This window comes from Manis pentadactyla, chromosome 1 (assembly GCF_030020395.1).
Source record: "Manis pentadactyla isolate mManPen7 chromosome 1, mManPen7.hap1, whole genome shotgun sequence".
In the NCBI taxonomy this organism is placed as follows: Eukaryota; Metazoa; Chordata; class Mammalia; order Pholidota; family Manidae; genus Manis; species Manis pentadactyla.
The window spans coordinates 74,064,812-74,180,843 of record NC_080019.1 but is presented as its reverse complement, the minus strand read 5'-3'; the positions used below and the strand labels follow the sequence as shown (position 1 = coordinate 74,180,843).

Genomic DNA, 116,032 nt, shown 5'->3' with positions numbered 1-116,032 from the left:
CTCTTTCTGAAACCACATAGTCTGCTACCTCTGCTTCTCCATTTTCCTGTCTTTCTCTGTGGACTGGCTTTCTCTGCTCACTCATCAGTGAGCATATTGTTGAAAAAGTCTGCTTCAAACTTATAAATAGTTATTTATTTCAAACTTCAACTATCAATTACATTTTCCACATGTCTGAATTTGGAATATTGAGAAAATCTGGTGGCTGGACCAAGCTTTTCAGCTGGGGTAGGCTGAAAAATGTCCATGCTCCTCCAAAGATATCTATCCCCTAATCCCTGGAAACTGTGAGTGGATCCTTACATGGAAACAGGATCTTTGCAGAAGTGATTAAGTTAAGGAGTTTAAGATGGGGAGATTACCCTGAATTATCAGGGCAGGTGCTAAATGCAATCATATATATCCTTATTATAGTGAGGCAAAGGGAGATTGGGCACAGACAGAAGACAAGGTTATGTGAAGATGGGAGGCAGAAATTGGAAGGATGCAACCATAAGCCAGGGAATGCTTGCAGTTACCAGGAGCTGGAAGAAACAAGGAGCAGATTATTCTCTAGAGCTTCTGACAGGGGAGTACAGCTCTGCTGATAACTTTGATTTCAGCCCAGTGACACTGATTTCAAATGACTAGCATTGAGAACTGTGAGAGAATAAATTGCCATTGTTTTAAGCCACCAAATTTGCTGTAATTCGGGAACTAATAACAGCAGACAATGGATTCTTTCTTTCTGCATTAGGCACATCCACTTACTGTTCCATCACTTTTGTCCAGGAGGGGTGTTCATAAGAAAAACACAGCCATTGAGGCCTAGTCCCTCAACAGTGGCTATGGGAAAGAAGTAGGCCGTGGATTCTCAGAGAAAGGGCACAGGCTGGGAGACACTTGCATGCAAACCACACCCACTCCCTGACACCTGTTATCATGTAGGTGTGAGAGGAAGTACTAGGAAGCACAGGGCAGCAGTCATGCCTGAGTGCAGCACCAAGCCTTGGTGGGGCTCTCTCCTTCCCCACCCAAATAGAGAATGAGTCTCTAAACAGAGCTCCTAATGGGCAGTGGGGGAAAATAAGTGAGGTTAGATGAGTCCAGCTAATTAAAACAAGTGTTTACTTCACACCCTTATTTAGTCAGGCCTTGGGATAAATTAGTAGCACAAGCACCAACCTACAGTCTAGGGAAGGATGAGACCTGCACATCCTGGACAGCTGGGGAAAAAAATAACAGGATCAATCATTTATTTAATAAATACTTGCTGTGCAGGAAGATGTGCCAGGCTAAATATTGTTATATATGAAGTCATTGTCTTTATGGGGTGAGAAAAATTAGTAAGTAGATAATGAGCAAAATAATCACAAATTGAGAGAAGGGCCATGAAGAAAAGGCGTATAAGTTGATGGGGGATGACAGTGGCGGTGGCGATCAGGCCTCGAACCAGGAGGTACACTTGGGGCGGGGGTGGGAGGATGAAGGGGGTGAGTCTGAAAGCTTTCAATGGGGAAGTTGACGGGAAGTTGGATTTAAACCCTGAGCTGGGTGAAGGGGTTCTGGCAGGAAATAGAAATTTGTTGTTTAGAAACATGGAAATGAAGAAAAGTTCCAGGAAAAAGAGCATATAGGGACCATAGCGTAAGTTTCACCGTTAGTTTTAAGCACAGGTGAACAGTTTACAAGGAAATAATCAATGACTCGGAGGTTGCGGCCCTTCCGGTTCCCTGCCTCAAACTACACTTCCCAGAATGCTGCGTGAACCGCGGGAGACCCAGAGTCGCTTCCGGCGCGTGACCCCCCCCCCAGCCACTCCCCCTGGATAATCATGGCGACCCTCAGAGCTTCTGTGTCGCTGTGGAGCCACCTGCCAGGCTGTCGGGGCACGGAGCGGGCATGTTTCCAGGCCCGAACTCAGCCCCAGCCCGGCGCCCTGCTCCAGCCGTTGCCCAGGCCCTGCGGGGTGGGGCTGCCATGCCGTCGGCTCGGCTCCGAGGCCGGTAAGTGACCTACCTGCCCGGGCATTCCTCTGGGCGGCCTCCTGGGAGACCTGGAGCCTGTTCTGATCGGCGAGAACCAGGCGGACCACGTACCTCTCAAGCCTGTGGCTCTTCCCACAGCGCGCCCTTAGACCCAACTCCCTTCAGCACCTGTGGAGTCTGTCATCACTTGCGTTGCTCATTCGTTCACTCACTCAACCAACCGTGCTTGAGCTCCGCTCCTTGCAAAGCACCGTTTCAGGTTTAGGGTACATGGCATACTAAGACTGACATGTTTTTATCCCTGAGGGAACTCATGGCCCAGGGCGCAAGCGGCAGTGCAGTGTGACTTGGGGTTTGGGTGGGAAACATACATAAGAGTGGCATTCACGCTGGGTTGGAAGGGCGGGGCAGGGTTCTTGGAAACTACGACCAAAGCTGGTACCTGATTAACCACGCTAGGGAGGAAACAAAGCATTCCAAGTAGAGGAAACAGCATAAGCAAAAGTCCAAAAATGAAACCTACCACAGGTAGTTTAGAAACCCATTTTGGAGGTAGGATTGATAAGAGAACTTGGTTATGGCTTTGTATATAGGAGTAAAAGGAGAAATAGTGTTGCTTCTCAGGTTTATGATTTGAGCAGTTGAGTGGATTGTATTCCCATTTTTACCAAGACAGAGAAGAATTTAGGAACAGTCTAGTGAGGAAACACAGAGAAGTAAGCAAACCACCTTCATTTTTTTTTCTAAATGATGTTGGAAGTCATTCGTGAGTTTTAAGCATGGCACGAAACTGATTACATTTTTCAAAAATTCGGAACAAATTTTTACAGTTTTATTGAGATATAATTGACATACAGCAGTGTATAAGTTTAAGGTGTACAACATAATGATTTGACATAATCATGAAATTATTGCCACAATTGTTGGATTTTTCCCAGAGGAGAGCGCCACCCCAAATCACTCACAGAAGGCGTCTCTTGATGCAATAAGCAAGAGGAATTTATTTAGAGACCAGCTAGCTGGGGTCCAAGTGTCAGCCCGACGCAGCGGGTCTCAACAAGGACCCCGAGCACTCAAAACCAAGGGTTTATATGGCATTTTCAAAACACTTAACTCTTAGTAATTTTCCACAGCTGCACATTATCTTTGCAAGGCATACATCCTGGGGTTAAGCGAGAGCAAGATAAGACCACTCTTCAATTGTTAGGGAGGTTCTGCACGATAAGCTTGGTATGTAGGATTAACTGACCAGGGTTAGCTGACCGAAGGCCACAGCTGCCCCCATCCCGGTGTTCATGATTAACTTGTTTTCCAAGGCCTTACTCAGTTCCAGTTTTTTTTTTTCTCTTTTAAGTCACAACTTCAGAAAACTGCTTCTAGGCCCTTAAGATGGCTACTCTTATGCTAACTTATTCTCATTCTTACATTCCCCACTTCTCTTTTTGGGGCATTCCAATCATGGAATGTTTGTTTCTTCTCGATGTGTGAGCGAGTGATACTGTTGTCTTAGTACTTGAACAGCACTTACTCTCTCTCTAACAAAAGATATTAGCCGGTTCAAAACACAGGGACCAAAAGTAAGAAGCAGAACAAGAATGAGCAATGGTCCGGCTAAAGTGGATATCAGAGTTGTATTATTGAAACTACCTGACAGTCCCAACCCTTCATAATAAGGAGGTCCAGAAGAAAAACATAACCAACAGGATTCGGTAACTTTAGGGTTGGAGACATTCAGAACTAAGAACGCCCCCTCGACGAGGTTGAGGAGGCGCTGTCCGGTACCAATAAAAGGAACCACCTGGTTAGGAGGGGATACGGAGGGCTGGGGGTGAGTAGTCATAATGATGGGATACTGCTTTGGAGTAGGGGTTGGAAGACGCAGCTGATCTCGTAGGACAGTATTAGGTCCTATCGGAGCGGCTGGGAGGGCCTGGACGCTGAGTCGCACTCATAGAAGGATTCCACTCGGGGGTGTCTGGTGGAGATACAGTCCCCAAGTCAACCCTCCTGTTCCCCATCGGGAGTCTTTCTTTCCCTGTTCTGTAAATTTGAGTCTAAGTAAGTTACAATTGGGGCTGTACTTCACTCGAGTGTATGGTCTAACAAAGGAAAGGTGGATAAGCTGCGGGCTCACATCCCATTTTTTTTTCTCCGTCATTGGAAGTGACACAGCTCCATTGTGCACAGTAGAGGGACTCAATTCCTCCACACTTCTGTCTTTCTGCTCCCGTTCGAAACCCTGGGCATGCATAAAATCCATTCCTACTTACAGAGACTCGGCGTTGCTTTTTCCGCCAGTCTCCTCCTTCCATCCCATCTATGTCAGCTACTTTATCTAAATTAAAATATAAGTCCGGGAACCAAGTGCCCAAAGGGGCAATATGGGTGGTGTGATTATACTCTTCTTGGGTCTGCCCATTTCCTACTTTCCAGGTAAGCAGATAAGGGACATGAGGATTAAGGCTCTGGGGGGTTGGAAACAGCAGGAGCATTAGAATTACTAACAACATAGTTCCTTTTACACAAGCGAAGCTTAAGAGGATTATCAGTCCGAGTTACTCGCCAGTCCGAGTCCGACGGGGGTGCCTTCTTTAGATGTGAAGCGTGTATCCAGGAAGAGACGCCGTCCACTTTCACAGCTGTGGGAGTAGTCAGGAGGACGATGAAAGGTCCCTTCCACCGTGGCTCGAGGTTTCCTGTCCGGTGCCTTCTCACGTAGACGGGGTCTCCCACCTGGAACTGGTGAGGCACTGAGAGGTCCTCTGGCCGATAGGCTTCCTTGATGGAGGCCCACACCTCTTTCTGCACAGCCTCCAAGGCTCGTAACCTTTCAAGCAAAAACTTATTAGTTGCACACTCAGGGAATGTATGAAGATGTGCTGACTGAAGCGGGGCCGGGGCCCCAAACATTATTTCAAAAGGCGTTAGTCCAAAGCAGCCGGGAGTGTTCCTGACTCTAAACAGGGCAAAGGGAAGGAGGACCAACCAATCACATAAGCCAGTCTCTATGGACAATTTAGTCAAGGTCTCTTTTATAGTTCTGTTCATCCTTTCTACCTGTCCTGAGCTCTGGGGCCTGTATGCACAATGCAATTTCCAATCCGTCCCCAGGATCTTGGCCAATCCCTGACTTACCTGGGCAACAAAGGCAGGGCCGTTGTCGGAGCCGATTACCTTTGGGATCCCAAATCTGGGAAATATCTCTTCAAGGATCTTTTTAGACACCGTCTGGGCTGTCTCAGTTTTTGTGGGGAACGCCTCTGTCCATCCTGAAAATGTGTCTAGGAAAACTAGAAGGTACTTATATCCATACTTAGCAGGCTTAATTTCAGTGAAGTCAACTTCCCAATAAGCTCCTGGGTGATCTCCTCGAAGTCTTTTTCCAGATATTGCTTGATTTTTGCTCACGTTTACTAATTGACAGGGTACACAATTTTTTACAACCTCGTCAGCCAATTTTCCTAATCCAATAACATGATAAGGGGAGTCTCGAACCAAGGTTTTTAGATTTTTTACTCCCAGATGTGTCAATTGATGTAATTGCCTTAAGTATTCCTCTGCCTCTCTCTGGGGCAGGACAACTTTCCCTTCTTCAGACTTGTATATCTCTTGGGGCGAGAAATTTTTGAACCCTAATTTGTTTATACAAACGAGATCTTCAGGTGTATACTGGAAGCTCTTAATGTGGGTGGCTTCCGGGCACACTTGGAGGGGCAAAATGTTCATTCCCTGAGCTGCTTGCTTTGCGGCTTGGTCTGCCCTCCGGTTTCCTCGAGCTATTGGAGAGTCATCTTTCTGATGTCCAGGGCAATGTATTATTGCTACTTCCTTAGGCCTATGGATGGCTTCTAGCAAATCTAAAATCTCTTGTTTGTTTTTAACATCTTTCCCGGCAGAAGTTAACAGCCCTCTCTGGCTATAAATAGCCCCGTGTATATGAGCAGTGGCAAAGGCGTATCTGCTGTCAGTGTAGACATTAAGTCTCTTACCTTCTGCCAACCTTAGGGCCTGAGTCAGGGCGATGAGTTCTGCTCGCTGTGCAGAGGTGCCCGTTGGGAGTCCACTGGCCCATATAATCTGGTCATCATCCACTACTGCAGCTCCAGCCATTCTCTTACCATCCATGATGTAACTGCTCCTGTCCGTATACCAAGTCAGGAGTCCCGGTCCTCCTAAGGGCTGATCTTGCAAGTCCTGGCGGGTGCCTGTCTCCTCAGCCAGGATTTCCTGGCAGGTATGAAGCACTTCCTTCCCCGAATCGGGAAGCAGAGTGGCCGGGTTTAGAATGGCAGGGGGGGCAAACTCCACACGATCACGATTCAGGAGTAAGGTTTGGTAGTGAGTCATTCTGGCATTCGACATCCATCTCTCGGGTGGCTGCCGAATTACACTCTCCAACGCATGCGGAGCAACCACAGTAAGTTTCTGTCCCAGTGTCAGTTTGTCAGAATCTTTAACTAGGAGGGCCACGGCCGCCACTACTCTCAAACAGGCAGGCCATCCGCTACTTACTGGGTCTAATTTTTTTGACAAATAGGCGACAGGTCTCTTCCAAGGTCCCCATTGCTGGGTCAACACTCCCCGAGCCACTCCACTCCGTTCATCCACAAAAAGGACGAACGGCTTAGTCACGTCTGGCAAGGCCAGAGCGGGTGCCGACAGGAGGGCCTTCTTGATCTCATCAAAGGCCTGTTGCTGTTCAGGTCCCCAAACAAACGGGGCTGCCCCTTTGGTTAGGGGGTACAGGGGGGCGGCTAAGGTGGCATATCCGGGTATCCATAATCTACAGAACCCTGCTGTTCCCAGAAATTCGCGGACTTGGCGCGGAGTAGTAGGGACCGGGATCTGCGTCACAGTCTGCTTCCGGGCTTCAGTAAGCCACCTTTTCCCTTCTCTCGGGGAATACCCTAAATAAGTCACTTGTTGTTGGCAGATCTGTGCCTTTTTGGCAGATGCTCTATACCCCAGCTTAGCAAGTTCAGTCAGAAGGGCTTCAGTGGCCTCTTGGCAGACTTCTTGTGTAGGGGCGGCTATCAGCAAGTCATCAACATATTGTAACAAGGTTACCTGTGGGTTGGAGGCTCGGTAAAAGGCCAAGTCCTGGTGTAAAGCCTCGTCGAAGAGGGTAGGTGAATTCTTGAATCCTTGTGGCAAGCGAGTCCAGGTCAATTGTCCAGTAGTTCCTGTGGAGGGGTCCTTCCACTCAAAAGCAAACAGCGGTTGGCTACTCTGGTGCAGGCGCAAACAAAAGAAGGCGTCTTTTAAATCTAAGACTGTATACCAAGTGTTTTCTGGGGCCAGAGAGCTTAGCAGGTTATAAGGATTCGGCACAGTGGGATGAATGTCCTGTGTTCTCTTATTAACTTCTCTTAAATCTTGCACTGGTCGATAATCTCCTGTTCCCGCTTTCTTTACAGGCAGCAAGGGAGTGTTCCATGGGGATTTACATTTTACTAATATCCCCTGCTCTATGAGCCTCTGGATATGGGGCCTAATTCCATCTCTGGCTTCTTTACTCATTGGATATTGTCTCACAGTTACTGGTGAGGCTGAGGCTTTCAATTCTATGACCACTGGGGGCTGATTTACAGCAAGCCCCATACCTGCCGTCTCCGCCCAGGCCCCTGAAAACTGGTTGAGCCACCTTTGATTAACTCGGGAGGGTTCTGGTTCCTTAAAAAGGCGGTACTCGTCTTCTAATCTTATGGACAGAATACTTAGGCCCAAAGGTTTCTTCTCTCTATCAGTCACTCGGGTATCTTCAGCCTGAAAGGATATTTGGGCCCCGACTTTGGTCAAGATGTCTCTTCCTAACAAGGGTGTAGGGCATTCCAGTATAACAAGGAATGAGTGGTTTACTTGTCCCACTCCTAAGTCCACTGTTCTTTGGGTAGTCCATGCATATTGTCTCTGACCCGTGGCCCCGAACACCCAAGACTTTTTACTAGAAAGGGGGCCTCTAGCTTGGGTCAGTACTGAATGTTGAGCACCGGTATCTACCAGAAACTCAACGGGTTGCCCCTCCACCTTCAGAGTTACCCTAGGCTCGGGGAGGGGCTCCGAGCCCCGTCTTCCCTAATCCTCATCTTCTAGCAGAGACAACACCTTCTTCGGAGGTCCCCGCGGTGGTTTCTTAGGGCATTCTTTCACCCAATGCCCCTTCTCCTTGCAGTACGCACACTGATCTTTATCCAAAGGAGGTCAGTTGCCCAGGGACCCTGCCTTACTAGTTCTACCACTAGAGGGCGGGCGTCCCTTACTTTCTACTACTGCGGCCAAGATCTTTGTTAAATTTCTCTCATACTTCCTATCCCTCTTTTCTTCTTTACTTTCCCTTTCCTTTTCCTTCCTTAACTCCTTCTCTTCCTCAGTCTCTCTCTTATGATAAACTTTCTCTGCTTCTTTCACCAAATCCCTCAGCGACAAATCCTGTAAGCCTTCTAGTCTCTGAAGCTTCTTTCTAATATCAGGCGCTGATTGCCCAATAAAGGCAAGAGCCACTGAGGCACTGTGCCCCTCTGAAGTGGGGTCAAAGGGAGTATACCGCCTGAAGGCTTCCATCAGTCGTTCTAAGAACACTGCGGGTGCCTCAGCGGCTCCCTAACTTCTCTTACCTTGGCCAAATTGGTGGGGCGCCTTGCAGCCCCGCGAAGACCTGCCACCAGAGCCTGGCGATAGATGGTTAGTCGCTCCCTACCTTCTGGAGAATTAAAGTCCCAGTTGGGTCTGGTCAGTGGGAACCCCCTTTCTATATCATGAGGGAGTTGCGACGGTCGTCCGTCAGCTCCAGGCACGTTCTTTCGCGCTTCCAGGAGGATCCTTTCTCTTTCTTCCGTGGTGAAGAGCACCTGTAAAAGCTGCTGACAGTCATCTTAAGTGGGCTGGTGAGAAAACATTAGGGACTCTATCAGTCCAGTTAGTTTCTGCGGTTCTTCTGAAAAAGGAGGGTGGTTAGCTTTCCAGTTGTATAAATCAGCAGAGGAGAATGGCCAATATTGCAGAGGTTGGAAAGGCGGGTCCCTTTCCTCTCCGAGGATGGGGGCCCGGTAAGATCGGAGGGGAAAAATACCCGGCGGGTCCGCTGCGGCCCCTCGGCGGCGTCGAGTTCCCTGGGCTGGTCCCGGAGGCGGTCCCATTGCCCCGGTGCCTGAAGTTAGAGGCAGTGGGGGCGCTGGGGCTGAGGGCACCTGGGCTGGAGGTGCCGGGGCTGAGGGCGCCGGGGCTGGAGGCGCCGGGGCTGGAGGTGGGGAGGGGGATCATCAACCATGAGTAAATCTTGAGTGTCAGGGTGAATTTTGGTAGTTTCTTTTCCCTTGCTCTGAGGTTGAGCCTGGGCCACTAAGACTCGAGAGCTCATTTTCTTTTGCACCCAGGGCTTTACCCAGGGTGGTGGATTTTCCACTAACTCCTGCCAGACCACAATATAGGGTTGCTACTTCTACTGACAAATTGTGTGCCCTCGCTCTCACTTCTGTCCAGTGATCTAACGTCAGACTGAGTGGAGTCGTTACCGTCTGTCCCATGGTCAGTACAACAATTATTAGACACATACAGAACACAAAAAACAGAGACACACAGAGATTAGACACACAGCGGCCGCACTTAGTGTCCTTCAGATTTCTGACCAAAAACCAAAAAGAATCAGTGGGCTGATACTCTCGGCGCCCAAAAACCAACCCTATCTCATCCAGTTCACTTTTGCGGAAAAACAGGTGGGAGGCCACCAGGCGTCCCTGGCCCTCCAAACTCCCCGGGGCATCCCCCAGGGTTGCAGCCTGCGGTGCTCCAAGTACGTCTACCGACCGCAGTCGCGACCCCTTACAGGACCGGGACGGCTGCCAGACAACGGGTACCCTTTCAGAATTCTGACCGGTCTCACTGAAAAACAGAAAACAGAACACAGACAACCCAAGGCGCCACTAATCTTACCTCTTCCTCCAAGAGCGACTTCGGGAGTGAAGCGGGGTGAGCGCAGATCCCGGACGAGCCCCCAAATGTTGGATTTTTCCCAGAGGAGAGCGCCGCCCCAAATCACTCACAGAAGGCGTCTCTTGATGCAATAAGCAAGAGGAATTTATTTAGAGACCAGCTAGCTGGGGTCCAAGTGTCAGCCCGACGCAGCGGGTCTCAACAAGGAACCCGAACACTCAAAACCAAGGGTTTATATGGCATTTTCAAAACACTTAACTCTTAGTAATTTTCCACAGCTGCACATTATCTTTGCAAGACATACATCCTGGGGTTAAGCGAGAGCAAGATAAGACCACTCTTCAATTGTTAGGGAGGTTCTGCACGATAAGCTTGGTATGTAGGATTAACTGACCAAGGTTAGCTGACCGAAGGCCACAGCTGCCCCCATCCCGGTGTTCATGATTAACTTGTTTTCCAAGGCCTTACTCAGTTCCAGTTTTTTTTTTTTCTCTTTTAAGTCACAACTTCAGAAAACTGCTTCTAGGCCCTTAAGATGGCTACTCTTATGCTAACTTATTCTCATTCTTACACAATAAGTTTGGTTTACATCCTCTCATATAGATACAAAAAATAATTTTTTTTTCCTTGTGAGAACTTTTATGTTTTACTCTATTAATCTCATATATTCCATAATGTATAACTGTAATGTTAATATATAATCTCATATACAGTAATGTTAACTACGGTCATCATGTTGTACATTACATTCCTAGTACTTATTTTTCTTATAACTGGAAGTTTTTACCTTTTGACCACCTTTATTCAGTTTCTCCTGTCCCTCTACCCACTTATTCTGATAATGAAAATCTGCTCTCTTTTTCAGTGAATTTTTTTGTCCTACATATAAGTGAGATCATTCAATATTTGCCTTTCTAGCATATGCCCTTAAGGCCCATCCATTTTGTCATAAATGCAGGATGTCCTCCTTTTTATGGCTAATATTCCATTGTATACATATAACACATCTTCTTTATCCATTCATCTGTCAATGGACACTCAGTTGTTTTCATGTCTTCGCTATTGTAAATAATGCTAACATGAACATGGGGGTGCAGTTATCAATTGAAATAGTGGTTTCATTTCCTTCAGATACAGTCACAGAAGTGGAATTACTGGATTGTATGGTAGTTATATTTTTAATTTTTGAGAAAGCTCCATACTGTTTTCCATAGTGGCTGTACCAGTTTACAATCCTAACAACAGTGCACAAGTGTTCCCTTTCTCCACTTCCTTATCAGCATTTATTATCTCTTGTCTTTTTGATGATAGCCATTCTAACAAATATGAGGTGATATCTCATGGTGATTTTGATTTGCATTTCTCTAATGATTAATGATGTTAATTACCTTTTCATGTACCTGTTGGCCATACATATATAGTCTAGAAAAACGTGTATTTAAGTACTCTGCCCATTTTTAAATTGAATTAAAAAAATTTTTTTTGCTGTTAGTTGTATGAGTTCTTTATTTATTTTGGGTATTTGTCCCTTAACAGTTATATAGTTTGCAAATGTTTTTTCTCATACTATATAGGTTGTCCTTTTTTGGGGGTGGGGGCGGGTGGTGGTGATTGTTTCTTTTGCTTTACAGCAGCTTTTTAGTTTGATGTAGTCCCGCTTGTTTATTTTTGCTTTTGTTGCTAGTGCTTTAAGTGCCATATCCAAAATATCATTGCCAAGACCCATTTAAAGGAGATTTTTTCCTATGTTTTCCTCTAGTTTTATTGTTTCTGGTTTTAAATTTAAGTCTTTAATCCATTTCAAGTTTATTTTTGAGAGTGCTGTATTTTTGTGAGGGGTCTACTTTCATTCTTTTACATGTGAATATCCAATTTTCCTGGCACTGTTTAATGAAGATACTCTCTTTTCTCCATTGAGTATTCTTGGCTCCCTTGTCAAAAATTAGCTGTGTATGCATGGATTTATTTCTGTGCTCTCAATTCTGTCCCATTGGTCTATGTGTCTCTTTTTATGCCCGTACCATACCATTTTTATGACTATAGTTTCATAAATTATAGCTTGAAATCAAGAACTGTGAGGACTCCCAGTTTGTTCTTTTTCAGGATTGCCTTGTCTATTCGGGGTCTGTAATAATTCTATATAAATTGTAAGATTTTTTGTCTGTTTCTGAAAAAAATGCTGTTGAAATCTTGATAGGAATTGCATTGAACCTATAGATGGCTTTAGGTATTATGAACATTTGGACAATATTAGTTCTTTCAGTCCTTTCTGATAAAGAAGGATAAGAAAAGATCCAGTAATGGTTACCTTTCCATTTATTTGTGTCTTCTTCAGATTCCTTTCATCAATGTCTTGTAGTTTTTGTATAGAGATCTTTCATCTCCTAAGTTAAATTTATTCCTAAGTATATTTTATTATTTTTGATGCTGTTGTAAGATAATTTCTTGTTAGTGTATAGAAATGTTGGGATTTTTGCGTGTTAATTTTACAGCATCTGAATTTGTGGATTAGATCTAATGGTTTTTTTGGATGGAGTTTTTAGGATTTTTAGGTATAAATATTCAAATAGAGGCAATTTTACTTCTTCTTTTTCAGGTCTGATACCTTTCATTTTTTTCTTGCCTGATTGCTCTGACTAGTACTTCCAGAATTATGTTGAATAGGAGTGGTGAGAGTGGGTATCCTTGTTTTGTTCCTGAACTTACAGGAAGGGCTTTTGACCATTGAGTATGATGTTAGCTGTAGATTTGTTATATGTGGCCTTTATTATGTTGAGGTATGTTCTTTCTATATCTCATTTGTTTTTTGTCATCAACAGATGTTGAATTTTGTCAAGTGCTTTTTCTGCATCTGTTGAAATCATGTAATTTTTTTCCTTCATTCTGTTAATGTGATGTATCACATCAATGTTCAGTGCATGTTGTGCTGATCTCATAAAATGAGTTTGGGAATAGTCCTTCCTGTTCAGTTTATTGGAAGAGTTTGGGAACTATTGGCATTAATTATTTTTTAAGTGTTTGGTAAATTCACCTGTAAAGTTGTGTGGTCCTGGATATTTCTTCATTGGGATATTTATTATTACTGGTTCAGTCTCTTTACTAGTAATTGGTCTGTTAAGATTTTCTGTATCTTCCTGATTCAGTCTTTTTTAAAACAAAATTTATTGAAACATAGTGACATATATATCAGTTTTAGGTGTACAACATAGTGATTTGATATTTATATACATAACAGAATGCTCACCACAGTAAGTGTAGTTACCATCTGTCACCATACAAAGTTATTACAGTATTATTGAATATTGCTATGCTGTAGTTTTCATCCCTGTGAATTCTTTATTTTATAACTGGAAGTTTGTACCATTTAATACCCTCCATCTATTTTGCCTAAACCTTACCCCTCTCTCCTCTGGCAACCATCAGTTTCCTTTATTTGTGAGTCTGTTTCTGGGTTTTTGTTTGTTTGTTTTGTTTTCTATTCTACATATAAGTGAAATCATATGATCTTTGTCTATCTCTGACTTATTTTACTTAGCATAATACTCTCTAGGTATCCATGTTGTCACAAATGGCAAGGTTTCATTATCTCTGATGGCTGAATAATATTCCATTGTGTATATATACCTAATCTTCTTTATGTGTTCATCTATTGGTGGACACTTAGGTTGTTTCTGTAACTTGGCTATTATAAGTAGTGCTGCTATGAATATAGTGATGCATATATCTTTTCGAATTAGTGCTTTTGTTTTCTTCAGGTAAGTACCCAAAGGTAGAATTACTAAATCATATGGCATTTCATTTTTAATTTTTTGAGGAACTCCATACTGTTTTCCATAGTGGTTGCACCAGTTTACATTTTCACCAACAATGCATGAGAGTTCCCTTTTCTCCACATTCTTGTCAACACTTGTTATTTCTTATTTTTTTGATACTAGCCATTCTGACTGGTATGAACTGGTATTTCATTGTGATTTTGATTTGCATTTCTCTGATTAGAGATGTTAAGGATCTTTTCATGTATGTTGGGCATCTGATTGTCTTTGGAAAATTGTTCAGGTCCTCTGCCCATTTAAAAATTATATATATATATTTGGTGTTGGGTTGTATGAGCTTTTTATATATTATGGATTTTAACCCCTTACCAAATATGTCATTTGCCAATATATTCTCCCATTCAGTAGGGTGCCTTTTTGTTTTGTTGATAGTTTCTTTTACTGTGCAGGTGCTTTTTAGTTTGATGTAGTCCCATGAGATTATTTTTGTGTATGGTGCAGGAAAGTGGTCCAGTTTCATTCTCTCATATGTGGCTGTTCAGTTTTCCCAACACCATTTATTGAAGAGAGACTCTTTTCCTCATTGTATAGTCTTGCCTCCTTTGTCATATGTTAATGACCATGTAAGTGTGGGTTTATTTCTAGACTCTTCTTTTCCCTTGATCTATGAATCTGCTTTTGTGCCACTACCATACTGTTTTGGTTATAGTTTTGTTAGTATAGTTTGAAATCAGAAGTGTGATATCTCTAACTTTGTTTGGTAGATTGCTTTGTTTATCCAGGATCTTTTGTGCAAAGTTCCTTACAAGTTTTAGGATTATTTGTTCTGTAAAAAATGACATTGGTATTTTGATAGGGATTGCACTGAATCTGTAGATTGGTTTGGAAAGTATGGACATCTTAATAGTATTAATTCTTCCAGTACATAAGCATGATGTATCTTTACCTTTCAGTTTGTTTCATCAATGTCTTACAGTTTTCAGAAAACAACTTTTCTTTAGCTTCCTTGATTATTCTTGGATATTTTTTTATTTTTGATGCAATTATAAGTGGGATAGTTTTCTTAATTTTTCTTGCTGCTAGTTTGTTATTAGTGTGGTAGAAATGCAGCATATTTCTGTATATGATTTTGTATCCTGCAACTTTACTGAATCCATTTTTTAGTTCCAGTAGTTTTTTAGTGTAGTCTTTAGTGTATATTCTGTATAGTATTTTGTCATCTGCAAATAATGACAATATTGAGTATGATGCTAGCTGTGGGTTTATCATATATGACCTTTATTGTGTTGAGGTATGTTCCTTCTATACTCACCTTGTTGAGAGTTTTTATCATGAATGGATGTACAGTTTTGTCAGATTTGCATCTATTGAGATGTTCATATGAGCTTTATCCTTTTGTTAGTGTGGTGTATCATGTTGAACCATTCTTGTGTCCCTGGAATAATTCTCACTTAATTGTGGTGAATGATCCTTTTAATGATTTTTTTAGTTTGGTGTGCTAATATTTTGTTGAGGATTTTTGCGTCCATGATCCCTGAGGATATTGTTCTGTAATTTTCTTTTTTTGTAGTGTCTTTGGTTTTGGTATCAGGGTAATGCTGGCTTGCAACTTTTAAGAATCATTTGGAAGCATTCCTTCCTTTTGGAATAGCTTGACAGGGATAGGTGTTAACTCATCTTTAAATATTTGGTAGAATTCACCTGTGAAAGCCGTTTAGTTCTCCTCTTTTATTTGTTGGGATTATCTTGATTACTGACTCAGTTTTGTTATTGGTAATGGCCCTGTTAAGATTTTTTTATTCCTTATTCAGTATTGGAAGATTGTATTTTTCTAGAAATTTATCCATTTTGTTGGCATACAATTTTTTGTAATAATGTCTTACAGTCTTTTGTATTTCTGTGGTATCAGTTGTAATTTTTGTTTCATTTCTGATTTTGTTTGAGTGCTGTTTTTTTCTTGATGAGTGTGGCTAAAGGTTTATTAATTTTATCTTTTTAAAGAAACAGCTCTTAGTTTCATTGATCTTTTCTATTTTTCTTTTTCTTTTTTGGTCTTTCATTCATTTCTACTCTTTCTTCCTTCTGCTAACTCAGGGATTTGTTCTTCCCTTTCTAGTTTCTGTAGGTTTAAGGGTAGACTGCTTATTTGGGCCTTTTCTTGTTTCTTGAGGTAGACATACATTGCTATAAATTTCCCACTTAGAATTGCTTTTGCTGTGTCCCAAAGGATTTGAACTGTTTCTGTTTTCATGTGTCTCCAGGTATGTTTTGATTTCCTCTTTGATTTCTGCATTGACCCTGTGGCTTTCTAGTAGCATGTTGTTTGGCCTCCATGTGTTCATGTTTTCCATTTTTTTTCCTTCTAGCTTCATATCTCTGTAGTTGGCAAAGATGGTTGATAGGAATTCAGTCTTTTACAATTTATTGAGACTTGTTTTGTGGCTTAACAGTGATCTATCTTAGAGAATATTCCATGTGCACTTGAAAAGAATGTGTATTCTGCTGTTTTAGGATATAATGTTCTGTATATATCTGTTAAGTCCATCTTCCTAATACTTTATTCAATGCCACTTGTTTCCTTACTGGTTTTCTGTCTGGATGATCTGTCCATTGCTGTTAAGTGGTGTGTTAAAATCCACTATTATTATTTTATACTGTCTATGTCTTTTTTTATATCTGTCAATATTTGTTTTATATATTTAGGTGCTATGTTGGGGGCATATTTACAATTGTTATATCCTCCAGAGGGATTGATTCCTTTATTGTTTTGTAATGCCATTCTTTATCTCTTGTTATAGTCCTTGTTTTGAAGTCTGTTTTGTCTAAGTATTCCTATACTAGTTTGTTTTTTTCTCTTCTGTTTGCATGGAGTATCTTTTTCTATCCCTTCTCATTTAGTCTGTGTGTATCTTTAGGTCTGAAGTGAGTCTCTTGTAGGCATACAGCTTAATCTTGTTTTTTAATTGATCTAGTCACCTTGTGTCTTTTGATTGAAGCATTTGATCTGTTTACATTTATAGTAATTATTACTAGGGATGTGTTTATTGTTATTTTGTTCATTGTTTTCTGGTTGTTTTTGTAGTTCTTTGTTCCTTCTCTTGCTTTCTTGTGATCTGATGACTTTCTTTAGCGTTAGGCTTTGATTCCTTTCTTTAATTTTTGTGTTTTTATTATGTTTGGTTTGTGGTAACCTGAGGTTTCTATATAGTATCCTACATGTATGTACAGTCTGTATGAGATTGTTGGTTGTTTAAGTTCAAATACATTCAAAAAGCACTCCTCTTTTTATTATTTTCCCTTCCATGTTTTATGTATATGATGTCTTATTTTATAACTTTTAATTTTGTGTGTCCCTTGACACATTTTTTGTGTACATGTGGAATATCCTGATTCCACATGTGACTCATTTTTGTGTACATAATTGACTTTACTACCTCTGTTTTTTGAATTTCATACTAGCATTATAAGTGATTGATTCACCTTAACTGTGTATTTGGTTTTCCAGCAGAATTTTTTTCCTTTCATAATTTTCTTCTAGTTATGGCGTTTTCTGCTTAAAGAAGTCCCTTTAACATTTCTTGTAAGGCCAGTTTAGTGATGATGAAATTTCTTCTTGTTCAGTTTTGGTTGGTCTTATGCTTCTAAGAATTTTTTCATTTCTGCCAGGCTATCCAGTTTGTTGATGTATAGTTGTTCATAGAAGCCTGTTGTGATCCTTTGTATTTTTGTGATATCAGTTGTAATGTCTCCTATTTCATTTGTAATTTTGTTGCTTTGGATCTTTTTTCTTTTCGTTAGTCTGGCTAAATGTCAATTTTGTCTTTTCAAAGAACCAATTCTTAAGTTTTATTAACACTTTCCTGTTGTTTTTAAGAGATTACTCTGGTTGTTCTGTGGAGAATGGTCTAAAGTGGAATCAGAATGGAGGCTGAGAGACTGTTAGGAAGCTCAGGCTAGAGATGAGGATGGCCATGATGGTGGCAGGGGAGATGGAGGATTAAACAGATTTAGAAGTTATAGCAGGTAGTATTTTCTGTGTCAGTATCCTTTTTTGTAAACTGGAGATAATCACAGTACTTATGAGGTCGGTGGGATTAAATGTGCTAATAATGTAAAGTACTTAGCTGAGTAAGCATTAGCACATAGTGAATATCTTGCAAATGTTAGCTCATATTGTTACTTTTATTGTTGGTATTGCTGTTGGCTAGATGTGTAGGGTAAAGGAGAAGTCAGGAATGACTATAAGGTTTCTAGCCCACATGACCTTTTGGATGCTGCTAAGATAGGGAACAATAGATAAAGCAGGTTTGAGACAGGAAAAAGTTCATGAGTCTTGCTTTGGCCATATTGCTGTGCATGTGACATGACCGTTGGGTAGCTGGATTGATTATCTTGGCTAGAGATTCAGATTTTTGAGTCTGCAGCATATAAAAGTAATTATAGTTACAGGAGGCTAGGGATCATCCAGCAAGAATGTGAGGAGGGAGAGGAGGACGCAGTTCAGAATTCTTAAGATGCACCAGCAGTTATGGGACTGGCAGAGGAAGAGGTGACTGGGAAGGAATGACCACCCTCCCCTTTTCCTAATGGAGATGCAAACAGAAGTTAGGCAAAGGGACAGGCAAACGACACAAGGCAGAGCTGAGATCTGGGTCTCCTCTCCTGTCCAAGGCTCTTCCGTGACACCATATGACCTTTTCAGTATCATGTCCAGTGATCCAGGTCTGTTTTTCCTGAAGCTGCAAACCCTCAGACTAGCGTTTCCTTCCCTTTTCTTTTCCCCTGTTTAGGCCCCTGGGAGGCCTTCTTTGACCCTGCCATGACCTTCTCTGCTCCCAAGCTAAGTTTAATTCCCTCCTCTGTAGTCATACAACCCCCTCATAGCACTACAATGAGGAGTACCCTGGTACATTGGAATTGATCTAGGCTCTAGAAACAGACAAATCTTGGTTTAAATCCTGACTCTTACTTAGCTAGTTGTCTTCAGGCAGATTCCACTATCCTTGTTTATAAAATTGGGATATCAATTGTAAGCGTACCTGAAAATGTCATGCCTGGGATGTAGGAGATAACTCTGTAGATGGTAGCAACCATTATTATTATTATTATTATTACATTACTTTTTTCCTGTTTGTCCTCTACATTTTGAGTGTCTTTTTGGCAGAAACTGTATTCTCATCATAGTGAATGTTCAGTAAATTTTAAATAAATGAATCTCATAGTATTAACATTATACATACTGAAGTAGACATTGTGTTAATCATTTTTATTATCTTTTCTATTTAGAGGTCTTACTGGCCTTGTCATTTTTGCTATCTTATTTTCTAAAATTCATTTTAGCAGAATCAGGTAGCTCAGAGATCAAGAAACCTACATTTATGGATGAAGAAGTCCAGAGCATACTCATCAAGATGACAGGCTTGAATTTGCAGAAAGTTTTTAAGCCAGCTCTGCAAGAACTGAAGCCACCAACCTATAAGCTGATGACCCAGGCACAGTTGGAAGAGGTATGTGCACACAGGAGTACAGGGAGAATGCCTGTGTTTAAAAGGTTAAACAGGATTCCCAGAGGCTCCTCCAGATGCTGATAGCTGCTCTTCCACAGGCACTAATGAGGGGGAGTTCCAGGTGTAGAACTGAGAAATGTGAGCAGACAGGCAAAGAGCAGGGAGCAAGCAGAGCCTCTTCTGCTCTAATACCAGCCTGAGCATGTTTGCTTTGTCTTCCTTGCCCCAGCTTCCTTCCTGGAGAGTCATCTGTTGTGAGCTGCTTTGAGGCTGAAGCTTTAGTGAGGTTATGAGAGCTTGCTGAACAGCGTCCTGCTGCAGGCACCAGTGTCCTGGGTCATGGGCATTGAGTGCTGTATGCAAAATACTTTGGTATATCAATATATTAAGCATTATTGCTCTTCTTTCTAATTTAAAAGTAACTTACAGTTACAGCAAAAAATGTAAATATCCCATAATGTATCACATGAAGAGTGAAAGCCCCCATTTCTCCTCTCTGAGGTAATCACTGTATGTGTGTATGTATATATGGCATGGAGTGCTGTGGTCAGTGGTTAAGAGCATGCGTTCTGCAGTGGAGTTGCCTGGGTTAAATCCCAGGTTGCAACTTTCTACCAATTTATTTAACAATTGTTTGCCTGTTTTATCTCCCATAAAGTGAGAACAGCCTCACCTAGCTCATTAGATAGCTGTAGGCACTAAATGAGCCCAACATATTCAGAATATTTGAACACTATATGTAAGCACACAGTAAATGAAATCCTTTGTTCTATTTCAAGCACCTTTTCTGTCCTGGTTCTGTCTCAGCATTCCTTTGCTGCTGTGAGAATAACTGAGCTTGTAGCTGGTGCTCTCAGCCATACCACTGAGGCAAAGGCTAGGGCCCAGGGGCCAAGTTTGACTTTTTAGTCACTGATTTGTGGCTACAGCTTCTTCTGTTTGCGGTCCTTGGCATTTTTTATTAGTATTGCTTTTGTGAGAGAGTCCTTTTGGTCTGTAACCTTGTGGCTTTCCTTAAGAAATATTTTATTTCATTAGGCTACAAGACAGGCAATTGAGGCAGCTAAAGTGCGACTAAAAATGCCACCGGTATTGGAAGAGCGAGCACCGATAAATGATGTATTAGCTGAAGATAAGATATTGGAAGGAACAGAAACAGCCAAATACGTGTTTACTGATATATCATATAGTATACCACACCGGGTGAGTATATGTCCAATTGCAAAATGATCTTTATTTGAAATACTGTGTGGAGTTGGGTCTGAGGGAGGAGGGTCAACATCATGTGACTAGCTGTCTCTGAATCTTCCAAGGCAGAATTCCTGTGACTCGGTGAAATTCTTCTGGAAGATACAGCATAAGGAAGAAGAGAAATGCAGACCAGTCCCACATCATCGTGTTATCATTTCCCTGTATATTATGGACGCTGTGTATTACACATTGCAAAGAAAGAGACAGGTGTGCTAAGACAGAATAAGGGTTTTTCAGACAGAAACCCAGTCCAAACCACAGACAGACAAAAATCCTAAAGGCAAAGGGATAAGGGATTCTTTCTGCCCATTTCACTTCCTTAGCTAAAGCTTTTTGAAAAGACTGAGGATTTCTTTCCTATAAGTTCTTTTTTTTAATGTGCCAATTATATATTTTTATTAAGGTATCACTGATATACAATTTTATGAAGGTTTCACATGAGCAAAATTGTGGTTACCACAGTCACCCATATTATCGAGTCCCCCACACATACCTGACCATAGTCACTGCCCATCAGCGAAGCAAGATGCCAGTCACTACTTGTTGTCTTTGTGCTACACTGTCTTCCCTGTGACCCCCCCACTACACACACTATGTGTGTCAATCATGATGCCCCTTAATCCCCTTCTCCCTGCCTCCCCACTCACTCTCCCCAACCCCTTCCCTTTGGTAACCTCTAGTCCCTTCTTGGAGTCTGAGAGTCTCTGGATATTTTGTTCCTTCAGTTTTGCTTTGTTGTTAAGACTCCAAATGAGTGAAATCATTTGGTACTTGTTTTTTCGCCTGGCTTATTTCACTGAGCAAAATACCCTCTAGTTCCATTCATGTTGTTGCAAATAGGATTTGTTTTCTTCTTATGGCTAAATAATATTCCATTGTTTATATCTTTATCCATTCATCTACTGATGGACACTTAGGTTGCTTCCATTTCTTGGCTATTGTAAATAGTGCTGCAGTAAACATAGGGGTGCATTATGTCTTTTTGAATCTGGGATCTTGTTTTCTTTGGGTAAATTCCTAGGAGTGGAATTCCCACGTCAAATGGTATTTCTATTTTTAGTTTTTTGAGGAACCTCCATATTGCTTTCCACAGTGGTTGAACTAGTTTACATTCCCACCAGCAGTGTAGGAGGGTTCCCCTTTCTCCACATCCTTGCCAGCATTTGTTGTTCCTTGTCTTTTGGATGTTGGCCATCCTAACTGGTGTGAGGTGGTATCTCATTGTGATTTTAATTTGCATTTTACTGATAGCGATGTGGAGCATCTTTTCATGTTCCTGTTGGCCGTCTGAATTTCTTCTTTGGAGAAGTGTCTGTTCATATCTTCTGCCCATTTTTTAATCAGGATATTTGCCTTTTGGATGTTGAGGCATGTGAGTTCTTTATATATTTAAGATGTTGTTTATGAATATATTCTCCCTTACTGTAGGATGCCTTTTCATTCTACTGATGGCGTTGTACTGATGTTGTCCTTTGCTGTAGAGATTTTTGTTTGATGTAGTCCCATTTTTTCATTTTTACTTTTGTTTTCCTTACCCAGAAAAAATCTGCTCATGTTTATATTCAAAGATTTTTGCCTATGTTTTCTTCTAAGAGTTTTATGGTTTCATGACGTACATTCAGGTCTTTGATCCATTTCCTCTTTACTTTCGTGTATGGAGTTAGACAATAATCCAGTTTCATTCTCTTATATGTCACTGTCCAGATTTGCCAACACAGTTGTTAAAGAGGCTGTTGTTTGTCCACTGTATATCCATGACTCCTTTATCATATATTAATTGACCATATGTGCTTGGGTTTATATCTGGGCTCCCTATTCTGTTTCATTGATCTGTGGGTGTGTTCTTGTGCCAGTACCAAATCATCTTGATTACTGTGGCTTTGTAGTAGAGCTTGAAGTCAGGGAGTGTAATACCCCCAGCTTTATTCTTCCTTCTCAGGATTGCTTTGGCTATTCGGGGTCTTTTGTGGTTCCATATGAAATTTAGAGCTATTCTACTTTGATGAAGAATGCCGTTTGTATTTTGATAGGGGTTGCATTGAATCTGTAGATTGCTTTAGGCAGGAAGGCCATTTTGACAATATTAATTCTTCCTATCCAGGAGCATAGAATGTATTTCCATTTATTGGTGTCTTCTTTGATTTCTCTAAAGTGTGTCTTGTAGTTTTCAGGGTATAGGTCCTTCTTCTCCTTGGTTAGGTTTATTCCTAGGTATTTTATTCTTTTTGATAAAATTATAAATGGAATTGTTTTCATGATATCTCTTTCTGCTAATTCATTATTAGTATGTAGAAATGCAGCAGATTTCTATTTCTGTGTATTAATTTGGTATCCTGCAACTTTGCTGAATTTAGTTATTAGTTCAAGTAGTTTTGGAGTCGATTCTTTAGGGTTTTTTATGTACAATATCATGCCATCTGCAAACAGTGGCAGTTTAACTTCTTCCTTACCAATCTAGAGGCTTTCTATTTTTTTGTGTTGTTTGATTGCCATGGTGAGGACCTCCAGTACTATGTTGAATAAAAGTGGTGAGAGTGGGCATCCTTGTCTTGTTCCTGATATTAAAGGAAAAGCTTTCAGCTTCTTGGTGTTACGTATGATGTTGGCTGTGGGTTTGTTGTATATGGTCTTTATTATGTTGAGGTACTTCCCCTTTAAACTTATTTTGTTGAGTTTTTATCATGAATGGATGTTGAATTTTGTCAAATGCTTTTTCAGCATCTATGGAGATGATTATCTGATTTTTGTCCTTTTTGTTGATGTGGTGGATGATGTTGGTGGATTTTTGAATATTGTACCATCCCTGCATCCCTGGAATAAATCCTACTTGATCATGATGGATGATCTTTTTGATGTATTTTTGAATTTGGTTTGCTAATATTTTGTTGAGTATTTTAGCATTTATGTTCATCTGGAATACTGGTCTATAATTTTCTTTTTTTGTGGTGTCTTTACAGTTTTGGTATTAGAGTGATGCTGTCCTCATTGAATGAGTTTGGAAGTATTCCCTCCTCTTCTACTTTTTGGAAAACTTTGAGGAGGATGGGTATTAGGTCTTCTCTAAATATATGATAAAATTCAGCGGTGAAGCCATCTGGTAAGGACTTTTGTTCTTAGGTAGTTTTTTGATTACCAGTTCAATTTCATTGCTGGTAATCAGTCTGTTCAGATTTTCTGTTTCTTCCAGTCTTAGAAGGTTGTATTTTTCCAGAAAGTTGTCCATTTCTTCTAGGTTATCCAATTTGTTAGCATATAATTTTTCATAGTATTCTCTAATAATTCTTTGTATTTCTGTGGTGTCCATAGTGATTTTTCCTTTCTCATTTCTGATTCTGTTTGTGTGTGTACACTCTCTCTTTTTCTTGGTCAGTCTGGCTAGGGGTTTGCCTATTTTATTTTCTTGAAGAACCAGCTCCTGGTTTCATAAATTCTTTTATTTTATTCTTCTCTATTTTATTTATTTCTGCTCTGATCTTTATGTCCCTTTTTCTACTGACTTTGGGCCTCACTTGTTCTTCTTTTTCTAGTGTCATTAATTGTGAGTTTAGACCATTCATGTGGGATTGTTCTTTCCTCAAGTAAGCCTGTATTGCAATATACTTCCCTCTTAACATGGCTTTTGCCATGTTTTAATTTTTATATGGCTTGGTGTTTTGTTCCTTGAGTCCCTTGTGTTGGGAGATCTGTGCACCTCCATGGCCTGAAAAACGAATCCTTCCCCACATTGGGGAAGTTTTCAGCACTTACCTCCTCAAAGACACTTTCTATTCCTTTTTCTCTCTTGTTCTTTTGGTTCCCCTATAATGCAAATATTGTAACATATGGATTGGTCACACAGTTCTAATATTCTTTCATTCCTAGAGATCCATTTTTCTCTCTGTGCCTCAGCTTCTTTGTATTCCTGTTCTCTAATTTCTATTCCATTTACCATCTCCTCTACCTCATCTAATCTGCTTTTAAATCCCTCCATAGTATGTTTCATTTTGGACGCTGTGTTTTTCAAAGTTTCTATCTCTTGACGTCCTCCCTGAGGTCTTGAACATTTTTCTGTAGCTCTGTTGGCATGTTTATGATTTTTATTTTGAAGTCTTTATCAGGAGATTGGTGATTTCAGTTTCACTTAGCCCTCTTTTTGGTGTTTGTGGGATTTGGTTTGTACCAGATTCTTTTGCCATTTCATATTTGTAATGATTCCTATGGAATAACTTTGTGTAGCACCCTCTAATGCTCCAGAAGCTCTACTCTCAGGAGCTGCCCAGCGCCTGGAGCATTGGTGGGGTGTCATAGGCGAGCAGGTGCCAGTGCTCGCTGGGAGGAAAGAGCCCTTTCCTGCTTCCTGGCTGCAGTGCCTGCGTCCACTGCCAGGGCCAGTGGGCCAAGCACACAGGGAGGAGGCTCTGGGTTATGCCCCTGTGCCTGGGCTGCCCTCTGGCTGGCCTGGAGTAATGGCAGGGGTAGGATGTTTTCAAACTGATGCCAGCTGGGAAGGAAGGGGTGGCAGGCATCGTATTGCAGTGGGGTGCCTCAGCCTGCATCACCAGCCAGAAGAATGGAGCATCTGAAGCTCCTGAAAGTTCCCAACCTGTTGGGTTGAGTGTGCCAGTATGATTTTGTCCTCCTGCCCTTTCTCCTGAGGAGCAAGCTCTGTATAATCCTTGTACCTTTAGCTGCCCTCTCACTGTTGGAAGTCTTTCAAAGTGCCTGCCTTTCTTTTATCCTGGAGTGGTTGGTTGTGGGTACCCGTTCTCCACAAGTGGCTGAAATCTCAGTCTCTCTGAGTATTCTGCCTGTCTTAGCTTTCCAACCCCACTAAGCTCCAGAGCACCATGTAATGTATGTTCATGCTCCCAGAGCAGATCTCCAGGGCTGGGTGTTCAGCAGTCCTAGGCTTCTAACCCCTTCCCGCTCCATTTCTCTTTCTCCCACCAGTGAGCTGGCATCAGGGAAGAGCTTGGGTCCCGCCGGATCACGACTTTGCTACTTTACCCTTTTTCATGGGGTCTTCACTTTTCCCCAGATATAAGCAGTCTGTCACAGTCTTCTTTCTGGTCATTCTTTCAGGATTAGGTGTATTTGCTGATTTTCTTGTTATATGTGGTTTTGGGTGGAGGTTTCTGTCTCACTTCTTACTCCACCATCTTTAATCTGATTTGCTATAAATTCTTGATGATGACAAAAACCCAGACTTCTCAAAGGACTTTCACTTTCCAGAATTTGTAGTTAAGAATGGGAGATGTCCCCCGATAATTTTCTGGCAGCACCACTGCTTTTGTTGTAGTTTTTATTCTCTTAACTCTTCTTCCCTTGATTGCCAGTTCCAGAGGAACACTCTGGCACTTATAAAACATAGCAGTTTTGTTTTTGTCTTTTCAAGTAAGAGTAGAAAGATAGTAATTTACAGTTCAGCTCACAAGATGCAGAATAATACTACATACTGCTAGGGTTGGGAGAAGGTCCACACCCTATTAATCTTTTTATCATACATGATTCTGGTTGGAAGACCTGATTTGAGCATGTCCATGTCTGTACATCACCTATATACCTGACATAAGGAAAACGGATCAGAGAGTTTCAATTATAATTTTGCTTTGGGGTGCTTTACTCTATGTTTGCAGTGCTGTGAAGGCTGGTTGTGGGAACTTCTATAACCCGAGAGGGAGAAAGGAACTTGGAATTCAAATTCCCAAAATCCACTGGAGGAACACTTGTGTTATTTTGGCATATGAAGTATTTTTGTCTATTTGCAGTGCTTGATAATTTGTATTATCCTCAAAATACATTCAGAGACTCTTGTGTACTTCTGAAAAGTTGATAGTACCATCTGGTTAATTTAAACATTAATCAGATGTGTATAAGTTATCTGTTATGTGCCAAGCTCTATGTAAGTCACTGGGTATTGCAAAGAATTATAACCCACAGCTCTTCCCTTTTCCAGTTCTGTAACAATATCTAAGATGTCGAGAATCTTGCACATGGTAAATTGCCAGTTGGGTGGTACAAGCAGTGGGTGGAATTCGGAGGAGGAAGCTTTCTCACGGTCTGGGATTTGGCAGTTGGAAGAGTAAGATTGAGAGGCAGGCGGACGAGTCTACGGGACACATTGATGTCTCATGCCAGTATGAGGAATCAGAGGTGCAGAGTTAAGACTAATTCTTGGGTTTGTTCCTTTAATCCTGATAAAAGTAGATCATAAAGTAGTAATGTCTGTTTAGGTGAAACCTTCAGATGGGGGAAAGGAAACAGTTTGAAAGGTCTTAAAGCATCTTTCCTCTGAAATGGACTTTGATGAATCTCAGATCAGCTTTTTTTAGCTAAGCCATTTTATGTATTGAACCCAGTTTAGGACCATAATTGGCACTTAGTAAATACTTCCATTTTAGATTTCTGTCAGCGGCCCGGCAGTGATTAGTGAAGGAAGTATCAGATCAAATCTTGGCAAGTCTTGAGGTTTAAAATTATCATTCAAATCATAGACAATTGCAGTTTATGTTTCCCAGTTGGATTTTATATTGTTGATTACAAATCATTACATCCTATGATGGTGTTTAGTGGAACATTGGAACTAAAAATAAGTCCTCACAAACTCATCCTTGTTTTGTTTTCTATTACAGGAGCGTTTTATTGTTGTCAGAGAACCAAGTGGGACGCTACGCAAAGCATCCTGGGAAGAACGGGACCGAGTGATACAAATTTATTTCCCAAAAGAAGGTCGTAGAGTTTTGACACCAGTAATTTTCAAGGAAGAAAATCTTAAGGTAGAGTGACTTTGGTTTCATAGTCAGTGGTGATGGTTTCTTTGTTGAACCAGTTGGTTTTTGTGTTATAGTGCATTTGGCCTTGATAAACAGAGATAAACATTTCTAGTAACAACTAAACTAGGGTTATCTATAATTGATTTAGCTGGGATTTAAATCCCTGTGTGACAGTTACAAAGCCTGTGTTATTTCTGCATACCTCATCATGGGCACGCAGATGTGCCGTCTTATCAGGACAGGGTTCGAAATTTTGTGTTCTCATCTAATTCCAACTCTTCTGTGTGGTTTTAGATCATGTACAGCCAGGACCGGTATGCTGATGTCCTCAATCTCTGTGTTGCCCAGTTTGAGCCAGATTCTGCTGAATATATCAAAGTGAGTATATTTTATAGTTGCTAAAGTATGGACCTAAGTATGGTTATGAATAAGATTTTTAATTTACCACAATGAGTTAGGTTATATAAGCTTTGATACAGGGGGCAGAGAAGGGAAATATCTGAATATCTGTTGAGTCCCTTAGGACTCATTTTATGAGGACAGACAGTTTATCTGCTTTAGTAACCTGTGATTTAGGAATGGGAGAACTTAAGCTTGGACAGTTAAGTTACTTACTGAAAGATGCACAGTTAGTAAGTGGTAGAGTTAGGACCCAAACTTGATGGCAAAGCCTATTCTCAATTTATCACAAAGGAACAAAGTTATTTATTAAAATTTGCCAAAATGCAATGTGTCTTACAGTTAATTTAATAAGTAATCATATCATCCCTTATATGTGTATGGTATAACTGTGAATAGTGTATGACATGAACTTGGACAGGGTGCACTGTGTCAAAGCTTACAGTCCAGAAATGATTGTGGGGAACGACCTTGGAGGAGTATCAAGATAATCATCACCCTAGGTTTAAAATGTTAGGTGCTAAGAGAAGATTACAAAGTACTCTCAGGAAAGGCTTCATAGGGGTCTTGAAGAGGGTTCTAGAAGGGCAGGGAACATTGGGGTGGGTGGAGTTTGGTGAGAGCAAGTCCTTCAGGTAACACTGTAAACAAGAGGAAGGAAACAACAAAGTATGCTTGAGAAATGGCCAGTCATCTGGTTTGCTTGTATGTGCAGTGTGTATGTAGGGGAGTGGTACAAGAATAAGGTAGATGGGGCCATATCACAGGTGACCTCAGATGCTAGGCTGAGCAATCTGGACTTCAACTAGTAGGCCTTTGAAAGCTTTTTGAACATAGGAATGCCCTCATCAATTCCCTCACTTAGGAAGACCAATCTGGAAGGAGGACTGAAAGAGCACTAGTTGATAAGATGCAATGGGGTAGTTGAAGGGGTAGGAGAAAAAGGGAGCGAAAGATTATTCTTGATTTTTTTTCCTCCTAGTGACCAAGGAACAGTGGTACATTATTTCCAGTGGCCTGTTTATATATAATAGGAGCTTCAGTAGGACTTGGCTGCTTAAAAGTAATTGGTATGGCTATAAATGTTTGGCAAACTTGTTCTTGGCTGTTTTCAATTCTCATAGAAATAGTAGAGTTGGTCTAAATCATACCTACTGGTTATTGATAGTAGAGGTAGTGTCAGTAGACCTGGTTTTAGTGATGACTTCTTGGGCAATACTCATGCTACTATATGTATACCCAGTAATGGTTCACATCCTTTTATTTTAATGTTTCTGAAAAACTATTTTGTGTGGATAGGTTCATCATCAGACCTATGAAGATATAGATAAACATGGAAAGTATGACCTTTTACGTTCAACCAGACACTTTGGTGGAATGGCTTGGTATTTTGTAAATAAGAAAAAGATTGATCGTTTGCTGATTGACCAGATTAAAAGAGATTTGTAAGTATCATCTTACTAATTAAGTAAAAAAAATTCTTATTACCATCGCAGGGAATCTCTATGTAAGCTATCTTTGTTTTCCCAATGTTAGCTGTTTATTGTCCAGTGATAAATAACTTACTTCAGTTTATTTATGGGTTTGTTCTTCCAGTACAACCCAGTCTTCTCAGTCTTTTGTGTGGAGTTAAGTGGCTTTGGATCTGTATTCTGTACCCAGGACATTGACATATCCCTGGCCTCACTGCCAGTGCATCTGGTTATCAGTGAATTTTTCAGATATTCAAAGGGCATTAAATGGGAAATATAAAGAATAGACATAAGCTATGGGAAGTCATTGTTTTCTGATAGGACTATTTCTAGGCTTTTCAGTAAAAGCCATTTAACTTATGAAACTATCCTTGCTTTTAATATCCCTGCTTTTGAAAATTTTTAAGGCATCAAAAAAATTACAATTTTCTCTAAAATCATGTCAAAGAATGTCTATTGTATTTTAGCATGCCAACTTGTGTGCTCCTAGATTTCTAGCTGAAATAATAGTGTACTTTTTTATAACTTGTGATAAAACTGAAGAGAAAATTGTTTTTGAGTATCTTTCTATTGGTTGGGTTAAAATGACAAGGTCAAAATGTCAGGGACAAGAAACTAGCATGGAAGTGGAAGAACAACTTTCCACAAAAAGCCTTTCCTTGACTCAAAAGCCTAAATAACAACAGAGGGTTTAGTGATTATTGCCACCTCAGACTATCTATGAGGAGTTTTCACTCATGACATATCCTCCATGTAGTCTAAACCAATCACAGAAAGATTAAGGCATTTGGAACTAGAAGATTCCACAGGCATTAAGAAATACAGTCCATATTTACAAACAGAGCATCAGTTCTCATAGAAACAGCATTCCTAATGGTAGGTGATTTCCAGGCCTGCCCAGTTCACCAGCACGTGTAACAAAATGCAATTCAGAGCACAGAAACGTACCTTTATCTCATGTAAGCAGGGGCTGGCTGATGGTCATGAGGATGCTCATGACCTTTAAAGGTGCATTAGCAGTGACATGTTCTGTGAATAAATCTCCTTATAAAGTTTCTCAAATGGAATCATTCTGAAATCATTTTATTATAAAACCTTTTTTTTTTTTTTTTTGTAAAAAATCAGAATAACAGAGAAATGTATAACTTTGAAAATTAAAGTTCTTTCTCCAGGTATACTAATATGTGATATTATAGTACTACTGATATTACATGTAAGTTTTACATCTAAAGCAGTTTATTTGCACACTGGGAAGGAGTCCTTTAATCTTCCCTGTTTTGCATAAAGTAAAACTACTCATGTGGGAATTCAGAACTGGACAGCTCGCTGCAAACCCCAGGCTAGACAGTAGGGGGTGCATGTCCTCACTGAGTGAAGCCTAGAGCAGAACTGGGATTCTGCCTACATTTAATTGAGATTCAGGTCTCACTGTAGGTTTTGGGTTGAGAGTCTTTTAAACTCTTTTGAACCTGTAAATTTATTTGCTGTTATCTTCAAATATGGGTTGGGTGTGAAGCTACATTGTTCTGTGAGATGAAGGCGTTATGAGCCCTAAACTAAGTCGAATACACTGAAACCCAGTTAAGCTCTTTTACAGGGCCACCTGCCTAAGCTCTGAAGGGGATAAACATTATTCAGAGAGATATTTTGTTGCCAGGTTTATTAGATGTTTTTGTTATAACAAGCACAATAGAATTGAATGAACACATAAACATTTTTTCCTCCTGGGACACCTTAGTGGCTCTGGTTTCTCAGTTCTCCCAGGAGAGGGCCTTTGGAGTGGATGGGCCTTGGGATCAGCCAGAGCATTTCTCTAAGGTCACCATGGCTTGAGAGATTCTTTACCTATTCCCACTACCACCCCACTGTTTATCCTCCTGCTCAGGTAACAGAGCAGGGAAGGTGGAAGAGTAATAGCTGGGGCCACACTAAAGTAGTGTCCTCACCCCTGCACCCCCAACTAGAAGCCTGCAGGTCACTAAGTGTACCCAGCAGAACCTCCAAAGCACAAGCATTTTAGGGCTTTTTATATAATCCCTCAACTTTGAGGTGGTAAATGGTAGAAAGGTGTTGACTATGTGAGAAGACAGAAGTTTGGTTTGGGAAAAGCTAGGAAAGTTTTAATGCTGATCATTGTTTATAGGTTTTTTAAAAGTTCAGTACAACCTAGAATAATTAAATTCTTTGGCTTCATCATAGTTGTGTGACAATAAAAATTAAACACATTCCTGAAGTAAAACCCAGCTTACTTTCTTTTTAATTTCAGATTTGCTTTGCTGGTATGCTGATTTTTAACTAATGGGTTCCTGGGGATAGACAGGTGGCCTGAGTGTCTCTCCTTGGAGGCCTCTGGTAGAGGCATTTATCCACTAATTCGGTCTCAATAGAAGTTCACTAGTGGATATCACTACTAATGCACCTAAAGGCAAGTGGTGTTGAGCATCGCCCTGCTACCAGCCTCTGCCTTATGTGGGACGAAGGAATATTCCTGCTCTCTGAATTGGATTACATTATTATCTGCTAGTAAAGTGGGATGGCCTGAAATCATCTGTGACTGGGAATTCTGTTTCTATGAGAAATGATGCTCCATTTTTCAAAAAGACTATAGCCACATTTAGAATATATTCACTTGTATAAATTGGGCACTGCCTGTAGTGAGTCCTGCCTTCTTTCAGAGTAGGTATGAACATTACAGTAACCCACTTTCCTGAAAATACACAACTGAAGGCTTTAGAAGAATTTTCTCTGGCCCTAGAAGTTTGAGATGTAGTTTTCAGCTGGCGCATACTTTTGTAGGACTGAAGCAAATGAAAAAATCCCCTGATAACAGTAAACCCTTTCACACTAGAGTTGATGATGCCACCAGCTTGATCCAGCTGTATCACATCCTCTATCCAGAGGGCCAGTCAGCTCAAGAGGCCAAGGAGCAGGCTGCTGAGGGAGTACATTTAATTAAGGTAAGGGATTTTTCACATTGGCTGTTGGGATAATTGAGTTGGGAAGAATTCTGAAGTGGGTCACATTCAGTGGTAACTACACAGATTCATGAATATGGAACATTTGTGGTCTTGAAAGTGATTAGAGTCCCCAGATACATTTCTTCAGCCTAGACAACAGAAACAGATGGGATGGGAATGGGGGAGGTGCAGCGTCAGAATGTCAGGTAGTGGAGCAACAGCCCCCTTGTTCTTTGGAGTAGTGGCATCTGAGGTGACCTAGTCACCAGCGAGAGAGTGGCAAAGCACTAGGTAGCACATCCCCAGGGCAGCTTCTTTCAGTGTGGTCAGTTCCTGTCCAGGTCCAGAGTGGTGTTTGTATATTACTAAGCCTAAGTTACAGTATCATTTCAGAAAGCATACCTTTCATACAATGACAGAAACCTGTGTAGCCCAAGGTTTTAATTCTCATTTCTTCTAATGCTCAGAATAGGCATAGTTTTGTGGATATGGCTTCCATCCCAGTATTATCTTATGCACACTGCAAAGCAGTTACAAAACTTTATGACTGTGACCAGTGATGACAGCCTATGAGAAGTAGAGAGAAACTACAGTTTCTGATTTTCTATGATAAGCCAGAAATAAAAAGCCAGATAATAAAATGCTTTTGGAGAAAATAAACTAGCTTGCTCTCATCTTCCATATTTGTCTTGAACCTAATCGGATTCATTTTGATCTACCAGGAGCTGCCATGTCAGGCTTTCTGAACCTTTCTTCTGAAGATACTTCTGGTGTTCAGAATAGTATTGCTTGAACTGTACTGGATACTGTTTTTCAGTCTGTGTAGTATACTTATTGTTTTAACATCAGAAAAAAGACTTAACTGGAACTTTGCCAATACAGAAATGTTAATGAGATCTCAAAACTGAAACCTTTATAAATAGTAAAAACTTTTTTTTTTTTTCTAAACAGGTCTTTGCAAAAACAGAAGCACGGAATGGAGCATATATAGAATTAACACTACAAGCTTATCAAGAAGCACTCATAAGCCACTCTGCAGCTTCCTGAAAATACTTTCTAAATAAATTTCATTTTACTAAGTTTTTAACTAGCTTACTAGCTTTCTCTGTTAATATTTAGCTGAATGTTTAAAGATGTCAAAATTAAAAGGTACTGATTTGGAGTTCCCTATAAATTTTAATTCTAAATAATGCCTCTAACAGAAATACAAAGAATAACTTGTTACTCACCTCCCTCACTTTCCTAGGCTACAAGGAGATGACAGAAGTATATCTGAGTGCCTGGTTATGAATTTTTGTGATCAGACAAGTGCAGTGTAAAAAAAAAAAAAATCTGGTTACCAAACAGGCCAATAGGTAATTTACACAGAGCCTAGCTTAATGAGGTCAGAGGGGCTGGGGTTTCAGAATCTGACTCCAGAAATGGTATCTGTTAGACATAATCAGGGCAAGGCCTAAGAAGCCAACCTACACAGACTGAGGGAAATGGGATCAAGAGAAAGGGTTTAGAGAATGTAGGCTGATCCCTAGGTAAGGTGTAGTTTTGGCTCAGCCTTTTGAAACTAGGAGCCTATTTTTATTATCAGAAAGAAAACTCTGAAGTGTCTTCATTAATTCAAAAGATTTTATGAGATATGGTCTAATAACGGTATGAAAAAAACCAAAAGCCCACATCTGTTTTAGTAAACAAGGGAACAGTGACTTAAATGCTACACAAACTCCTCCTAAGATGAGGAGGGTGTTAAACTCCTAGTGAGCTGGCGTTTACATACAAAATAACTAGCACTTTTCTTAGAGTCCAATGTACTGTGCTCAGGATGATGATCAATACCTGTCCACAGTAATGACTTGCTTAGTTGGATACATGGGAAACACTCAGTCATCTAAAATATCTTCATCTAGGTTGATATCTGTTGTGTCAATATCTTCTAGTTCCAAATTATCCAAATCATCTTCCAGTTCAAGTAAACTCTGCAAAGGAAAGGAAAGAGAGTGAATTACATAGTACCGTGTTAAAGAAAAGTTATTGCTGATTCGTGATCCAAAGGGAACCAAAACAACAGTCAAAAAGGGCATCTTTCCATTTCAGGGCCCTGGCTCTGGAAGTGATATATCACTTAAAAGTACAGGGGCCTACACAGCTGGCAGACATTCATGGGAAGGCAGGGGTGATGCTGAGGTTCCAAAAGGAAGTGTGGGTATGACATTTGTACCTTTTCTTCTTTGTTGGCTGTGTGGGAGGCCATGATAAGTTGATAAGCAGAATCAGGTTTCTCATCAAGTTCCTGAAAGCACAGAGATACATATAAAGACAACTTCATTCAGGAATTTGAAGTTTTCTCCCAACGGAAGGTAGATAAGGATTTGAAGTAGGAAATGGTACTTAAAATGAACAAATCTTAACCACATTATCTCATGTAGTTTTCTACTGACCTGCTGAGCTGCAGATCTTGAGGGCTGGAAGCCTTTTGCCTCTTCCATAACATTTCTTTCTTCATTTGGCTATCAGAATAAAGCAATGATGAAATGAAATATTCCAGTAATAATTCATCTATGAGCTTGGTATTAGTTAATCCAACAATAACATAAATAGGGCAATCCAAAACCTTACGGCATGGATGTACTTCCACCCTGCAGTCACCCTAAGACCTGGCGCCCTGGCTGCTCACCGTGACAAGTGGGTATTGTTTGGCTGGCCACAGGTCAGCATGTGTCTCCTTCACCCATTCTTCCACAACAAAGGCTTCTTTTAATCCAGGGAAAAGGTTTTCATACTCTGTTGGATCAGCAAGGGACTCTGCTGCTTTCTGATTGACTTTGGAGAGATTTTCTCTCCAGAGTTTCACCACCCTATATAGATACCATGGAACCAAAGGGAAACTGAATAAGTGAGACTGAATCTGCTTTTATCTGAAATACTTGTTCTTAAAATGAAAAGTCTGTACCGAGAAACCTGACTGGGTAAGTAAGTCCGGGCCAGGAAAGCAGCTTCTGGCAGTCGCCCAGTTCTAATCAAGAGCTCCAGGCAAGCATCAAGCCTACAGATGAAAAAGGAGAGACATACTGTTACCCAGAATAAACACTGTAATAATGTCTCCTAACACATTAAAGAAATGTGGATTCAGTGTTGCAAAGTCAGCATTCTCTCCCCAATACCCACACAAACACCTCATTTCTGTCACTGAGCCATTAACATTATCACCAGTGTGTTACGTGATCAATGGACTCCAGTTGTGTGAGGGTAAGACAGCTTTGTGGCCATTTACAATCTCCTCAACTTATTTTAACAACTCCGAATCTAAATGGGCTTTTCCAGAGAAGTTAAGGCGCACTTTCAAGGCGTCAGGAGAAATGGGCACAGAAACTCAGTTTCACAAGTGGAAATATAAAGGACTGATTCCAACATGGGCTATGCTGGACAAAGTGCTTTCCAGTGAGAAAATACCCAAGTGTCTATTTCTTATTTTCAGTTTTTTCTAAGTTGGGTAAAGTGGATAATGTGTTTTAGAATTCAAAAACTTGGAATTTTACAAAGGTAATAGAGTACATATACATTATCTAATATCCTCAGCATCAAGTCAGTCAAAGATTGATATTGTGCATTAACACATTAATATTAAATGCAATGGAAACATGGCATAAAAGCAATTAATAGTAGTTCAGAGTTAAGGTCTGGTTTTGCCATCAAATAAGTCATAAACACTATTTCCAGAGTATTTTGGGGTTTTTAAATTATGGAGGGGGTACAGTGGACCTCTTACAGGTATATCAAATTTTACATATTTTATAAATATATATGTTGAGGTACACATTCAAAGTTTACATAATAAAATGGGAGTTTTAAAGTTAGTATGTAGGGCAAGGTTAATGAATATGTTTTATTTCATAATGTAAATTAACTTAGGTTGAAATGATTTGATTTGCATTAATTGCTAGACTTTAAGAGATATATGACATTTTTACACTTTACATTTAATCTCAATCTAAAAGTAACTGGCATCCTCATCCCCTTTATTCTTTCCATGGACAGGTCAGATTATTACCTAATTTGAGTAAAATCACCAGCATAACTGGCATCCTCATCCCCTTTATTCTTTCCATGGACAGGTCAGATTTTACCTAATTTGGGTAAAATCACCAGCGACTCAGATACCAACTGGAACAGCACAAAAGCTTCCTGCCATCATAAAATAAAATGTCTCATCCAGTGGAAGGGCTTTTGATAAAGAAAGGGATTTAAAAATTCTCCCAATCAGACCTCCCTGAAACACCTCACTCTGCTCAAACACTGACCCAGTGTGCTAACAGCATCCCTTGCTGAAGGTGAGTTCTGCCAGGGTAGCACTATCCTCTGAGTGGCCCCCTACTACCAGCATTTGGCCAGGCCTTAGTTCTCTCTCCAGGATTCATTGTTTCCTCTCCAAAACCACCCTAAAAGTCAATGCAGAAACGAGTGCTTTCAATTACTATGCTTACCTCTTTTAGGTCTTGGATAAATACTTACTTGCCCTGTAAAAAGTAGCTCATGAAGGCCACGTTATTCTTGCCATCTCTCTCTGCTCCCTCTGCTAGTTTGTTCACCATACTAGCATTTCCAGAAGCGGTGGCCAGAAGCAACAGACCGCCGTAGTCCTGGGCGTGGTGCAGGCACTCCTGCGCGAGGCCGAACTGACATTTACTGATGGCAAGTTCGGCAAGTTGTTTCCATTTCTGTTCTGACTGTAAAAAAGAGTTTCTGAGTTAAAATACCTTTGAAAATAAACATCTGAATAAACAGCACCAACACTGTTCTGTTACCTTGAGAATTACTATGATGACAGAGTTTATACATGTATTGAGCTGTGCTTGTTAAGCTGGTTCATTCAAAATAAAAATGGAATGACAAAATATATAAAAAGAAATGGAAATCACTCACATATACAAAATTAATTCAAACACAAATATTTTAATGATGCATGAATAATCATCAACCATTATATTTATTTTATAATTACACAGTGAAACTACAAGGTTTTTAACTGGAGTTTTATGGTAATTAGATTGTAATTATTTTAATGAGTGATTTAAAACCATTTTTTGAAAGTAGAAAATTGTTATGTTCTTAAATATTCAACAAAAATGTGTTAATCTGTAGCCTCTCAGAAATCAAAAGCTGCACATTTAGATGATCTTAACAAAGCTAAAATGTATGTGTTACATCTGAAATGAATTTATCAGTAAACACTAGACTTAAAGCCCTCAATCTACAACGGTCCATAAAAATATCATTAAGTTTTATCAAAATATCAGAACCCTTCTTTAAAGCCAATATGTTTCTCATGAGTTTGGATATTGGCAAATTATTGCTATGTCTGCACTCTATATAGATCTAGATCTTACATCTAGTATCTAGATCTAGCTACTTAATCTAGTATCTTATATCTTTCCTTCTCTTCCAAAACATCATGAGATCATCTGTAAGATGAAGATATTTTTTCTTAAATTAGAATACTAGTATCCCCACTATAATCCATTTAATATATGCAAAAATTAACAGCACATTTTTTAAGAAGACCAGAGAGGCAATAGCCTCACCAAAATGTGTCACTAACTTGCATTTCAGAAAACTTTAATGACACAACTTATACTTAACACACAGAAGTACCTACTTGGCTTTCCATCAGACATAAATTGTGAGTTAGTATGTACCTCTGCTTCCACTGCTAATTGGTATGCAATTTTTAGTTCTCCAAGCTGAAGTGCAAGTTCAAAGCGATGCTCAGGATCTGTGGATACTGTAAGAGCTTGCTGCTTGAAGCCCTAAACAGATACAAAACATATATATATATACATATGAAAACATATGTAGCCTGTGTGTGTGCATATATACACACATATATTTAGTGCACACACAAATAGCAAATCATCCATTTCCCTCTCAAACTAAAGATATCCTACTGACACAGAAACTGCATGAGAATCAAACAAAAGTAACATTACAAAATATTCTTTAATGAGAAGACAGAAAAACATTAAATTGATAACAAACCCAGCAGACAAAATCCTGTCCCACAGTGCCTATTGTTTTCGACCCACTGGCAGTTGACTAATGCTAGATAGCTCATGTAAAACAAAAAATTTAAGAGTAAACTGAAATGTCAAAAAGAAAAGGATTTAAAAAAGTTGACTGAACAATGCCATTTCAAAAAAAATAATAAAGGCACTGTGGTGTAGACCTAATTGTTCACAATCTACTCACCAATCAGGGCCTTAGAGATCTCATCTAGTCCCTCAAAGAAAAGGCAGTTCAATGTAAAACCCCCAATGTTCTCTAATTGGTAGGTCACTTAGCAAACATTTTGCTTTTAAGCCCTGACTCTGACTGAGTATCATTACCTATGCCTTTATTATTAGTCTCATGTCCAGTTTACTCAAGTATTCCAGAGGGCAGAAGTCTAAAATTGCCTTCCCATGCTCCACTGAGTCATCAGAAATAGGCTTATAAACCAACTATTATAATTACTAAATTAGCTTCTCCCCTGAGACAAAAGTACTAAGGGGTTTGCCCTATGGGCAAGCTCTTCAGTTCAAGGGCAGTGGTATGTGACACAAAGCTCAGACTTCAGAAGACTTCATTAGCCTGAAGGAGAACGGTCAGTTTTGGTGTAGTCAGAATGGAGAAGCTAGACAGCTTTCTGAATTCTGTATGGCTGTATCTTCAGGATGGCAGTATCACCGCATTTACAATGTTCAACTTCCCAGACTATACAAGTTGCCCCTCCCTGAATTCATTCATGAGTATGATGTAAACAAGGCATTCTGAATATTCTGTGTTACTCCTTTTCTTCCCTAGCACAGATAAACACAATATAAAATCCAGGTTTGGAAGATGGAAGATCTATAGATTAGTCAGATTTAAGCAGGGGCAAAGCAGTTGAAATTAAGTGGACTAAATACACTTTTTCATCCTCAAATTTCCACTGAAATGATGTTAAATGATTCTTTTTTAAGGGCACAAACTCCCAAGGACACACAGAAAGGCAGAGGAGACATCAGTAACAAAATCTAGAAAGCTGGTAGAGACAGAGTATAAACATTGAGTAAAAACACTAATGAAAACGAATCCTAAATCAGAAGTGAAGACAACGTAGAAACGTGATTCACATATCAGAAATTTCCAGTAGCGTCTCAATAAGGGTAGTGCTAAAACAAAGCTGCCTGTAAGTTTATATAAGAAGCAGTAGGATACCACAGAGGTTTCCTCTCCCCTCCCCCAACCCCACCTCTCAACACAAAAGACAGGAGGTTTATTCTTTGGAGAAGGTAAACTAGAGGGTCTCCAGTTTGAGGGATATCCTGCATATTTGGAAGGGGTACTGAGTGTCAAAAGGAAAATGAGATTATGAAAATGTGTATTATGAGATGAAATGAAATACTAAATACTGATACACCAAACCGTTTTATACTCAGCCCCCAGAATGATGGTGATCAGGGAGCTTCTCTGTAAACTTGAACAAACCGAAGGGATAAGACTTAAAAAATACTAAAATGTCAACTCCCTGAGGGCTACAATGTTAAGTGCTCATTACAACTCATCAGATGTCTATACTGACATTAGGTTCCTCAAGTGGCCCAGCCACATCACATACAGTGAAGTCCATGCCCAACAAGCCCAACCACAAGTTCAGACCTTTTGATCTGCTTCTGAGACCTCCACTCTTAAACAAGAAACCAAGGATGATCAGACACTTAAATAAAATCTCAAACAAAAGACAGAGATCAAAATTAGTAACAGCAACCTGAAGGAAGCATACCATGTGGGACTAAATAAAACTTAAAAACTATCATTCATAACCTCAGAGAAATAACAAGTTTTCATCCATAAATAAGAACATTTTAAAAGCCCAAGAATAACAAAAGTAGACAAGTATACAAAGTCCAACATTTGATTAACAGCTCCACAAATACAGAATATACAAAACAAAGGAAATCAGAGAAATGATTTAAGAAAATCTCTCAGAAACAAAGGGCATGAGTTCCCAACTGAAAGAGCTCATCTAATACCCAGTGAAATTAATGATAACTGACTCCTACCAAGGCCCACCATCATAACATTCTACAGTAGGGACAAGATCCAAAAAGCTTCCAGAAAGAAAAAACATAACAAGAATCAGTAATATAACTGGCTTTAGACTGCAACCATTAACTAGAATCTAGAAGGCAGTGGAACAATGGAGAGAAAATGATCTCTGATGTGGAATTCTATATTCAGTTAAATGGCCAAATATGTTTTAAAGTAGAACAATGGCACCTTCAGATAATCAATGTTACAAATAAGATTTATTTCCCATTGATACCCCTTGCCTTAGAAAACTACCAAAGGACATGCTCCAGCAAAATGAGGGAGTAAAACAGGAAAGATGATAGAAGATATAAGAAACAATGGATCATCTCAAAAGAGAAGGCAAAGGGAACCCCAACATGATGGTGAGGGGATATCCATGATGAGAGCAAAAAATCCAGTTCAGCCTGAAGCAAACTAAACATACTGAAAGGAGATTTCAAGGATATCTGGAGAACCAGTAGCATCTAGGAAGAATTAACCATGAGTACACAGAAAAGTAAACAAAGGAAAAAAATGAGACAATTATTAACTCCATGGAAAACAAACAACTGCAGGAAGGGAAAGCTGTAACACAGCTCATTTATGAGCAATGTTTACATAGACAAAAATATTATAAATATGAATACTGATCTAATCAAAATTATGATATAACTATTTGGAGAATAAAGGATAGGAAAGCGACATGTATGTTGTAGGAGCAGGGCAGTGAAAGAAAGATAAATCCTCATCTTCTATAGAGTGGGAAGTTGCAAGAAATGCACAAAGCCATGAAATAGCAACATGCACATGTTATTTAGAGATGTGGAAATAAATACCAAGAGAGTAAACTAAAAGAATTAAAAGTGATTGCACCTAGGAAGCAGAAATAAGAGAGAAGGGAGTGCTGTTTTTTTTCTTAAGCTTTGCAGACTATACCGTGTGTACACATAACTTTGATTTCAAAAAAAGCTCTTATTAAGGAAAAGGCATATCATTAATGGTAAACTTCAGGGGGAAAAAAAAAAAGTGAAGCCAGCTAGCATAAAGAGAAAAATGCGGTGTACAAATGAAAATAATGACAGAATGGAAACTAAGTCTATAGAAAGAGAAGACTGATTACCACGTCCAACAATTAAGGGGGTACTAAGGGCATTGAGAAAAGACAAGGAAGAGTATGATAAGCGACAAACTTATACAAGAAATTCCACTGCAATAAGGAAATCCCTGGCCATTGAGATACAAACTTTTAAAAATCCATACTAACATTCTTTTAATTTGCTGATTTTAAAAAAACACAAAAGAAAAAAATCTACCTGCTTTTCCAAAAAGTGTGCAACTCTGGTCCTCTGCTCTTTTGGAATGGTAGGAAGGACTTTATCAGCCATGCCAAAGTCCCTTCGCATGACAGCTGTCTGGTATTCCAGTACTGAAACCAGTAGGGAGTAGCTAACGATGTTGAGTTCTTTATCCCCAAGATAAAGCCTGTTGTCTTTAGGAATGTAGCCCAGTAGATACATTGTCCTGTAATAGCAACATAAACTAGAAGTAAGCCCAAATCAGTAGCTAAACATATAAATACACCCCAGCTCTTACTCAAAATCTTTCCACTTGATCAATGCAATTTTGATTAATAATAGCCCATCTACTAAAACTATGTAACACTGAAAAAAATCAGGCCTGTATCATTACTACAAGCCAGCAACAGTTTTTGTTTAAGAAGCATAATTATAAATTTAGGGGCACAAGACAAAAGCAAAACACTACTTAGCTACCTGTCCAAGTGGGCAATGGTGACTATTTCTCCTCCAACATAGTAATTTAATCTGTTCACAGAACTTGTGTAAATGAAGCAATCGCCTACCCACAGCCCTGTTTTCACAATTTCCTGAATCTCACCAAGAACCTGCAGAAAAAAAAAATCTGTTATTTATTCAGCTTTAGAAATTCTGTCAATAACAAAGACTGGACATAATTGGGGATGATAAGGTAGAATAAGGAATACAAAGTAAAATCCTACTCCAAGAAAAAATGTTTCCTTGGAATTTCTACTTTCTTCATTCAAGAACATTCTGGGGTGAACATATGTAATATAAAATCTCACTATTGCATCAAAGCTGTGATCTAAAGAAGTGTTGATGTAAACTCCAAACACACATGAACTGGAGTAAGAAGTATGTCATATAAAGTCTTCCAGGACTGCTCAGCAAGGGATGGTTTATCTTTACCATTTGAGAGATCACTTAAATTGCTCTGGCAAAACTGTCTTAGGACCAAAACACCTTCAAATTTCTTTACTGCAAGTTAATCAGAGCTAGCCTAAAGATTTCCTAAAATCAAAGCACTTATTTCTTACATCTTTGAAATATCTATTTTCAGACTCTGATCTTTAGGCCAAGATCATAATTTTCACATTTCACCAGAACTCCTTAAACGTTCAGTTTCCCCAAATCTAACTTATAATGTTAAAATCAGTGAAGTTCTAAGAATATAAATCACTTAAAAATAAAGTTTAAGTTGTGTTGATGCAATTACCTCAAAGGCATCTTCAATGCCGTCTTCAGTAACTCCCTCATGTGTTTCCTGTGCAGCCAAGACTTTTTCTGACAGATACTTAAGGATAAAAAATGACTCTTCAGTGGCAATACAGACTAGCTCTCCAGAGTCAGACCAGAAAATCTGCAATATAACAGACAAATGATTTTGGAGTTCTGAATGGATATGACAGACTGCACATACTTTCTTACAAGATTTACCTTCTTACAAAAAAACAGTATACACTTAAAAATCTTATGTAACATATGTGTATATAGAGGTATGTGTGTATATGCAGACACACATACATACACATATATATGTATTTGAGTGGGTGGACAAGGTAATGCTGTTCTGTTTAGCCTAGAAATGTGAAGACCAAAGGGACACAGGAAAAGAGCTGCCAGTAAACACTGTGCTGTAATAGAAGAGCAGCAGCTATTCCCTACTGCTCCAGAACAACATTTCTTACCCTTTCCTTTCATCATCTCTCCCAAATCCAGGAACCTCTTTAGGCATTTTCTCCCTAATCATCTCCTCTGCAAAACTGTAAGAGCACAGATAATATATTTATGTATGTATATACATGTCATGCGTACATATACCATGTGTATGTATATATATATATATATATATGCATATATAAACATGTATATACATAAAAATACCTATGCTTTGTAAATAAGGAGAGTAAGGGGTGACCTCAGGAACCAATTTTTGCCCCCTTGGAGGTGCTATGGCCCTGCTGAGAATGCATGTTCTAAAAGACAGAACCAGGACTCTAGAAAGGTAGATTTGTCTCCAAAGATAGTTTCCTGACAATGAAAGGTGTCAAAGATGCAGGTAGTTCTCAAGGTAGAAAACTGTCACTGGAGACGATTAAAGTTCTGTCAGGTAAAGTATGAAGAAGCTTTCTGAACGGAGTGGGAGCTCTCCTCAGGCCTTTCCCAGTCTAGAGCTCCCTGACTTCTTGTCTTCAAAGCATGCTTTTTTTTACTTTGTATAAAGCCATTTAAAATATGAATAGCACTTGGAATTTGTATACTTTTGATACTTTTCAGAATACCTAACATCTATGCTTCATTCAAATGCCACAGTTCTGAATTTCTAAGCAATCCTGAAGTAAATGGCACTGTGCTCAACATAATGGAAGAGGGGCAGCAGGGTACAAGGACATTTCTTGGCTTCAGGGACCCAGAACTCCTCACAAAGATTCACATTCCAAAAGTGACAATGGAGGGAATACTCACGTGTTTGGGCTGAATTTCAATTCTGCGTATAAGTTCTGTATTGTCCCAGTCATAGAAAGCTAAACCATTTACAGATCTCACTCCCAAGAGGAAGCCTCCATATATACCTAACAGAAACAAAAATTTTGCTTAGATGTTTTTGAATCATTATAAAGTTTCTAAAAATGTAGCACATACATAAATAGCACTCACTTTCAGCTCCAAAGTCTGGTTTAAATGACTTTTTTTCCTTAAAGTTCTTAAATATCTTTACAACACTGTTGCTCTCTCTTATTGCATATCTGGAGGAAAAAGGGAAGGCAAAAAGAGCACATTATACCCTAAACCATAATTTCAACACATTAGAAATTTCTTCAAATATATCTGAGTAATGAGTTGTGGGTTCCACATTGTCTATTACACAAATTACTGTTTTTTTACAAACTATTTTAGAAACTGAAAAAGACACAAATGTTCATCAATAGGCAAGTGATTAAATCAACTGTGGCATATTCATGCAATGGAATACTACTCTATAAAAAAGGGAACCAATTACTGATCTGTGCAACAGCATGGATTATCTCAAAAACATTATGTTGAGCAAAACAAGCCTGACACAAGAATGGATACTGCAAGGCTCCATTTATATGAAACTCTGAAGACAAATCTAATCCAGGTGGTGACAAAAAGATCAGGTTTGCCGGGGTCTGGGGAGTAGGGCAGGTAACTGACTACTTCAGGGGAAACAATGCATTTTTTGGGGGGATGACAGAAATGTTCTCTACGTTGACTGCACTGGTCATTTCAGATTGTATATATTTGTGCAAAGTCACTGAAATGTACATTTAAAATACTGCATTTTATTTTGTATGCATTATACCTCCAATCAGGTGACTTAAAAAATAAAAACTTCTGTAAGTGGTTCAATAGTCAGCTATGTTTGGCAACAACTTAGAAAATTACATATGTTCAGGACTCTGCCTTCAAAAGGGGGGAGTATGGCTGTTACTAGACATTTGAGAGTATTTGAGGAAGTGATCTGATGAGTGTTTTGCTCAAGACAGGAAAGATGCTTAACAGGGCCTTGGCTGGATAAAGCTGAAAAGAGGGATCTATCAAAACAGAGGGAAAGGTAGGCTGACAGGTCAGGCAACTCATGAACTATAATTTTGCTTACGATGATAACAAAGTACCTTTTAGTATATGGAACTATGCATGTATGACTGTGTTTAGGAAATTTACGAAAACATCAAAATAATTTATCGTCTCAGTAAATCTTACGGTTTAAAAAAAAAAAAAGGCATCATATTATGAAGCGCTGAGACTCAAGTCACCCAATGTTGGGGGCAGAGGCAATACAATATATGGGAAAAACAAAACGAAGAATACTGGAAGATGTAGTTCAGTTATGTGGTCTGAAAAACCAAAGCCCTACTGCACACACACAAAAAAGAATCTAAAAGAAACCACTCAGTAGCTATCTAATATAATAATTTGGAGTTAATGATTTTTCCTGTTTTTAATGAGAACATTTTATGAGCATTCTGAATTTGGACAAAATTTGCTTTGTTAAGAATGGGGGTGGGGGACTAACATTATAGAAAATGAGTTTTAAAAAAGATTGGATGAAGTTCTCATCAAGATGACATCAGTCTATACAGCATCTCTCCCAGTGAGCTCTGAAGGGCAGCAGGAACTCAGGAGGGCCTACTCTGTCTTGTGCCTGCCTATAAGCCCCAGGCCCTAACATAGGCTCCATTCTGGTTGCTGGGTTCCCAGTCTAATGGGATTATTAGACCAGCCTGAGTGAGCCAGCTCAATGCTGACTATAGAACAAGCAAAGGCAGCTCAGAGTGCACAGCTGCCTCTGACTTTCACCTTCAAACAGGCACTCCAGTGAGAACTGTTCTTGAACTTGGAGCAACACAGCCCACACAGAACCTTGGTGATCTCTTTACTAGAGCTGCACACAGAACAGGCATCTGTAGTCAGGCCAGCTGGTTATAACACAACCAAAACTTACTCTGAAGAATCGTGGGCCCATGCAAACTCCTGGGCAGACCCAAAGCTCTTGTTTCTCAATGCCATTGCTGTGTAGATGATATACTCGCCATCACCACACACCACAACAAACCTAGGAATTATAGGCACCAGGGAATAAAGTACAGAGGATCAATAACATGTAGAAGTTAAAAATGATTCATCTTTAGGGTAAAATATTTCTAGTCACAAATGTTACTTCAGTTGACTGTGACAACTGAATCTAGTATCTTTTAAAGATACGTATTTCTTTGAATAGAAAGCTAGACATAAATATTCTGACCAACAAATCCAAGAGCAACTTACAAAGATGGGGTTACTGCTGAAAATCTTACATTTTCTCTTATAAACAAATTACTTGGGACAGGAAAATGACAATGGCTGGTAACACATAAGAAAGGATTCCAATAATTCAACTGGTATTTGTTGAGCACTAAGATGCCTTGCACTTTGCTCATTACATTTACACCATAACAAGGCACTATCTTAGTGCAGGACTATCTTTACTTTAAAACTGATCATTCAAATGAATAAAAACACCTTACTTCAGTTGTTAGTAATTGTTAAATTTATCAAAATAAATAGGATATCTTAATATTTAAATAATGAGTAAGAACAGAATGTTACACACTCAAAATTTTCTCAATAGATGTAAAATGACTCCCTCTAAAGTTGTAATTTAGAACACTGTATTTGGCAGCTATTAGATTGCCAAAGGTAAAATGCAAAACTTGCAGCAAAAAATGGTGTATGATATTAAGGGGAAAAAGATATAATGTGTTCTTAATCTTCATAAGAAAAGTGTATCAATACTCATGGATGCCATTTACTGCACAAAGTAGCATACTTGGTTTATATACTGTCTTTTTCAATATTGAGGACAGAATTATAAAATACCCAGATCTGTAAAACAATTTTTAAAGCTCCACGGGTTTAAACACATGCTAGAAACTCTTCTCTCACAAGATGTTTGGTACTTTGTAAATCTTAAGGGAGAAACAGAACTGATGGTTCAAATTAGATAAGATACAGAATTATTACCAATCCCAAAACTTTTTCAGAAGACACACCTCAGAGTCAGCTTTTCTTAAGAGCAATGTGTTATCAAGTATTTAGAGGGCACCTACTAAGTCTCAGGATATATATGATCCTTGCCCTCAAGGGAGCACAAGGGCACAAATCCAACACATTTGAATAAGAGTAAAAGCAAAACCTGTTCAAAATCATGTGGTGGGACAAGGCCAGGAAGGCAAATAGGTTTTTGCTTTGGATGCCAACATGATCAGCTGGCACGGCTGCCTGCAGCTGTGTTGAGAAGGATGTGAGGCCAGGTGAAAAGCTCATGAGGAATGCCCACCACAGGACAAGCGTATACACTATGGCTATGCCAACCCTGCTTTACATACACAGAAGCTCAGAGAGAGATTTTGGTGCTGGCTTACCGCCCATTAGGATTGTGCTGAATAGTCTGAGGGTATATTTCACAACTGCCCATATCCTTTACTGCCAGTGGCAATCTTTCTCCATCTTTAATTTCAGCATCTCCCATTGCTTTCAGGTTGGCCTGCTGGACTTCTGAATGCTTGGCCCAAATTATCTTCCCATTGGCATCCATGGACATGGCAGGTTCCTCCCGACCAAGCTGAAGAATGACAAATGGCTCTTAGCAATGAATAGAACAGAGAAAATCACAACAAAATAAACATTTTCATTTAACAGAGGGCTTCTTTCTTCCACTTCAGATTTCCAGCACTTAATATCTTGTGCTTAATAAAAGAAGGGCCAATTTAATAAATCTGTTAACTTAGAAGATGACTGTACTAAAATGTAAGGAAAACTGCTTGCCCTATGTCCATTTATTTGGAAAGAGAGCAGAACTGGAGATTACCTTAACAATGATGCTCCCTTCATCGTAGCCCAAAGCAACATTGTTGGACCCTCTCAGACTAGCTACACACCACACCCTCTCCATTCCGTAATTCAGTGTGCTCTCAAGGCGATAGGTACTTGAATGCCAAATACGCACCGTTCCTAAAAAGAAGAATATGAATTATACTCCCTTTTGATGTGAACATCTATCCATGAACTCTGTCAAGAGAACCAACCATATGGAAGTCCTTATTCAGAGAACACTTCCTGGCAGCTTAATTTTTTGACTTACAGTCTATACATGATTTTATAAAACAACATAAATAAATAGAAAACTTGTAAGAAACTAAAACTAAGAAATTTGATTTTAAATGTAAAATAATGACAGGTTTTCCTGGGTACAGTGCCTATTATGTACCAGATGCTTTATTCACATGATTTCTTCTCATCCTTTCACTATAATCCTGAAGTAAATATGTCTGCTCCGATTTCATATTTTGCCCAAATCACACAGCCATAAAGTGGCAGAGCCTGAATCTGACCCCATGCTTTTAGACTCCAAAGCACAGGCTTTTTCAGTTTTTACTCAGACTTCTGAGTGTCTTCTTCTTTAAGTAATAGAGTCAAAACACATTAGAATGATGATGCTGCTGACAATATCCCTTTACTCTTTTATAGCTCAAGTATTCTACTCCAGTAAAATTATCAAAATCCTTGGAAACCTTCCTTTACAATGCAGTGCCCTACTTGGCTTATACATCCACTTAGTAATTATAAGCAAAGGAATTAACATGCATTTCTCACTTACCATCTTCTGAACCTGTGATGATAATTGGCAACTCAGGATGAAAACTGGCACAGGACACATTTTGGGCATGTCCCTCCAGTGTCTGTACACATGTTTTGTTCTGTAATCAAGAAAACATTTTTATTAGTGAAAAAGAAGTAGCTCACCCTTAATTTTCCCACTGCATAGATACGTTATAAATGATAGTGGTTATGATGATCTAAATAGCATTCAATACAGAAATTTTTGAAATAGAATTATTTTGTTGTGTTCATATTTCATTATTTGATATACAGGCAAATGTAATTGTAAGTATCATATTTAAAGAAGAAAGCACAGATATATACTCCTTGCCCCAAGATCTGGTTTTTCATCTATTTTTCCCCCCATTTCTAGGCTAAGGTCTTTAATATTTTTATTCTGTATTGAAACATGAACTTGAATATATTTCTAAGTTAGGACTGGTTTTCTAGGCCTCGTTATTAACTGCCTGTGGAAATTTTGATGTGAGAAACAAAAAAACCAGAAACTTAAAATCTTAGAGAAAGAAAGCACAGTAACAAGAGTTCATAAGTGATTTACAAGGGTCTATGTGGCAAAATGGTTGTACCATGGCTATTTCATGATCTGCTAGTTTTCAAATATAAACAAAGTCTGCCAATGAGGATACTAGAGGGTGTAACAATTCATTTAAATCAAAATGTTGAAATTCCTAATGTCTACCATTAAATGAAAACAACACGTAGCATTTCATTTTTAAAACCTTGATAGGCATTTGCTTTTATTTTAATGGAGGATTCTGGGACCACAGTTTAGGTTGAAATACTGAAGCCCTAAATTATTATGCCATGAACAGAGTTCAACAACCCAAGTTTTAACTGTTCTGTATGAAACAGTGAGAAGCGTGTCTAACATATGGCAAGTAAGGTTATGGAAGAACTTTACCTGGTAGTCCCATATTTTAACAAGACGGTCGTCTGCACCTGAAATGAGGTACGGTTTGTCGCCACCACTGTAGTAGTCAATGCAATTCACACCTTTCTCATGTCCCTCCAGAGTGAAGTTTGGGGAGGAGGAGCCCAGCTGCCACACCTTCAGGGAACAACAGCACCTCTTCAGAAGGTGGATCCCCCAAACTTCTGACACACATCCAGTGCCAAAGCCCAGGAGAGAGAAGCTAAAGAACATTCGTTTTCTTCATTTGTTTTTGTTCTTTCTCACTTTACTTGAATTTCTAGGGGGCAGAATTACTATAGCATTCTCTGAAAATCCCAGTTTTTACGCTTTATCCCTGGAGATCATGATTCAGTGGCTCTATAATGAAGCCCAGGAATGTAGATTTTTTTAAATAGATACCCCAGGTGGTCTACAGGCTACATTTTGAGAAACACTACTTTAAGGGTAGAAAATAACTGTATGAGGGATTGAATAAAAAGCTATCATGAGTGGATTTAGTGAGATGTATTAAAAGGGAAAAATTAGCCAAACATTACCACACTACTGGCATTAAGCTTTATCTTTACAAATATTTCCTGAGGCCTCCCACTACATGGGGAATATAAAAATGTGTAAACAAATGTTTGTCACTTACTGTATAAAACAAACTTTACTAGAGCCAAAGATAAGATCATTCTTGTTCTCAAGATATACCTAATTTAGTAAAGAAAGTTTTCTTTCTTAGTGAAGTAAAACTAATTTCAAAGTTTCGAACCTAAGTCAAATGTAAGAACAATCCAATGAAAGGGTAAAAGGTCAAAGCCCTAGACGTACAACATTGAATTAAACTGTCAGACAAATAGCATATAACATTTTACATAGGTTAAAATGTTACACAGATGTTAGCATACACGTGTAAGCAGAAGTTAATGCAATATATAATTTTAAATCTGTGCACAGATATTTTACATATTGTAATGGAAAAGGAATACAAGTACACTTATACAATATTAAGTATCTAATATAAAAGCAAGTTTGCTAGTGAGTGTCTGCTTGGGGCAGGGGGGGTCACACACAGTTCCTTCTCCAAACACCAACATTTCAGGGGATAGTTCCTAAGACCCATTAATTACTATTCAACGTGAAAGCCATAACAGAGGCAAAAAGCAATGGAAGGAATGGGATGAGCATGACTGTGTCTGTGTAGAGGTGAATGGATGTCTGAAGAGAGCTTCTCAGAGTAAATAATTGTGCTTAGCCTGGAAAAATGAGGAATTCTCAAGGAAAATAAATCAAAAAGGGAGAATAAAGAGTACTGCAGGCAGAGGGAACATTCACAGCATCTCTACAGAATGGTGGGTTATAGTTACAGGGTTACAGATGTCTCAGAATATTAGCTGAGGATAGTCTTCAAAACACTTGTATTCCACACTAAGGCATTTGAACACTATCCGTAGACTGGGAACTGACAACATGAAATCCATGTTTTAGAAAGATAAACTGACTCCATATGGAGAAATGGACTAAGAAAAAGAGAATGGAGGCTAATGAAATGTAAATATAAAACAGTAATAATCAGAGAGGTCAATAATATGCTAAAAGGGGAGGAAAGAGTAACCTAGAGAAGATACTGGCATTTTTCTTATTAAGGGTTTGCAGAGGTTTAAGAGTCTTATCATACATATATTGCTTCCACATGGAAAAACACTTTAAGAACACTGAGTTCCCAAAATGTTTTTCTAAATAGAACATACCCTTCTGGATCAAAATGAGAAGGCCTCTTTTGACTTTAAAATGAGCTTTGAGAGAAACTTCTAAGACGGGAGTAACTTTCTCAGCAGTCAGTAGTAAAATACCTAGAACAACTATATTTCACCAACAGTCATAAATGACACAAATAGTGGACACACTACCTTGATGGTCCTGTCCAGAGATGCGCTGGCAAACTGATTGTTATCTTTGGGGTTGATCACGATCTGCATAACATAATGGGTGTGTCCTTCAAACACTTGTGAGCAGGACCATTTTTTATCCCAGTCCCAGAGTTTAATAAGCATGTCATCTAAGACAAAAGAGGGTCTCAAGTTAGTTACGATTTCTATTTCTTTCATTCAGAACCAAGATGTGGAGTCTTTGTGCCTTTTAAAGCAGCAAATCTAATACAAATCATAGATTCCACGACTTAAAAAGAAACAGAATCAGAACTGAGTGGATTTTTCAAAATCTTTATTCTAAAAATAAGCTCTACAGAACAGTGGAGATAAAACAGAGAAATTAATAATAATACAAAAATTTCTTGGAAAAATTTAAGACTCAGTGGGCTTTCAAGAATGACAAAAGTAACACGTTTGATTAGAGACTAAGTAGGACCAAATAATGATGGCAATGACTACTTAGGGAATAAGCATTTAATACAAGACTGGTTAAAAAAGAAAGTTTTGGATTACTTTTCAATTTTTACCTTAAATATGTCTCAAAGAGCTATTACCAATTCAGTGCACCTTGTTTTAATTGCCCACCAAATTATGTACTGTTTAATCATAATACAAAGGAACAAACCTGTCTGAATATAAAGATGAAACTAGGGTACATAGCAATCTGCCAAAAACTCTCCCATAAGCATGTAAATTAGCTTTCTGTTCAGCAGATGTTTAACCATCTAGACCTTCAGGTCTTCCTTGACAGGAATTGGAGCAATTGCTATACAAATCCTATGTAGAGTTGATACTTCATTAAAATACACAAGTAAGCAACACCGATAGCCTCTTAGTGGATTTAAATACTTTAAAAACTGCTGGGAATTAAACTCAACTTGTAACAGCAGTAAAAAATTACACATCTCACTGAATGAAAATGAATTACTCAAAGAGATACCCATGACCAAAAGGATTTTTTTCTTACCGCTGCTGGTTAGAATGAAAGGCTGGGTTGGATGAACAGCAATACAGCGAATGTAGTCTGAGTGTGCTTCAAACATATGAACTCTCTCCAGAGTATTGTAATTGAACACTCTAATCTGCATATCATCCTGGAAAGGAAAAATGTAAAACCATCATTACTACTGTGAAGTAAATGGCACAAAAAATATTACAGGCTCAGGGTATAAGTTCATACTTCAAAAATTACACTAATTAACAAAATAAATCAAGAATCAAAACTGTACAACTCATTTACATAATCACTGACCAATTCAGAAACTGAACTGAAGGAATTAGAAATTCATATAATTACTTACCGCTCCTGTTACAACCCAATTCTTTCTTGCAACAAACTTTGCAGCTCGAACAGGAAGATCACACACTTCAAATGTTTTCACCAGTGTCTTTAAAATTTAACAAGAATATACACTTTGAATGAGAAAATTACTGAAAAATTCATTGTTATATTTAAAATATCCAGTTATCTAGATCACTTTTTAATTGAAAAATATTCTCAGGTTAAAATACAAAAGCTCAACAGTCAAATGAAAAAGAAATGAAAAAGAAAGAAAACAAACAAGAAACAAAACCATCAGTCAACTTTCCTTTAACAGATTCAGAATTAAAATATTTATAAAATATTCTTTAAAAAAAGGAAATGTCCACAGGGTGGAATTCCAGACCTCTTTATGCCAGCCCTTCCCTTCTTTGGCTACTGTCAGACTGACTTACCTTTACTCTTATTCCTTTTGCCTGAAAACCCATCCAAAGAACCTTGTACTCTGATAATGCAGCACCCTCATAATTCTGTGTTTAATGTCAATCTTTCCTGCTAACCTCCTTGAAGGCAAGCATCTTGTTCACCACTATATTCCCAGAGCCTAGAACAGTAGCTAGCAACTATTGTGTAATAAGTATTTGTTGAATTAACTCTTTATTTCTTCTTTTTAAAATTAAACTCATAAACAAATTCAAACAAGATACAATTTTTTTTTGGACACTTCAGCAATATGCTTCCATACAAATGCTATTTACATCTTTAGAGTGAAGTATAAGAAAACAGCGATTTAAATGTCTCTTCAAGCTGCTCAGAATGGAATAATATACATAAGATAAAGGTAGAAAACTAAAAGACCATCCTAGGAAGAACAGGGGTAAATGCATCTCTTTGTCCTCCCATTTTGATGTCTTATTCTTTAAAATTCTGAAAATTAAACTATCATTTTTCAATCTTTTCTTTTCGTACCAGAGATTAATGAAAACAGCACAATCTTACATAACCATGTGCAATAAATAAAATAAAAGAATGGGTACTAGTTTATAAGAACTGTTGAGCCTACTCTGGCTTGCCAAGCCAGACTTCAAAGATTCTTCAGATAAAAACAATAAATGGGGACATCAGCTCCAACCTGTACAACCACTACCAGTTGACTGTGATATAAAACACTGAGAGCAGACAGAATATGACAACTTCATGAAAGTGCATGAAGATCCAACAAATGGAGGGATCTGCTGAGCAGTAAAAATAAAGTGGCCGCAAAACAGACTGACGTGGTTCATGTCCACGTTAAGTGCTGTGGCTCATACAAATGACATAAGAAATAGTCTCTGCACTCTAGAAGCTAAACAATCTAAAAAAGGAGTACATACTATATACTCAAGATACAAACACTCAATGTAAGTTAAGAAAATAATGACCAACACTTGTATGGTATCTTATAGGTCTCATACACAATTTTACCTAATTTGATTTAATCCTTCATTTTAGATAAGTAAACTGAACTTTATACATAGTTAAAATGCTTGCCAACATCATTTAATTAGCAGGATGGTTATTACTTTTAACATACTGATTTTTTAACCATTGTATCCACTACCTCAAAAAGGATATAATATTTCCTTATTTGAAATTCAAGTACATTTGAATTTATTTCCAAAAACCTTGTCTCTTTTAAGAATTTTGCTCTTCCTATATGTAAGTGGCAAGTAGCCCCTGTTAATGAGTGTGGAAAAAAACAGACTAAAAAGTAGATCAACTACTCAACAAAGACTGCCTGCCTACCAAGAGACCATCAGGTATGCACCTGGATCAACAACAGTGGAATATAAGATTAGGATAACCCTTGTCCTCACAGAACCTCCATTCTTGAAAGTAAGAAGAAAATTTAACAAGAAATTACCAATGAGATGAATTATGAAAGGGGAAGAAGACGACACCCTGCCAGAGGGCACAGAAGGGTACAAAAGAGAAAAAACAAGGCAAAGTGGATGACCCTGATAAAGCAGAGTTATGTTACAGTAAAGCCTAGAGAAAGATAAGGGAAGTACACCTGGGCTTCAGAACACACTACAATGAAATGACAGAGCTGAGAGATAGCTTGTTGGAGCTGATAGAGGGGATCTCTTGGAAGAATTAGGAAGTGTGGTGGGGGAAGGGAAACACACCAACACATTTGTTAAGCACAAAATCAGAAAGGTTTTAAACATTTGGATGGGGGATTTTTTTTAAAAAGCAGTTAGCTGCATATTACCTGCATCAAGGCAAAAGGAATTCACAAGATTTGAAACTGCTGAGACCAGAAATCCTGAACTAGCAATACAGTGATAAATGGAATGTTTATTATTCCTAAGTTCAACAAATAACTAGTGAGCGCCTACTGTGTGTCAGGTAATGTTATAGGCACTGGGATACAATGGAGAACTAAGTGTTAATGTGCATAAAATGTCACAGGTGGGTAGTAGGTTACCATGCAGTCATTACTGTGATGTAAGGATATAAGGGTATTTTTAGGTTTACTCCTGACCTTGGTTCCCTAAGCCTGTTTTTGCCCTCTTAAATTCCTCAAATGTGAATTTTATCTGGATTTTATGAACTTAACCTTGGACAGTGAGGATAACTGCTGTGTAAGTAGACACATACTGTAACTGTATGGTACAGTGCTGAATATATGTTCTGTCCTTGCAAAGAAAAAGATTAAGGATGGTCAAGAAAGACTGGAAAATATGAGATAAATTAATCTGAAGGACACATTATTTACTCAAAATGAAAGAGAACAAAAGCATTTAAGGCAGATAATTTATAAATGCATAGTCTCATATGTGTAATCAAAAGCTGACTACAAATATTTCTTTGATATTATCTGAAAGTTGTATGCTGCTTGAAAGTTACTGCATATCATTATACTGAGCACATGGCAAAGAAAAAGTAAAATTAAAAATCTGTTAGAATATTCACTGAAAGGAAAATCAAGTACTATTAAATACTTCATCTAGAGCAAGTGACATTACATTGGTTCCCTTAATTTCAAAGAAAAGCCATTACTACCTACATCAGAATTTAACGTTTAAATATTGGGGCAGATGAAATAGGTGAAGGGGATAAAAAGGTACAACCTTCCAAATATAAAATAAGTAAGTCACAGGGATGAGACAGTCAATAATATTTTAATAACTTTGTATGGTGAAAGACTGCAAAGACTTATCATGGCAAGCATTTTGTAACATGTAGAATTGTCAAATTCACTGTGTACATCTGAAATCAATGTAGTATTTCATGACAACTACACTTCAATAAAGAAAATTTTACAAGTAATATTGTACATACTGAGATCAGAAGAGTTTCTTCCACAAGCTATACCCTTAATAAATGTTAGTTCCCCATTATTGAAAATATTGTATCAGTCTTTTTTTTTAAAAAAGCAGCCTGCACTGTTAGGTTTTTTCTCTTTCATTAGAAACACAGTCAAATACAATATTTCTAATAAAGTCCTTAAAAATTCCTACCTGTGTCCATCAGTAGATGATTGGATAAAGATGTGGTACATATACACAATGGAATATTACGCAGCCCTAAGAAAAAAACAAATCCTACCATTCGCAACAACATGGATGGAGCTAGAGGGTATTATGCTCAGTGAAATAAGCCAGGTGGAGAAAGACAAGTACCAAATGATTTCACTCATATGTGGAGTATAAGAACAAAAGAAAACTGAAAGAACAAAACAGCAGCAGAAGCATAGAACCCAAGAATGGACTAATAGTTACCAAAGGGAAAGGGACTGGGGAGGACGGGTGGGAAGGGAGGGATAAGGGCGGGAAGAAAAGAAAGGGGGCATTGCGATTAGCATGTATAGTGTTGGGGGGGCACGGGGAGGGCTGTGCAACACAGAGAAGACAAGTAGTGATTCTACAGCATCTTACTATGTTGAAGGACAGTGATTGTGAACTTGGTGACAAGTAGTGATTTTACAGCATCTTACTATGTTGATGGACAGTGACTGTGAACGGGGATGTGAGGGGGACTTGGTGAAGGGGGGAGCCTAGTAAACATAATGTCCTTCATGTAACTGTAGATTAATGATACAAAAAAAAAAAAAATTCCTACCTGTGTTTCATGATTCCAAACACACACACTGCCATTGTAAAGGCTTGCCAACATCCATGGTTCTGTAGGATGCAAATCCACACTCTTAACTCGATCAGATCGAGCAGTTAGCTTTCTCTTGATATCCAGTCGCAGAGGCTAAGGAGAAACATTTAAAAAAAAATTAAATTGCTATGACAAATAAAACGTGTGAGGACTTAACTAAAAACAGCGCATTAACAGGCCTACAAGACAATTTTCAGGTTTTACTTTGCTAAACAGTATACACAGTTTCAAGTCTAATGCACCTTTTTCTTCACTCACATATACAAATATGAGTATTAAAAATTTTTAAGTTTATCATAGCACTTGTGAAACATTTTGGTCTTGGGATCCCTTTACATTCTTAAAAAATTTTGAGGACCCTAACAGCTTTTGTTCATGTAGGTTGTATCTATTTGATACCATGTTAAAAACTGAAACTGAGACAACTTAAAAATATTTATGTATTAACTCATTTTCAAATAACAAAAGACCATTACATATTAACTAACATAATTTTACAAAAAATAACTGCATTTTCAAGAGAAATTTAGTGATTGGCAATGTTTTTACAAAACTCTTCATATTCTGACTTGATAGAAGACAGCTGTTTTCTCTTATCTGATTTGGCCTTCAATATGCTGTGCTACGTTATTTTCATTGTTGTCCATGGGGGAAAAAACCCTGGCCTCACAAAAATATGTACTTGGAAAGAGTAATATCTTAATAATTCTTCTCAAATAACTGTGGATATTCTTTGATACCACATAGAAACTTGACGAGCAGGTACTGTCTTAAAGGCTAGCTGGAATGTGAAACTTAGAAATCACATGAACTCTTTATACTTTGTTACATAAAAATCTATTGCTTTACCCTGTGTTTTGAGTGATCTTTCAACTACACATCATTTTGTAATGTCATGCACTCACTGGTCATTTGGAATATGTTGGTTTTCTGTCCCACATTTCATTATAAGCATCAAAAAGTCACATTCATTAATATTGAAGGGCCCCCACCCATAAGATGGCAAAATTCCTGCTTCTCTTCCGGGTCCTCGGTTCCCGCCAGCACCATCTGAACCCCAATCACCTCTCTCCCCACTCCCACCCCCAGCACCTAGCCAATAGCCACCAGCCCCGTAGAAGGAACACCACAATCACCCCATGCCCCTTCCTATATAACCCAGCACCTTTCCCTAATAAAGCAAATTCTCCGGTGAATTGCTGCTGTGTGTCGCTCCTTTCCTTTCATTGGTGCCGAAACCCGGGAGATGGGACACCCCAACTGGGCCCCGTCTTCCCCCGACACCAGCAGCAGCTTGCCCTCGTCCTCTTTTTCCGGCGCAGGCTCCTCACACTCACCACTCCTCTCTGGCCTTTGGGTAAGTTTTCCCCTGGAGTGGGCCGCTCTTCCCCGAGCTATCGCAGCGCCATTGACCGTGATCGTCCAGCAAGGCCCTGATGCTCGGGGACGAGGAGGGAGCTCTCCCCGCCTCAGGCCTTCACGGCTGCGGCGGACCCTCAGGCCCCCCTCCAACAGCCATAAACGAGGTGACTCCTTTGCGGATGAGAACGCTCCCTTTCCCCCCCCTCCTCCTTCCGTTCCGTCCGCCGAAAACTCCTAGTACTAGGTACCTCGGACTCCGGCACTCTGCCTTCTTAGAGAAGTCTGGGTGACGACCCACACTTCCTAAGAAACCGACTCGTATACGAGTTTCCGCAGACCACCAAGGATCATCGGGGACGCCCTTTGTCTCCTTGCGCTCTGCTCCCAGTCCGAGGGTCTCCGTTCGTCTCCCCCTGTTTGTCTCCTTCTCTGTCCTTTAGCCATGGGAGCCTCCTCATCCCTCCCTGGAAGCTCACCTCTTGAATGCCTGCTCAAGCATCTAGCCACCCTCTCCCTGACGCCTGATCTAAAACCAAAGCTTCTCCGCAAATACTGCTCCCAAGATTGGCCGACATGCCCCCTAGACAATCACAACCAATGGCCCGCAGGGGGAACTCTTGATCCTAACATCACTCGCGATCTCTTTAACTACTGCCAGCACCTGAAAAAATGGAAGGAGATTCCCTATATCGAAGCTTTCCGCCTCCTCCCCCGCCTCCCCCCAAGTTCTCCTAGCCTGCAAGCCGTCTCCCCCGCAGAAGCCTCCCGTTCACTCCCTTCCCCCTCCTCTCCTACAACAGCCCCTCCCCCTTCCTCCACCACCATCTCCTCCCCCATCTCACCCCCCTGCAGATCAAGCCTGAGCCTTTCAGCCCCCCTCTAAGTCCCAAGAGCCTCCTCTGTCTTTGCCCCCATCACCTGTTTCTCCCCCACATATTGAGCCAGAACCCTTCAGTCCCCAACCGCCGTGAGTCTCCGCTCTCGAGATATCTTCGCCTGCTGCTTAATAGCAGGTCTGAAAAGGGCAGCTCGTAAGGAGTCAGTTTTCAAAAGCTCCCTCTGAGTTCTTAGACAGACTCACTCAAGCCCTATTACAGTTACCAGCCTGGACCCAGAAACGCCTGACGGGAGACATGTCCTTATGACATACTTCCTGGCTCAAAGCTACCCCGACATTAAAGCTAAACTCAAAAAGTTAGAACAGGGCCCCGCTACCCCACAGACTGAGATCCTAACAGTGGCCTTTAAAGTCTTCCATAACCGGGAGGAGGAGAAAGAACGCCGTAAACAAATGGCTGATCAGGCCAATTTCCAAATGTTGGCCCAGCTGATAAAACCACAATCTAGGCACTCCTCTACAAACAACCCCCCCCCAGGAGCTTGTTTCAAGTGCAGAAAAGAGGGACATTGGTCAAGGGCATGCCCCTACCCCAGAACTCCTACCACCCCATGCCCCAGATGCCACAAAAAGGGCCACTGGGGGTCTGATTGCCCAGCCACCCAAAGGGGAGGCTGGACGAACAACCCCCATCCTAAGCCCTCCGTAGTGGGGCTGGCAGAAGAAGATTGACGGGGCCCGGGGGCTTCTCGCCCGACCATTTCCATCACCAAACAGGAGCCCAGGGTTACTTCAGTAATAGACGGTCGCCCCATCTCCTTCCTCCTAGATACAGGAGCCACCTTCTCAGTCTTGCAAGAATACCAGGGCCCTACCACGCCTGCCATTACTCCTATAGTCGGGGTAGGAGGTAAACAGATTTTCCCATTAAACCCCCCCCCACCCTTTTTTGCACAATCCAAGACAATCCCATACCTTTCTCCCACTCCTTCCTGGTTATGCCCCAGTGTCCCATCCCCTTACTAGGATGGGACATCCTTTCTCTCCTCCATGTTTCCATAACTATATCCACTCTCACAGCCCCCAGTACTCCCTTTCTAATGGTCCTCATAGCCGACGACCCCCCTCTACCCAATGAAAGCTCCAGTTCCACCCTCATACACCCTGTAAATCCCGAAGTTTGGGACATTACAAGCCCCTCCGTGGCTCTATGTCCTCCTGCCTCTATCAAATTACGTGACCCCTCTCAGTATATCTGTCAGGCCCAATACCCCCTAACCACTTCAGCCCTCATAGGCCTCCAACCCATCATTCAAGATCTTTTAAACAAAAATTACCTCAGACCCACCTCACTCCCCGTTTAATACCCCTATATTAGCTGTTAAAAAAACCAACAGATCTTTCTGCCTCGTCCAAGACCTTCGCCTCATCAACATGGCCATCGTCCCTATCCATCCCTTAGTCCCAAATCCATATACCCTTTTATCGCAGATCCCTGCCTCGGCCTCCCACTTCTCAGTTCTAGATCTCAAGGACGCATTTTTTTTTTCTATCCCTCTGGACCCCTCCTCCCAAGATTTTTTCGCCTTCACCTGGACGGACCCATACACAAGACATTCTGAACAACTCACTTGGACAGTTTTGCCACAAGGCTTCCGAGTCCACCTTATTACAATACGTGGACGATCTTCTACTCTGCAGTCCCTCGTGGGAACAGTCTCAACTTGACACTGCCTCCCTACTTAACCTTCTAGCTTCCAGAGGTTACCGGGTATCCCCTGTCAAAGCTCAAATCTCTTCCCCTTCTGTCACTTACCTCAGATTTCTTCTATCTCAACAAAAAAAGTCCATTACCTTAGACAGAAAACGGCTCCTCTCTGACCTGCCCGTTCCCAAAACCAAGACAGAAATCCTTTCCTTTCTAGGCCTGGCTGGGTATTTTAGAGCGTGGATCCCTAACTTCTCCCTGTTGGCAAGACCCCTATACGACCTCAGCAAAGGCCCTCCTGAAGAACCATTATCTTCCTCACCCTGACACTCCTTCATTAAGCTCCGTCGAGCCCTTGTGGAAGCCCCAGCTCTCCATCTTCCTGATTTGTTGAAGCCCTTCTCATTATACATTCATGAGAGGTCCAGTCAAGCTCTAGGAGTCCTAGGCCAATATTATAGCCCATCCTTTGCCCCAGTAGCTTATCTTTCCAAGCAATTAGACCCCACAGTTCGGGGATAGGCCCCCTGCCTATGGGCATTAGCCGCTGGACAGCTCTTGCAGAAGGAAGCTCATAAACTGACATTCGGGGCGCCCCTTACCATTCTGTCCCCACATCACCTAAAGGATCTCTTAACCTACAAAAGTTTACAGACTCTCCCTCCCTCCAGACTCCTGACCTTACTGTCCTCTTTCCTCCAAAATCCCGTTCACCCCCTTTGCCATCCATACCCGAATCATGACTTTTTCCTCCTTTACTGCTCCCTCGCTCTCTCTCGCTTTTTTTCCTCATTCCTATTGTCTTCCCCGCCACCCCAGCCTTTGTATGGCGATTCAAAGTCAGACAGACTTACACACAGCATCAAACAAAAATTACTGCCCTCATTGCCACATCAGACTGCCCTCTGAAAGGCTGCTCCAAGCCTTTATACCTCCACTTTCCTCCCTCCACTGAAGTGTTCACTAGCAGCTACCTTTATTCTCCCTACCTCTGCTTCCTCTATGACCAAAAACAAGCCTGTTGCAGGCGATGGCCAGACACCTACGGAGATGTCCCTACTGGTCTTGCGTCATTCACTACATGGGTAACTCCCGGTACCCACAGTATTACTCCTCCAACCCATTCTCTTCAATACTAACAAACCCCTTCCTCACCTGGCTGTGGCCCATTGCAGGCCCTATAATAATCATTCTTCTCACCTGTCTCTTCTTACCTTGTATAGTAAAGTTTATCAAATCCCAAGTCGGTAAAATCTCTAATCAAACTTTCAACCAGCTTTTACTCAGGAACTACCAGCTTTTAGCCACAGAAGATCCCTCACCCTCACGTAACCTCCTCACCACACGCTGAGATGGACCCCTCTCTCCGCTGGAAACTGTTCCTGGAAACAATGGCTGCAGACGCCTGGCTTCTGGCACCCGTATCCTCTTGGCACCATTAGAATCAACAAGTCCTCGACTTATGGTTACAGGGAACCTTCACTGATTTCCAACCTGAAGAAGTCCACATCTACTCGTCCTTACTGTGGGGAGTCCTATCAACCCTTTCCTCCCAGTCCTCAAGCCCTCACTCCCTTCCCGCCCCCGTTCAGCAGGAAGCAGTCAGAGAGAAAGCAACGTCCACAACCCCATAGAGGAGAAAGGGGGGAATGAAGGGCCCCCACCCATAAGATGGCGAAATTCCTGCTTCTCTTCCGGGTCCTCAGTTCCCGCCGGCACCATCTGAACCCCAATCACCCCTCGCCCCCCTAATTCCAGCACCTAGCCAATAGCCACCAGCCCCGTAGAAGTGACACCACAATCACCCCATGCCCCTTCCTATATAACCCAGCACCTTTCCCTAATAAAGCGGAATTCTCCGGTGAATTGCTGCTGTGTCGCTCCCTTCCTTTCAAATATCACCATTTATCTCAACTGATAAATCTTTAAGCACTAGAAATCTATCAAGTTCAGTGATTGGTAGAAGTTTTCTAAAATTCTAATTTTAACTTGAAAGCTCTAATTTTATTACAAGCAACATACACCATCAGGCACTGGCTAATAAGTTTTTTTGTGTGTGTGATTTTTTGTAATATGCAGATATGCTCTCTTGGTTAAAATATTTCAGAGACAGCCCTTTAATGACCTGGAAGATAAAATCCAGTAAACTGAACTTGGCTTACAATAGCCTTCAGACAAGGCCTTGTCTGCCTTATCGGCCTATTACCGTCCTTTCTTAATTCTTAGACCTCAACACAGTCTCTTTTGCTCTTAAATGTGCAATTCCCTCTGCCTTGACCACTCTTTTCCCTCCTCTTTTCCTAGCCAACTTCCATTCAACCTTTAGGATTCAGCTTAATTATCATTTTCCTGACTCCTCTGGGTATTTCTGCTGTATACTGGCAGAACTCTTTCTGTAAGACTTGCCACCCTGCCTTGGATGAGTTCTGTGGTCCCATCTGCTTTGGGGCATGTGCAGTGGCAAGGACGAGGAGAGATTTGTTCAGGATTAAAAAACCCAGTGCAGGTGCTAAATGCCTACCTGTTGAATGAAAAAAGGAATAAGTTGCTGCTGTCTTATGATGATTAGAGCTATTTTGAATTAAATCTGTTTGGAAATAAATTTAATTCTCATATATGATTCTGTTGTTGTGTATAGGTTAGCAGAACCCATGGTGACTGCATGAGTGGAGCCCAGCTGCGTGCGGCCCCCAGCATGGATGGTGCACGGTCCTGAGTGATCAGGGAATGTTCTTTAAGCAGAGCCCTTTTGGTTCAGCAGGAAAGCAGTAATCAGATGTTTGCCATGAAGGAAATAAGGCTTCCCAAGGTCACTGCTAAAGCAATTAGCTCATGTCGGACATATACATGTAATTTATATAGGCAAATAAGTTCTAGAGAAGTAATTCGGAATTGCTCCATGCAGATGTAATGAGTATTCATTAGCATAACAAGCTCTTGATACATTTCATGTGAATTTTAGGATACTGTCATTACCAAAAAGGGAGAAAAATAGAGTTTGGGCAGTGATTGCTTTTTATCTCAGCACGAATGATTTGTAATAATTTCCAGTTTTGTATATGTAAGGGTGCAGGGAATCTTTGCCAAAAGCAACTCAGGTGCAATTTAATGAAAAAAGAACGTAAAAACACAATGAAGACTTTGGTGTGAGGGAACCTATTCTTTCACTCATTTTATGGGTTTTGGTCCCCTGTAAGGTGAGAAAGTTGCTGATTTCTCCCTGTTTATCATAATCATCAGAGAATCTGTCGTGGAGGCTGTTTAATAATGTTTTGATCAATTAAAAAGCATACATTTTAATACAATTCTCCAAGTGCTATATATTTTTTTCCCCACTGCACTCTTGGCCTCATTTGGTGATTCTGCAGCAGGCAGCAGTCTCCTGGAGGGCTTGTTTAAAACGGGCTGCCGAGCCTCCCTTGGGATCGGGTGGAGCAGGTTTGGGTGGGCCCAGGATCCTCGATTTATTTGTAATGACTGGGACGCTGGCATATTCTCCCATCTCCTCTGTATCATTTCCTCTGATAAACACCTGTAAAACTCGACCTGGCCATGTTCTTTGAAGGAGAGTTGGAAGTAAGGGTTCTTACTGCTCTGGAATGGACCAGGCTCTCTGTCAGGAGGGGCTGGGTGAAGATGAACCACTATTTGGACACTCATTTCCTGTTATCACTCCCTGCTAGCCAGCATGCACAAGACACAAGGACCAGCTCAAGCTAGGCTTCTTAAGGCTTTTCCAACAACACTGAAGGCCTCATCTCTCTCCATTTTTCTGGGCGGTCGGCCGCTCAGTTGGGCCGAGGAGAGTGTTGGTGCTCAAAAGGCTCCCGCAGGAAACAGGGGGCCCAGCTGTGCTCAGCTGGGGCGGCTCCGGCCCTCCGGACGCCCGCGGGGGAGGGGAGAGGGTGTAGGCCAGGGGAGGGGAAGGGTCTAAATTCTTAAAGTTTTTAGAAAACGCCTGCCAAATAATCAAGTCTGAACAACCAGTTTGTCAGTCATCGTTTCAAGTAAAACTTAATGGTATACAACATAAGTGCTTTATGCCTTTCTATTTCATCACAGAGAATATTTAAAGATGCATACTCAAGGTTCAAAATGTCATAAAATGAATACTTTTTTCTGTTTCATCAGTGACTTTTTAAGTGCAGATGGCTTAAAAAAAAATTATGTGACAATGAAGAATGTACTATTAGTACAATTTGGTTAACACTGTGCCAGGAGTTACACCTTCCATTACTCTTACACCATCAGTGAAAATATCAACATAGTGAAAATGGCCAACAGTGTCTTACTATTAAGAAAACAGTTTTAATTTGTGGCCCTCCTGAAAAAGTATGGGGGACTCCTAGGAGATCATGGATCGCACTTTGAGAACCCCTGATACACAGACTATGCAGTAAATAAATGTATCTACTAAATCACAATTTTTTACCATGTCATTAGTGTCATATCAGAAAATATTCTAACTAGTACTCATTAAGTCTTAGTAACCCTAAACTATAGTACTAATCAAAACAGTATTGCACTGGCACACACACACAGATTAATGGAACAGAATAGAGAAACCAGAAATAAATCCCTGCATAGACAGTCAATGAATTTATGACAAAGGAGCCAAGAATGTACAATGGGGAAAGAACAGTCTCTTCAATATATGGTGTTGGGAAAACTGGACAGCCACATGCAAAAGGATGAAACTGGATCACTATCTTAACACATAAAAAAATTAACTTAAGATGGATTAAAGATCTGTATGCAAGACTTGAAATCACAAAACACCCAGAAGAAAACAGGTGGTAAGCTCCTTGACATTGGTCTTGGCAATGATTTTTTTGGAGTTAACACCAAAGGCAAAGGCAACAAAAGCAAAAATTAAGTAACTGGGACTACACCACACTGAAAAGCTTCTGCACAGCAAAGGACACCATCAACAGAACGAAAAGGCAACCTATCAAACGGGAGAGAATATTTGCAAATTATGTATCAGTTATGGGGCTAACATCCAAAATATATAAGAACTCATACAACTCAGTAGCAAAAAAAAAAAAAATCTAGTTAAAAAATGGGCAGTTTCTGAATAGACATTCTTCCAAAGGATACATACAGATGGCCAAGAGTGCCTACCGTAACCACTCCAAGAACATCATTTATAACTCACTCTCCCAGCTGTTGTGAGAATTAGTGGGTTAATGTTGGACAAAGTGCATGTACAGTAAATACTCAATGGTAAATGAGAACACGTAAATTCACATTTTGTAGCTGAAAGATTTTAAATGTGTTAAAAAAATGAAGGAAATATAAAAATACACTCTTAGATGTAAAGATTGCAAAAGAAAACTAAATTAGGCATATCATGGGCCTTTTTCAAAAATGTCCATCACTGAAATCACTGCAGACTCCACACCAGAGCAGGTCCTTAGTAATAGGTGGTGGTATAAGAGACTTGAGGTCTTGTTCACCAGTTCTTAACCTGGGGATCCAGGATCCATGGAGGAAGCTTGGGGAGGGGTGATATTTGTGAGTGAACCCGAAGAAATTTTATGCAACACTAGTGCATTTCTGTAAGCATTTTTCTAGGAGTATCTGTAATTTCCACCAGTTTCCCCAAGTAACCAAACTCTTGTCATTCCAACTCTGCCACAATTAGCTTTGTACAAACTTAATTTTAATTTTTTTTAACTGCCACGTGAGAAACTTGGATTTATTAATTCCTATGGTGTTTAAGCTCCAAAATCTTTGTACCTGTGCGTCATAACAAGTAAAAAAAAGGCAGGAAAATGTTTAAGTATACAATACTTTCTTACATTTTTTCAGAAAGGATATTCACACTATTTTTTTTCCTTCTTATTTTCTTATAACACTCTGGCACAAATATATTTTAGAATATTTTTGAGGGTGAGAATAAAAAAGTTCTATCAAAAGTTTACCAGCTACCTTATTTGCAATTGCAGAGAAGCACTCCAGTTTTATAAACTCCCTAACCCTTCTTTTTTCCTAGAAATCTAAGATGGGATCACAAAGCATTTGAAATTCCACTTCTGACTCCATATACACATTATTTTCTTTGTTTCTTGGCTTCTCTTTCTCAGTCCAGAAGTAAGTTCAGCATGAGTGTAAAACCAGTTGTTAACCGTTTTAAGGGACAATGATGCTGTTTTGCTAAAACCTTCTACAGAGTTAGTTTTCGGTTTCTTATATTTCCCTACACCGCAGACCCCCACTGCAGACTGCAGGAGCTCTGGCAAACGCCAGAAGCACCGGAGGAGTCAGGGACTCCTCATTTCCAGGTATTGTTTCCCCAAACTGCCCTGACTCCTGGGCCCCGCTGCCTCCTTCCTCACCGAGGTCAAACTGGACCGGGACCCAGCAAGGCCTGAGGCGGCGGCCTCAGCTAGAGCGCAGGCCACTACCGCGGCCCCCAGTCCAGGAGCCCCAAGAAATGGTCTCAGATGAAGGAGCTCCGCTCCCTCCTGCGGGCTCTGTACCTACCATGGCTCCGTCGGTCAGAGGTCTGGCGCCCTCACCAGCTGCCCGCGACGAAGTCCGTGAGACACCCACTGACCCGCAGACCGGCCGACTGACTGACGTGGAACTTCCGGGAGGCGAATCTCGCGATAACAGACACCAAGGCCCAGGAGCCTGCGCAAGTCTGGCGCAGGACTGACGTTTCTCATCCCTCCTCTCCCAGTTTCCCAGGCAACGTGGCGTGTCAGTCAGGAGCTGATCGGAGGCTGCTTGAGAAGGCAGGACGTGGCCTTGGCTGCCAAGGGCAATGGTCTGGGGCTGCTGAGCGTGGACCAGAACCAGGAAAAACGAGAGATAAAAAAGATGAGAAAAAGGAAATGCTTAAACCCCGCGGAACGCTAACGGCGGGGGAAGCTCCCCAGTAGTGGAGTTGTGTCGCAGAGGCTGGAAGAGCTGTGGGGCCTCACCGGACTGGCTCTGAGGAGATAGAAGAGAAGAGAGGCGAAGGAAGGCTCTACGCCCACAGTACTCTGATGGACTGGAGACCAAGTCCCAGAGAGTTCTCTGCAGGACCTGGTCTAGGTACTGGCTGAGGTTGCGAAGGTGTGGGCCAGACTCCCGGCCAAACTTCAGGCCCCTGAGGTCGGAAGGAGGCGAAGAGCCTTCAGTTCTGGAGCTGCCCAGGAGATGGAACCACCCACACCATGCGTTCACTTTTTATTGGGCATCCACTGTTATTCATTCATTTAACAGATGTTTTATCTATATTCGGCTGTGCGCCAGACATACTTTCAAATTGTTACATCAAATCTGAATTATCTCCATTTTAATGATGAGAAAACAAAGGCTCAAAGAAATTGTGTCCTGGGCAGTGGTAGAGTCAGGATTTAACCTCAGATTAGTATAACCTCAAAGCCGTTTCTAAGTACTGTAGTAAGGATCTGTGCCATAGGGGTTGCAAAATAACGGGAGAGCGTTGGCCTACTACCACGCTCTAACGTTCCTGCTTTTATTATTTTTTAAACACCATAGGCCAAATAAAACTTACCCTCTTGTTACAAATTAACGTGTACCTTTGGCCTGAGAGAAGGCTTGACTTTTTTAGATCTCTGTATTTTCAGAAAGGCAAAAAATGTGTGTGTGTGTGTGTGTGTGTGTGTGTGTGTGTGTGTGTGTGTGTGTGTGTGTGTGTGTGTGTGTGTGTGTGTGTGTGTGTGTGTGTGTGTGTGTGTGTGTGTGTGTGTGTGTGTGTGTGTGTGTGTTGGACGAGTTCTAAAGGTCCTTCCATATCTACTATTCTGTTTCTGTGATAATAGAAAGAAGAGTGGGTCTGGAATTGGATTTTAGTGCCAGCAGGGCCTTCTGATATATAAATTGAGGCTAACAGTTGACTACTTTACTTACTCTATGGAGTGATTGAGGATCACAAGGGTTAGTTGAAATTTTTACAAGTATGAACTGTACCTAAATTGCTTGAATAGTGGAGCTTCTGATATTTCTGATTCCTGCACACTCTTGTACCTGAGAAAGTATTTCATACTGGCACATACCAAGTAATACAAAATAAAATATATCATTTCTAGTCCCAAGGAACTCAGTTGCAGATACTTAAATCCTTGTATACCAATAAGGCACCCAAGGATTTACCTACCTGGTATTGATTGATGAGAGCTAAGCCCCCACGTGTAACACTCACTTTGACTAAATCTTTTCTCATTTTTTTCCACTGCAGTTAATCAATATTAAGTCCTGTAGTTGTGGGCTATAAATTCATTCTTCTTTCAGCCATTACATACTGAATTTGTACTGTGTCCAAAGCATTACACTAAGTGCTGCCTGAAGATTATACCTAGAAAAATTTTGTCTCGGATTTTAGTTGAAAGAAATTTCATTTTAAGGAAATATTTTCAAATATGAACAAATACTAAAATAACATTAAATGTGTATTCCTGTGCATTCAACTATGGGTTTAAAATAAAATCTTTTGTTTACTCTTTGGTTTAGAGGAGACTGGAAGGTTAGGAAAATGGCTCTGGGGAAGAAAAGAAATATAGGCAAGCTTAGCAAATTGGTAAAGGGTTTCCCAAGAGGTTGACTGCAATTGATCGACAGATCTTAAAGTCTTACCTAGTCAATTTCTAGGATGATTGTTTAGACCCTGCCTTTTTTCTGCTGCTGGGAGAATTCCAAGCAGTAAGTTCAGCCAGCAGTGTCTCTATCAGTACTCTATATACACTTTGTCCTCTCCATTCTATTTCTACCCCTTAGCAAAAAGTTGGGAAAGTGAGAATAATTCCTTGAGGAAAAGTCTAGTTGAGTTTTAAGAAAATGTACATGCCTCATCACTTAGCAAAGTGCTGAGTAGGAGCATGAATAAGAACCTAGTTTCCTTCTTCAAAGGGGTTACAATCTATACGCAGGAAGTGTCAGTTAGGCACAAATAATTGAATACGAGACTGAATATGAGTACTGTGAGAGAGAAGCACCAATAAAATACTCTGAGGATAAAATACCCAGGTGGGGAGATAACAAGTTTCATAATGGGGGCAGATTTTGAGCTGGACCTTGAGGTGAAGACAATGCAGTATGTCTGAGGGTCAGAAGTAGCCCCGTTTGCTTGGAGAATGGTATTCATTTAGAAAGGCAGTGAGGGAGACGGCTGGAGAAGCAAGATGGGGCTAGAATTGAAAGATTCCTAAATAGGAGAAATTGGGCTTTGAATCAGGAAGCATTTGGGAACCACTAGGTGGAAAGCTGTCATTTCTACACTCTATAAGATTCACCTTTTTTTATTGTGCATGAAGTCATGAATTGAGACAGTAAAATGCTAAAAAAATTTGACGGAAGTAGGTGTGGAAATAACATTAATAATGAATAAAGTTTATTGAGTGTTCACTGTGTGCTCAGCATTGGAATATCTACATTGCCTACTGCAATTCATATACTACTAAAAGATAGGCATTATTTTCTCCAATTTATAGATGAGAAACTGAGGCCCAAATGTTTTAAGTAATATGCTCCATGCCACACTGCTCAAAAATGAGTGATAGATTTGAGATTTAAACCCAAATCTATATCCAGAACTAATGTTCTTTTTACTGGACTGTGATTTCTTCCTTTTTCACTTAGAAATTAGAATCAGCAGGATTGGGAGGCATCCTAATCCTAATGTTTTGAGTCTAATGAACCCAGAGGAATATCTTTATTTAGGGGAAGAAGTGCAGTCAGTAAGTGACACAGAGAAGAAACATTTAGAGTAAGACAGCTTAGGAAAACTGTATGCCACAAAAGGAAAAGGGAGGGAGAACATAATAGGGTGATTAGCTTTTTAGATGGCTTAGAGAACTTGAAAAAGCTTTGTATTTGGAAAAAAATATTGCCAATGAACTAAATGATACGAAGACACTAGTAGCCTTCAAAAAAGCACGTTCAGTTGAGTAATGCTAAGGGAAGCAGGTTTGCAAGGGACTGGAAATGATTGGATGATAAAGAAGCCAGGTGGGGAGTATACACTATTTTACCAAAAGATTAGTGATGAAAAGGCAAATATTGATGTCTCACTGAAAGTGGCTTGATTGTTTCTATATTTAGGAAGTTGTTAACATTAATTATTCCATGATTATACTACAAATGGGTGTATGCAACTAAATGGACCTTTGCAGTGTAAGCAAAAACTAGGCAGACAAATGCAGGACATTTTAAGAGGAGGGAAGTGAGAATTCGATTTTTCCAGACAACTTCAAGTAGTTTAACATGTCTGGGCCAGGCAGTAAGAAGGGGAAGGATTGAAAAATGAGATTAGGATGAAGCTCAGATCCAGATGGTGCATGATTGCCAGTTTAAGGAGTCTGGACTTTATCCTTAAGGCTCTAGGGAACCATTGAAGAATTTTAAGTGGGTAATCTTACATGCTCCATTACTGATTCATCACTGCACGTCAGTTACTCTCCCTATTAAAGGAAATGTTAAGGTTATCAGCTGGATTTCTGCATGAAGTGAATGAAAGTGAGAGTTTTGTCCACATAATCACATACCAACCATCAGCAGGCTAAACTGATTTGGAGAACCACTGAGCTGTTTTCAAAGAAGAATGAAAGTTGTGGTTGCCTGACACTTAGAGGCAAAAGCTTTCACTGATTGCAAAAGTATTAATTGACTACAATGTGTTATGCAATTCATTTGATTGCCTTCTAAGAATTTAATTTATTAAAGCAGATTTATTCATACGAGTTTGATGAGGGATTCAGGATAAGGAAATGTTCACTTTTGTTTACCTGAAAGCATAAAAATCCAAATTTTAGTTATGTTTTTGGTGTGTATATAATTTTACCTTTTTAAAAAATGCATCACCTGTATATTTCCTTAATAAAAATTTTTAGAGGAAGCAGAGTTTAAAGTGAGCTTTGAATGACATGAAAGAGGTGTTTACATAGATGGGAATTGCTAGACATTGTAAATATGGCAATAGAATTTTTGAAGATTGTCATTTAGCAACCTCTACACTGTTCCACACAGCCAGACATTCTATACCCAGCTCTTCACACATGGAATGTTGAGGGAGGACCAGTAGGCTCTGAAGACATCTCTTAGGGCTTTCTTGTGGAGTGAACTCTCTGGGTCTCAGTTCCATTACCTACAAAATAATGTTGGGCAAAAGAACCCGAAAGTCCCTTCCTACTCTACGCTTCTTTAGACATTTGACTCTGTGATTCTATGTTCTTGACAAATGAAGTGGGAGAGGGAAGTGGCTGCAGGATGTATTAACAGACATTTATTTTTACTTCACATCTCCACACAAGCAGTTCCTCCTGCCTATTTCGCAGCATGCATTGCTCTTTTTCTTTGGAAGCCACCTTGAATCAGCAAGCTTTTGTTGCAGCTTCCTTATGCTTGGAACAATACTGTACGAACCCGAGGGTCCTGGGTCTCAGGGCAAGAAGCATGGTGGGTATGAGGGGACCAGGAGCAGAGGCCCAAGTATGCATGGTATGCAGAGATCCCTGGTGAACATCCTTTGACAACCAATGCCTCATTTTCTTTCCAGAGAAAAGATTTTATAAAGTTTTACATAAATAAGTTGTTAGGTTTAGAGCAGTTAGGTTTCCGTAAGAATTATGTCCTTGTAAATGACAGTGCTACATATAAATAAATGAATAATGGTGACAAATAGCCTAGATATCTGGCATATAGCAGTTGCCTTTAAATTAATCGAAAAAAATTCAATATAAAAGTGAAATATGTGGAGTGACAAGGCACTGCACACTATAATTTCCATCAAATTGCCTTATTCCACTTTCTTCTAAAGAATTTGTCAGCTCAAGTTGATCTAAGGGCATACTGAATTTGAATTCAAATGTAGTTCAAGCCCCAAGGTTTAAAAATGAAGTCCTTGGGCTCTGAACTCATGGTATGCTTTTGTTTCTGAAGATGATTACCCAAATCATATTGAGCTGCACTACTATACAACTTTTCATTTGCTGTCAAAGCAACTTCACATTAATAGTGCTTGATCCATCTCTAAATCCAAATGATTATAGTCATCTCTAAGAAGAAATAGTTTATTTTTCCAAATATGACTGTACCTTGGCTCATCTGACATTGATAATGAATACAGATATAGTTTTTTCCTGAAAGGCTTATGTATAAAATGAATGTTAGTTAACTGGATCATATGTACACACATGCACACAAACATGTATAGGTGAAGCCAATATCTGAGGAAGGTGGGAAGATATTACAGGTGCTGTCATTTATTTGTATTTTCTAATTTTTCTATTATATACTATACAATAAATTTTTATGTGAATATAAAATATAGCAAAGGAGCTTGTCATTTGAAGGAAGTGTATTTTGAATCTGACTATAAAGCAAAGAAATACCTCTTATTTTCTGCATAAATCTGGATTTTAATTTTATAAAGCCCATTTAAGGTGCAGCAAAATGTAGTTATATCCAGGAATGAACAGTTTGCTGAAAGAGAATATGCAATCCCTGAGTATTCCAAGAGAACTAAGAACCAGGTTTTGAGATAGGGAGTTGTCCAGTGGACTCTTTGTTAAGGTATATTCCTGGTGGAACTAGACAAGGAAGCAGCTTTGATGGCAGATTTAAAGTTGCAAGGGGTAAGGTGAGGCAGTGATGAGGATGCAGAGGAAGGATGAGAGCTTCCTGGAAGGTCTGATGGAAGGAAGCCTGATGGAAGGTCTTTAAGCAGAGCTCATATTCAGCAGGTATGTACTAGTACTGCAACACATGTATTAAAAAACCAGTTGCTAAATAGCTACTACCTTGAATGTGTCCACCACCCTTGCTGTTCAGACCCCTCCTCTGGCTTTCTCCATATTCTAGCCACTAAACTTATCCTGCAGGAGATCTCCAGGACCCTGATCTTGTACAACAGCCAGCAACTGATCTCAAATTGGAACTCTTTTTTGATAGATGAATGCCGGAGCCTTACCATTTTTAAATATTTTGAGTAACCCTGCCTGTAAGGTAATGATAAGGAGCTGGTCCTTGATGCACCAATAAATAAGGAATCAGTGAAAATAGAAAGCAAACATTTTCCACCAGCGAGCTATATTCAAGGCTGGGAAAATCGTAAAGTAGATCCGGTCGGTCTTTGGCAGCCACTTCCAGCCTGTCAGGTACCCCCCTCCTCCCTTTCCACACACTCTGTGCGCCATTACAGATCCTCCCCATTCTACATATTTCTCAAACATTGGTCTGATGGACTCATCACTTAGCCCACCACTTCAAAGTGCAATTAATCAACACGGGTTTTTCATGCCTTTCCCAGAGCGTTCACAATGTTATAGGGGATGATGGACTAACAATAGGGAACAAATGCATTTTTTAATGCTTTTTTTTTTGTGTGTGTAATTGTTTAAAGAATTCTAGGTTAGCGCTAATTTTCTTTGAGAACATAAAAGCTGTATTGGTCTACCCTTTTCTGATTTGCTGTTAAAAAGTCCATCATCAGTTGCTCTTAGAAGACATTCTTTTTTCTCTGCCTTAACATTTTCTCTATGGTTTGATTTTCTACAGTTTCATTTTGAGTTGTCTAGATACGGGTTTCATTCTTTTCTGCTTAGAATCCACTGAGTCTCTTAAATCTGTGAATAGGTGTCTTTCATTAGTTTTGAAAAATTCTCAATCTCTTTCCTATTCTCTTTTATGGCTCTTCCCAGCATGCCAATGTTAGAACTTTGTCCCATATTCTCCACATTTCCTACATGCTTTGGTGGTTTTTTTTTTTTTTCATTTTCTTCTGTCAGTACTTGATTCTATGTAAGGTTTCCCACCCCCACCTTACCGTTTATCATTTCTCTTATTTTGTCAATATATTACAAATATGATCACTGAGTTTTTAATTTTAATTACTACCTTTTTATTTTTAGTTTGGTTATTTTTCAGATATGGTATGTAACTTTTTATAGTCTCCTTATCCTTATAGTTATTTTTCAAGGTTGTCATTTATTTCTATAAATATAAGCATAATTGTTTTTAAACCTGGGTCTAATTCCTGAAGTCTTTATAGTTCTGTTTCTTCTTTCTATTGTTATGCTGGTTATTGTTCCCTCAATACTCAGTTATTTTTGATAGAACTGGTCTCTGTCCTTAAATTATTTATGGGGAGGCACTGAAGCCTAGTTTGAATATAGCCCCTTCACCCAAATTTGCTTTATTTTGGTTTTGCCAGGCACCTGGGAGCAATAACAATTGATATCTCATCACACCAAATTCATAGCTTAAAAGTCTCTGGCCCACCCAGGCAAATATACACATAGTACAAGCCCACAAGAGGGTGGTCTGTGGCCACAACTTCTTTCTTAAATTAATTAATTAATATTGGAATAAAGTTGATACACAATATCATATTGGTTTCAGATATACCACACAGTGACTTGATAATTATATATATTACTAAATGCTCACTATACTAAGTGTTGTTAACCCATACTGTACTGAGATACTGAAATATTATTGGTTATATTCTCTATGTTGTAATTCCATTCCTTTGACTACTTATTTTACAGTTTTCAGTTTGTGCCTCTTTATCCCCCTCATGTATTTCACCCATCCAGCCACCCCACCTCCCTATGTTAACCAAAAGTCTGTTGTTTATATTTGTAGGTCAATTTCTATTTTGTTTTTTTGTTTTTTATTCTGATATAAGTGAAATCATGTGGTATTTGTGTTTCTCTGCCTGGCTTTTTCCCCTTAGCTTAATACCATCTAAGTCCATCCATGTTGTCTAAAATGGCAGGATTTCTTTATTATTTATGGCTGAATAATATTCCATTGTATATATGTACCACATCTTCTTTATTCATCCATTGACAGACATTTTTGTTGCTTCCATATCCTGGCTATTGTAAATAATGCTGCAACAAACATACATGTGCATTAATTCTCTCAAATTAGTGATTTTCTTTTCTTTGGGTAAATTACCAGAAGTGGTAATTGGCTGGATTGTATGGTGTTCCTATTTTTAGTTTTTTGAGGAAACTCCATACAGCTTTCCACAGTGGCTGGACCAATTTACATTCCCACCAACAATGTAAGAGGATTCCCTCCTGTCCACATCCTCACCAACACTTGTTATTTCTTACCTTTTTGAAAGTGACCATTCTGACTGGTATGAGGTGATATCTCATTGTGGTTTTGATTTGCATTTCCCTGATGATTGGTGATTTAGAGCATCTTTTCATGTGCCTGCTGGCCATCTGTATGTCTTCTTTGGAGAAATGTCTGTTCAGGTCCTCTGCTCATTTTTTAATTGGATTGTTGTCTTTTGGTGTTGAGTTGTACAAGTTCTTTATATATTTTGGATATTAGCCCTTTATTGGATATACCTTTTGATGTTGCTTTGCTAGTATTTAGTTGAGGATTTTCACTTCTATGTTATCAGGGCTACTGGTCTGTAGTTTTCTTTTTTTTGTAGTATTTTTGTCTGGCTTTGGTATTAAAGTAATACTGACCCATAAAATGAGTTTGGAAGTATTCCCTCCTCTTCTATTCTTTGGAATACTTTAATAAGGATAGGTATTAGCTTGTCTTTAAAAGTTTGCTAGAATTTACCAGTGAAGCCATATGGTCCTGGACTTTTACTTGTTGGGAGTTTTTTCATTACCATTCAATTTTGTGACTAGTAATTGCTATGTTGAGATTTTCTGTTTATTCCTGGATCAATCATGGAAGATTATATGTTTCTAGGAATTTATACATTTTTCTAGGTTTCCCAATTTATTGGCATTAATTTTTTATAGAATTCTCTTACAATTCTTTGAATTTCTGTGGTATCAGTAGTAACTTGTTTTTAATTTCTGATTTTCTGTTCTCCTTGTTTTTTCTTGATAAGTCTGGTTAAAGGTTTGTCTATTTTGTTTATCTTCTCAAGTACCAGTCTTGATTTCATTAATTTTTTTCTATTGTTTTCTTAGTCTCTGTTTTATTTATTTCCACTCTGATCTTTATTGTGTCCCATCTTCTATTAATTTAGTTCTTCATTCTTTTTCTAGTTCCTTTAGTTGCAGGGTTAGATTTTTGTTGTTGTTGTTGTTATCCTTTAAAAATTTTTTATTTTATATTATTTTATTTTTTATTAAGGTATCATTGATATATGCTCTTATGAAGGATTCACATGAAAACATTGTGGTTACAACATTCACCTATATTATCAAGTCCCCCCCGATACCCCACTGCAGTCACTGTCCATCAGCATAGTAAGATGCTACAGAGTCACTACTTGTCTTCTCTGTGCTATACTGCCTTCCCTATGACCTCTCTATATTATGTGTGCTAATTATAATACCCCTTACACCCCTTCTCCCTCTCTTCCTACCCACTCTCCCCCATCCCTCCCCTTTGGTAACTGCTACTCCCTTCTTGGAGTCATGAGTATGCTGCTGTTTTGTTCCTTCAGTTTTGCTTTGTTGTTGTACTCCACAAGTGAAGGAAATCATTTGATACTTGCATTTCTCCAACTGGATAATTTCATTGAGTACAATACCCTCTAGCTCCATCCATGTTGTTGCAAATGGTAGGATTTGTTTGTTTTCTTCTTATGGCTGAATAATATTCCATTGTGTATATGTCCAACAGCTACTTTATTCATTCATCTGCTGATGGACACTTAAATTGCTTCCATATCTTGGCTATTATAAATAGTGCTGCAGTAAACATAGGGATGCAATGTCTTTTTGAATCTGAGATCTTGTTTTTTGGGGTAAATTCCTAGGTGTGGAATTTCTGGGTCAAATGGTATTTCTGTTCTTAGATTTTTGAGAAACCACTATATTGCTTTCCACAGTGGCTGAACTAATTTACATTCCCACCAGCAGTATAGGAGGGTTACCCTTTCTCCACATCTTTGCCAGCATTTACTGTTCCTTGTCTTTTTGGTGTTGGCCATTCTAACTGGTGTGAGGTTATATCTTATTGTGATTTTAATTTGCATTTCCCTGATAATTAGTGATGTGGAGCATCTTTTCATGTGCCTGTTAGACATCTGAATTTCTTCTTTGGAGAAGTGTCTGCCCTTTTTTTAATAGGGTTATTTTCTTTTTGGGTGTTGAGGCATGTTGGTTCTTTATAAATTTTGGATGTTAACCTCTTGTCGGCTATGTCATTTACAAATATATTCTCCCATACTGCAGGATGCCTTTTTGTTCTGCTGTTGGTGTCCTTTGCTGTACAGAAGCTTTTGAGCATTATGTAGTCCCATTTGTTCATTTTTGCTTTTGTTTCCCTTGGTTGAGGAGATGTGTTTAGGAAAAAGTTGCTCATGTTTATATTCAAGAGATTTTTGCCTATGTTTTCTTCTAAGAGTCTTATGGTTTCATGACTTATATTCAGGTCTTTGATCCATTTTGAGCTTACCTTTGTGTGTGGAGTTACATAATAATCTAGTTTAATTCTCTTACATGTCTCTGTCCAGTTTTATCAACACCAGTTGTTGAAGAGGCTGTTGAAGAGGAAGAACTAATATTGTCAAAATTGCCATCCTTCCTAAAGCAATCTACAGATTCAATGCAATCCCTATCAAAATACCAAAATCATTGTTCAATGAATTAGAGCAGATAGTTCTAAAATTCATAAGAAACCAGAAAAGAGCCACAAAAGCCAAAGCAATCCTGAGGAGGAATAATAAAGCTGGGGAATTACACTCCCTGACTTCAAGCTCTACTGTAAAGCCACAGTAATCAAGACAATTTGGTACTGGCACAAGAACAGAGCCATAGATCAGTGGAACAGAATAGAAAGCCCAGATATAAACCCAAGCATTATGGTCAATTAATATATAATAAAGGAGCCATGGATATAGGTCTTTCACTTCCTTGGTTAGGTTTATTCCTAGGTATTTTATTCTTTTTTATGCAATTGTGAATGGAATTGTCTTTCTGATTTCTCTTTCTGCTAGTTCATCATTAGTGTACAGGAATGCAACAGATTTCTGTGTATTAATTGTGTATCCTGCAATTTTGCTGAATTCAGTTATTAGTTCAAGTAGTTTTGGAGTGGATTCTTCAGGATTTTTTATGTACAATGTCATGTCACCTGCAAAGTGACAGTTTACCTTCTTCCTTATCAATCTGGATGCCTTTTATTTCTTTGTGTTGTCTGATTGCTGTGGCTAGGACCTCCAGTACTTTGTTGAATAAAAATGGTGAGAGTGGGCATCCTTGTTTTATTCCTGATCTTAAAGTAAAAGCTTTCAGCTTTTTTCTGTTAAGTATGATGTTTGCCATGGGTGTGTCATAATGGCCTTTATTATGTTGAGATGCTTGCCCTCTATACCCATTTTGTTGAGAGTTTCTATCATGAAGGATGTTGAATTTTGTTGAATGCTTTTTCAGCATCTACAGAGATGATTATGTGACTTTTCCCTTCTTTTTGTATTTTTTAATATAGTACCATCCTTGCATCTCTGTAATAAACCCTAATTGATCATGATGGATGATCTTTTTGATGTGTTTTTGAATTCAGTTTGTTAGTACTTTGTTGAGTATTTTTGCATCTATGTTCATCAGGGATATTTGTCTGTAATTTTCTTTTTTGGGGTATCTTTGCCTGGTTTTGGTGTTAGAGTGATGCTGGCCTCATAGAATGAGTTGGAAAGTATTCCATCCTGTTCTGCTTTTTGGAATATTTTAAGGAGGATAGGTATTAGGTCTTCACTAAATGTTTAGTAAAATTCAGCACTTAAGCCATCTGGTACAGGTAGTATTTTGATTACCAATTCAATTTCATTACTGGAAACTGGTCTGTTCAGATTTTCTATTTCTTCTTGGTCAGCCTTGGAAGGTTGGATTTTCTAGAAAGTTGTCCATTTCTTGTAGGTTATCCATTTTGTTAGCATACAATTTTTCACAGTATTCTCTAATAATTCTTTGTATTTCTGTGGTGTCTGTTGTGATTTTTCCTTTCTCATTTCCAATTCTGTTTATGTGTGTAGACTCTTGTAGACTCTCCTTTTTTTCTTGATAAATCTGGCTAGGGGTTTATCTATTTTGTTAATTTTCTCAAAGAACAAGCTCCTGCTTTCATTGACTCTTTCTATTGCTTTATTCTTCTCGATTTTAATTATTTCTGCTCTCATCTTTATTATATCCCTCCTTCTGCTGACTTTGGGCCTCATTTTTGTTCTTTTTATAGTTTCATTAATTGTGACATTAGACTGTTCATACGGGATTGTTCTTTTTTCCTGAGGTAAGCCTGTATTGCAATATACTTCCCTCTTAGCATGACCTTCTCTGTATCTCACAGATTTTGCGGTGTTGAGTTATTGTTTTCATTTGTCTCCATAGATTGCTTGATCTCTGTATTTGGTCATCAATCCATTGATTATTTAGGAGCATGTTGTTAAGCCTCCATGTATTTGTGGGCTTTTTGTTTTATTGGCATAATTAATTTCTAGTTTCATACCTTTGTGGTCTGAGATACGAGTTGGTACAATTTCAATCCTCCTGAATTTACTGAGGCTCTAGTATATGATCTACTCTTGAAAATGTTGGGTGTGTACTTCAGGAGAATGTGTATCCTGCTGCTTTTGTGTGGAGTGTTCTGTAGATGTCCATCAGGTCCAACTATTCTAATGTGTTGTTCAGTGCCTCTGTCTCCTTACTTCTTTTCTGTCTGGTTGATCTGTCCTTTGGAGTGAGTGGAGTGCTGAAGTCTCCTAAAATGAATGCATTGCATTCTATTTCCCCCTTTAATTCTGTTAGTATTTGTTTCACATATGTAGGTGCTCCTGTGTTGGGTGCATAGATATTTATAATGGTTATAGCCTCTTGTTGGACTGACCCCTTTATCATTATGTAATGTCATTCTTTGTCTCTTGCTGCTTTCTTTATTTTGAAGTCTATTTTGTCTGATACAAGTACTGCAACTCCTGCTTTTTTCTCCCTATTAGTTGCATTAAATATATTTTTCCATCCCTTCACTTTTAGTTTGTATATGTCTTTGAGTTTGAAGTGGATCTCTTATAGGCAGCATATAGATGGGTCTTGTTTTTTGTCTATTCAGTAACTCTATGTCTTTTGATTGGTGCATTCAGACCATTTACATTTAGGGTGATTGCAGGCTTTAGATTCATTGTTACAAAAGGTTAAAGGGCAACTTCTTTACTATCTAAGACTCTAGCTTAACTCTCTTATTAGGCTATTTCAAACACAATCTAAAGGTCTTTTTTCCCCTCCTTTTTCTTCCTCTTCCATTCTTTATATATTAGGTATCATATTCTGTACTCTTTGTGTATCCCTTGACTGACTTTAGGGGTAGTTGATTCAATTTTGCATTTGCTTAGCAGTTAATTCATCTACTTTCTTTACTGTGGTTTTTTTCCTCTGGTGACAGCTATTTAGTCTTAGGAACACTTTCATCTATAGCACTTCCTCCAAAATACACTGTAGAATCGGTTTTGAGGTCTATTTCATCTAATATAAGTATTGTAATTCCACCTTTTTTTTTTGGTCTCTATTTGCATGATGTATCTTCTTCCATCCTGTCAGTTTCAGTCTGCCTGTGTCTTTAGATCTGAAGTGATCTCTTATAGGGAGAAAATTAATAGGTTTTGTTTTATATCCATTCAGTCACCCTATGTCTTTTGATGGAAGCATTTAGGCCATTTACATTTAAAGTAAGTATTGATATCTATGCACTTATTGCCATTTTGTTAAATGTTTCCTGGTTGTTTTTGTTATTCTTCTCTGATCCTTCCTCTTTGGCTCTCTTCTCTTGTGTTTTATGACTCTCTTTAGCATTATAGTTGGGTTCCCTTCTCTTTCTTTGTTCTGTGTCATAAGTATTTGGTTTATGGTTACCATGCCATTCCTATATATGACATCTTATGAATATAATGATCTATAATCTGATGGTCACACGTTCAAATGAATTCTGAAAACACTATTTTTCTTACTCCTCCTTCTCCCCATTTTGTATATATAATATCTGATACCTTTTTATTGAGTGATTCCCTTAACTAATTTTGAGATGTAATTGCTTTTCCCACTTTTGTCTTTTTGACTTTCATACTAGCTTTTAAGTAACTGATTTACTAACCTGCTATATTTTTGCTTTGCCAGTGGAAATTTTTCCCTTTCTTAAATTTCTTCTATTTAGCATCTTTTCTTTTCCTCTTAAAAAAAAATCCTTTAGCATTTCTTATAAGGCTGGTTTATTAGTGGTGAATTCTTTTGACTTATGTTTATTTGTGAAGTTCTTTATCTCTCTTTCAATACTGAATGATAATCTTGCTGGGTAGAGTATCCTTGGTTGGAGTTTTTTTTTTCATTCAGCACTTTGAATATATCATGCCACTCCCTTCTGCTGTAGTGTTTCTGAAGAAAAATCAGCTTATAACCTTATGGGGTTTCCCTTATATGTAATATGCTGCTTTTCTTTTGCTGATTTTAAGATTCTCTCTTTGCCTTTGATCTACGACCTTCTGATTATGCCATGTATTGGTGTGTACCTTCTTGGGCTCATCTTGTTTGGAGCTCTCTGTGTGCTTCCCAGACCTAGTAGACTGTTTCCTTTCCTAGGTTAGGGAAGTTTTCAGCTATTCTCTTTTCAATAAATTTTCTACTCCTTTCTCTCTCTCTTCTCCTTCTGGGAATCCTATAATGCAGATGTTAGGATGTTTGGTGTTGTCCCAGAACTCTCTTACCCTGTTCTCATTTGTTTTAATTCTTTCTTCCCTCTGCTGTTTAGCTTGAGTGCTTTCTATTACTCTATCTTCCAAGCCACTGATCCATTCTTGTGGGTCCCCTAGTCTGCTTTTATTCCCTCCAGTGTCTTTTTTATTTTATCTATTGAATTCATTTTTTATTGGTTCTTTTTTAGACTTTGTTTCTCTTTGTTGAGGTCTGCTTTGAGTTCTACTATTATTTTCTCAAGCTCAGTGAGCATTTTTTAACCACTACTTTAAACTCTTTACCAGAAACTCTGTCTCCTCATTTTGTATGACTTTCTATGCTTAGTTCTGTGAATTAGTTGAAAGGGCTCACTCTCCCTGTCTTGAAGGATAGCCCTTGTATAGGAGAGCCTCCTGTGTAGATTGCACATGCCTCCTGGTTTTGCCAAGCTGGAGGCCAAATAAATGTGAGATGCAGATCCTAATGCTGGACTCCCAGGGCGGGTCCTAGGGATGCAGCATTGGAGGTCCTTTGGAGAGGCTCTTGGGTGAACACCTGTGGCTTCTGTGCTGGAAGGCAGAGGGGAGTAGACCAGTGGTGGGTTGGGAGCACACTCAAGTTAAGTCCTGGGTTGGCACCAGATGAGTTCCCTGTGCCTACTCACCCATATGCCTGTGCATACTCTTGGCCACGTGGGACTGCTCCATGGAATTCCCACACTGGGCAATCCCCAGGTCCTGCTGGAAGTGTGGAATCAGAGTCCATGCACATCCTCCCTTGGCTCCTGGGTGTTCTGAGATGCTCTGGGGAGTTACCAAGTCAGCACCTGCCAATCCCACTGGTGGCCACATCAGGCACTGTGCACTTGCGTGTTCCCCCATGGCTCCTACATCCTCTGGGCTGCTCTGGGAAATTCCTGAGTCAGGGCCCACTGGGTCCCACTCATGAACAGGGGTCTGTCCTTGCACATTTATTTCCCTGTGGTGCTCTGGGGAGTTGCTTAGCAGCTCCAGCCTATATATTAGTGCTCCCTGCAAGCCAGAGTACTCTCTGGTCCTGCTGATGGGGCTATGCCAATGGATAACAGCAGGAAATAAGGTCAGGGCTGATGGATCATGCCCAGGTCCTGCTCTGGGATGTACTCAGATGTGCAGAAAGAGTGCAAACAATGTCACTGACTGGCTCCTCAATCCTGGATTGTCTCCAGTGGTTTCCTTGCCAAATGGTGGATGTTCAGTTTTGAAATAAGTTCTTTCACTTATGATCTAGTTGTTCTTTAAACCACAAAGCTTTTTTCCTGCACCTTATGGCAGGGAGACAATGTCTGGTTCTCTCAGCAACATCCCTTCCCTTCCCCTCTGCAGATTGCTGTGTGTGGGGTGGGGTGAGATGTGTTCCCACAGTTATGTCTCTGTCTCTCCTTCCATTTTTAAAAAATTTGAGCTTTCTGTCCCTCATTGTATAGAAGGTATTCACTTCAGTCTCTGTTCTTCTTCAGGGTGAAATGCTCTGTGTGTAGTGTGTAGGTGGGAGAAGGTGGATTCATGTTCTCTCTAATCCACCATCTTCCATGGCCACAATTTCTTGAAGTCTTTTTGCTCCTTTTTTAGTTCTCTTGCCTTGCTTATTACCAATGCAGGCTTTCCTGAACCCCCTGAGGTTAAAGGGTAGGGAACATAGATTAGATCTGGTTTATCCTTAATCCGTGTGCATATTAATTTGGGGAAATTTTCTATAAGATTTTTTGGTTTCTGTTGGCCCTAAGCCTTGGCACGTACTCATCTAGCCCCTAGTGGTCATGGCAATACTGACAGATTAGGGGTTTTGAACAGACAACAGTTTTATCATTTTGGGAGCTTTCATCCAGGTATTGACCTGGAAGTTCTTTATTGTGTTTTCAGATCTTTGGTTATTTTAGGTAGTGATTTTTGTTTAAATCTGTTTTAACAGTGTATTTTGTTGTTGTTTTCAGCAAGAGTGTTGAACTAAACACCCTATCTGCTTATTGCCAAAAACCAGAAGCCTCTTACAGAGCTTATAATTGGGTCTGAATAAAGGCATGTTGAGCATGAAAGACAACAATGATGATAAGTTATTCTGATTTAGAGTGGAGGAAAGAGATCTAAGCTGAATTGGTCAGGAGGTACATAACAGTAACACCAAAGCTACATTTTTTAAAAAGCTGAGGCAGAGCCCTTCTCGGTACTCCTGAAAATTGACCCCATCTAAGGGTGATGTGGCTGGGTAACATTTTGACATATCTGGCAAGAATTTTCACTGTGTTTCTTTATGCGCCTTTTTTTCCCCACCATCTCTTAGCCTTGACTCTTCAACAGCTTCTGTTCAATCATCTGTTTCAAGTAATCCTTTTATTCTCTCTACCATTGCTGGAGGGAAGGGTTCACAGCAGTCACCAGTATTCCCAGATTAGAGCAGGATCTTCTCCTAAGGGGAAAAAAGTACATATACATATACATTTTCATACAATTTCAAGACCTCATGGAATCCATGCTATAAAGCCAAGTACCAAGCTTATGATGTAGAAAATACAATTATATTTGATAAACATTTCCTGGATGACTTATTATATACTAGGAACCATATAGAGTTCTAGGGATAGAAAAAGAGAAAAGACACCATCTGTTTTGCCAATGGGATTCAGCCCCAGGCATGTTCACTATGGATTCAGTGAGACCAAAAAAATGACAGCAGAACATTCTTGGGGTGAAAGGGTTATACCCAACTTTATTTCCACAGTGGCAGGTCAATCACTAGAATCCCATCCACTCAGAGTGAGCCTGCATGCAGCAAGCTGGTCTTTGCCTCTGGGCCTCTCTGACCCCACAGACATTTCAGTCTCTGTCCTCAGCACTACTGCCACTCCAGTCTCTGCTCTCCAGCAGCCTTTCAGCAGCCCAGAGCACTGGGCAGAGCTCTTTATATAGTAACTCAGTCAGTAATAGCTCATTACCTACAGGTGTGGAAGCAGTAGCTTAGCAGTAGACCAGTTACATCACCGAGTACTTTAGGTTCAGGTGAGGATCCTGGCCATAAGAACTTCAATTTTCCCCACACTCTACCCCTCTAGGATTTTTGCCTCATAATTTACATGCTCCCAATCTTCTGCAATGATCTCTGTGTGAGAAAGCTGGAACATTGTAACCAGATTCCATTACAGCAACAGAGGATAACAACAAAATAGAGATAATAACAAAATTATGATACAACAAAATTTTGATACAGGTAACAAAAACTATAATAATCCTTAAGCCTGAGGAGGTTATTTCAGCTATATTCAAAACCAGTTCTACTCAGGTGAGTTCATGACTCACACTTAGTAGTGGTACTGATAGGGAGCTGCAATGCACCCCAGCGAGTAGCAGTTTTTTGCTAGGGTGTGTTCCCAATCCACAAAGACCTTAAGGGTGATAAGACACATGTTTTAATGACACCAACAAAGGCAAATCTTGTCCATCAAATAGAATGCATGCAAGATAATGGTCTTGTGATGGGAAAGTGGCAGGAAGGGGGTCTCATCCAGGTATAGTATGCCATACCTTTACCCCTCTCCCTGCGGGGCTTACTGAGGTTATATATAGTGCTATATGGTGTATGCACTGGCTATAATGATAAAACAAAACTCCCCAGTAAACTGCTCCTACCTTTTGGCCATTTAAGATATAATACTGTGATCTTTAGGGGACACTCTGCAGTTACTTAAGGAATACACAGGAGGTTAGCTTCCAGGCCTTGGCCCCCAAGGTGCCAGGGGGGCAGCCATCGTTGGTCCATGTGTTGACATGTCCAAGGGAATTTCCACTTAATGGAGTCTCCAGGGTTTACTTCTTTGGGGGTAGACACCCTCTACCAGAGCCAGGACATGTTCTATTTTCACTGGGGACCAATGGATAGATATTTCAACGTGTGGCTTCCAGTCTGCCATGGTTCCCTCAGGAGAGGTATCTTGACCTTCTCCTCAATCAAACCATGCCCCCAGTCATCTTCCTGTGTGGGTTCAGGTGAGGTTGGCTCACTCTCCAGAAGGAAGTCGTGCAAACACACAGGCTGGATTTGTGGCTCTGTCTCTTCGTTTTCAGTAACTGGAACTGCTGCCCCAGTTTCAGTTGTTACCACAGCTCCAATAAAATTCTATTTGACTTCCCATCTTATTTCCTTCTGTCTGCTCCTGCCCATATTAAATCAACCCACATCTGGGTCCTTGTAACCTTCACAGGGCCCTTTAAATTCTTCCTCTGAGTAGCAGACCTTATTTCTTTCTGTGTTCTCATTACTTCAGCCTCTCCCAAGTCTGCTACTGTATGGGCAACCTCACTTATGGGCTGCCCTAAGTTAGGGGCAATAATGGCCTCTAGAGTCCCAAAGAGGGAGGTGGGAGCCATTTGAAGCACATTTCTCATCCCTGCAGTAAAAGGCTCCTCATCTGAACCATAATTTTCTGGACTATAGATGCCATTTTTTATGTATAGCTCTCATAACACCTGTTGGAGCTCAGTATACATCTGCTATCTAGCAGGGGAAGATGGTAAGTCACCCTGATTGGGCCACACAGAATGAAGTGCAGCCATAAGCCAATTGAGAAGGGAGTGATTTCCTGGGATCTGATATGCATTTTGTAAATGCTGCCTCAAGGCAGTATGAACTGTCATGGAAGCCAGATTTCCCATCTGTGATCCAGACAGAACAATTCCATTCACCCCTAAGTCCCAAAGATACAGGAGCCAAGCTGATATTAACTCCAAGGGCTTCTGCCAAAACTGGGAGCCCAAATTCACAAGCTCAGCTTGAGTATGGGGTGGAGCATAGAGTTCTTAATGACCCAGGAGGGGGCTGCATCTCTCCTAGAAGAGCCCTCAGTTTCTGTGTCTTTATTTTCTTTACAACCACTGAACATGCTTTCAATAGATGAGGGGTCGTTACCTCCAACACCACCCCTTTGTCCTTCCCCAGCTCCTCCATTTTCAGGGCTGATGGCACATTTCTTTACTCCCCCGAGTGCCTCCTCTGCTACGTCCTTTACCTTTTCTGCAGCACCTTGCAGCAATGCTAGCTCAGTCTTCAATAGCTCTCTTACTTTCACTTCAATACCTCACAGCTGGCTTTCCCATGCTGCCTCTTCCTGTGCTTCCCTCAGTATTATGTCCTTTTCCTCCATGGCCTCTGCCTTCTTCAGAGTACTTGGCAGAGCTGCTGTCTCATTCTGTAAAGAATCTTTTACCTCCTCCACTGGACCTTGCAGCTCATGTTCTCACACTGCCTCCTCTTGTGCTTTTGCAGGGATCTATCCTTTTCCTTCATGGGCCTTTACCTCTTTTACAGTACCTCGCAGCAACACCATTTCATTTTTTAGCAAATATTTTACTTCCTTCACAATACTTCACAGCCAGTGTTCTTGTGCTGCCTCTTCTCATATCAGTGTTATTTTATTCTTCAATGAATCCACAGCAGCTCGCAGCTCATGTTCTTGCGCTGCCATTTCCTGTGTCTCTTTCAGGAGCATGTTCTCATCTGTAGACTTTTTTAATACTGTGAGAAATAGCCAATCCACAGTTCCCACTGCCTCATGGGCGCTCTGTTTCTCAAAGGACCTCCCTATTATACCAAAGACCACCTCTACTGCCTCAGCCTCCACTTGCCTCCAGTCCTGGGATGGGGCCCAGGCCCCTAGCAGGTAAGCCACCTAAGACCACATATCCTTTGGGGGACACTCGACTGTCTCCCCGTTTATAAGGGAAGCCCACTGAAGCACCCCTCCCATAAGGGCAGACTGTTCTGTTCCTTGGTCAGCAATGAATCCTGCCAGTGTCACCAATTGTCTTGTCAATGGGTTTCAGCCACAGCCAAGTTCACTATGGATTCAGTGAGACTGATGAATGACAATGGAACGTTTTTGGAGTAAAAGGGTTTACTACCTGGCTTGTTCTCCTGGCAATAGGTCGAGCACTAGAATTATGTCTGCATCCAACAGTCTGCGGGTCTGTAATTCTCCTTTGTCTTTGTCTCCACCCAGAGCACAGGGCAGTGACTCAGACAGTAATAGCTTATTGCCTAGGGTGTGGAAGCAGTAGCCTAGCAGTAGGCCAGTTACATCATCAAGTAGTTTAGTTTCATGTGACACAGGATCCTCAATTTTCCCCACAGCATCAATCTTGCTTTCTTCATTAGGGGAGAAGGCAGAAAGACCAGAAATTTAGCCAAATCTTTCAACAGTCAGTATTACAAGATTAATGAAGCACTGAAACATTTTCCACAGATCAAATATGTTCCCCTTGTCTCATCCCCTAACATTCTCATTTGCAATTTGCTAAAAAGCTAGCATGAGCTAAGATGGGTCAGTTCCTTAGCCTGTGACTACATAGTGGAATTGCATCATGTATTTAAATTCAGCTATTTGAGCTTAGAAGTGAGGATAGTTTAAGTAATATCAGCAGTACCTCTCTCTTTCTCAGGGATTGAACATAAACTAGAAGTGAATCTACTGTTCCTTTGAAACACTTCAGTTCCTTTCTATCTCCTATTATGAAAACTTGTTCCCTCATTAAATGAGATTCTAGGGCTTAAAAACAGGTGTATTTTCCCATCATATGCCTCTAAATGCAATCCATCTGCATCATCTAGTACTAACCCAGAAATCAATGATCAAAGGGAAAAATGACTATATTAGATTATTAGGTGCTGTTTGGGATATGGTAAAGATTCCTGCTATCCAGTAGCCTTCACTGCCTGTGATAAGCTCCATGAAGAGGCTGAAAACCAGAGACAAAAGGAGAACCAAGACAAAGAGAGGAGGGTGGGATGCCATCAGCCTTAGGAGATTGAAGAAGGCTTCTTAGAGGAGGAGTCATTTAAGAATGGACTAGATTTCTGGTCATGTAACAACAGCTGGCCAGGTGTTGCAGAGTTTGCTGCTTTCCATCCAACAATCCTGAAAATATGTTCATTTTTATATGAGAAATCTGGTGGTCATAGAGGTTAAATAACTTGCTCAAGGACAGCATCTGGTAGAGGTGGGCCTCAAACCAGGTGGTTGTTGTAAGGTAACAGTTCTTCCTGTTACAACACACTCAATAATAAATGAGCACTCAGTAAATATCAATTCTCTTCCCTTCTTTCTATACTGTATCCCTCAATAGCATCTATCTCAGAAGTAAATATTTAATAAAAGGGCCAAGAAAAAAGTGGGCTGGAGGACAGGGTTGATGTATGTAGGGCAGGAAATTGGTACAAACCACTGGAGTCTGGCAGTCTAGAATAGAACCCAGTGCAAATACCATGTAAAAATTTCTAAGGACACAAAATCAATATATGGAAATGTGTTACATTTCTATACACTAATAATGAACTATCAGAAAGAGAAATTTTAAAAATCGCATTTGCAATTGCATGAAAAAGAATAAAATAATTTAGGAATAAATTTAATGAAGGGGATAAAAGATCTATACATTGAAAACTACAGGACACTGATGAAAGAAATTGAAGGAGACACAAATAAATGGAAAGATATTCCAAGTTCATGGATTGGAAGAAATATTGTTAAAATGTCCTTACTGCCCAAAGCAATCTGTAGGTTCAATGCAATCCCTTTCAAAATTCCAGTGGCATTTTTTTCACAGAAATAGAACAAAAAATCCTGAAGTTTGTATAGAACTACAGAAGAGCTCTAAATAGACAAAGTAATCTTGAGAAAGAAGAAAAAAACTGGAGACATCACAGTTCCTGATTTTAAACTATATTACAAAGCTCTAGTAATCAAAATAGTATGGCATTGGCATAAAAACAGACACATAGATCAATGGAACAGAATAGAGAGCCCATAAATAAACTCATGCGTATATAGTCAATTAATTGACAACAAAGCAACCAAGAATATACAATCAGGAAAGGACAGACTCTTCAATAAATTGTGTTGGGAAAACTGGACAGCTACATGCAAAAGATTGACACTGAACCGATATCTTACACCATATACAAAATTAACTAAAAATGGATTAAAGACTTGAATATAAGACTTGAAACCATAGGTATCCTAGAAGAAAAAATAGGTAGTAGTCTCCTTGATATCAGTCTTAGTGATAATTTTTTGATCTGACACCAAAAGCCAAAGGAAACAAAACCATGAATAAACAAGTGGGACAACATCAAACTAAAAAGCTTCTGCACAGCAAAGGAAATCATCAACAAAATGAAAAGAGAAGTTACTAAATGGGAGGACATTTTTGAAAATTATATCTGGTAAGGGATTAATATTAAAAATATATTAAAAACTCATACAACTCAGTAACAAACAAATGAACAAACAGAATCCAATTTAAAAATGGGCAGAAGATCTGAACAGACATTTTCCCAAAGAGAACATACAGATGACCAACAGGTACATGAAAAGATGCTCAACATCACTAATCATCAAGGAAATGCAAATCAGAACCACAATGAGATATCACCTCACACCACTCAGAAGGACTACTATCCAAAAGGCAAGAAATAACAAGTGTTGGAGAGGATGTGGAGAAAAGGCAACATTCCTACACTGTTATGGGAACATAAATTGGTGTAGTCACTATGGAAAACAGTAAGGAGTTTCCTTAAAAAGTTAAAAATAGAACTTCCTTATGATCCATCAATTCCACTTCTGGGTATTTATCTGAAGAAAATGAAAACACTACCTTGAGAAAATACATGCATCTCCATGTTCATTGCAGTATCCTGTGGTGGGATAATGGTTAGGCCTTGTTCACAGCCAGTGTACTTCTGATGTGTGCCTAGAGTTGGTGCCTGTTGTTTTCAGCCAAGAGCGCTGCCTAGTATTCAATAACCTGTCCAAAAACAAAAGGTGGTATGGTGGTTCCCAACAGTGGTCTTGAAACTTGAAGGAATGCCCCCCCAAATCACATTAATTTTGATGATAGCCTGAGCAAGTTTGGGATAGCAAGTAACCATTCCAAACTGGCCTTGCATTGGGTTATTAGTTATGGAAATAACGCTCTTTCCATTCTAGATATATGGGTGGCAAGAAAACAGAATCAGTCATCACACTAGGTCTGACCCTTGGCTCTGTGTGGCTCAGTTGATTTCTTGGCTCATTTATTATTTTATCCAGATCCAGGTCAGACTATCCAGGTGGAATGTTCATAAAAACTGAAGCCTTAGTGTGAACATTTTCTTTAAGGTCAGTGTAATTTACAATCTGCCCAGAGAAGCTTTTAGAGATGTAGAATGTGACTGTAATCCACAATGCACTCTCATTACCCTTCTCTCCTATTAGAAATTGATTCTGGCACAGTTTCTTCAGGTAGAAAGTGACTCTGTCAGCAGTTGCTGTTTCTTTTCTCACACATTGGTGTTCCTCCACAAAGTGTTAGTGCCTTTTTAATGTCCCTTTAGGAAAGGTTAAATACAGTTATCACCAATATTTGAAGTTTCATATCTGTCTGCTATTTCTATTGTGCTTTGCTCCTTGGGCCGTTGGCAATCATGTGAATGGAGATCTTTTCCTCACATTACCTGAGGTTGACTACTCTGTATGCCAAGTGTCCCTGAAAGAAAACATGCTCAAACAAGGCACTTAGCTCTGGCCCTGGTTGGCAGCATGTGTCTCCTTCTCTCCCTACTCCTGTGGATCTCCCCCTGCACTTTAGGAGCTTTTTTGTCATCTATTTTTTGTCAGCTATTTTTTTGTCAAACTATTTCCAGCACCTTGCAACTTGACTCTAGACATGTCCAGAGAACAGATTGAACCTTTTCATAGATACAAAGAAGCTGACATAGAGGGTAGTCAGCTCATCTATATATATATGGCCATTAGAGTTCCTATGACTTACAGGGTATTGGGTAGTGTGATGATTAATTTTAGGTGTCAACTTGATGGGATCATGGGGTACCCAGCTACTTGGCTGAACAGTATTTCTGGGGGTGGTTGTGAGGACATTTCCAGATTAGATTAGCATTTGAATTAGACTGAGTAAAGCAGATTCCCTACCCAGTGTGGGTGGGCATCATCCAATCTGTTAAGGGTCTAAATATAATAAAAAGATAGAAGATGGGAGAATTTGCTTTTTGCATGAAGTAGCTGGGGCACTGGTCTTCTCCTGCCCCTGGACTGAGACTTAGGCTATTTGTTCCCCTGACCAGGCCTTTGGACTCAGATTGAATTATACTACTGGCTTTCCTGGGTCGCCAGCTTGCAGATGGCAAATCATGGGACCTCTCAGACTCCATAATCAAGTGAGTCAATTCTCCCTTAATAAATCTTCATATATATATGTATGTATATGTATATGTAGTATCTCTTAATAGTGCCCATGGTGCTCTTTCCTGATATCATGCTTTTAAATCTGTTTAAGTTCATACCCCATTTAGTTAAATATAAAAATTTCCCACTCCATATATTGAACATTACATCTTTCACAAGAAGATGTGGTTTAATATTCTTTAAGCTTATTATTAGTTTTAAAGTTTCCAAATGTGGAAGCAAATTGAATATGCCTTCAAAATGAAGTAGACTTTCTAGAGATTTGGGTCAGCCTAAATAGGGAGGAAGGGCTTGGTTAACAGCCAAGGATTGTGGCAAACCTTCAGCAGAGTAGACCCAATGGCCATTCTCAGCCTTCTTCTCCTTATTGCCATCCACTTTAAAAAACTATTACCTTTTCCAGATTTCTTTTCAGTGAGGAATGGCCATGTGATATAGTTATTGGAGAATGATATGCAAGTAGAAGTCTGCTGGTGAGGGATCTGGGAAAATCTTTGCTTTCCTATTAAAGGACACAAAGTTGACTCGGTTTTCATGTCTTCATTTCTTTACTTGGGGAGGTTTACTACCTTTAGAAGCTCAGTCTTTTCAACGTAAAATGATAATAATACCCAACTCATGGATCACTGCAAGAATTATAAAGATAATATATTTGAAATAACGATTCATTTAAAAAATATTAGCCCAATATTTTGCACCTTATATTTCCTTTTACCCTTTGTGCTACAACCCCCCCATCCCCAGTTCCCTTACTCATGGTCAACTATTCTGTGATTACTACCCCAGGGTTGAGATGGGCTGATAAAAACATATAAAAGAAATTAGGATCCTCTAATTACTGAGTAGGTGGGGGTAGAGGAAAGAAAAGATTCTGGACATAGACTAGATAATTGAATAATTCAAGAAGTTTTTAAATTTGTAAATATCAATACCTGACTTCTACTTCCAGGAAAATCAAGTAGATGTACTTTTCCCTATTCCTCTTTCTAAATATAACAGACTAGGGACTTCAGGACATAAAGAAGGACACAATGGTGAGTTCCCTGGGTTATCTTTTTATAGTATATATCCTAGACTTAGAGGTGAAGAAGCCACCAACTTGGAAACACCCGTGGGCACAAATTAAAAAGGACCAATTAAAAGCCTGTTTTCACTAATGAATGGACCAGGAAAGGGGCAGCCTAGAAGGACAGAAAACTTAGGATGGCAGCCACTCTACTCCAGCCAAATGCAATAAAAAAAAAAACTGATCCCCAACCCCACTCATACTAGCAAAGACTGAATAGTGAGCCTGGACTTCCACTCTCACTGAGCTGTGATGAACTGTTCCAACCCTTTTGTTGCACTGGTGACAAGGAAGGCCAGTAAGAACTGGAAACTTCATGCCCACTGCGTAATAAGGAGTTCCACCTCTCCAAAATGTCAGCTGAGACCATGTGGAGACCCTGTACTCCCACTTCTATCTGTCAGTAATGAGATGACAGTCCATCTCGCTGGGGTGGAATCAGAGGAGGCCTGGTGGAGAGTTACCAATAAGGAGATGACCCTCACTTCTATCCCCATGAGGTTAGTTAAGGCCATGTGGGGAATAACAAAAGACATTCCTATCCATCCAAGCTAGGGAGGTATCAGGGAGGCCTAGTGGTGAATTAGAACTCTTACCTCCACCTAACAATAACAAGGAGCTCCACCCACAATTCTTTCAGGTGCCTATGGAGGCTGAGTGGGGAACCTGGACTTCTACCTGTATCTGGCAATAATGAGATGCCATCACCCCCACCTCTAGAGTAATATCAGAGGAAGTCAGCTAAAAGAGAATGTTTGAATAAGATCAAGAGTCAAACGTAACACACAAGATCTCCAGATTTCAATTGAAAATCACTCATCATATCAAAACCAAAGAGATTTCAAACTGAATGGAAAAAGACAGTTAATAGATGTCAACACCAAGATTCCAGAAATATTAGAATTATCTGACAAAGAATTTAAAGCAGCCATCATAAAACTGCATTGCAAGCAATTATAAACATTCTTGAAATGAACAAAGATCAAAAAGAAAGTCTCAGGAAAGAAACAAAAGATACAGTGAAGAATATTTGTGTCATCAGAGTTCTGAAAGGAAAATATAAAGAGGTGAGGCTGGGAAAGTATTCAAAGAAATAGTGGCTGAAAACTCCCAAAGTCTGGCAAAGGACATGACCCAAATGTTCAAGAAGCTGAGAGAACTCCAGATATGAAAAACCCAAATAAATTCATATTGAGATTACAACATAGTCAAACTTTTGGAAAAATAAAGACAGAAAAATAAATCTTGAAAGCACAAGAGAGATATGACACTTCACTGACAGAAAACAAAATTTGAATGACAGCAGATTTCTCATCAGGAACCATGGAGGCAAAGGACGTGGCACAACATTTTCATATGCTGAAGAAAAGAACAGTCAACACAGAAACCTATATTCAGCAAAAATAGCCTTTGGGATTGAAGGGAAGAGTCAAGACATTCTCAGGGAAATTAGAAAAATTGTCACCAGCAGACCTACTCTAAAAGATTGACCAAAGGAAGTTCTTCTAAACAAAAAGGAAATAATAAAAGAAGGAAACTTGAAACATCAGGAAAGAAAAAGCAATATGGTAAGCAAAAGTATGGATATGTACAATAGATTTTCCTTTTCCTCTGAAGTTTTCTATATTATGTTTGATAATTAAAGCAATAATTATACCATTGTCTGATATGGTTCTAAATGTATGTGGAGGAAATATTTAAGATAATTATATCAAAGATGGGAGAGGGAAAAAAATATGTAAAGGAAGATAAAAATTTCTACTCTTCACTTGAACTGGTGAAATAATGATATTAATAGATTGTGATGTTTTGTATAGAAAGTGTAATACCTAGACTAACCATTAAAAAGTTATATAAGGAGATATACTAAAAAATGACAGGTAAACCAAAACTGAATTCTTAATAAAGTTCAAGTCACCCACAGGAAGGCAGGAAAAGGAAACAGAGGTGAAAAACAGAAGAAACAAGAATCAAAAAATCAAATGCAAAGTTAACTCTTGACAGATCAATAATTATATTAAATGTAAATGGTCTAGACACTCTAGTTAAATGACAAGGATTGGCAAAATGGATTAAAAACTGATCCAGCTGTATGCGTTCTACAAGAAATGCACTTCAAATATAACAATATAGGCAGATTGAAAATAAAAGGATGAAATAAGGTCATACAGACAGTCAAAAAAAGCAGAATAGGCTAAATTATATCAGATAAAATAGATTTCAGAGCAAGGAAAATTTCCAGAGACAGAAAGAGAGAGACATTATGTAATGGTAATAGGATCAATCCACCAAAAGATGTAGCAATCCTAAATGTGTATATACCAAATAACAGAACCAAAAACTATGTGAAACAAAAATTGATAGAACTGAAAGGAATAAACCCACAATTATAGTTGGAGACTTCAACACTCCTCTCTCAACAGTTGTTAAAACAACCAGATAGAAAGTTATCAAGGACATAAAACAACCCCATGAGCACAATAACAACATCAACAAGCAGGATCTAATCAACATATATAGACCATTCCACCAAACAATACCAGAATATACATTCTTTCCAAATGTTCACAGAATATATACCAAGATAGACCATATCTTGGGCCACAGAACAAAATTTTAAAGAATTTGGAATAATACAGGGGGTGTTCTCCAATAACAACTGAATCAAACTAGAAATCAATAACTGAAAGATAACAGGAAAATCTCCAAAAACTTAAACACTAAACAACACACATCTGTATGTTCAGTGGGTCAGAGAAGAAGTCTTAAGGGAAATAAAAAATACATTGAATGGAATGAAAGTGAAAATAGAACACATCAAAAACATATGTGGGTCACAGCTAACAGTGCTGATGGGTAAGTTTATGGCACTAACCCATACATTAGCAAAGAGGAAAAGTCTCAAATCAATGATCTAAGCTCCCATATCAAGAACATAGAAAAAGAAGAGGAAACTAAACTCAAAACAAGCAGCAGGAAAGAAATAATAAAGAGCAGAAGTCAATGAAGTTAAAAACAGAAAAATAATAGAGAAAATAGATGAAGGAATATCAAGTTCTTTGGGACAATCAATAAAGTAGCCAGACCAACAAAGAAAGGAAAGAAAGGATATACAAATTACCGATACCAGAAATGAATAGGGGCTATCACTACAGATGCAGTAAGCATGTAAAGGACAATAAAAAATAAACACTATAAACAACTCTACATAAAAATGGCCACTCAGATGAAATGGACCAATTTCTAAAAGAAACACAAATTACCACAACTCACCTAATATGATATAGACAATTTGAGTAGCCTTATCACTATTAAGTAAATTGAACTTGTAATTTTAGAACTCTCAAAAAAGTAATCTCTACTTCCAAATGGTTTCACTGGAGAATTCTACTAAATGTTTAAAGAGGAATTAACATTAGTTCTATGCAATCTCTTCTAGAGAAAAGAGAGAACTTTTCACTACATTTTATAAAGTTAGTATTACTCTAACACCAAAACTAGACAAAGACAATACAAAAACCCCTACAGATTATTATGTCTCATAAACTTAGACACAAAAATCCTCAACAAAATATTAGTACATATAATTCAGCAATATATAAAGTAATTATATACCATGAAGACTTACTATATAGCTACAGTAATTAAGTCGATGTAGTATTGGAGAAGGGATATTCACACAGATCAAGGAACAGAAGAGAGATCCCAGAAACAGTTGGACACAAGTATGCCAGACTGATTTTGAACAAAAGTGCAAAACAATTAAATGGAAGAAACACAGCCTTTTCAACAAATGATACTGGATCAGTTGGACATCCATGAGGATGAGGGGGAAGAGAGTCTCACTCTAAGTTTCATACTTTGCACAAAAATAAACTCAAAATGGATCATGGACTGAAATGTAAAACAAACCTATACAGCTTTTAAGAGAAAATATAGGAGAAAAAAATCTTCAGATCTAGAGCTAGGAAAAGTGTTCTTAGACTTGACACCAAAAGCACAATACATAAAAGGAAAAATTAATAAATTGGACATCATCAAAATGAAAAACTTTTGCTCTGTTAAAGACCCTTAACTTAAGAGGATAAAAAAGAAGCTAAGACTGGAAGGAATATTTGTATACCACATAATTGACAAAAGACTAGTATCTAGAATACATAAAGAATGCTCAAAATTCAACAATAAAATAAACAAATAATTCTATTATAGAATGGGCAAAAACGCAAAGAGGTATTTCACTAAAGAGAATGTGCCGAAGACCAATAAACACACTAAAATACATAAGATACCAGTACACACTGATCAGAAGGGCTAATGTGCTGGTGAGGATGTAGACCAAATGGACCACTTACACATTGCTGTTGGGAATGTAAAATGGTGACTCAGGGAAACATTTTGGCATTTAAAAAAAAAAACTAAACATGCAGGTACCATCCAACTAAGCCATTGTACTATGTTTCTGTCGCAGAGAAATGAAATTTATGTTCACACAAAAACCTGTACCCACTCATTTAAAGCAGCTTTACATGTAATAACAAAAACTGGAAACAATCTAGATGTCCTTCAACAGGTGAATGGTTAAACAATCTGCAGAACAATCATACTGTGGAATACTACTCAGCATTAAGAAAGGAAATACTGATACATCTGATAACCTGGATGCATCTTCAGAGAATGATGCTGAATGAAAAAGCCACTTCCAAAGGTTATATACTGCATAATTTCATGCAGTATGCATGAATGAAATGACAACATTTTAGAAATGAAGACCAGACTAGTAGTGGCTGGGGGGGTTCAGGAGACCATGGGTGAGAAGCAAGTAGGTGTGTCTAAAAGGGGCAGCATTAGGGACCATTGTGGTAATGGTAAAGTTCTGTGTCGTGAATGTATCAATGCCAATAATCTCATTGTGATACTGTATTATAATTTACAAAGGACATCATCATTAGGGAAAACTGCAAAGGGTACTGAGATCTCTGTACTCTTTCTTTTAACCTCATGTGAATTTACAATCACCTCAAAATAAAAAGTTGAATTGAAAATTTTCATCTTTTGTTCAAGGAATGTATGTTACAATTTATAAAACAATTTACATGAATTGTGAACTACTGCCCTAGAAGCTTAAGCAAATAGTTTTTTAAAACTTTTATTTTAAACTACTTTTAGACTTACAGGAAAACTGCAAAACAGTACAAGTCTCCGTATATCCCTCATGCATATGCTCCCAATTGTTAAACTCTTGTATAAACACAGTAAAAATATAAAAACCAGGAAGTTCACATTGGTACAATACCATTAACCAAATTCAAAACCCTATTCAAACTTCAGTAATTTTTCCATTAATGTTCTTTCTTTTTTGCCCCAGGATCCCATTCAGGATTCCACATTGGATTTAGCTGTCATTTGTCTCCGTTCTCTGGCTCCAATTGTTCCTCAGTCTTTCCTTGTCTTTCATGACCTTGACATTCCCAAAGATCGATTGTTTCGTTGACTGGTCCTCATTACAGGCCTGTCTGGTGTCTTCATGTGATTGCACTGAGCTCTTGTGCTATAAAGCCATTTGAAAGCTTCTAGTTTCTGAAATTAGGAGGGGTGGGGGAATGGATATTGACAGCTACTTCTGGGCTCTGTAGAACAAGGTCCTTCCCCTCTGAGTTTTTAGTTGTAACCCTGGGAAAAAGACCACAGGAGCCCCAAACAGACTTGCGCAACTCAAGAGCTAAAGGAAGCTATGTCCCTATCCTGGACTGACAGGTCAGGAGACCTCTCAGTCAGCATGAATAGGGAGTGTCAAAGGTATTTCATAAACTCCCTTCATTCTGCCCCCATGTCTAGATGCAGTCAGGAGGTTGGAGGGAACCTCCAAACTGGGTATTTACTTAACAGAATAGGGGCTCAGACTAGAATCTATTTTGAATTATAGAAAAATAAAGGTTACATTTCTTCTGCCCCAGAACTGTGGCCTGGGATTCATACCCATTGGTAAGAATTGAATCAATGACAATGACTATTGTGAATAGTGGTACATGCATGAAGTGTGAATGAGTGTGAGTGTGTGTGTGCTGAGCAGAGAGAGCAGCATGTTCAAAGGCCTAGAGATAGAAGTGAGCATGTGCATCTTGGGAACTGAAGACCATTCATGGGAAAGCACACCACTGGGCTGTACTTGTCAGGTGGGGTTCCTATCTCTAGTGTGCTGTGTTCCTTCTATTACACTGTGACGTGTGTGTAATGCACCAAGTTGTGATGCCAGGAAAAACAAGTCTTTATGAAATCCCATACCACCATCTGGGTAATAGTGCTGCACGTCTTTGGTTCTCCAGACCACCGATAGGGTGTGCTGCCATTGACCGTAAAGGGGAGCCCTTGGCCTGTTTACCAGTGTGGATGGGAAGACATGGCTCCTCTTCCTTCAGGTGATCAGTAGCTAAAGTGACAGCTCAGCTGCTCCACCGCCAATAAAACGCCCCAACACTCTGCAGTCCTTTGTGGACTGTGACTCAGTTCCTATTTCCAGACTTATAGAATGAAAGAATTCTAGACCAGCAAGATTCTTGGACCAACACCCTAAATTTAGGTGCAAAGAAGGAAGGATGCCTTATCTCAACTAGGAAACTGAGTCTCCGGGTCTTCAGGTCCCAGCCCAGTGTTTCATGGCTATTCACCATTTTTCATGACCCACTGGGATAGTCTTCCAAGGAGAGCACCACCTGCCCTTCCAGCCCCCCTAAATTCCACCCAGCTTTCAAACCCTCTCCTTATATATCCTCTGAATTGACCTCTCCCATGGCAAGTCTTATCAATATTATTTGGCCATTAAACAAGCATTATCTCAATGCCTTACCTTCTAAGACTTTCTGTCAGCTTAAAATTTTTTCTATTGCTTAGCTTCTTTTAAGTCTGTATGCATCATCCTACCCAATAAAACAATTTAATTCTTGAGGACAGGCATCATATTGAATGTGTGTGTATTCCCCCAACAGTCCTGAGCACAGCATCATGCACAGAGTGGGCACATAGTAAATACTACTTAATTTTGGTGCTGCTAGCACAGGCTCACTGTGGTGCAATGTGACCCAAAGGCTGTGTGCTACGAAGGTTGATAACATAGGTTCAGGAGTCAGTAGGACTGGTTTTTCAAGTGGTATGAACTTGTGCAAGTTGCCTTAGTTCTGAGCCTCAGTTTTCTTATCTCCAATATGGGATAATGATACTAATTATCACAGAACTGACAAGAGGATCAAATCCCTCTCCTTCATGTTTCATGCAATGGCGTATAACCAACATACTTATACGCACGTGGTCACAGCCATAAGCTTTCAGTTGATGGCAGCTATTACTACTATTAACCTCACGGATTGGAAACCACTGAAGGTCTAATAACTCCATGGAGTTTTATGGCCTCAAACTAAACCTTCAACAGTCATTTCAACACCTAACAGGGCTGAAGGGTTACAGCATCCAGGCAGGGGGCATGTGGTTGTGTCCCCGATGGGTAATTGTCACCCATTTTTATCCCTATCCCATTCTCATCCCCATAAACAATGGTGATGTGTATTTAATATCTTATATAAATGTAGCACACAACACATACTTGCAGGGCACCCCCCCTAAATAAATCCCCAACAAACAAAAGGGTACCCTGTCCCACACCGCTGCAAGCTGTATTCTCTCTCTGCATAAATACTTTCAGCCACTAGGCGGTGCTTTCTTTCTTCTCAGCTGCAGCATTTTTCTCGTTAACACCAGGGAGTCAGCTCTAAAAGTCTTAAGTGAATCTTTCTTTCTCAACCTACTGCAGAGTGCGCAAATCATTTCCTTGGCTGATTCAGATGTATTATGATGTGCTGGGAAACCTGAGCATTCTCTCACCCCGTGGAGATTAATTACCTTGAAATATTCATTGGATTAAATGTATTTAAACATGCACTGTTTAAAGCTCAGTGCTGCAAATGCCATACTCAAGATATATGTTATGGGCATTAAATAATTAACTTCAGTGTGTGAGAGGGAGGGAGAGAGGGAGAAAGGGAGGGAAAGAGAGAGAGAGAGAGAGGAAGAGACCTTACTTCACGCTAGGCGAGAGTAATAGCAGCCAAGTCTAAAGCTTTTCACAAATCAGCTAAATCCTGGCTTTACCTATTACTAAAATTGTGTGAACTTGGACAAAATATTTAACTTTTCTAAGTCTCAACTTCCTCATCTGAAAAATGGGTATGATAGTACCACAAAGTATGAATTTTACATGTCGAATACATGAAAAGCATGGGTGTTGTGCCTAACACATAGGAGGCATGCATACAAAACAAGATTCAGGTTTGTTGCTCCTTTAACCCAGAGATGACCTTGGTCTGGGCTCTGGGGCACTCTCCTTCCTCCTTGCTGCCAAGGTGTTCTCCTTTAGCTCTGGGAGAAGCATACAGCATGGGCATCAGGGGCACAGACTCAGGAGCCAAGCTGCCCTGGTCCATGACTCTGCTGGGCAACCTTGTGCAAGGTTCTTAAACAGTGCCTCGGTTTCTTCATCTTTAAAAGGGAATCAGTAATAGTACCTTGCTTATGAACTTGAGGGTCGAATGAGTCATCTTACATACAGTCACGAGAACAGCTCTTGCACATTGTGTTGTCCAGGGGTTGGCTGTCATTTTAGGTTCAATGCAGACCTCATGTCCATTCAACTCTTAGCCGGCCTTAACACCCAGGGTAGAGACTGTATTGCTTCTCAGTGTCTCATTCTGTTTGTCTCAGTGCCATGTTCAGATCTTGGAACTTCTAGAAGCCCCTCTTCAGAGCTGCCTTTTCCAAATATCACCTGCTCCATGCTCCAAGCCCAGCCTCCCTTATTTTACTCATTCAAATTACCCCTTCTGAGTACCTTATTTGTGGCTACTGCAGGCAGTGGGAGCCACCAAATAATTCATACTAAGATGCTAATGGCTGAATATAAGCTCCAGTGGGCCAAGAATCTTGTCTATCTTACTCATTATATATCCCTAGTATCTAGGAGGTGCCTGAACATAGAAAGAGCTCAATAAATATCTGTCGCATAACTATTTGGACCCATGGGGACACAAAACCTTTGTTGAAAGTAATATATCTTGAGTGGTGGGATTTTTAGACTTGTCAGGCTAGAGAGGAAAATGTTGAAGGCAGGGGACTCCTACCTATGTTCCTCAGACCACAGTGGCTCGGGGACTTACTACTTCACTTACATATACAGCTGTATTTTTTCTACCTTTTAATTTTGAAATGAATTTTGACTTAGAGAAAAGTTGCAAAATAAAAGCACCCATTTCAGCTTCCCTGAATATTAATGTTAGCATTTTACATTGTCATAGCACAGTGATCAAAACCATGAAATTAACATTGGTACTGTGAATATTACTACTAGTGCTATTAATTGTTATTAATTAAACTACAGGCCTAATTTGAAGCTCACTGGTTCTTCTGCTAATGTGGATCTCACATTGCATTTAGCTGCCATGTCCCCTTTGTCCCCTCCATTCTGTGAGGGTTCCTCAGTCTCTCCTTGTCTTTGGTGACCTTGCCATTTTTAAAGAATACCCATCAGTTATATTGTAGAATATCTGTCAATTGGGGTGTGTTGACTTGTTCTTATTGTTAGATTGAGGTTATAGATTTTTGGCAGGAATACCACAGACTGATGTGACCTTCTCAACATATATAACAAGGGGTACGTGATGTCAGTATGTCTTATTATTGGCGACAATTAACCTTGATCACTGGATAAGGTGGTGTCTGCTGGGTTTCTCCACTGTAAAATTACAATTTTTTCCCTGTGTAATTAATAAATATCTTCAGGGAAGATCTTTGACACTATGCAGTATTCTTTTTCTAATAACTTTCTCACACTAGAGCATCTGTGGGTAGATTTTGCCTGTAGTAATTATTACTGTGTTGTTTGCCTAATGGTGATTTTTAAATATTTCTTATTTCTTTAATTATTGGAATTCTTCTGTAAGGAAGAACTGTCCCTTCTTCCCCATTTATTTATGCAATTTAAAATTATAGCATTATGGAATTATTAATATTTATTTTATTTTATGGATTCTAATCCAGTACTTACTTAATTTATATCTCAATTTGTTCTAATTTTGACCAATGGGATTGCCTTCAAATTGGCTGCGTGTCTTGTCACACGCCCTATCCTTTTTTGAGCCCTTCCCTAAGGTCGCAGTTGGTAACCACAGAGTGTACCTGGGCCTATCCCATTGTACACTGGGGAAGGTCTCCCAGGAGGCGGGACCGCTGTTGGGCTGGTTGAGCTCAGAAGTCAGGTCTCCTGATTGTCCGTTCCTGCTTTCTGCCAAGGGACCCTGCTGCCTCTCCGCACTTCACAGTCCTTGTTTACTATGAAAATTCATGTGGTCCCACACGTCCCCCTCCCCTCTGATTCCTGGGGCTCCACCAGTCACTGGGAGGCAGGGAGGCTTGGCTGTGCCCCCGCTTCTGCCTAACAACTCCCGGAGCCGCGCGTCGTGGAGGGCGGGCCCTCTCGGGCAGCTCTTAGCTTCTTGCCTCAAACCTCCCATGCAGACCATCGGGATTATTTCAGGGAAATAAATCTTTAGGTTATCATTACTGCTACTGTTATACCACTATGAAAGTAAAGCATCTCACTTTTCAGCTAGTGTGGTCTGCCAGGGCTTCTTAAAAAAGTGCAGGTACAACTTATTTCTTATTCATGCAGTAATGGTTCGAAAGCAAATGAGGCTTGTTAAAGGAGTCACGGCATTTAAGTAGGAAATGGTCTCTTCAGAAAGAGAGGGGTAAGTGAAAGGGGACCACTAGGAAACACCAAGACATATCCAGAATGTGGAAATCCTACAAGAACACAGGCCTGGACTTTTTAAAAAGTCAGTATCATTAAAAAAAGAAAAGTGCTGGGGGTTTTGTAGATTAAAAGAGGCTAAAGAGAAATTACCACCAAATACAGTGTGTCAATCCTTGATGGGATTCTGATTTCAAAAAAGTTATGAAAGTCACTTTGGAGACAATTGAGGAGGTTTGAATTTGGACTAGATATTAGACACTAGGGAATTATTGATTTCTTAGGTGTGATAATGGTATTATCATTCTGTAGGAGAACATTCTGAAATATTTAGGGGTGAAGTGTCTCAGTGTCTAACTTACTCTCAAATAATTCTGAAAAAAGTCCATAGACAAAAGCAGATGTGGCAAAATATTAACAGTTGTTAAATCTGGGAATATAACAGTGTTCCTCCGTCAGTATTCTGTATGTTTGAAATTTTTCAAAATAAAAGTCTGAAGCAAAAGTACTCCTACAACCTTGCTTTATATCACATTTATTAAAGAAACATCCCCTCCCTTTTATTCCCATTAAAATGACAAAAGTCAGTTCCATCCAAGAAGTGATCACACAAGCAGGGACTCAGGAACCCCCAGCAATTGGGTCACAGGTATCAAGCCTGGACCTATGGAGAGATGGTTGGATTGGAAGTAGAATATATCTGGGCTCAAAATGGTAAGGTCACTTTCAAAAAGTGTTTGGAAATTCCTTCTATGGTTAAACACACAATTAATTTAATTCCTAGAAATTCCACTCCTTAGGTATTTACCCAAGAGAAATGAAAGCATATGTACACACAGAGACTTGTGTGTGAATGTGCATAGCAGCTGTGTTTATAATAGCCCCCAGCTGGAGGCAATCTAAATGTCCATCAGCAGGTGAGTGGATAAAAACTATGGTGTGTCCATACAGCACAATACTATGCAAAAATAAAAAAAGAATGAATATGCAAAATGGGGTGAAATTCAAAAACCCAGTAAGTGGCAACTTTAAACACGGGTGTTCTGGGAAAAATAATCTAGGTGATATGGAGGTGACTTGATGTGTGGAGGTCCCCAGGGTGGTGCACCTGCCAGGAGGTTGGTGCTACAACCCTGACTTGACCTTGTGGGAGCCTGGGCTAGGGGATTAGAGAGAAATTCTGAACATCGAGCATTACACAGAGACTTGGCTTCTCAGCCTGGCTCTGCGAGGGCTGAGCTGCATGCCTATGGCCAGTCACTAAACGTCTCTGGTCCTCAGTTTTTTCATCAGGAAAATAGGGATAAAAATCTATTTCCAAGGAGAGTGAGAGTTTGGAGTTACAGGTAAAGTGTCTCACACCCAGAACAGAAGTGGAGCTCTTTGAAGATTAATTCCCTTCTCTGTTGGTTTCTTCCCCTTTGCTCCTTATTAACAAGTGCCTTTTCCTCTTCCTCTGCTTCTCTTCTGTAAGAAATGTCAGCATAAATCTGAACTGGGTCAAAAGGTGTTTCCTGGCAGCTTTTTCCCAGCACCAGCCCTCAGCTGTTTATTTCTTTAGCACCTGGGCCCTAACATCCTGTGTGATCTTGGGCAAGTCAACTTCCTTCTCTAGGCATCTTTTCTAAAGTGAAGGGCTTGGGCCAGGTGATTGCTAAGGGCTCCATTTTCATCTCCTTTACTCCAGGCTTCTAGTCCAGGAATGAAGAAATGGCAGAACTCAGGAAGCAATTGACTGAAAGTCCAAAGGAGGAGACAGGTCCTCTGGGCCTGGGGCCTAGGTCTATAGTCCAGCTGTTGATGGAAAGGGCACCTTCCTTCAGGAGTCAGTCTAGAGGTTGGAAGAGAAAGACAGTGACTCTGAGTGGTTTCTGTGTCCTCTGTGCACAAGCGCCCACCCAGCAAGGTGATGTGTGGTGGGGGGGGCATGGTCCTTTCTTGGAGGAAGGACATCTCTCAGCATGAGTCCCTGAGTGTTCTAAATTAGAAGCACTGACCTGTTCCCTCCCCAGCACAGCAGACTCATCAATAGGTTCCAATGGACCAAGGCACTTGGCAGTGTCCTGTCTTCTTGAATTTCTAGTTTTCCATCAGGCTTAGCTCCCAAAACAGTGAAAAAAAAAGTCTAACTTCTCAGCTGCCTACTTTTGGTGGAGGGGGCCGCACATTTTGGTATGTTTTTGCTGAGTGGGTAATCCAGCATGGACTTGGCTCCTTCCTCATCTATTCCTTTGGTGGGTAAGACATCTCACATGGGAATAAACTGCCCTTCAGGTCTGCGACTCACCAGACACAGACGAGACCTACTTGCCGAATTTCCTCCTACCCTCTCCGCTGGGCCCCAGGAAGTGGGCCTGGTCTCTGCAGTGAACAATAAGGCACCAGTTCCCATCCACATGGCGGTGAGGGGCCGGGCAAACACTAGGTGGGGCGGCTGGCCACACAGGGCTCTGCCCCGCGTGTCAGCAGCACCGTGTCAGGGAGGAAACAGCAGAGCATCGAGCTTGTGATCTTGGCCTGCAGGTAGGATCTGAGCAGCCTTGGAGAAAGGAGCCAAGGAAGAGCCATCTGCCTCCCTGGGCTGTGGGTGACTGAGGTGAGTTAGACAAGCCCCTTTCCTCCAAGCTGTGCCGCACAGTAACTTACAGCTGGCCTGTGGCATTCACTCCCGAGTTCTTGCTGCACCAGTACTTTGTCTCTGATGGGCATGTATTTTGTAAAAAGAGCATGTTGTCATACAGGCCTGTGTTCAGACCCCGGTTCTTCCCCTTTAGACAAGTGAGTTAGCCCCTGTGCATCTTCCTTTCTTAGCTGTGTAATAAGATTGACACACCTACCTGCAGGAGTCCTCAAGAAGTAACAAAACCCAAGGCAAGACATCCAGTGCAGTGCCCTGTAGGTGGTGGGTGAAGCGATTCTTAGGATTGCTTTCATGCTCAGGGAAGGATCACATATACCAGATGGTTTTGGATACAACACAGTTTATTTTACTAGTCCAGCAGCTCTCAGAGTGTGGTATCCCCACCGGGAGTATCTGGAAACTGGTTAGAAGTGCAAATTCTCAGACTTCACCTAAGATCTTCTGAATGGGAAACTCTGGGGTGACACTCAGCCAGCTGTTTCAATAAGACCTCTAGATGCACACAAGTTTGAGAACAGTTGTACTTTTCTGGCAAATTTGAACTAAGAGAATTTAAAATGGTGTTGTACAATATATTGATTGGTTTCACTCTTATGCATTAACTTCAAAATAATGCAAATCTGTCCAAATAGGTCATCATGATTTGCCTCCAAAGCTGGAGAGCAAGTGAATTTTGAGTAATATTTATATTAAATCTACTTGGTTGTGCCTCTTGAACTGGTATCAATTAAGATGCTTTTGGGGCAGATAACAGAAGCTGCTGACTGAAACTGGATTAAGAATCAGGAAAATGAATTAGTTCATGTGACAAAAATTCCACAGGTGGGTGAATCTGGGAGCAGTTCATTCGGGGCACTTGGTGGCTCTGTGATTCTCCTGTTCTGCCTGCTTCTGTGTGTTGGTTTATCCTCAGGATAGGGGTGTTATGGATGCAGTAGTTCTAGATATCAACACCCAGACTCATCAGCACTGCAAGAAAGAAAACTATTTTTTGTGGCTCTTTCTTTAGGAAGCAGGAAGGCTTTTCTACAATATCCTGGAATGCTTTCCCCCAAGTCTCACTGGCTGTTCTTAAACTTCATGCCCACTTCTAAACCCATGACCAGCAAGGTAAGATTGCAATTGGCTTGTACCTAACTTTGAGAGCTGTTATGGGTTAAAGTGTGTCCCCACTCCCCACATTTGCTTGTTGGAGGCCTAACCCTGAGTATTTCATCCTGTGACCTTATTTGCAAATAGGGTCATTGCAGATGAAATTAGTTAAGACAAAGTCATAGTAGAGGAGGGGCCCTAATCCAATATGATTTGTCCTCATAAAAAGGGAAACTAGGAGGAGGCTACACGAGCACAAAGGCAGAGACTTGCACACAGGGAGGAGGCCACATGAACATGAAGGCAGAGACTGGGGTGATGCAGCAGGAGCCAAGGACTGCCAGCAACCACTGGTATCTGGGGGAGAGGCATGGAATAGGTCCTTCCTCATGCCCTGAGGAGGAGCTAACCATGCAGACACCTTGATCTTGGACTTCTAGCCTCTAGAACAGTGAGTAAATTTCCTTTGTTTAAGCCCCCCACTTTATGTACTTTGTTGCAGCTGCCCTAGCAAACTAATACACAGGTGGGCCAGATGCTGCGGAGTCAGTCACCATGACCGCTATAGCTATTGTCAGGTAATGAATGCAGCACTAATATCTCTACTGCAGTGTACACCTAAAATGTGAGACAAGCAGCATTGCATTATGAGATAGAAAGGGCTCACGCTTTGGAATCCAATATCTGGGTTTAAACCGTATCCCTGACTCACTATGTGACCTTGGGCAGATCACTGAAGCTCTCCGAACCACGCAACTGTAAACCCACCACTGAAACTTGAGATGGGGCATCAACTATTAGCACGGAAGTATTCAAAGATATTCCCTTCTCCCAGTCCACCAAAAAGAAACCCCTTCTTAATCTTCTACCAGGTTTCATTCTGTCCCTACCTCAAGCCTTCCCCATCCTGTCTCCATACCAGGAGAGTTTGGGTTTGTTTCTGCAGAACCAGTTGGGTGGGGAAGGACAAGACAGTAGAGGTGAGAAAAGAAAGAGAGGAAGAACTTGGCTCTGGGGAAGGAGGTCAATCTGCAGAACAGGGCCGAGAGAAAGAAGGGAGGCAATGAGAAAAAAATTTTTTTTGTAGGCTGGAGGTAGAGAGACATATTTTAGGGGCCTTTTTATAGTGAGGAATTTCAGAGAAAGTGGAGTATAAGAATCAGGAATGAGAGAAAATAGATTTCCAAGGAGATTTGCTAGGGGCTATGGATCCAACTTCACATTTTCCAAAAGGTGCTGGTAAAGAATGTAATTCCTGAGCTCTAGGTAGAGAATAAAGTTGGATCAAAAATTCACCTTCCTGGAATACTTAATGAAAGGATCAAACAACTAAAACCAAACTGCCCTACCACCTGCCACCCTCCATCCCCCCCACAAAAAAAACCCCTCACTAGCAGCCAGTCGAGGAGAGGGGTATAACTTCACGCCATAAAGTCCATGAAGTGGTGGTCAAGGAAGGAAGCAGGGAAGTCTGTCTTGACTTGTTATGACTCGTAAACTCCTCCCATAAGCAACTCTGATGGAAGAAGGCGAGTGAAAAAAACTCTGAAAATTCATCTATGTCCATTTTGGAGGAAAAGGAGCCAAGGCCAGGCTGCCAGGTTATATACAGAAAACCTAGTTACATCTGAATTTCTGATAAACAATGAATAATTCTTTAGTGATGCCCCATGCAATACGGGGGCATACCTAGATAAGAAAGAACTTGTTTACCTGAAATTCAAATTTAACAGAGTCCTGGTTTTATTATTATTATTATTTTGATTAAACCTGGCAACACCGAACCCAGGTAATGAGCCGACATACCACAGAACATGAAAAATGAACAACACGAATAAGCCCATTACATGACTACCCTGAAAGTCTCAACGGCAATAGGACTCCCCATTCCTTGGGCTCCCCTAAAGCTGAGGCAGCCGCCAGTGGGCTTTGATAAGATCCCAGCAGAGGGAGCCCAAGTCCCCCAGGCTTTACCTGACGTTTCATATATACATGTTCTCCTTTCTGCACCTTCAGGATAAAACGAATTGGAGAGACTTGCAGTGCTCAAGCCTCTAGAGCTTAGAGAAGACAAACAAGCTTGGAGGACAGGGGGACAGTCCCTGAAGGAAGTTTTTTCAGAGCTACCTACATCATAATAAGCAAAATAAAAAAGAAAACATCGCAAGTGTGAAAGCAAGCAATATGTAGAAGGCAAGGGATGAAGAGCCCTGCCTGGAAGGGAACCCCAGGAATGAGAGAAAGTTCCCTCTGGCCATTCTGAGGCAGCTGGTTTGGTCCAGTGGGCTGTTCATTGAGTGTTTATAGCAATGAAAAAAAAAAAGGAAAGAAAAGGCCTTAAATCTTTAACTCTCTACTTCTGGGGATTAGTGTTTAAGGAAAAAATAAAGAAGTATCCCAAACAAACAAAAATGATACATGTTCAGGGATATTTGTTCTACTGTTGTTTCTATCACAATAGTAAACAAAAATGACTTATATAGTAAGAAATTGGTCGAGTAAATGGTGGAAATTCATACAATGGAATACCATGTAGGGTTGGGAATGAAGATTGAGATCTGCACTTTCTTCTTCTGAATGAAAATAATTGGGTTACAGAGCAACATGTAAAAGAAAACTCCTCTGACGTCGGTCTGCGCCCCTGTGATCATGTGCTCATGTTTATGAACGTGCCCGCAAGGGTGTTTCCCCAAGATGTTATTAATGACCCCCAAGTCTCGTGATGGGATTCAGCCTTGTCTGCATTTTACTGTATTGAATTGCCTTTTTTCTTTTATATCATATATAAATTGATTTTTTTCTTTTTCTTTTTTTTTTCAGTTCGTACCCCTTTTGCCTTCCTTGAACTCAAGGTACTTGCAAGTTTTCTGAAGTCCTCTGGGAGGAGGTAGAACAGACAGAATGAGACCTGGTCACGTATGTTTCCCAGTGAGTGGCCAAATGCCTTGGCTGTCTTTAGGACATTTTTGCAGCCTGGAGAACTTGGGAAGTCTCAGAAACAGCCGTTTGACCTGAAGCTACCGATGGCCAGCTGGGCTGGCAGCTGTTGGGACACTGGACTTGTATAGATGAATTGTTTGGGGACCATGGAAGAGTAAGGACTCAGCCAATCTTGGGCAATTATTTCTCCTCTTTAGACTTGGTTTTCTCTTTCCAAAAGAGAGAGATGGATATGGAACCTACATTATAGGGTCATTGTAGGCATTATATAAAATAATATACATGAAAGGTATTCAATAAATGTTAGTTACCCTCTTTAAAGTCTTTCCATTGTGCTGTTAAAATTAGTTTTCATTTTATAGATGATTGGACTTTGGATTGAGGGTAAATTTATTTAGAAATGTTTATGAAAGAATAAATGCCCTCCCTGTCCCCTAGTCTATACCCACATATCTAGCCTCTAACACGCTTTATGATTTCACTGCTTGTGGGAGTCTTTCAACTCAATTATTTTTTCCAGAAATTGATTTCCCTGTGCGTTATCTTATTTGATATGTGGAAACAAGAGAATTCTACTGTAATTTCTATGAATAGAACATGATTAAACAGTTGTCAGGAAATCAGAAGAAAAAGAAATGCTTTGCACTCAAAGGCTTGCAATCAGCAGTGAAAGGTCAGAATGGCATCTGTCATCTGCAATGGAAATAAGGTTCCTGTTTCCCCTACAGAGTGATGGGCTCTTGGTCCCCAGCTTTTCATCTCTGGGTCTCAGCTCAATTACACAGCAGTGTCAGCCTGCTGCCCTGTGCTGAGATACAAGTTGAATATATTTGGTGACTTCTACTTATTCAGAACAGCAATTTGGATTTTAAGAAATAATTAAGTTGAGTCAACCAGTCCTCCATGTTGCCTTTGGAGGGACAGTTTGTTCTAGGGAACGCTGAAGCCAGCTTAACACAGGAACCCAGCAAAATGGGATTGCTCACAGGATCAAGAGTTTTGGAAACAAGGCTTAAAACTAAAAATATTTTATGGCAACTAGTATATCAAAGCAGTGAACTCAGAGAATTGAGTTCCAGCTCAGGCACCAAGCATGTGGTCATGGAATGCAGGATTAATCAGAGCAAATAACACATCTGCACACAGTCCAGATGATAACATTTGTATTTTTCATTGAGGTTAATGTTTAGAAAAGATGGATGTAAAAGTGAACCTTGACATGTACTTAGGCTGGAGGCTTCAGAATTTTAAGATGCATGAACATCCATATTAAAACTTGCCCAAGTCAGGGAAATTTCCCCTCTGTTGGGTGGGCAGGCTTCTGCATGGGGTTTGATGGCATCTTGACATTCACAAACACCCTCTGTGTGGGAAGAGGGGAATGAGGGGGCTCCCAGGGTTTGTGTCTTGGGTTGGACACAATTAGGAAGTGATGCGGAGGAATGAACAACCACCAGAAGGTAAAGCATTGAAGACTAAGTTCTTCACGGTCATTGGTAACCATGGGATTAGAAACTTGGCCCATACTGTGAGTGACTGTGTGTGTGTGTATATGTCTGTGTCTGTGTGCATGTGTGTGTATTCACACATATTAAGTAGAATAAGAGAACAGAAATAAAAGATTCCAAACAATTGCCCAATTAGCTATCCTTGCAATTATGGGAATGTGACATTTAGTTAAAAACTCAATGATCGTTTTAAATTAAACTGTCTATTTTGAAAGTGTCCTCCTGGCTCCGTTGCCATGCCAACTGGTTGATACAGTGGTGCCCTTGCTTTTGAGAGGCAGACACAGTGGTCTCCCTCAAACAAAGCCCCCTGCCTGCTTTCTTAATGAACAAAGTTGAAACCAGGGAGGAAAAGGTTGTGGTTGGGAGATGGGGACTCAGCTACACTCCCTTTTCAGTGATTTGTGGGGCTTGAGGGTGGCCTGCCTGGCCTCTGCATCTACGAAATACTGCAGGGGAGGCAGGGCAGGGCCGGGCCAGGAAGACCAGCTGGACCAGGGCATTGTTGCACAACTGGCTAATGGTCTCTTTTCAAAGCAGGGTGGCATATAGGCAATAATGAAAGACAAGTGAATAGGAACAAAATATCAGGTTCCAGAGATTCAACAACATTACTAATTGAGGTCTGGCTGGATTCTTACCAACATTTCCTTCTGGCATCCAGAACTCCAAGAACCTAAGAACTCTTCTGTTCGTTTTCAGGCATCTGGTCTCATGGACTGATCTGCTTGCCCACCCAGCATCCGTCTCCAGGACACAAGAACCTTGGTTCTCTTGAGCATCCTTCCCTCCTGGCATTGTGCTCACACACTGCCCACCCTAAAGAGAACAAGCCTGAAGATAGTGGGGCCTGCGGTTCTCATGTTTGGTTTTCACAGCTCTGAGATCAGAAAGAAGGGGCCAAGGGGATGAGGAATTTGAAGGACACAGGGACTCCCTTCTGGACAGGCCTTTTCTGACTTGGGTGGCAGCTCAGATTGCAGAGTCCAGGGAGGACTCTCTACCCAGGAAACATTTAACGGATGCAAACTTACCTGACGTGGCGTTCCTGAGAAAGCCTCATTGGCCAACACTTCTGTTCTGCAATATGAAATGCGGTGTTCCCAATGGTCATGTTGTAGGACATGAAGCTTCACAATGGTCATGTTGTAGGACATGGACCAGCACTTGCTTAAGAGCTAGGGGGCCTTTCAGATCTGGGTTTATGGCAGGCACTGTTGCTTCCCAGCTGGGGGATCTTGGATAAGTAACTTAAATGTTCTGATTATCATGGAGCCTTGTCTATAAAAAGGGGACAAAAATGGTACCTACCCCATTGGGTTAGTGTGAAGACTAAATAAGTAAGTGCATGGGAGGGGTCTAGCACTGGTAAGCACTCAAAAATGGCATTTGTTACTATTTATTATTCCTTTCAAAAGTATGGCCCAGTATCAGAGCTGGGACTCCGGAGAGGACCCATCAATCCCTCAGCCTTGTACAGCCCCTGGGGCCTGGAGGTCTAGGCACAGGCTGCCTGGGCCGGCTTTATGATCCACCCTCCACATGGCCTCTGGTAGGGTCTTTCTAAAAATGGAGCTCTAAAGCACATCTCTCCTACTACCTGAAGCCCTATTACAGCGGCTGCCTCTGATCACAGGATATAGGCTGGGCTCCCTGCCTGACAGAGGGTCACCTGGAGCCTGGGCAGGGGCCTAAGCAGAGGCAAGGGGGGCAGTTCCAACTGAAGACCATGTGTACCAGGAAAGAGTCTGTGGGCCTGCATAGGTCAGAGTCCTGGGTTCAGTCCAGGTCTAGGGAAGACTCGGGAACAGAATGGAAACAGATTTGGGGCAAGCAGTTCACAACCTAAGATAGGCTGGGAAGCCAGTGTGTCAGCCAGAACCGAGTGTGTCTGCTGATCTCAGGGTGGTGGGGAGATGCCAGCCCCTCTTGTCCACCACCGTATGGCTGCCTTTCTTCCTGGTGTGTGAGATGTGTGGCAGACCCTGTGATGGCAGCTGGAGCAGGCCTGGGAAGGAAGCCCTTGCTACAGGCACTTAAGATGCTCTCGGTTGCAAGTAACAGAAACTCCTACCAAAATGGGCTTGAAAAGTAGGGATGTTTTGTTTCCTCACAATTCTAGAAGTCCAGAGGTAAGGTGGGCTGCAAGTGAGGGACTACTGGTGGCTCAGTAGTGTCATCAGGAATGCAGGCTATCCTTGTGTCCCAGCTCTGCCATCCTTGCTGTGGACATCCTCCTAGGACAGTCATGTTCACTCTCAAGATAGTTGCCAGGGAAAATGATGGCTTGTCATGAGCTAGGGGTGGAGTGGAGGGACCTCCCCCAATCATGCAATGGGAATCTTTCCTTCAGACGGATTGGGCAACCTAGCATGCCCCAGTCCAAAACACGGTTTCCCTCTGGAACAGATTTGAGATGATTAGAAAAGGGGCAGGGGAGAATTGTAGGTTGGGGTGGCCAGCAACCTCTCAACACATCCTAAAAGATATATCTCATGCTGGCACTCACAGCTTTTCAGGTCTGTGACATCCTCTGCCTTCTTAAAGATCCATGGCAACCTTGAAAGGTGGGCAAGGATTAGTTTATCTATGTGCCTGGAAAAGGCTCAGAGAGGTTAAGAAACTGATTGACGGTCGCACAGGTGGTAGACAGCAGGTCTCTCTTTCCCCTCTCTGCCTGCTCAGAACCTGTTTGTGGTCCAGAATCCTACGGGGGCCCTGAGAGCAAGAGGAAGGCCTGAGGGTGATTGAATTCTTTGCTATAAAACAACTCTCTCAGGGACACCCCACATGTATGTCCTAGAACCTGGGTGCTTGACTTCTTCCCAACCCCCAGGCCTTAGCTGCCAACCACTGCTGTCTGGCACCCGCTTTTCCCTGCCACCCTCCCTGCTCCTACCCCCAAGCCCTGCTCTTTCATGCCCACTTCCCACCTCTAGTGACCCTTGTCCCAAGACTCCCCACTATCATTAAGGAAAAGGTCTTCCCAATGTGGGTGTGACAGGCAGGGGGCAAGGAGAGGAAAGAGAGAAGGATCTTGTGCAGAGCGTCTGGGGTACTCCCTCCAGGCAGCATGGCAGTGAAGCCCATCTGAGCAGATCCGGGCAGACTGGCCCAGGTGTTGCCCGCCAGAATGTTGACTCCATTCAGGCAAACACATTGATTTGTGCGTTAGAAGATGTGGTTCCTTCCAAAAAGTTCTCCTGTTGACATTTAATGTAAAATAAGGGATCAGAAATTGGACTTAAGACAGCTGGCTTTCAAGGGAGCCAAGGGGCAGAGTTCACCTGTTGGCTGGCAAGTCTTACCCCTTGCTCTGGGAGGGGCCCAGGGGTAAGTGGCCTTTTTCTTTTTCTCTTTCTTCATATTCTAATGGGAGAACCAGAG

General features: G+C 40.2%; 2 protein-coding genes across 5 annotated transcripts; one reads left to right on the top strand and one right to left on the bottom strand.

The window, feature by feature from the left end:
- Positions 1-1,797: 1,797 nt before the first annotated feature.
- On the top strand, positions 1,798-33,102 carry MRPS22 (mitochondrial ribosomal protein S22). Of its 4 annotated transcripts, none has more exons than XM_036877248.2 (8): positions 1,798-1,985; positions 19,013-19,176; positions 20,215-20,379; positions 27,039-27,182; positions 27,474-27,557; positions 28,878-29,023; positions 31,899-32,007; positions 32,959-33,102. In XM_036877248.2, the coding sequence occupies exons 1-8, from the start codon at positions 1,814-1,816 to the stop codon at positions 33,052-33,054; spliced, it is 1,080 nt and encodes a 359-aa protein (XP_036733143.2). In that variant the 5' UTR covers positions 1,798-1,813; the 3' UTR covers positions 33,055-33,102. The 4 variants fall into 4 exon arrangements, with proteins under 4 accessions (XP_036733143.2, XP_036733142.2, XP_036733145.2 ...); XM_036877247.2 differs by having other exon boundaries at positions 19,010-19,176; XM_036877250.2 differs by lacking the exon at positions 20,215-20,379.
- A 514-nt stretch (positions 33,103-33,616) lies between these two features.
- COPB2 (COPI coat complex subunit beta 2) lies at positions 33,617-67,380 on the bottom strand. Its single transcript, XM_036877246.2, has 22 exons — positions 67,227-67,380; positions 56,785-56,922; positions 52,718-52,804; positions 52,384-52,510; positions 51,396-51,544; positions 49,492-49,638; positions 48,568-48,667; positions 47,779-47,921; positions 47,333-47,532; positions 45,874-45,984; positions 44,064-44,152; positions 43,872-43,978; positions 42,622-42,765; positions 41,862-41,992; positions 41,403-41,610; positions 37,695-37,805; positions 36,511-36,725; positions 34,952-35,044; positions 34,676-34,856; positions 34,440-34,508; positions 34,220-34,291; positions 33,617-33,977 (listed from the first exon to the last, which is right to left on the bottom strand). The coding sequence occupies exons 1-22, from the start codon at positions 67,227-67,229 to the stop codon at positions 33,882-33,884; spliced, it is 2,721 nt and encodes a 906-aa protein (XP_036733141.2). The 5' UTR covers positions 67,230-67,380; the 3' UTR covers positions 33,617-33,881.
- Between the last annotated feature and the right edge of the window lie 48,652 nt (positions 67,381-116,032).

Bases quoted from the DNA above. Each gene is read 5' to 3' on its own strand.
- MRPS22 (XM_036877247.2), top strand. From the start codon at position 1,814: ATGGCGACCCTCAGAGCTTCTGTGTCGCTGTGGAGCCACCTGCCAGGC. The intron at 27,558-28,877 runs GTGAGTATATTT...TTGTGTGGATAG, and splicing joins ATTCTGCTGAATATATCAAA to GTTCATCATCAGACCTATGA. The intron at 29,024-31,898 runs GTAAGTATCATC...CTTTCACACTAG, and splicing joins GACCAGATTAAAAGAGATTT to AGTTGATGATGCCACCAGCT.
- COPB2 (XM_036877246.2), bottom strand. The intron at 49,639-51,395 runs GTAGTGTGTCCA...TGTTCCCTGAAG, and splicing joins CTCTGGACAGGACCATCAAG to GTGTGGCAGCTGGGCTCCTC. The intron at 33,978-34,219 runs GTACAAATGTCA...TTTCCTTTGCAG, and splicing joins CAGCCAACAAAGAAGAAAAG to AGTTTACTTGAACTGGAAGA.